Raw genomic sequence first — 102,939 nt, 5'->3', positions numbered from 1 at the left:
AAGAGTGCAGCAATGTAGTGCAATACAGAGTGACAAGAAAAGTCAGGTGCGGAGCTTCAAGTAAACAATATCTTTTTCACCAAGCGGGATCTTTGTTGATATTTTACTAGACCGGACAAGCAAATCATTCAGAGTCCTTAACAAAATACGCGGTGCCAACTACATTGTTACTTTTCCAATAGTGACGATGCAATCAGCTTATCATTTTCCATAAATAAATGTAGAGGAAGAAGAGAACCAATTAGAGATCTCTATGAGAGTCAACAACTTGTTCTAAGAGTATAATTAAGTCTATCCTTATCCATTCCTATGATTAAATTAGGTTGACATTGAAAATAGATGGATAAAGCGATTAACATTTTAACTTATGTGGAGGTTAGGACTTTTAATGCAAAGTCTAATTCTTCACATGTTTACAATGTTAGGAAACCTTAAGGGGACCACACTATTACCTTCAAATAAATTAAGTTTTTAGCTAATGATTATTGTCTATTTGTTCCGCTCCATAATTTTCAATCCTTAATCAAAATCAATGTCATGATTTAACCATTAGAAAAGACCAAACAAGTTTTGTAAGGATTGGAGACCAATTCCATGGACCTACTAGGGAACCAGACTAGAGTAGTAGTTCCATGGATCCATGGACCCAATGGATGGGTCCTATTTCAAATTTTTGAAACCTGGTCCTTAGTGAATGGTTCTCAATTTCAAAATGAGAATTGTCCACCCATATCACGCTTACCCCCGTTCTGCTCCATTTGCTCAAATCAATCCAAAGCCAATTTGGCTTTTAGGTCAATATAATTAATATATTTATTTCGTGGAAAATTAATAATTTAAAAACCATTTTTTCATAAACGATCAACAATATCACTTTTAGAGATGAATAGGTGAAAATATTTTCATTATTCACTGATTTTTTTAAGATATAAGCTATTAAATTATTATTGGTAACAAATTAATTTTTCATAGATTAATTATATTGAGCGATTATTTTTTCGGAAAAACATTTTCCAAGTCTTTTAGGGAGTGCATAATAAAATTTATGAAATAGAAATAAATTTCTATTCCATGGACGAGTTTCGAGTAAAGAAATGCGTTTGATAACAATTTAAAATTTCTATTTCTAAAATAAAAATTCACTTGATAACAGAATAAAATTTATATTTCTAGCAAGTGAACGACGATTTGGTGGTCGGAGTCCAATGTTTGACGACAAGTGTTCGGCATCTAATGATTGGCGACAGCGGCCAAAGTCCGAAATCGACGTTCGGCGTTTGGCGCCCGTCCGGTGATTGGCGACAAGCGATCGAAGTTTGGAGTTCGATGACCAACAACCGGCGTCCAACATCCGAAGTTTGACGTCTAACATTTGACATCGTGAGTTTGACGACTAGAGGCCCGGTGGCGGGTGGCTAGTGGCCGGGAAGTTTAGCGGCTAGTGGCGAGCAACGGACCGTTAGCGGCGGACATCCAGTGGTTGGTGGTGAGCCTCCGACATCCAATGATTAGCGATAAGCGGCTAACGACCCGTGGGCGTTTGGCATCCGGCGACCAGTGGTTGGTGAAGGGTGGCCGGAGTTCGGTGGCTGATGGTCGGCAATTGGAGGCTGGGGTCGGTGGCAGGAGGGCGGCAATCGACAACGGGCGTCCAGCATCCCACGGGCGGCAAGTGGGCGACAAGTGATGACGAGAGTGAACGATGAGAAAAATTTTGATTTCTCATTTCTATTCTAGAAATAGAAATATTAAAAATTTCAACTTCGATTTATGCTCAAAATCTATTTACGAATATAAATTTGTTATAGAAATAGAAAAATGAAATTGCGTTTTTCAAACGGTTTATTAAGCCTCAAACCCGTTCGGGAAACAAAAAAAAATAGAGAAATAGAGAAATAGAAATATTGTCATGTGTGCCCTTATTTTTTGTGAAACGAGTGGAGTTTAAGTATAGGGTGAGGTTGAACGCAAACTAATCTAAGGTCACTTGCCCATATGATCGGGTCTATTAGATCACATTGAGGTGATGCGCTTGTTTCAGTGAAAATAATGACTTAAAAAACATTATATAATAAAAATCGGTTGCATTGCTCATAAAGAACAAATGAACGAAAAATATTGTCATTTTCCACAAATACATTTCCATTGACTAATTATTTCAGGTAATATGAGCAATTATTTTTAATTATATATTTTTAATATAATTTATTTTCCGTGAAATAAATCAAACTCTAGAGATTTCCATATTTACTAGGAACGGTCATTTGCGACCCTACATTTAGCAACCACTTATGGGCTCGGGTTAGGTGAATATTGGGCCGGGCTTTTGCATCGAAGAGTTTTCGCATTTACTATGGAGCCCAAAAGAGGAGCTCACGTCAGATGAGTACTGGCCCCATTAACTGGACCGACCATGGGCCTACTAACTTTCACTTCAGATTAGCATATCTGCAAGGATCGAATTCGTCGTCATTTTCAGGAACACGTGGAAAAGGTCATTACTCTCTGTAAGAACTGGCAGAGAAAGGACATGAACCTGTCAATGTGAGCCGATAAAATTGAATTGCATGCAGCAAGTTCCAGTTTGACCGAACTGAATTCTAGCAAAACCTCTCCATTTCATAAACGTGGTGGGAGTTTGATGCTGCTGAAGAGTTCATTATTTTACAAAGTTCAAAAGCTTTCCCTAGAATCATACTGAAAAAGCGTATGAAATCATATGCGGTGATTATGTAGATCCAGAGTCATAATTGGGTAATTATTAGTTTAAAATACACGGGTCGATTATTGAAATGTTTGGACACACTTTTCATTCGAATCGTTGGAGATCTTATTTTCATATATATCAAACCAAAATATACAAAAGTGACCGAACATTGACATCCGATGTCACCCAAAAGAATAACAAACCACGTGTAACATTTTCGAGCGGAAACTATAATGCCTAGTCGAACCAAATAGGCCCTTAAAAGTCAACCAATTCCCACGCGGTACCAACTAAAAGGGCAATTAAAAGTTTAGGGCCCACGTTGACTTGACCCGCCACGGAAAGCCCAAGGCGAAAAACACCGAAACGACGGCGATCGCCCTTTACGACACAGCGTTTTTTGGATGATCCGCCTGCTTTACGAAGGTTTTCTTTCTATTCACGAGAAACATGCCTTTTGACGAGCCTAATTTGGTCACTTCGGCGAGATTGACGTTTGGGCAATCGGTTCCATCGAATCGCACGGATTCCTTATTTTTCGTCAGTAAAAAAATTCAAATAAAATAATTCCCCAGCGGAAATGGGCCGGGGTGCTTGTCGTGGAAGGGACGATGAAGTTGTAATAACGGGAACTCCCAATTACGATAATACCCTCGTCGTTAGTTTGCCGATTCGTCCCTTTTTTTTTTGTTTTTGAAAATACCCTCATCGTCGGAAAACTAATGAAGATCGAAGCAGAAATTATAAGGGAATAAAAATTTCGCATAGAAGGAAGTATTCTACTTTTCCGGTCCAACTATTTCCTAGGAGAAAGTTTGAAACATCATCACGAAGCATGGATTCCATCTTCATATGTCCTTGTGTCAAAGCAACACATACAAGTCTATTATAATACAATTTAGAGTTAGGAGATCAAGAAACAAATGAAGGTGTTTACGTCTATTTACATTGATCATGGAAATCTTCTTGGGAATTTTGAACCAAAGGTCTTCGGTCAAGGAGTTTAAATGTTATTGGAGATGTGAGTCTCCCAAGCTCACTCATCTGTTTTTTGCAGACAATGTGTTCCTTTTTGGCCAAGCGGATTGGAAGTCAGGCTGTGATCCTTAAAAGAAACCTCGACATTTTCTCTTCATGGAGTGGCCTTCTCCCCAACAAAAATAAGAGCGACATTTTCCTTTCGAGGAGGTGATCCTACTTTATGCAACAGAATCCTCCTGGCTTTTGGCTTCCAGGAAGGTAAACTCTCGGTTCGTTATCTTGGGGTGCCGATCATTTTAAAGAGGTTGAGCAAGGTTGACTGTACTCAGTTAATTGACCGCATTTTCGAGTCCGCTCCTGGTCCCACAGGCTTCTTTCTTTTGTCGGGAAACTTCAGCTTATAAGGTCAGTGCTTCATGCTATTCAGTCCTTTTGGGCTAGTGTCTTCACTTTGCCCTCTTCGGTTATCCTGGGGATTGAAAGCATTCTTTGTAGATTTCTTTGGAAAGGCACTTCCTTGGATAAGGGAGGTGTTAAAGTCTCATGGACGGATGTTTGTTTGCCTAAGGAGGAATGGGGGGCTGGTATTTGGTCTATCAAGGATTGTAACAGAGGCTCAATGCTGAAATTTATTTGGATCATTTTTACAGATAATGAATCATTGTGGTGCTGTTGGATCCACTCCAGCTTCTTAAAGAAACATAACTTCTGAGTTACCCCTTAGCCTTCGGTTTGTGCATGGAGTTGGAAGAAGATCCTTCAACTCCAGGGCTGTTTTAGGCAATCTTTCGGTTGGGAGGTCAATAATGGCCGTTCTATTTCATTGTGGTTTGATAGTTGGCTGCCTTGTGGCCCTCTTCATCTATAAGTTCTTAAAACTTTTTTGTCGGATCTCGACGTTCTTGCGTGGGCGGTTGTGGCGTCTTTGTATTCTTATGCTGGCAGATCTCACAAATTGCGTTTGCAGGATTGTGGTTTTTCGTTTCCTCCTCTTTTTGTTGACCGCGATCGTTTTGTTTGGCGTCAAGATTCATCGGGGGCCTTCTCCGTAGCTTTTGCTTGGAACTTCATCAGAGCTTCCAAAGCCAAAGCACCTTGGACTTCTTTTGTGTGGGACAAGGATTTAGCCCCTCAGTTTCAACTCCTTTTGTGGCTTATTACTAAAAACTGCTTGCTGACGCAATCACTTCTCTCGTATGGAAGGATTGGTTACTCGGTTTCCACTTTTTGTAATGCTCAACCGGACTCAACCGACCATTTGTACTTTGATTGCAATATTTCAACTACCATTGTGTACTTTTGGGCTACCAGGTGCAATTTGCCATGGAAGAATGGCACTTGGGCGGAAAATCTTGCTTGGGCTATGAAATTCCTTGCTGTAAGGACTTCTTTCATAGTCTCTCCCAATATTCCTTTGGAGCTCTTTGCCATCTAATTTGGAAGAAAATGAATGCTATGATTTTTCGAGGGGATTCTCTTGATATTCCTGCTTTGAGAACCATTTGATAAAGATGGTTAAAGATAAAGCAATTACATACAAGGATGTCCCTGACGCTCCAAGGAATCGGCGTTTACAGAGAGGTTGGGATCTCAACCCAGCTATCTTCACTTAATCTTACAAGGCTTCTACCCTCCCCTTGTTCCCGTTCGGTCGTCTTCAACTCGGACGATTATGGGCTTCGTCTTTAGCCTTGCACATAATCCCTCATTCGGTTTCCCAGGCGTCCATGGAGGTTTGGTGGCTGAGTCTGGTGGTTGGGCTGTGTTTGTTTTTTGCTTTGTTTCTGTACTTGCCTCACTCTTGAGGCTTTTGTGCAGCTCCCTTCCACTCTTTTATTCGCATTTATAGTGTAAATTTTGGTGCCGTTTTTGTACATTTGTCCAAAGCTTATCAATATATTCTTACCTTTTACAAAAAAAAAAAAACAATTGAAGCTGTACTTTCTTTTTCTTTTCTTAGCTCGTTGGCATGATTGAAATAAAAAAGGCAAGGAAGTTATTTCTTCTTGGTCACTAATAATAGTTTCATTTGGCACTCTGAAGTTGCGATTGACTCAAGATTTATGTTTCATGTTTTCTGTTCTTCATTCATTTATTTATTTTTTTCATTTCAAGGGGGAGTAGCAACGCAGTGCAGTGTCAGAGTAACAAGAAAAGTCAAATGTGAAGCCTCTAGTACCCAATATCTTTTTCATTGAGCAGGATCTCTGTTGATATCCTACTAGACCGAACAAGCAAATCATCAGGTGTCCTTGACAAAATACGTGATGTAGACTACACCATAACAAGAAAAGCCAGATGTGGAGCCTCTAGTACCGAATATCTTTTTCACCAAGTAGGATCTTTGTTGATATCCCACTGGACCAAACGAGCAAGTCATTAGGTGTCATTGACAAAATACGTGGTGCAGACTACACCGTTACTTTTCCAACAATGACGGTTCCATTAACTTATCATTTTCCATAAATAAATGCAAAGGAAGAATAGAACCGATTGAAGATATCCATAAGAGTCAATAGCTTGTTTTAAGAGTATAATTAGGGCTCTCTTTAGTCAATCCCATAACTAAATTAGGTTGACATTGAAAAAGGAAATAATAAGATGAAAATGCCATTGGCCATAGAGTTTAGGATAAATGTGTTACGGTTGGCAAAGTTTGGGATTTTTCGTATCATAAAAAAGATTTGGGATAAATTTGTCATTTTGGGTAAAGTTTAGAGTTTTTAGTAGCTTTTTCCCTAATTTAAAAAACATTTTTTCATAAATGATGACTAATATCACTTTCACAAATGATGGTTGAAAATATTTTCATTATGCACAAAAATATTTTAGATATAGATTATTAAATTATTATCAACAATGAAATAATTTTTCATCGATTTATTATATCAAGCAATTATATTTTGAAAAAACATTTTATGAGTCTCTTATTTTCCATGAAATGAGTGAAGCTCAAGTATAACATGAGATCGAGCGAAAACGGGTCTAAGGCCACTTGCCCATATGATTAGGTCTACTAAATCACATTGAGATGGTGCGCTTGTTTTCGTGAAGATAGTTCTAATAAAAATCTGTTGTGTTACCACCATCTGCGATGGCTATCTGGATAAGAGCTTTCATGATGTCCACCCAAAACGAACGGAGGAGTTCGAATCCTCTGCGGAAGCACGAGATCTTAAGCGCGATGTCAGGGTGGTGGGTCCTTTGCTAGTGTTGCCCTAGGGTTTATCCGCCGGCTGCTGGTTATATGGGATTTCTTGGATATCAAAAAAAAAAATGTTGTGTTGCTTATAAAAAAATAAATGAACAAAAAATATTGTCAATATCGTCATTATCCACGAATATATTTTTATTGACTAATTATTTCAGGTAATACGAGCAATTATTTCTTTTTAAAATTTTTAATATAATTTATTTTTCACGAAATAAATCTAACTCTAGAGTTTTCCATATTTACTAGTAAAGGTCATTGGTGACCCTACATTTTGCAGCCACTTATGGGCTCGAATTAAATGAAGATTGCACCGGGCTTTTGCGCCGACGAGTTTTCCGCATTTACTATGAGGCCCACAAGAGGAGCTTATACGATCAGCATTGGCCCCATTAACAGGACCGACCATGGGCCTACCAACTTTCACTTCAGATTAGGGATCGAATTCGTTGTCAGTTTTCAGGAAAACGAGGAAAATGTTAGGACTCTTTGTATGAATTGGGAAAGAAAGGACATGAACCTGCGAATGTGAGCCCGATGAAGTTGAATTGCATGCAGCAAGTTCCAGTCTGATTGAACTGAATTCTAGCAAAACCTTCCAAATTCATAAATGCGGCGTGAGTTTGATGATGCCGAAGAGTTCATTATTTGCGAAGTTCAAAAGCTGTCCCTATAATTGTACTGAAAAAAATATGAAATTGTTTGCAGTGATTATATAGATTCGGAATTGTAATTGGGGCAATCCTGATTTATACACGTGCTATTAAAATGACGAGACATACTTTTCATTCAAACGTACGAGATATTGATTTCATATATATCAAAACAAAATGTGCAAAAAGCGATTGAACATTGACATCCGATGTCACCTGAAAGAGTAACAAATCACGTGTAATATTTTCGAGCGGAAACTATAATGGTGGGTCAAACCAAACAGTCCCTTAAAAGTCAACCGATTCCCATGCACAACCAACAAAAAAAGGCCCTTAAAAGTTCTAGGACCCACGTTGACTCGACTCGCCACGGAAAGCCCAAGGCGGAAAACTCCGAAACGACGGCGACCGCCCTCTACGACAAAGCGTTTTTGGATGATCCGCCCGCTTTACGAAGCTTTTCTTTTTCTTCACGAGAAACACGCCTTTTGACGGGGTTAATTTGGTCACTTCAGCGAGATTGATGTTCGGGCAATCGATCCCGTCGAATCGCACGGATTCCTTATTATTGTTTTTTTTTAAATGGCATTTTTCGTCAATAAAAGAATTCAAATAAAATAATTTCCCAGCGGAGATGGGCGGGGGTGCTTGTCGTGGAAGGGACGATGAAGTTGTAATAACGGGAACTCCCAATTACGACAATACCCTCGTCGTTAGTTTGGGGATTTGTCTCTCTTTTATTTTTTTGTTTTTTGACGTTTTTTTCCTTTTGTGAAATAATTTTTGGTCCTATAAAAAGTGGAATTTGTGCTTGTGGAAATTATCGAGTAATCGGACTTAATTTTTTTTTGTCACCATCAAAAGTATCAAAATGATCTCATCTTCATTAGGTGTGTGCAAAATAGACTGCTTAAATTGGACTGAACTAGCTGATTGGATTTGATTTTTGGGAGTATTGTTTGGTTTTTCGATTTCAAGGGAGAATCGGACCGAACTAGACCAATTATATATAATTTTTATTATTTAATATTTAAAAAAAAATAATGAATTTAGTTTATTATTTCTAAGGAAATAAGAGTCCTTAGTTGGACAATAAGATATTTGAATGGAAGAATAGAATTTGTTTCAAACTCTGAATTTGTTTCTAATTTTGGACGATAAGATATCCATATGGAACATGAAAAAATAGTGATTGATTTTATTAAATTGGACTAGTCCAGGTCTTGGATTCTTATTTCCGTCTTGAAATTGAATTAAATCGAGAATCGATCACCCATAGTCTTCACCTTATTCAGCATAAATCTAGTTTTTTTTTTTTTGGTCGATAACCCGCATAAATTTAGTTGAAAGCTTTTAAATGATCCCAAATATTTTTTTGGGGGGTCAAATTCAAATGATCGCATTACGCAAAAGAAAAAGAAATGGAGACGGTGGCGTGGCAATTGCGTAATAAAAGCCCATTTCGAGGCGCCATGTTGAAAAGCCGGTTGATTTGGCGAGCAGCATCGGGAGTAGCTTAATTAGTCAATAATGATGTTTCGATGGCTTGTCTTTTTGAATTTCACCGGAGAGCTAGAGAGCTAGAGAGAGAAAGCTTGGGACGGAGACAGAAGAGAGAGAAAGCTCCTGTGTCGTTGTTGTTGTGTGGGACACCACAACTCCCTCCTCCCTCTCACCACACACGACCCAAAAGCTTCAAAACTTTCGAGGGAGAAAGAGAGAGAGAGAGAAAATCTTGCAAGCCTCCACGAGGTCTGGTCTAGAGAGAGAAAGGCCCGTTGCCGCACGTGCTAGAGAGAGAAACAGGCGTGGTGGGTTACGGCGGCGGCGGCGGCGGCGCGCGGAGGCGCGCGGCGGAATCCGGTTGTGGAAGCTTTGGGAGGGGGGCCTGGAAAGATAAGAAGTCGTGTCCGGAGGTTTGTTGAAGGCGGTGGAGGAGATAGAGAGAATTTTGGAAGGCGTAGCTGTTGTGAATCAGCTCGCTGATCCGCGGAGACCGGGGCTGAGGTCTGGCGCCGTTTGATGAGCTGAGGATCGCGGCGTGCTTGTCGACTTATGGTAATTAAATTCCGCGGACTTACGATTGACTCATTGCTTTCGCTTGCATGTGGTCTTTGACTTGCTTGGAGATGGACTTGCGAGTTTGCTTGACTGCAAGGCTCCATTTCTTTCTTTGTGGTAGCACCACGGAACGTGGATTTTGGTTTGCTGGGGGCTGTATTAAAATCTTTTGAGACCTTTTTTTATTTTTAATTGCTGAGCAGTGGATTGAATTGGACAATGACGGTTAAATATAGAAATTGTGTTGGGAGATGTTCGTGCAATTAATCCTCCAATGCTGAAGTTAGCATCGGTGATGAGAGAGCTAGGAAAGAAAGAATATGCCGCCTGAGAAATGCAATGTGATGGTGTTGTTTGGCTTTGCACATCGCACATGGTACTGATACGTTCATGTGTGTATGGAAGTGAAGTTTGAATTGACCTAAGGCGCCACTTAACCAATCTATTACCTTACTTGAACACTTGTTGTGCCCAAATGCCAAGCCAATTATGTTTTGGATGAAGCTCACTCATGGACAATCTATTATGAACCATTCTACCACACTCCCCCCTCCCTCCCTTCCTCCTCCAACTATAAAAGAAAATGGCATGACATGAATGATGGAAAAATGGTGTCATTGAACACAAGCATTACCAAGTAAATATCAGAGTCACTGAAATTGAATTGTTATGAAGTACGTAAAATCTGATCTGCAATGCTTTTCATTACTCCTCACCTCGTAATTTATTGTTGGTGTTCGTGTCATTTTTAAAATTTTTACTTTAAAATAACTTGATATCTTTATGGTAACTTCACTCCTGCAGGCTCAGCCAGTGCAAATAATTGTGGGTTCTCATGTCTGGGTTGAAGATCCTGTTCTGGCATGGATTGATGGAGAAGTAACTTCAATTAATGGTCATGAGGTCCATGTCAAGACGACGGATAGAAAGACGGTAAGTGCACCATCATCAAATGCGTGTCATACTCAGAACTGTAAACATCTGGTGTTAATCCAATTGAGAGTCCTGATACTTGTTAAATTTCTGTTTGACAAGTCTCTGCCAGTTCAGCTACTGCCATTTCACAATTGAAAAAAGGAAAAGAAAAAACTACCAGAGAAGCTTTCTTGCATCAAAGTAAATGATAACATATTAATTAGAAGAATTGAGATCGAGAGAGCTTAATATGTTCAAAAGGCTTTAACTGACCATTAAACTTTTAATTTTAGAATGAGTACGGTCAAACTGAGCAATAATTCAGGCTTCAAGCAGATTGTAAAATACTATTGCACAGTTGTTTTATTTTGTCAAAATATCTATCTTCGAAATGTTCTTATAAGCAGAGTGAAGTCTTCTCAGAGAGTCTCAGCAACTGAAGCATTCTATAGGGTCTAAATATCGTTCAGCATGATGTTTAGCTTTTCTGCAGTCTTGTTTTATGCTGATCTATAACAGTAGTCTTGATTATTGATATTTTTCGGTATAATGACTTGTGGATTGCACCTGTAGGTCATGACAGATGTGTCGAAAGTATACCCAAAAGATACTGAGGCTCCACCTGGAGGTGTGGATGACATGACAAAGCTTTCTTACTTGCATGAACCTGGAGTGCTGCAGAACCTAGCTACGAGATATCAACTCAATGAGATTTATGTGAGCTACTGGCAGTCCCTCACTGGATTATCTTTTAGCCTTGGAGTTTTCTTGCATTACTGGTTTCAGTAAATAAATTTGCTGTTGCTTCCAGACCTACACAGGAAACATACTCATTGCTGTTAATCCATTTCAAAGATTGCCTCACCTATATGACACCCACATGATGGAACAATATAAGGGAGCTGATTTTGGAGAATTGAGTCCTCATGTGTTTGCAGTTGGTGATGCTGCATACAGGTGAATTTGGTTCCTAGTTGCGCTGGTGCAACTTTTCTTTTCCCTCTTGTCTTCTCACTGATGTGCTGAGACACAAGAATATAGGGCTATGATCAATGAAGGAAAGAGCAATTCAATTCTGGTCAGTGGAGAAAGTGGGGCTGGTAAAACAGAGACGACAAAGATGCTCATGAGATATCTTGCACACTTGGGGGGTCGATCAGGAGTTGAAGGAAGAACAGTGGAACAGCAAGTTCTGGAGGTAGCACGACTTGCCATTTCTTATTTGAGAATGTGTTTTAGGATCTGAACTTGTCTATTCAATCACTACGTGCATTCAAATTATGAACATGACAATTATTAAGCTTAAGTCACAACTGAACATTGCAGTCAAACCCTGTTCTTGAAGCATTTGGCAATGCAAAGACATTGAGGAACAACAACTCAAGGTGCATCTCAATGTTGCTATCTATCTATCTATATATATATTGTTTTTTGACATAGTGTGGGTTTACTTCAACAAGATAGGATTTGTTCTCATATACTTCTCATGATCCATAATGTAGTCGATTTGGTAAATTTGTGGAGATTCAATTCGACAAAAATGGGCGGATTTCGGGGGCTGCCATTAGAACTTATCTGCTTGAAAGGTCACGTGTTTGTCAGATTTCCAACCCCGAGAGAAACTATCATTGCTTTTACCTTCTTTGTGCTGCTCCAGAGGAGGTATTCTCTCAATGGATTCTGTTGGAAATTTCATATTAAGCTGTTTATGTGAACAATATGTGGCATTTTCAAATTCTGCTACTTTTTTTCAGGATATTGCAAGGTATAAGCTAGGAAGCCCTAAATCTTTTCACTACTTGAATCAATCCAGTTGCTACGAGTTAGAAGGTGTAAATGATGCTCATGAATATCTCGCAACAAGGAGGGCTATGGATATAGTTGGGATCAATGAGGAGGAACAGGTCAGCAATTTTTTGTCCAGGCCATTCATGGGATTGACGATCCTTCAATAGATTCTAAATAAGCAAAAGTTGTTCAGGAGGCAATTTTCAGGGTTGTGGCGGCAATCCTTCATCTTGGAAACATTGATTTTGCTAAGGGAAAGGAGATTGATTCTTCAGTGATAAAGGATGAGAAGTCAAGATTTCATCTTAATACCACAGCAGAACTTCTTAGGTGTTTACTATTACTCCACTGGAAACTGTGAATGTGTTCTGGTGATATAACTTCTGTATCACTTCCAATGACTCTATCTAAAGGGGCTTTATCTTAATGTTAATTTATGGCATAATAGATGTGATGCCCAAAGCTTGGAAGATGCTCTGATCAAACGTGTAATGGTGACACCTGAAGAAGTAATCACAAGAACTCTTGATCCTGTTAATGCAATTGGTAGCAGAGATGCATTAGCCAAGACACTATACTCCCGCTTGTTTGATTGGTAATGAACTTGCATCATGTTATTCTTTTTCTTTATCCGACTGGTCTATCCTAATCGGTACTCCCTTTTCTACTTATTGCACTCTAAGAAGTCATAATTTTACAGGATTGTTGAAAAAATTAATCTTTCAATCGGGCAGGATCCAACATCAAAATCCCTGATTGGAGTTCTTGATATCTATGGTTTTGAAAGTTTTAAATCCAACAGGTTAGTTCACTGACCGAAACTTTACGTCCTAATCCTCCACGGTGCTTGCAAGAGAGGAGCATACTTTTTTGATTTGAGTGTGAGCTAAAGCTTTGTTAGATGGTTTGTGCATATGGTACTTCATGGAAAAAGAATGTAATAATGATGACAGTAAGTTTAAGCTGAGCAAGACATCGTAGTTTATGTCAGAAGCCTGTATAGGGAGTTACCGAAATGAATTTTCATGAGGTTCTCTGTACAGATGGTAAATATAATGGACATTATTCGACTTATTAGGTTGAAATTTTCAATAGGCTTTCAGAAGAGGTCATTCTTTTGGTTCACAAAGGAACAATTAATATTGTTGTAGCATAATGGTGGTATTTGTATTTCCACATAGAGCATTTAGATGGATTGGCAACAGCCACTTGTGAAATTTGCACGAACTTAAGATCCTTTTTATTGTCCTTTTGATATTTTGGGCATAGATCAATATGCCAAGATACAAGAGAGGTATACTTGAAGCATATATAGCATTTCCATTTTGCATAAGAGCTTGATCCTCAAGAAGGTTTGTGTTTTTCCTCCCTTAATATCTGACAAATTTGATCGACCTCTGCATGTTCATTCGTGAACTCCCCTGTTAGCATGCCTCTGCATTGCCATTAGTTTGCTTTGCCCTGGCCACTGCAGATAGCAACCAAGTCAATTAAAACAAGAGATGTTGAGCATGTTGTGTGGGTTATATGCTAATTTGCATTTTTAATTGACAGTTTTGAGCAGTTCTGTATAAACTTCACCAATGAGAAGCTGCAACAACATTTTAATCAGGTTAATTTGATAATTCTGTTTGTTTGTCTTGCAAGTTTTATAGAGTTCGTTCTCATTTAGTTTTGTGTTATGTGTAACCAATGTGCAGCATGTCTTCAAAATGGAGCAGGAAGAGTATAGTAAAGAAGAGATAGATTGGAGCTATATCGAGTTTATTGATAATCAAGATGTATTGGATTTAATTGAAAAGGTATGTCAAATTTGACACCATTGAAAATTTCTTGCTTTACATTCAACTGCCTTTGCTTTCTTGTTTGTGTTGAGCTATTAACTAAAATCACTGGATCCTCTCCAGAAACCTGGAGGGATTATCGCTCTTCTTGATGAGGCCTGGTATGCAACTTTGATTTATATTTTTTATTGCCAAACTATGCTGTCCTAATATTTCTCTCCTTTAGGTGTCTCACCTTGAATTGATTGTTCTTTTGTGGTTTCATGCAGTATGTTTCCGAGATCTACCCATGAAACATTTGCCCAGAAGTTGTACCAAACTTTTAAAAGCAACAAACGTTTTATCAAACCAAAGCTCTCTCGTACTGATTTTACTATATTACACTATGCAGGGGAGGTAAGTGTCAGAGTTTAGTTCAATGTGCTAAATTATCGGAATCTGAATTGATTTGTAATCTTTCTGGTTTCAAAGGTTAGAATCTGAATTAATTTTCAACCTTTCTGGTTTTAAAAGGTTGCCTACCAGGCTGATCTATTTCTGGACAAAAATAAAGATTATGTGGTGGCAGAACATCAGGCATTGCTGACTGCCTCAAAATGCCCATTTGCGGCAGGTTTATTCCCCCCACTTCCTGAAGAATCGTCCAAATCTTCTAAGTTTTCTTCCATTGGATCCCGCTTCAAGGTACTGGCATGCATTTTTTTAGCTTGTGTTTATAATGGAAACTGTACTAGAGATTAACTAACATCCACATATGGTACTGATATTATATGCATACCCCATGGCTAGTGACCACAAGCTTCTCTCATAGGTGTCAAGGTTTAATTTTGAATCATGTATGGCTATTCCTATAGTAGTTGATTAAATAAGTTTTCTTCTTTAGATGTTTATGAGATTGTTATACTTTATTGTGAAGTTCAGCAATCATTATCTGCTCTTAATATATGCCCTGAAAACTTGAATATCTTTAGATTAGCATAGCTCATTCATTTTAGTATTTCAAGTTGGGATCATTGTCAAGCTTAATTATTGCATCATATATGAATACTTTGTATATTTGATAGATGAACTTTAGTCTTTGAATTTTTATGATCTTTTGGCAAAAAAAGGAAAAAAAAGGGCTTATGAGGTTGCTTTTGCTATTTAACATGAAATTTAGGAATCTCTATCTGCAGTTAATAATTCCCTTTAGAACTTGGATACGTTTGCATGGTCATTGCTCCTGGAATCCAATTTTAGCAGTTTAAATGGGACCATTATCAATCTCAATTCCCGGAGTTCAGACATAATTATGAAATGATATATTACTTAAGATGGCGCCCTTCTAGGTCTGTTGCATACATGTGGAAATTTCCCTCAAAGGCTGTGACTTGAAGTGAATCTTTCTTGAACAAGGTGTTTTCATTAAAAAAAAAAAGAAAAACAGAAACATTTGTTTTTGTTAGTAACAAAGACAAAAATGGAAATAGTATGTTTCTTATTCCTCAAGCCACTTTTTGGCTAATTTGAAGGGTCACATCAAGGGATTTTGAGGTGCTAGGGTCTCGATTTTTGTAAATAACAGTGGTTGCAGGTTTTGAGTTTTTGGGTTAATGATATTTCAGCAGGAACACTCCTTCTCTGTAATTTTTATATGGAGTCGTAGCCCCTTGTACCTTTTCACTAAATCTATATTTACCTTTTCTGTTGAGTGTAAATATGGTATGAAAAAAACTGTACTTAATATTCCATTTCCTTTCTTCTTTGGATGTTGAAACGGTGCTTATTGTTCCAACACGTAGCTCTGGTCCAGTAACTCCACTTGACAAATTTTGTAGCTTTTGCAAAGTACTGTTTTGATGGTTTTACATTTATGAATCTTTTCTTTTTTGTTCTGAAAATAATAATTATGCTTTAACTTCTTTTCTGGTCCATCATGGTGAAGTCTTGAATTAGCATATATGTTCAAGTTCCTGTGAATTTGTTTCTCTTGAGGTATTGTAACCAGAGTGAAGGTCTTGCTGATATCTTTATACTTCTCATGTGAGAGATTGAATGGTAGCTTAGCGTTCTTTATTGTGGGAATCAGTTCCTCTGCAGCTTAAAACTAGCAATTGAAACCATATTGTTGGATTGCCTAGCAGGTTTGAGAAGGTTGATGTCATTTGATTCATGAGACTTCATTCCAAAATTTAGTAAAAATTCTTGAGAATTAGTACAGCCATGTAGAGACTGACTGATTTCTCCAAGCTTCATTTCCTATATTGTCACCTCTCCATTTTTTTCCCCTTAAACTTTATTGCTAGAGTAGTGGTGATTTAATTCTTTTTGTTTGAATTCTGTGAATAGATTTACGCGACACCCATAGGCATAGGATGAGTAACTCTTTAAGCTGAAGATTGCACAACTTTAAAGGTTTAGGTTGGGGAATGATTTGACTTGTGTGCATTCTTGAAATGGCAGCTGCAACTTCAGTCTCTAATGGAGACGCTGAGTTCTACTGAACCTCACTACATCAGATGCGTGAAGCCAAATAATGTTCTGAAACCTGCTATATTTGAAAACGTCAATATCATCCAACAGTTACGTTGTGGTGTGAGTATACAATGCATCGCTTGAACTTCACTTTGTATGTCCTCTCTGGACTTTTATTTTCAATAATACCAACAATATTGTCGATCTGTAATAGGGTGTCCTTGAAGCAATTAGGATAAGCTGTGCTGGATATCCTACCCGGCGTACCTTTTATGACTTTCTTGATCGCTTCAGTGTTCTGTCTCCAGAAGTTTTAGAAGGGAAGTAAGTACCAAATCGATGTATAATCACATAAATGCTTTCCATTAAGTTGGAGATCTTTATTGAGTATTTATTGCATGTCAAAACATTTGTAACAAGCTATCGTGTGGTTATATTGTTCTTCAGCTACGATGATAAAGTTGCTTGTCAAATGATTCTTGATAAGAAGGGATTAAAAGGTTACCAGGTAATTGGGCGTTCCCTTTTTATCCTACTTTATTACTTTTGGCATCTTCATATGATCTGATGCTTTGGCTAGTTTTATTTGCTCTTTTAGTTTGGATGATGTTACAGACTTGTTTTGGTAGTTGTCGAGAGAATAATATGGGCAATACTCTGTTACTTAGCTTCTTTTTAGGTTAACCCATGGTGTCCTTTTTTCTCTTATTCGTCTATTTAAATGCTTAATTATTTGGTGAGGTTACATATGAACCATCTGCTATTTGAATTAGTAGTATATTGCTTGGCTTACTTTGGGAGTGACTTTAGCGTGACCTTGCTCCTTCAAAGTGAGATGTCCAAACCATGGAACTCATTGCTTGACCTCCCCCACTCACTTTGTCTTTTGCTTAGTTCAATTGTAACAAGTTGATCAATGTACCAAATGCTCGCTCCTTTTTATCCCTATTTTTAATCCTGTCCATTTGTGACCATTCTCAAGTTTAATTATCAAAACAATAGGTCGGGGCTTTACCAAATTGGTTAAGTTCTTACTTTATAATTACGGGAAACTATGAGTAACTTCATTTGAAAGATTCTTGGTATCAAAGACATGTTACTTTAATCATCATTTCTTGCTTAATATCCATATATCTTCTGGAAGTTCTTTAATATCCAACTTGATTATTGGTTTCTGAGTTTGAAAATTTTCTTCTATTAAGTTCCTTACCTGTGGCGTGTCTTGACAGATTGGGAAGACCAAAGTTTTTCTCAGAGCAGGTCAAATGGCAGAGTTAGATGCTAGGAGGTCTGAGGTGCTTGGAAATGCAGCCAGAACCATTCAGCTGCGAATGCGAACTTATATGATGCGAAAGCAGTTTATTGCATTACGCGAGGCTTCTGTCACAATACAGTCGTATTGCCAAGGTACTTATTATTGCCTCAAATCAAACTTCAGGGCTATATTCATTATTTCTGTTCTTTTTATCTTTTTTTTTGTTGGGGGGGGGGTCTAGATTTCACTGTCCTTTACGTTTGTGAAATCATCATAAGATCTTGAATAAGCTTGGAAATATCAGAGCTGCCTGTTCTAATGGTGAGGGAAGTGAGTTGCTTGATATTTAATAATTTACGGATATATTCTTTTTGGATTAATATTAGGTGACCATTTGTTGCAAAAGTTAAGTTGTAACAAACTAATAATGTAAAGCAAACATATGCATAGACTCTTCCTGCGTAAGCCAAGCCTTACATGTGATATACAGGATAAAGAGTGTGACCACAACAGATGAACTAATGAGAGCACAAACACAATAACAAAAAAATGGAGAATAAACATCATCTGGAGTGTCAAGATTCGAACTCTTGTTCTGTGCTTTAATACTTCTTTGGGTGACCATTTGTCTCAAAGGTTTAAGCTGTCTGGAGATGAGTTTGCGAATTATTCAAGCATATCCATGATCAATAAGCAATATTGAGTTTTAAATATATTCTCTGATTTTGGTAACTTCAAGTGTATCTGTCCCCCCTCTGTTTTGACTCTTCATATCACTCTATCCCTTCTTAATAGTCCATTTGCCCAATCTGAATTGCATTTTGTTTTACCTTTGCAGGCAAAATGGCTCGTGAACTTTATGAACAGTTAAGACGAGAAGCTGGAGCACTGAAGATCCAGAAGAACTTCAGGGCCTTCATTGCAAGAAAATCTCACTCGAGACTAAGGTCATGTGCTGTTGTATTGCAGACAGGATATAGGGGAATGATTGCTAGGAATGAGTTCAGATTTAGAAAACAGACCAAAGCTTCCGTCATCATCCAGGTATTATCATGTCGAGTAGAATTTGCCTTCCCCGTGGTTCACTATCGTAGTAAATTTGCCATCTGCTGTTTCCAATGGCACATAGAACATTGATTATTCAATTGTTGAAAAATTTGCAAATGTACAAAAATAAAATGTCTTAGTACTGGTGTCTGCAGGCTCATTGGCGGTGTCACCAAGCATATTATTATTATAAGAGTCTCCAGAAAGCTGCAATTGTTTCTCAATGTGGATGGAGAGGCAGAGTTGCAAGAAGAGAGCTCAGAAAGCTCAAAATGGTTGTCTAGTCAACAATATTAATTTTTACTTACAATAGTTGTTTATTCTAAATCTCCAGTGATTACTTAGGTTGAATTGTAATATTTCCTTGAAAATGTTGTTTAGGCTGCACGAGAAACTGGTGCCCTTAAAGAAGCAAAGGACAAGCTAGAAAAGCGTGTGGAGGAGCTTACATGGCGTCTACAACTTGAAAAGCGCTTAAGGGTGACATATTAATAATTTTCTTCAACAAACTGTTGAATTTTTTTTTATTAACATGCGGTAGGGTTGATGCTATTAAACAAGCTGTCAATATGAGTTTGTGCTCTCTTTTTTTGTGCAGATTGATCTAGAGGAGGCGAAAGCCCAAGAAATTGTCAAGTTGCAGGACACAATAAATGCTTTGCATACAAAGGTGGAAGAAGCCAACTCTATGGTCATTAAAGAGCGAGAAGCAGCCAGGAAGGCTATAGAAGAAGCAACTCCAGTTGTGAAGGAAACCCCTGTCATTGTTCAAGATACAGAAAAGATCAATTCATTAACAGCTGAGATTGAAGAGTTCAAGGTAGATTGCTGGCTTGCTGAGGATTGATATCTTTTTGGAAAATGATGGTTGATGGCAGTGGTGTCCCCTTGGCATTCAATGATTCTTCTATCATTTTTCTGCAAAATTTTTTCCTTTCTGCAAGTACAATTATGCACATTTCAGATTAGAAAAAAGTTCTGGCAGAGATAAGGATCAATATTTAATTGAATTACTGGTCATCATGCTTGATCTCATATCCCAGCTTCTAATTATTTAGTGACTCTTGTTTTTTTTTTTTCCTTGTCTAGCTTATTTTTATCTAATAAGTGAGCTTATACTTTTCCTTGTTGGTTAGGCATTGTGGATAAAGGAGACACAAACAGCAGAGAACGCAAAAAAAGCTACTGCTCTTGCTGAGGCCAAAAACAATGACTTGATTAAGAAGCTTGAGGATTCAGAGAAGAAGGCGGACGAACAACATATTTTAGTGCAGAGGTTTGTGAAAAAGATGCAGAAATTCGACAATTTTGGAACATCTTAGTAGATTTAAATGTAGTGTTCTTTTGTCAGTTTCCATCCCTTTTTTACCGTGTCTTTTGTACAATTTCGAGCAGTGTTAGTCAAGAACAAGCGCCTTGTCAAATTTAGTCATCCATTTTTTCTGAAAATTTAATTTTTATTTTTTGATTGTCGAAGCACATAATTATGATGGTCAGAGGTGCAACTTTGCCTTTTGCCTTCTACTTCACTTAAGACCTGATTGCTGAAACGTTTTCTGTATTGTCACATTTAAAATGCTAAGTACTTCCTAAGTTTTTCAAAGACTGTATGATGAGACAACTTGAGCATGAATGGGCCGTTATTAGACGTTTTTATGACTTCTCAGTGGAAGTTTTAGGTATCAGCTGAGGTATATATTCATGAAGTGTTTCAGCAGAAAATAGATTCTGCTGTTGAACCTAGTATGACATCTCTTATTGACACATCTCATGTGTTAAAGAGGTCTCGCGATAGGGTTTTACTTAGAGACTGTCAGATGTAAGTGTCTATTTGGGGGGGTAAATGTATGACAAAATCTGAAGTTTTGACCATGTTTAGTTCCTGCTTTACAGGCTTGAAGAGAAGGTCTCAAATTTGGAATCAGAAAATCAGGTACTGCGCCAACAGGCACTCGTCATATCACCATCTGGCAAAGCTGTGTCTGTGAGACCAAAGACAACAATCATTCAGGTATGAAAGGAGCCCGAATTTAAATACTTACATTATGTTAACTTAAATAGGAAAGTCAACCTGCACCATTTTTTTTTTCCATTTGCAGAGAAATCCAGAAAACAATACTGCTCTAAATGGAGAAATTCGAAAAGCTCCGGTAAGGTTGAGTTTTTGGTTGAGATAAGTGCTATATCTGCATATCAAGACTGAAATTGTTTGGTCACATCTTTTTGTAGGCACAAGATTCAGTACTTGCTCTCCCTCCTTCACGGGAACCTGAGACAGAGGAAAGGCCACAGAAATCTCTCAATGAGAAGCAGCAGGTTTGTTTGTGTTTCTCTTGGGGATGTATGAAGCATGTTCTTCAATTTGATCAGCATGATTAAGCTAAACCCATAATAAATTCTCAAGTAGTCATTTGCATTAATAATGTCTCTCATTATATATTCTTCCATGCTGCAGGAGAATCAAGATATCCTTATAAAGTGCATCTCTGAAGATCTAGGGTTCTCTGGGGGCAGGCCTGTTGCTGCTTGTCTCATATTCAAATGCCTTCTTCACTGGAGATCATTCGAAGTTGAGAGAACTGCTATTTTTGACCGTATCATTCAAACAATTGGCGCAGCAATTGAGGTGTGCCTCCAAGGAGAACATTTTCCAAATTGCTTTAGGATGAATGTGTGTTGATTCTGATTCAGTGTTAGTATAATGAAACAAACTATACGAGTGAGTGAGGTGTTTGTGTTGATACCGCATGCCATTGACTTATCCCATCCAATTTCTTACTTAAGGTGCAGGACAACAACGATGTATTGGCTTATTGGTTGTCCAATGCGTCAACGTTGCTGCTACTCTTACAGCGTACACTAAAGGCTAGTGGAGCAGCAAGCTTGACTCCACAGCGGCGAAGGACATCAGCTTCTATATTTGGAAGAGTGTCTCAAGTAAGTGCACAAATTTCTCTCCAGTTGCTTAGCTTTACACAAAGGCTTCAAATGTTTTCCTTTAGATTTCCTTCTTTGTCTCTTCAATAAGAGAAAAGTTCTTTAGTCTTGAATAACTAATGTTAATGTATCACCACAGCTTCTAGCCTCGAAAAGGGTATCACACATAGCTTTGTCTTTGCTTTATATACCTGAATTATCCCTCCACATCATGGTTAAGCTTTTGGTTGGAAATTCTAACACCTACAAGCACTCAGGGTCTACGAGCTTCTCCACAAAGTGTTGGGTTCTCATTTCTTAATGGTCGGATGCTTGGTGGCCCTGACGACTTGCGACAAGTTGAAGCCAAGTATCCAGCTTTGCTTTTCAAGCAACAACTTACAGCTTTTCTGGAGAAGATATATGGACTGATTAGAGATAATCTGAAGAAAGAGATCTCCCCCTTGCTGGGACAATGTATTCAGGTCATCCCTGATTCTTCCTTCGTCACAACAAGTAACCATGAGATTGGCTATACCCCTTGTGGAGTCTCCTGAGATAAATAATTTTCCATCACTTGCAAAATCCCATTTTAGCGTTTCTTCGAGCATACTAGTTTATTAACTTGTGTTTGACTAACTTTACCAAAAAAAAAAAAAAAAAAAAAAACTTGTGTTTGACTAAGGGTGCCTGGTTATTGAATGATTATCCTTTCCTTATGAGAATTTCTGGCTCTTACATCATAAGATGCTCTAATGGAACTTGGTAGTCCAAGGAATAGCTCATAATTTGTTTCTCTTATCAATGGAGCAGTATAAATAATATGTGAAGTGTTGTTCTGGATCAGATCTTTTGTTTAAACAAATCAAAATTCGGCTTACTAACTGTTGATGAATAACCTAAACTGTGTCTAGCAAATACTGTCAACTTATGGCGACAAAAAAGTCCAAATGCATATAGAGTCAACTTAGCCATGTTTCAGTGAGTCGTGAGCAGTACGGTCTACGCAATAGTCTCTGATTCTTTTAACATAGTTTTCCACTTCTACTATTTATTTATTTATTTTTTGGTCATGGCTTTCCACTTCTACTTAAGAAGTGCTTTTTGCAAGTGTAGGCACCTAGAACATCACGTGCTAGCATGGTGAAGGGGCGTTCTCAGGCCAATGCTGCCGCTCTTCAAGCTTTAATTGCTCATTGGAAAAGTATAGTGAACAGCCTAAACAATTGCTTGAAGACGATGAGAGCCAATTATGTGGGTGGAGTCTCCAACTTGTGTGTCTTGAGATGCTGTCTTTATGGCATGACCTGATTGAATTTTTTGTACGTGCAGGTTCCACCATTAATTGTCCGCAAGATTTTCACTCAGATATTTTCATTTATTAATGTCCAATTATTTAACAGGTAGGTCAGCTTAATGCTCAATCCTGACCTGTTCTCTCTAATTATTGAAAAACTTAGACTGTGTGTAGTGACAGTTGAAAACCATATTTGCAGTCTTCTCCTGAGGCGTGAATGTTGCTCCTTTAGCAATGGGGAGTATGTAAAAACAGGGCTTGCTGAGTTAGAGCAGTGGTGCCATGATGCAACTGAGGAGGTGAATATTCAAGAATTAAGCATTCCTTTTTTTAGTTTTCTGAGAATCCTGTGATTTACATCTTCTGTACATTCAGTTTGTGGGATCAGCTTTGGATGAATTAAAGCATATCAGACAAGCAGTCGGCTTCTTGGTTGGTTCATCTCCTTTACTATCACCTCCTCATTTAGAGGTTCAATTTTCTATCAATCAACTGAGTTGGTTTAGAAATTTAATTTTCTGTGGAATTAGGTCATACATCAAAAACCAAAGAAGAGCTTGAAAGAGATAACCAATGATCTTTGCCCTGTGAGTACTTCTACCTGACAACAGCATCCAATCTCTCTCTCTTTCTCTGTCTCTTTGATGACACTTCAGTTGGCAATTTTTTCAGGTTCTTAGCATTCAGCAATTATACAGGATCAGTACAATGTACTGGGATGACAAATATGGCACCCATAGTGTATCAACAGATGTAAGTTTTGTGCTCAAGACAGATTGTATATCTAGTTTGTCTTTTTCTTCAGAGTTCTAAGTTTAAGCCAAAAACTGCAGAAATTCTCAGATGACCTTATTGGTTTATGGGTTTAATCCAGAAAGGTTGTTGCTGTAGTTGTCATTAGTTTGCCATATGCTTTATGATGGGAACTAACTGATTCGTGTAGGCTTGCTTTTACGGGTCATAGTTTACTGATTTCAAATGTCCTGCATTACTATTTGTTTTTTTATCTTGTCGCAAGACTGATTTGTCACTTTTGAATCCACTCTTGCAGGTCATTTCAACCATGAGAGTTATGATGACAGAGGATTCCAACAATGCCGTTAGCAGTTCTTTCCTATTGGATGATGATTCGAGGTACCAAGACAGCATCCAACTGGGACATATGCCTTGCAAAACCAATCCTTAATTTCGTGTCTCATTCTTTGTGATAATGAAAATGCGCATTTCTTGTGCAGCATCCCGTTCACGGTGGAAGAAATTTCAAAGTCAATTGAACAGATCGAGGTGCCCGAAATTGAACCTCCGCCTCTAATTCGTGCGAATTCAGGCTTTACATTCTTGCTACAACGTGCAGAATGATTGTAGTTCCTTTCACAAGGCTGCTCTTCCACTGTAAATACGGCCGGTGTTAATAGATCTTTTGTGTACATTCATTCTTTTAATTTTTAAAAAAGTTCGGGTCGGTGTTGGCCGCCCAGGTCATAGGCTGTCTTCTTTTTAGTTAGAAGGCGGCAGCGGTGGCGTTATTTGGGTCACTGCTGGTTCGTGCCAGAATGTACCATACGTCCAGTTCTTGATATCTTGAAGATGGTCAAATATATATTCTTTTGTAAATTGTGCAGCATAGCAATCTATTTTGATTACTTGTACCATAAGTAGTAATGTTTAGCTTCATTCCCACTGTTCAGTTCAATCTCTTATGAAAAGCTTCTCGATCGCGGCTTTGTTGACTAATGATCTCGAATTAGGGATGGCCTGAGATGGATCTTCTTGCCACTAAATCATCTTTGTTTTACTTAGATGGTGGGAGAAGGAAAACGTTGAAAAGAATGGCCCTAAACACTTTGGTTAGATTGTTCAAGCTTGATTCACAAGCAGGGCATATAATCTACATTTTCTTTTTATACTTTGGAGTTTAGTGTCATATCTACATTTTCTTTTTTTTTGAGTCAATCAACCCGCAAAATCTACGTATACACATTAATAATTCACCGCAAAATAATTAAGCAATCTATAGATTATTCAAAAAAGAAATTGGAAGGCTTTGTTGATTTCACAGAAATTAATAATTAGAAAAATATTTTCTTTGTTTGAAATAATTAGTTGGTTAAAAAATATTATCATTATTCACAATACTTTATGCTCAAAATTTTGTGAATCATTAAATCTTTTTCTATTTGTTTATCTTTATAGGAGATGCGCATGAATATTTTTAAGAAAACATTTCCTTCGCCATTTATTTTTTGTAAAAAAAAAAATCACCCTAAATCTCTTGATTTTTCCCATAATTCTGTATATGTGCTCATGCAAATATCTCATCACAACATATTTTAATTTGAACACGCGTCATGATTGCTATAATCAATATATATGTATATACATAGATTACCATGTGGGACAAATTAAATAAGAGCCAATAGTTTGATGCAACTAATTCAAGTAATATAGCATTTTTTCTTTGCCATGAACTAGAAGCTACACGCGCTCGAATTGCACAATCTTATGCAAATTGAAGATACGATGTTGTATATAATTCTTATAAAGGTAGCATTATAAGAAAATTAAGTAAACTTGGAAATTTCACATTCGTATCATGTGCTGAAATGCTCCCTGCATTGATCTCGAGACTCCAACTATTTATAATATATATACACATATATGTATATATCTATCTTCCTCCTTTACAAATTTGGGTGCTCAATTAATTTATTATATATTTCGTTTGAATGAATATGAAATTCAAATAGTTTAAAAAATTAATATCTTTAGTCTTGAAACTTTGTGTTTTTATTTGTTCTTTCACTATCTTCTTAATAATAAAATCAAAATCATCTAATTTCAATCCGATAATAAATTCTAAAAGACCAAATTACCCCCAGTCAAATGGTTCAAGAAGGAGAGACAAAAATTCGACTTTATTAATCAATATCCTACAACACTACGAGTAATCTAACATAAACTTTTATTTTTATGTAGCAAATACTACTTTCAAATTCCTATTCTTATTCTTTTGCTAAAAATCCCTTCACATCCATCTCCTGTCGAGCATGCGCGAAGAAAGAATAATTTACCCAAAAAAAATTAATTTACGGGACAAAAACCATGCCTTCTCGCGAGGGAAAAGCGGGCTTTATATTTGGGGTCTTTTCTTGCTCCCAAAGCAAAGTAATTAAAAGTTAATCCCAAACTCCGGGTCGGGTCATTCGCCCGACAAGGAAAAGGCGAGTTTATAAGAGGAAATAACCCGGCCCGACTTCCCCCCAACGCACCCGCACCGCCTTGCAGCATAAAACACGTCTGCAAATATATACAGAATTACAGACATGGTGGTCGTTAAACCCTAAACCCTCGAAGCAGAGAGAGAGGGACAGAGACGCACCGTAAACCCTCGAAGCAGAGAGAGGGACAGAGATTTAAACCCTAAACTCCGAAGCAGAGAGCGGGACAGAGACGCAGAGAGAGGGACAGAGACGCAGAGAGCGGAGGCAACTTGGGTTTGTCCAAAACACCTCAAAGCTGCAAACTTTTCTGCTCACGAGTTTTGGGTTAGTCTGTTCATCACAACCGAATACCGGGTCACGCCTCTGGAGTTTGTATTGCCTTTCTTTTTTTTGGTAAAATGTATTGCCTTTCTTTTGTCCTTCGTTCTCGAGTTTCTGTTTGATATGTGTCTTTTGTTTGTAGGGGATAAACTGGTTCGAGTGATCGATGGGGCAAGGCCTTTGAAGATTGATATCCTCCCTGTTAAAGCTGGAAACGCACCATGCCCCTTAAATTAATAGCCAATTTTGCGATAGATTGTTTTTATTTTATTTTGTTTCGTCTTGTCTGTATACATTGTTAATATATACAGAGTTAAGAGCTGGGATGGCAATAGACGGGAGTTTCAGTCTCGAATTTGCGCTCAGAAGGTTCCTGGCGCGCTGCCCTGAGCTCAGAAGCAGGCCGCGGTTCACCGAGCTGGTGAGGGAGGTAATTAAATCTACACTGCCAGACTTGAAGCTGAGTTTCTTTAGGAACTTTGGAGTATTAGTTCGATGATTTTGGTTTCTGCGCTCCCAGGGAAATGTGTTACGTGAGGATGAAGTGATCGCTTCAGTGGCTGATATATTTTTGCACCCTACTTACACAATCCCATTGATGGGGTGTTTCCGGCCCATAGCACGAAAAATTGTGGAAAAGGTGGTGTGGTCCCTGCGACATGTGACTAATTTAAGGTCCAATTCAAGTTCCTTACAAAGAGAAGTCGACGAAGATAATGAGATTTTAAAAGGAGCAGAAGATTGTGATGGTAAACTTATTGATTGTTATGTTCGAAAGGGAAAGGGTTTGAATCTTCACGAGCTTGCTTGCCTGGCGTTCTGTCGTGCACTTGATTTGGCTCCTTTTTTGTTGGGGTATGTCAACATTTAGTTTTCTGGTTCATTGTATGTATAGTCCTATGTGCTGTGCATTCCAAAACTCCACTTAATATTCTTTTTGCTTGAGTAAGAAGGGAATTAATTATTTAATCGTGGAGTCATAATATAGGTTCTGTATGATCCACCCCTAGTTTCTAGCCACGTTACATACTGAGGACAGGAAAGTGAGCTTCATTTTCATATATAACTGTCTGCATGAATACGTCTTTTAGATGATATTTTTCCTGTTGAACTGGTCTACTATGTTAATTGACTCTGCTGATGGAGTTACATTTGCTTTTGCACATCCCTCATGTCCCTCATAATGTGTCTTATAGATGTCTTCTCCTTGAAGTAGAGCAGGCTGTATTTATTTGGAAAATGCATTGCAGTATGCTTTACTTTTTGTAAAAAAATGGACCATCGCTGAAGTAGTTTCCACTTATTAATTCAATAAGTTTCTTGTGATGAAATCTGTCCCAAAGGATCTCAACTTGCCCTGGAATTGATTTGGGGGGTCAAGATTTCCTTATGCGTTGCCTTCTCCACATGGGAGGCTGTATGATCTAACAACTGACTGACAACTTTCAGAATAGAGGTCTTGAACTCGTGAATAGATACTTTCTCTGCACACACACCAGAGTTACTTGACTACACCATTATTCATTGCCGTGGGTCGAGATTTCGTAGGATTGATGCGTTTGGACTTTTAGGCATATATTTGGTTGAGGTTTCTATGGTTTAGGAAGAACTCTGGGCTAGGAAAAAACTTGTTTTGTACAGAAAAGATGGATACTTTGTACTATCCCTTTTGCAACTTATTTGGAGGGAGAGAAATTTGAAGGTGTTTGAGAGTCTACAGTCTAAGGTTCTTGATGTATAGAATAGCTGGGTTGCAGGTTTTGAGCTTTTGGTTGCTGAAATACCACTGTTCAAATGAGAAAGTTTATTAGAAGGGGTTGGCATTCTTAAAAAATTCCTTATTCACCTCCCCCTCCTTTCCAAAAAAAAAAAAAAAAAAAAAAACGTGCACACATTCAACATGATTAAAGATGATTATTCAGTCTACTAGAAATTTTAAAGCTTTCTGGTTTGAAGGATAGCTGAAACGGATGTGAGTCCTGTGACTTAATAAAATATGGTGACAATTGGTCCTTAAACTGATGGACTGTTTCTCTATCTTAACTGAAGCAATTTCCAGACTTCATACTTGTTTTCACAGTGTAAAATATATTTGTTCTAATATTTGCCATGATAAGATAAGAATGGAGGACAACTTGCCGTGTTTTCTGTTGATGCAAGATAAACTTCCTTGCTGAAATTGTTGTTTCTATAAAAGTTATAGCTGTTACTGAAGGGAGCTAAATCGTATTCCAATTTTGGGTACCTTCTTAATTTCTGCAGGTCTTTATTAGAGTATTTTAAATTTGCTCCACCACCTTTTCAACGTATTTTGGAAGGAGGAAGAACTTTGGATTACCTTCATGAGGTATTTTAATTTCTATTTTTACTATTTTTCTGAGATAATCATAGAATCTTTGTGTGTGCGAGGTTTGTTCTTGTCTGGTTTTGGAGTATGGTGTGAAGGGAAGTTGAAGTTGCTGGGTTTATTTTGGTTGTTTAGGAGTATCCACTTTAAATTGTTTTTTAGACTTTTCAAACCTTTCTTTCTTAATAATTTGGTATAGGGGTGATATCCCCATGGTAGCTTTTTATTTTCCTTAGAGCCATTTCCTCCAACCATACCTTTGATTGGTGGGTTACAATTATAGACATCACCCACTGATCAGAGTTATGGTTTGATGAATATAGCCCTTATATTGCTTTCAAATGAGAAAATAACATTGGTGAGCCAGATGCGAGTATGAGCATTATCTGGGACATACAAAGCAAGTGTTTGTGGGGCATGAAGATTCTTTTAAGCTATAGTCTGCTTTTTAGTTACTAGACTGGTTAGGGTGGAAGATGGTTTTATAATGCTACTTGCATCAAATAATATTACGTTGATGTTGCGGACATTGCTTGTAATGTTTAAATGCAAAGCGATAAGGTCATGATGTTTTTATGGGCATAAGCATTACCTACAAATCTGATGGTGGAATTATCCATGATTGTTAAGTTAAGTTTGGAAAGCTTTGGGTTGTTTGGTTGATGATTTATGATTAGTTGGGGTTGGCCTTTGTTTGGTCTGCTCAAATTCAAGGGCTGCCATTAGAAGGTAAATGTCCTTGTTGGTCTGCTTGGATTTGACCAATTTGTTTGAGGTATTGTTTCTAAATCATGAATGAGTACAAAGAGATTTCGTAAAAATTTTGATATTAAAAATCTACTAATCTAGATCATCATTTAAAACATCTTTGATAACCACATAATAAAAATTTTTACGGCCTAGATTTGAACTGTGTGATTGCCATTAAAGAACTTGATGTTGGGATATTCTTGTAATAAAATGTCAATGTAGTGTAGATGGAAATACTAATGTCAAGTTTTTGAGTTGGTGCTTTGTGACCTAGCAGGTTTTTGGGGTCGTACATGATGCTCTTTTTAATCAATTAGGATTATGGAGACATATGCGTTTCATATTGCTTAATGTTCAGATATGTTGCTCTTTTAGTATTTAGTAATTAGAACCTTTGCTTTAAAACATCCTTTTATTTCCGTAGAAATTCATGCTCTTTTAGCTATGGTTAAGCTGTGCTTTTGACATTTTGTGAGCATGGAACAATCTCATCTGTTTTGATTGGACATTTTGAACTCTACTGTTCATTGGGGAGATTGTCCCATTCCACCAGAATTTATTTTATAATATATCAAACTGAAGCAAAAACTGTCAATGGTACATGCCTCAATTCATGCCGTCCATCTTGCTTATAGCATCATCTGGTATGGCCTAAGCTGTTGTCATGGCAGCTTTGCACATACCTCATACATTTGCATATTTTTATTAAGCTGAAGACTTGTTATGTTGCCAATATTTAATTACATCGTTTGCTCTCTTTTGATTTTTGTAGGAGTAGTGAATAGAACTAGTTCAATGTGCAGTCCTAAGTTTCTCCAATGACTTTTTTTTACTTAGTAATGAAGTTTGGTTCTTTATTCCCTCTTCTAGGCTGAAGGTCGAATATCACATGTCGTGCGGATATCTTACCGCGTATTGCTGACATCACCTGAGGTGTTCTCTAAGCTTTGGGATTGGTCTTGTTTCATGGATCTTGCAAGGCAGCCATTAAGCTTGTTGCGCAGCAGTAAATTGGAGAAGGATATAGCAGATTTAAGATGGTGTATATCACAAATTCTATCGGTTATACTAAAATTGGGTGATGCAGGAATCTTGAATCTTGGTGTTGGACCTGAAGAAGGGTTTAAGTGTCTGCTACGGTTGGTTGACGTTCTTAAAGAAATCACCATCACATCTGTTAACTCTTAAGTAAATACAGTTTTGGGAAGATTTGCCATTTTGACATTCTTGCTTTGCTTTGTTGATCATCAGCTGGGAAGAATTTTGTCGGGATGTTTCGTTGGAGAAAGCAAGCACTTTTATTGAGCCATCTGAGAAAATAGAATCAGATGATATGGTTGATGTCCATCAAGAGTGTTTTCTAGAATCCCGTGGTTTAATTTCTCTGGGCTTGTCACCGTTCAGCTATAGTGAGGCATGGCCTCGTCATCAAAGGCTCGCAACAGGGTAACTTACTGAAGATTTGGATTTTTGCTTGATATTTAATAAATGTTTCCTGAATTTGTGAAGTGGGCTGCAAAATTCACTCAAATTTTTTATTTGTCTTAATCCCTCACTTATGGAATTTATTGTCCATCAACTTAACAAATTATTTATGACCAGAGCTGGATGAAGTGACGTGTCCTAAAATGTTTGATAGAGATGTTGCTTGCTTGTATGGGTTTCATATTGACGTGTTAATATTCAGGGATGATGAAGCAGTTAATGCACCATTTGTGTTGACGTCGACGACAAAGAGAAGTTTTCAGATGATCCTATTGGCAGTCTCCCAGGGATGGCCTGTTCTACTGTACGGTCCCACAGGTGTAGGAAAATCTGCTCTTGTTAGCAAGTTGGCTCGCGACAGTGGAAACCACGGTAATCTTCATTGGTAGATTTTATTATGTCTGGATTTAACTGAATTGTCACCATGAAGTGCAAGTGGTAAACAAACTTAAGAACCTGTTTAATTTATGTTCTACTCATATATCAATTCTTGTGCATGAAAAAGATGCATTTCTCCATCGTGGCCCATACATAAACTTATTATTGATTGATGGCGTTGACTGTTTTTGTTGTCTGTAATGGTGGCACATCTATTTTGGGGTTGAAAATGTGGGAAGTTCTACCCTTTTTTTTTTTTTTTTTTTTTGACTAGGACAATGAATTTAATTTTTTTGTTAGATTTTCATAGGTAACTTTCTTCCTTGTCAAATCATATTTTCTGGTTTTCTTTCTGGATGTAAACTGGATGAGTATAGTAATATTCTTCTTGCGTTGGAGGTGGCTCCTAAATCTCTCCTGAAAACATCCAGTATAAAACGAGCCCTAAGATTGTGATGTTCATGCCCTCCTCTCCTCTTTTTCATATGTCCTTTTTCTGTATTTTTCAGCAATCCCTACTTCACCTATCTGGTGCGCTCTAATTTTTTTAGGATGGTAATTGAGTATATTTAGCTGCATCAGCTGTTTCTATGTTCTGAGATCCACCATAAAGCAACAAAATAGCACCAACCTTCTCTCTCTCTCTCTCCACATGTGACACCACCAGTCTCCTCTTAGAACCATCTTTCCTCCTCTGTATTTCCCAGCCTGCAATGTCAGGTTAGATTTGCTGCCTGGCGGCTTCTCCCTCACTCCCTCCCTCCCTCCCTCCCTCCCTCTCTCTCTCTCTCTCTCTCTCTCTCTCTCTCTCTCTCAATCTCTCTCTCTATGCAATAGCATTGGAGTATACACCACAAACCAACATTCAGATTAAGTTTAAATAGCAAATTTGTGAATGCTATTTCTAAATAACAAATCTAGTTTATACCAGTTGTTAATTTGATTAGTACCTACTGGATAATATTGCTGAAAAATGTAAAAGACAATTCTATAATGTCACGTACTTCCAAGTTTCATCTTTCATAGGCATCATCAGCCATAAAACTCGTTCTCAAGTGAGTTGCTAAAGGTAGATTTGCCTTAATTCATAAATCATCACTGTTGTGGCTATCCTATCATACTCTTTGACTTCTTGCTTAGCTCTTTTTAGAGCTCCATCATGTTGGTCAAGGTCTTGAAGGCTTGTTCAAACTGTCATTAACACTGTTAATGCATGTTGTGCTTTATGTTTTGTGTGACTTTGACTCTTTATGCGTGATCATTTTTGGTGAACATGAAATTTCCCAATAGTCGATTTTAACGCTTCTATCTGTAATCCCAAGACTGGGTATCAATGAACAAAAATTCAAGTTTGCTATAACCATTTTAGACTACAGTAGTTTCCAAATTCTAGCACCAAAATTCGAAAGAATTGGATTTCTTTTTTGATTACTTTGAATTGAAAATGACAAGTGGGTTCATAAATTGATAATTAGATTAAAATAGTTTGATAGTATTGGATGATTGCCACTGCATTGTTTATAGTAGACACATTTGCACAAAAGATGATACTTGCTGTTTTCCCCTTTACTTTAAAAAGGAAAAGGCATATGAAGCTTTGTTATTGTAGTTAGCTCGATGATTCTCTTGATTACTTTCCTCCTTTTATAGTAAGATAAAAAAAAGTTTCTGTAGATTGTTAGGATAAGTTCTTGAGGGTTAGCTTTTGCTTTTGGTATACTTGTGCGGGAACTTGCATGTGCTATAATTATTGGTTGTCCCTAAAAATTGGAGATTGGGTAATCTTTTACAAATTGAAATCTTTTAATGAATGAAGTTTGATACTTGCTGGCAACTAGTTGCACCTTTAATGTGCCTCCTGTTTTGCCATGATAAACACTGAATAGAAACATTTTCAATCGTGGTGGAATATAAGGTGCTGACCATTTCTCTTTTCCTCTTTCCACCAATTCTTCCTTTTAGTTTTGGTTTGGGCGGAGTTAAGAGATCTTTTATTTTTTTTTTAAAAGGAAGGAACTGGAAGTGTCCTGTTTTCCTCCAAGATGAATGGTTTTACTACCTACTAGAAGAAGCAGCATTTTGAATTGATACCCTTTCAAGAGTTTTTTTCTCACACTCCTCTTCTTGTCAGTTTTATACATTCAAATGGATGATCAGATTGACAGCAAAACGTTGATAGGAAGTTATGTGTGTACGGAGAAACCGGGTGAATTTAGATGGCAACCTGGATCACTTACTCAGGTTTGTTCCACTTAAGAGCATAATATCCCTTTTCTGTGACTATGCACTTCTTAACTAAAGCACTTATTCGTGGATGTGTGTACCTCTGTTCCTAGGCCATTCAAAATGGACTTTGGGTTGTCTTCGAGGACATTGACAAAGCACCATCTGATGTTCACTCCATCTTGTTACCTTTGCTGGAAGGCGCAAGATCTTTTGTAACTGGTCACAGTGAGGTAATTGATAAAATCCCGTATTAAGAACAGAGGTTTTCTTACTACGTGTTTGGTTTTCTTTATCACCCACATTCAATCTGGAAAAAGGTTGTTTGGAATAAATATGTGAGGATATATTCTAATTGAAACATGTTGAATTGATTCACTCATGCAGGAAATAACTGTGTCGGAGAATTTTCGACTTTTCTCCACCATTTCAACATCCAGATTGCGTACGTCTTCTGGTGCAGGAGGTTTGTGTTATGACAGGGCTTCAATCAGCTTCCTTTCGTATTCTGCAGTACCATTGAAAAGCATCAAGTCCTATATTCTCATTTTAGTTACTTGACTTGGTCTGAATGACTGATTTTTTAGTGCTATTATTTGCATTTCTCTTTATGTACTCTTTGGTAATTAAGCAGTCAGATGCATACAAGTGCACATTGGATATCTCAACTGGATTATAAGGTAATTAACTTCCTCGTGTAGGCTTTAATTTCCCTGGGACTCTGTGGAGGAAAGTTATGGTCAGGCAGCCAACTCCTGAAGACTTACAATGTATAGTGAAGGCATGGCATCCAAGATTGGATCCTCTTGCTGAAAGGCTAGTTGGTAAGTTAAGTAGCTATATGAAATAATTCACGTATGATACTTCCTCCTCTCAAGCAGCGTCAGCCTGAATATTCTAGTTGGATGATATCCATGCAGAAACATTTGAAAATATAAATGCTGTGATCATGCGCAATACTGGGGACTCAGTTTCCATGGGCAGGTTTTCAACAAGGTAAAGAATTTTCTTGAAGTTTTAGATAGAAGTTATTCCAATAATTTAATGGCAATTTGTTTTTGTGACAGGGATCTCCTAAAATGGTGCAAGCGAATAGAAGGATTGGGTTTTAGCTTAATGGACAACCAGTTATCATCTTACCTGTGTCATTGTATTTATCAAGAGGTCTCATTCAAACATTGTTCTGTGGTGATTCCTACTTTTTGAGCTAGATAACCTGTGTAGTGGGACACAAAGAATTTCATCCTTTCTTTTCTCTTCTCCAGGCTGTGGATGTTTTTTCAGCATTTTCAACATCAGCTGAGAACAGGTTGAAAATAAAGAAGGACATTGCACGACTGTGGGGAGTTCCAATTTCGGAAGCAGAGAGATTACACCCTGATATGAAACCTGTAATTCAGGTATGATTGAGACAACTGATTGTATGTGGTTTTCTGGTTGTTTCTATTGGCAATTTCTAATATCGGCTCGTACTATAGGATATGCTCTCGGAGCTAAGAATTGGGCGCGTCACTCTCCAACGAGCTCAAAAAACTGTAAGTTGAATTTTCTTACGTGCCTTCCTTAGGTGATTTCTTTACTGAGGCCCAATACTGCCATTTCCTTATTTCAGCTACACCATGGAAAAAAACCATTCGTTGAAATTCGTAGATCTCTGCATGCGATTGAAAGAATAGCATGCTCTGTCAAGTACAATGAGCCTGTGCTCTTGGTTGGTGAAACTGGTACGGGGAAAACCACACTTGTACAGAATATTGCGTCACGATTGGGGCAGAAACTCACTGTTTTGGTATGTGGGAATAAACTCTCTCTCTCTCTCTCTCTCTCTCTCTCTCTCTGTACACGTACATTGATGCGCGGTGACATGGGCAGGCTTATTTACATACGAAATCTGTTTTCCTCTTGAATCTACATATTTTCTCCCTTGGTTGTGTTTATTCAAATATTTCCTTTGATTCAGAACTTGAGTCAGCAAAGTGATATTGCTGACTTGTTGGGGGGATTTAAGCCTTTGAGTGCACACTATGTTTGCATCCCTCTATACAAGGAATTTGAGGAGCTGTTCTCAAAGACCTTTTCGGCAAAGGTATTTTTATTTAGGTTTGCACGTTTTCCTTTTTTCCTTATTTACTACTCAAGCAGATGGCTGATGCTGTCGTATGCTGACAATTAGGTTAATCTGACTTTTCTGGATAGCTTGCGAAAACATCTGAGTGATAAAAACTGGAAAGTTTTGTTGAATGGTATGCACAAGGGAGTAGATGCTTTCAAGCAGTCAAAGGTGGAAGATTCTAGACATGGGAAAAAGCGGAAGAAACCATTGAATGAGGAAGTGGTCAATGCATGGAATAATCTTTCTGTGAAACTTGAAGCTGCCTGTGCACAAATTGGTGCATCATCTGCTATGATCTTCTCATTTGTTGAAGGAGCTTTTGTAACTGCCCTTCGGAATGGTCAATGGATATTGCTGGATGAGGTCAACCTGGCTCCTACAGAGATTTTGCAGAGAATTACTGGAGTACTTGAAGGAGAGAATGGGTCTCTATGTCTAGCTGAGAGAGGTGATATCAGCTACATAAAGAGGCATCCCAACTTTCGCATATTTGCATGTATGAATCCAGCAACTGATGCAGGGAAACGGGAATTGCCATATTCTTTGCGGACTAGATTTACTGAATACTTCATTGATGATGACTTGGATGAGGAGGATCTGACTTTATTTGTAAATCAATTTTTGGAAGGTGGACCTTCGAAGAGAGAAATGGTAGAAAAAATTGTGCATTTTTACAAAGCTGCTAAAAAAGAATCGGAGGAGAGGCTTCAGGATGGGGCTAATCAGAAGCCACAATTTAGTTTAAGGTCCCTCTTCCGTGCTCTAGAATACACAAAGAAGGCAGAAAAGAAGTTTACCTTTGAAAAGGCCTTATATGATGGATTCTGTATGTTTTTCCTCACTTTGTTGGACAGATCTAGTGGCAAGATAATGAATCAAATGATTTTATCATGCTTATTGGGAGGGAAAATGCCTGGACAAAAACCATTTGACTGTTACGTGACAATCATGGCAAACTCCGTTCTCAATGATTTTGTTGAGAATTATGTCTTGACGAAGAGTGTCAGAGAACAACTTGGAAACTTGGCGCGTGCTGTTTTCATTAAAAGATATCCGGTCCTTTTACAGGGTCCCACTTCTAGTGGGAAGACTAGTCTTGTGCGATATCTTGCTGCAGTAACTGGTAATGAATTTGTGCGCATCAATAATCACGAACACACAGATCTGCAGGAGTATCTAGGTTCTTATGTCACCGATACTAGTGGGAAGCTTGTTTTCCATGAAGGTGTTTTAGTTAGGGCTGTCCGCAATGGTTGTTGGATTGTTCTGGATGAGCTTAATCTAGCCCCATCTGATGTGCTGGAAGCATTGAACCGATTGCTAGATGACAACAGAGAGCTTTTTGTGCCTGAATTGCAAGAGACAATTAAAGCACATCCTAATTTTATGCTGTTTGCGACTCAAAATCCACCAACAGTATATGGGGGACGTAAAATGCTTTCTCGAGCATTTCGTAACCGTTTTGTGGAGATTCATGTTGAGGAAATTCCTGAAGAAGAGATAAGCATAATCTTGGAGAATAGGTGCAAGATTAGTGGAAGCTATGCCAAGAAGATGGTTGAAGTCATGAAAGATTTGCAGTTGCACCGGCAGGGTAGCAATGTATTTGCTGGAAAACACGGATTTATAACCCCACGTGACTTGTTTCGTTGGGCGAATCGGGTTAGGTTTCAAGCAAACAATTCTGAAGATTGTTTGTCTTCAAAACATCGCTATGAAGATCTAGCTAGAGAAGGTTATTATCTTCTGGCTGAAAGATTGCGGGATGATGATGAGAAATCTGTTGTTAAAGATGTTCTCAAGAAACATTTTCACGTTGATCTTGATGATCATAACTTGTACAAGCAGGTACTATTCTTTTTCTCAGGCAAAATAATTTGTTACCATTGGATGATTGTACATATATGATGCGTTGATGTTCTGTGCATGTGTGTGGAATTCCTGTATTTTTTGTATAATGTTTCCTCTGCATCGGCATTTCTGTTATTGGTCTCTGTTGGCATTAGTTGGTTAATGAGTTCAGTTGGGACTCTCTGAGTTTTAATGTTGAGTTCATCCTGCATAACTTTTCATTACCATGTTTCTGAAACCCTATTTCTGCTATATCTCTAGAGGTTGTCATGATACTTGCTTCTTTTGCTAGGCAGTGCATTTCCTGTCTGTCATGAGGATTATTTGGTTCCTTTTGTATTTTTTTTTCGAAATGTTGTTTCTTGAATGTCAAATTTGAGGGAGCAGTCTCAGAACTTTCATCCGGATGGAACCCCTGAAAATTTTCGACAGCCTGTTGGCTGTAACTCAATGCTTTTAGAAGTAGAATGACCTAACGCAAAGTATGAACTTAAAGCAATAAAATCAGAAATATGAAGAGTTGAAGGGCGGCCTTCTCTGGAGTTATCTTTGAATATGGCTTTAGCTTTACATCTTTTATAGGGCTCAGATATGTATAATTGAACTGGTCTCTTGCGTTGGATAAGTGCTATCTCTTTCCTTCATTTTCTTTTCTTTCCTTTTTTTTAGTAAGACTATGAGAAAGTAGATATATGTTTTTGAGTGACTGAGATGCATGGAAGCATTAATAAAATTTCAATGCAGCTCTTCAACTATCATTTGTTTTATTCAAATGTATTTGTTTTCATGGCTTAGTCTAGGTTTTAAATTCTTGGTATCTTTGATGTTGCGCTCTTGCAATTCATGGATCTCTGTGACTTTGTTTATCTTGAAAGTCCTATGGTTTATAGCTCACCATGTCTTTCAGGAATCGTCTGAAGGATGTGCTGTCAACTTGGACAATATTTCCAATGTTTCAGAGAACTTTGGAAAGTACGACTTCCACCAAAAACAGCATGTTTGTGTTTGTGCTGTGAACTCATTGTGGTGATATTTTTTTTTATTGTTGACCTGTTCTCTGCAGAGTCACCTGGACGAGGAGCATGTGGAGGCTGTATTTTCTTATTAGACGTTGCTATGAGTTGCGTGAGCCCATTCTTCTTGTAGGAGAAACAGGTGGTGGGAAAACTACTGTCTGCCAGTTGCTAAGCACTGTTTTGGGGTCAAAACTGCATATTCTGAACTGTCACCAGTACACTGAAACTTCTGATTTTGTGGGGGTGCGGTACCTGGTTTCTACTTTATTTTAGTTGTGTGAACTTCATTATTCTGTTGTGCAATATAGCAGCTAACAAATGATCAACAGGGTTTCTATCCTGTTCGAGAGAGGTCGAGGTTGATTTCCGAGTTTAAGCGTCTAGTTGAACATGTGCTGCTTTCAAATACCTTTCTCTTCCATCCCAGCACTTTGGTATGTATCCTCTTGATCAGTAGACAACATTCTCTTTTCACAGTACATGCTTCTTCATCTGTCTTCTTCATCCATCCTATGTTTACAGACAATTTCATCAGATATTGGTCAAGCTTCTTCAACTCTCAGCCAGCTGGCTATGATCATAAACAGTTATCGACAAGGTCTGCTAACATCTCCTAGAGTCACTTCACAAGATCTGGAGTATTTCGAGCAAACAAAAGTGGAACTTGAGCAGTTGTACCAGAAATGGCAGACTATTTTTATGTGGCAAGATGGCCCTCTGGTGCAAGCAATGAGGGCTGGTCATCTCTTTCTTGTAGATGAAATATCTCTGGCTAATGATAGCGTGCTTGAAAGATTGAATAGTGTCTTGGAGCCTGAAAGAACCCTGGTGGGTAGACTCTGATCATGGTCTATTTTTGTTATTAAATTGAAAGGCTTTTACCATGGGTGGTTATTTCTCATCCTCTTGTTCACACTGAAATGTGCATCTGTCTCTTTTGAAGTCCAAGCACTTTACACTCTTTTATCAATATTTCACACGCTTTCATTGAATGAATTATTGTTTCTTTATCCCTGATCACGCACTCACTTAGTGCCAATCTATTATTCGTTAATGCACAATTGACTGTAATGGTTTCTTATCCTCAAAATAGGGATAACCCTACATTTCTCTGAGCTTTAATAATTGCACTTGGCTTCAGTAGCCGCACTTTGCATATTTTGTTTATCGGTTTTTACATGTCATCAGAGCATTTAATTGTATTGCAGTGAGACAACTGATGTGTTTTTTGCTCCAATATGAATGGTTCTCTTTGTTGTTATAGTGACTTTTTTGGGAACCCTCCTATTCTAATCTTTGATGTTCTTTTCTTTGTTATTTTTTGGGGTAGTCGTTTTTATATCTTGCTTTTCTGTAGCTTGATGCTGCATTCACTTGTTTATTTTTTCATTGAATTTTCCTCTTACCGTTCACAATTGCCTCCCATGTAGTCTTTGCCAGAGAAAGGGGGGTCTATAATGGAGAAAGTTACTGCTCACAATGACTTCATCCTTCTTGCAACCATGAACCCTGGTGGTGATTATGGTAAAAAGGAGCTGTCACCTGCTCTTCGTAATAGATTTACAGAAATCTGGGTACCTTCTGTTGGTGATCCTAGTGAACTTAGAAGTATTGCTCAGCAAAGGTATTTTTGTATGATTTGGTATTAGTTGAGGCAAATTTAAAAAAAATTTCTTGCTTGATGTCCCTTCTGACATTTGCTATATGCAGCATATCCAAGCCAGAGCTTCTGTCTGTCGTGGATCCCATTATAAACTTTTGGGAGGTAAATATCTTGTGTAGTTACCTGTTGCATTGTTATTGTTAACTAATATGCTATGTATGTGTAGTCATCCTGTTTCCTAATAGTTTAAGCTGTTAAATTACTTGTTTGTTATCTCTCAAAATTTTAACTCGGGATTTGTATGCACTTCACCTCTGTCCCTCAGGCGTGTGAGCTTGTCTCACTGATTCTCTTGGTTTATTCCTAGTTTATCACTAGTTAAAAAAAATCAGCACTTGGTTCTTGTGGCTTATCTCTAATACATATCTCCTTTAAGGAAAATGATAGATACATACCTTGGTTGATATAGTGGAAATTTGCATAGGGATATCAATGCCTTGGTTGATATAATCAATGCTTTGTCCTGTAATTGAGCTCCCTTTCTGGTTTTGTGAGCTCTTTCTGTATCTGAGTTTGCACCCCCTGGGTGCCCTATAATTAGTCTTTTTAGCTGTCAAAGAAAAAAAATCGGAATGACAAAAGGAGAAACTGCTGATAATAGCCAATGGTGCTGCTGGATGCTGGTCTTTGCATGTAGTTGTGTGTTTTTTGCTCCTTGATTTATATTCTACCCCAATCCAGAATGTTGTGCTATTTGATTACTCATGCATATTGGATTGGGAGAAGTGGTCCTCACTTGGAAATGAATCAGTAAGTGTTAAGACTTGTTTCAAGGTGCTTTTACTTGGATTTATAAAGTATAATATTGCCAAAGTGATTCATCAAATCACCTTTTCCCATTTGGGAACAAGTCGAGCGTTTGACAAGGAATCATTTGCTTGTATTAACTTTCACTTCTAGCTTCTTTTTAACTACAGTTTTATTTGTGTCAGTGTCTAATGTATGTCTTGAGTAGTCGGAGTAACCTTTCTATGTATTGTATCTGTTGCAGTGGTTTAACAGATTACAGACTGGGAGAACACTGACTGTGAGAGATCTCCTCTCTTGGGTTTCTTTTGTTAACGAGACTGAGAGAAATTTGGGTGCCAAGTCTGCCTTGCTTCATGGGTCTTTCCTTGTTCTCCTTGATGGACTGACTTTAGGTACTCTCTTTTTTTCATGACCACTGGTTAGATACGCGCAATTAGGACATCTTAATCTTTACGTGAAATGAGTGTGGTGCATGGGAAAAGGCAATTGAACAGCCTGTACTATGGTTGTGGAGCCTTCTTTTTATTATTTGTTCAAATTTTTACCTCTGGTCACTCGACCAAAATGGCCAAATAATTTAAATTGCTTGTGTGCTTTTAATGCTTGCAATTCCATGACCCAAGTTGGTTGCAGCACTTATTAAAATGACCTTCCAGGATCTTGTGAGCATGCACGACTGGCTTTTCCTTATTTTTTTCCAAGTTTTCTAATAAACACCATTCTCAAGCTCAGATTCTCCAGAAATTTTTGTGCAACTTTTTACATCACAATACAGAAGTGAAATTGTGAGGAGCCTCATACATTGCTGATCTGTTGTTGGGACCACACAGTACTGCAATATCAGTTGATGGGTTCTTGACTATTTTTTCTTAATGTAATTGAACTGCTCTGATATTTTCTGTGCAGTTCACTTGTTTAACCGTAGGAGAAAAGTTGTACAATCAACATTTTCACAGTTGCAAGGCCACTTTCTTTACTAACACAAGTGTATGAGTATTTCATCTATGTTGAGTTCTACCTATTTTCTGTTTTCATTCCTCTCTTTGGGAACAAGCTTCCTCCGCCGTTCCCATATGACAGTCAGTAAATTTCATGCTAGGGAGAGGAGAATCTGAAAGTATCTGACCTCTTTCTGTAACTGTAAATGACTTTGCCAAATGGGTGGATGCATACTTGATACTGAAGTTCATGGTTGATCTCCACTCTGCATTTTACTGAAGCTGGAATTATTCTGGCCTTTTGCCTATTTCACTCAGGGACCGGAATCTCTAAGAGTGATGCAGAAGAGCTGAAAGACAAATGCCTGCATTTTCTTTTGGGACAATTACAGGTGCCTTTTCTTTGCTTGTTAGGTTATGGGCAGCAAATTTATTTGCTACTAAAAATGAATGTAGTATATTCAAGCTGTGAGGTTCCTTTAATTGAAGAATTTTGACCCATTAATTGTTATCTGCAGTGAAACTATGCTTTATCTCCTTTTTGCATTAGCAAGGCCTATTGCCTTCTTGCAGCCAAGTTCTATAAATAGTCATGAGATTACGGCTATTTATAAAAACAAAGTTCTTTTTTATGTTTGTTTAGTTATCATTCTTCACATTTTTTTCTTCACAAGTTCACATCTTTGAGACTTGATGCATAAGTCTTTTGTTAGACAATGGAAGGTTCCTTAAATTAATTGAAGACTTATGATCCACTGATGAATGAAGAATGTTCTCAGAGGATAAGACCCTCTCTTTATTAAACACAAGAACTAAAAAATTCTAGCATTATTATTCACGTTGTCAACTTGCTTCCTAGTAAAGACTCCATGGTCAACCGGTTTAGATGCCTTATCTCATGTGATAATTTTCCTTGCTATTATGTTTATTATTGTAATGTATATTTCAGGAAATTGTTGCTCAAATTAATTTTGTGCGGTGGGTCACCGCGTGCATTATTGACTTTGAATGTCTTACTATTTTTCTTTGCAATTACTCACTTTTTCCTTGTTTTACTTTTGCAGGTAGATGACGATAGTGCTGACTACCCAGAACTTTCAAGGATAGAAAATTATGGTTGGGGTGAAGCTATAATGGGAAAAATTTTGTCTGGCAATCATAATGTGCAACTTGATACTACATTTGGTATTGATCCATTTTACATTGAGAAAGGTAATGTCTGACGTGGTATACTTCAATTTCTCACAGCACTTATTTTATTTTTTTGGCCTTGGCTTTGTAGCTGTACAAGTTCAACTTAAGCTTGTCCTAAGCATTTGTATTTGAGCATGGTCAACATGATCATTCTTGGCTCTTCATTTAAGTTGTGTCTTTATCAGGAGCAATAAGGATGTATGAGCTAGTATTTCCAATCAGTGTTGGAGTCATAAATAGTCATAATGATGCATTACGACATCAAACAACAACCAGAAGACAAACACGGGCAGTTGTCATAATATATATCTAAAGGAAGTGCCAAGATTCAAACCCTTGAGCTGAAGCTCTATAAATACTTGGATTGGGTATTCTAAGAAATTTTTACTTACTTCATGTCATGTCGATGCACTTATATTTGTGTCAAGTCTAAGTTCATAGCAAAGGAAACTATTAAATATGTCCACGTTTAGTACAAGGCAAAAAGACAAGACTAGGCGTGAGGGGGAATGTTAGAATAATTAAATATTAATGCACGCTTTCATCCCTCAGTTTTTGGTTGGGCCTTGGATGTATGTACATTTCTATGGTGGACTGTCTCAATTTGTTGAGTTTCACTGTTGTAGAAATTTGAATTATTAGCTTCCTTCAACTGTTTCTTGTAGGTGGGTGGTGTTGGGTTGGGGGCAAAAGGCGGGGAGGGAGGGAGAGATTTAGTCTACCTCTTTTATGACACTTTTATGTCCACAGAGTGCACAATGACTTTTACGTACAAGACTTATGAGCTTATAACCATTGTTTTACATGTGTTTGGCAGGAAATGAAAATTGCGAGGTTGGGGGGTTTGAATTTTTAGCACCAACAACACGAAGAAATGCCTTGAGGGTACTGCGGGCAATGCAGCTTAGAAAGCCTGGTATGTTTTCACCAGTCCGGAATCTCTCCCTTCCTTGGTTTGCCTCTTTCCTCTCTCTTCTGCAGATTGCTCAAATCATAGTTCCTTCTTTCAGTTCTGCTTGAAGGCAGTCCTGGTGTTGGGAAGACTAGTTTAGTTGTTGCTTTGGGCAAGTTCTCTGGGCATAGAGTTGTAAGAATTAACCTATCTGAGCAGGTTTGTTTCTTTATTTATCTCTACAGATTTGTTCGTTCTAGCAATCCATTTTATTATACAGTTTGCTTGGTTTTTCTACAAGGTTCTGTATTTGTCTATGTCGCAGACTGATATGATGGATTTGCTGGGCTCAGATTTACCTGTTGACAGTGATGAAGGAATGAAGTTTGCTTGGTCGGATGGTATTCTTTTACAGGTGGCGGTTTCTTCTAAATTTCTCACTCTTTGTCCGTCTATAGTTGGTTGCTGATAATATCCTCTTGTTTCTTTAGGCACTTAAGGAGGGTTGTTGGGTGCTGCTTGATGAGCTGAATCTTGCTCCACAATCCGTGTTAGAGGTATTATTATTAAAGGACTTTGGTGTTTCACAAATGTCTATAATTTTTGATACAAATAATGACAACTCTTCTCGCTTAAGCAAAAAAAAAAAAAAAAAAAAAAAAAAAATGCAATGAACCAACCTTTTATCTCAAATTCATTTTCAATTTTTTTTATGTAAAAAATTTCCCCTTAGATGTGCTTACTTTTGACAAATGAAATGCTTGGTCAGGGTTTGAATGCTATTCTAGATCATCGAGCTGAGATTTTTATCCCAGAGCTGGGTCTTACCTTCAAATGCCCACCATCTTTCAGAATATTTGCATGTCAAAATCCTTCAAGTCAAGGTGGAGGCCGAAAAGGCCTTCCAAAGTCCTTCCTCAACCGTTTCATGAAGGTTTGCTTTTACCTTGTTTTCTCTAAATTAAACTTTTGCCCATTTGCTTTCCAAAGTTTTTTCGAAATTGGTACGTCATAACTTCTGATTTTATTTGGTGCTTCCAGGTTTACGTGGATGAATTAGTTGAAGATGACTACCTCTCCATCTGCAGTTCATTATATCCATCAATTCCAAGATCTCTTCTTTCCAAGTTAATATCATTCAACAAAAGGTTATATGAGGAAACAATGATTTTCCGCAAGTTCGCACAGGATGGCTCACCTTGGGAATTTAATCTGCGTGATGTAATCAGGTCATGTCAAATTATCCAAGGTATTAAAATGTCACAGTTCTTAGTTTTGTTTTTTTTTTCCCTTACCAGCTCCTTTTTAATAAAATGTTGCTGCTTATGCAGATGCACCAGTCAAGTCGAAAGATGACTGTTTCCTCAATCTTGTGTATGTCCAAAGAATGCGTACAGCAACTGATCGTAAAGAAGTTCTACGCCTGTATGAACAGGTTTTTGAGGTCAAGCCGTTTATAAATCCTTTCCCGCGAGTGCAACTAACTTCTCATTACTTGATAGTGGGGAATTCTGCCATTAGAAGGAACAATGAGCTGTCACCTATAGTTTCAAATAAGCTGAAAATTGTGCCTGGAATGCGTCAAAACCTGGAAGCTGCTGCTGATTGCGTAAAGTATCAATGGTTGTGTATCTTGATTGGTCCTTCTTCATCTGGCAAGACTTCACTTATCAGAATCCTTGCTCAACTCACTGGCAATGTTCTGAACGAATTAAATCTTTCGTCAGCAACAGACATATCTGAACTGCTTGGTTGCTTTGAGCAATATAGTATTTTTCGCAATCTGCGCTATGTTGCTTCTCAAATTGCACATTACATGAATGAACTTTGCCGATTACAAGTAGAATACTCTATGGAATCATTTATAAGTGGAAAGAAAGATTTGATTTCGGAATGGCGTGCATTCCTTTCTCACGTTGACTCTGGTATCGTGTCCGGATCTGATTCAGGGAATTTGAAGGAAAGAATTTCCAGTTCATTTAGTGTGCTAATCAAAATTGTTGATCAACTTAAGTTGGATAGAGAGGGAAGCTCCTTGCCCTTTTCTTGGTCAACGGAGGAATTAGATAATATCCGAAATAGAATTCTGAAATTGAAAGAACTTCACCAAAGGATGACTGTTTCAGCCAAATTTGAATGGGTTACTGGAGTACTGGTAAGAGCCATTGAAAAAGGAGAATGGATTGTTCTGGAGGATGCGAATCTTTGCAATCCCACGGTAAGATATTCTTAAACCTTGTTCTCATTTTTAGTGGACTAGGTACATATTTATGCTTACTTTCTTTACCCTTGTCTTCATCTGTAATAGGTACTCGATAGGATTAACTCTTTGGTGGAGCCTAGTGGGTCAATTACCATTAATGAATGTGGGACAGTTGATGGGAAGCCTGTTGTTCTACATCCACACCCTAATTTTCGAATGTTCCTTACAGTCAACCCAAACCACGGTGACGTTTCACGAGCCATGAGGAACAGAGGAGTTGAAATATTTATGATGCCTCCTTTTTGGCTACTTGATTGGAAAAGTGGATGTTATGTTGATGAGATGACACTGAAAGACGTCAAAAGATTCCTTGTTGAATCAGGCATTCCCTATGGCACGTTGGTGGATGCAATGGCTACAGCACATATTTATGCCAGGGATGAAGGTTTACGTGTACATGTTCAAGTCACATACTTTGAGCTTGCACGATGGATACAGTTATTCCAGCGCCTTCTTGCAGATGGCAACCGGCCTTTGTGGAGCCTTCAAATAAGTTGGGAGCATACTTATTTATCTTCTTTTGGGGAGTCTGAAGGGGAAACTATTGTCAGCCATGCTAAGCATGCGTTTCTATCAGGCCCTGCCTTCCATGTGGCCCATCCTGCATATCCCCTATTTTTGCCCGGAGGGTGGCCATTGCCCTTGAACTTGGGGAACTTTGTCCGCTATCCAAAGGAGACTTCAATTAAACAGAATTGCATTTATGTTGAGTTCCTTGGGGCAAGATGTGCATATTTTGAATATAAAACCACTAATGGTGTGCACTATGTGGATCAAGCTTTAGCTGTGAGTGACTCTGCAATGCCTTACTTAATGGATGTTGAGACATTGCTTCAGATTATGTTTCCTAAGGATACAAGTCAAAGGCTTTTGTGTCATGGGAGAGAAACAACATCTGATTTGGCTCTTGTCAGTAAGATGCTACTTTTCGCTGCTAACTGGGCAATTGAGCAGGCAACGGACAGTGATCTGAACCTGTATCTCCTTTGGTTCAGTTGGTTTGATTCTCAGTTACATCCCTTCTCTCAGACTTTTAATTCCTTCTTGAATTCATTTAGAAAGGAGTTGAAACATCCTATCTGGCAATATATAATGTCATGTAGTCACAAGCTTGATCTCTTGATGAAATTAGGGAGTCGCATCCAATACCTTTGCTTTCATCTGAATTAGTTGATTTAGTTGCTATGAGTGATGCCTCAGCTTTGTCCAGTACCTTCCTCTGGAATGCCATTCAGTCTGTGGTCCTGCTGAGGCACAGTTATCGACAGTGGAATTCTGAGAAAAGGCACAACTTGACTGGCGAATTTAAGAATCTGCTTCCATTGTTAAAATCGTTGCGTATTCTGGAGAAGCAGATTTTGAATATACTTATTGAGTCTCCGTGCTTCGATGTTCTGTTCAATTTGTATAGTCGCCTTCTTGAGGATCACATGCAATTTTGGGAAAGTGTTGTATCATCCCAGTTTGAGACCTTGCTGGTTTTTTGGCGTTCCTTGTTGAAGGTTGCTGAGAAATTGCAGGCTTTTCATCCACAGGCTGCTTCAACCATAGCTGCTCTGGTAAGCTTATACTGTATGCATGATATCCTTTACTGTACAGCTCCTTTTGAGCTCTGTAAGCCTAATAAATTCTTTCTTGTCCATAGGAGGAGAGTAGGAATCTGGTTGGAGCCTCTTCCTGGAACTTACGTCCCAATAAGTCCTTGCTATGGGTAAATTGTGGGCATCCTCTGTCGCCACATTCTGCTGATGTGTATCATAAACAGCTCAACATATTCAAGCTTTGTGAATCAATTTGGAAGCATTGTAAGAAGTTCTACTTAGATTATCCTTTGTAGCCCGACCAATTTATAATTCCTAAATTCTCAAACTTATTGTTCCAATTGTTTATGACAGCTGGTGACCGCATTGACCTCATTGCATCTTCCTGTCTTGATCTCCGCATCTTGGCAATGCAAGGTATAAGCTCCAATAACATTTTGGTAGTCGCATTGTGAGTTATTTAGTTGCCCTGCCAGTGCTTTTGGACTAGTAGGCACCATGTTTTGTTAATTTGAATTTGCTTGCTGTACAATTTTGACCTTATAATGCAATCACTTTCTTTGCTCTATGACTGGGAGCCAGCAACCACTTCGCCATCTCTCAGAAAGTCAATTTCTATTATACATTTATTTCATCCCTATGAATTTGTGCCATCTCTAGCAATGGAGGTTTAGTATTCACTAATCAGCAATACCACACTTAATTTACGACTATGAGTACTATAACGCTTGTAATGAGGTTGTTATTATGATTCGTGTATTAAATGGCACCTCCATCTAACAGCTTATGTTCCTAGGCAGGTTTGCATTGCATCACTTCTACAGAATTTATAACTGAAGTTATTTTCGGACGCATTGCTCTTTTGCAATCTATAGCTTCATCTTATCCCATATATTCGGCAGTTTTACCCAAAAACTTACCGGATTCATGTAGGTGTTTGCCTTGCGGCACAACTATCAAATAATCGCAATGAAGATCAAAACGTGATTGTCCAGCAATTGGATGAGATCCATGAGGTTTGCACTACTGATGTCCTAATTTGACTAGTTTACTTTTGTTTTTTTCCTCCAACCCATACTTGGTTTTGTCAATTGCAGAAGCTCTTGGAAAGGTTTGAATATGAGAAGCGCAAAGTGGAGACTAGTATGAGATCCGATGAAGATGCATCTATTGAAGCAGACTCAGCTGCTTGTTGTGTTCTCCTTCCTCAGATATTGTGTTCTGACTTGGGATTTTCTTGTTGGATGGAGACTTGTCCAATGAATGATTGCACTAGTTTTTTCCTCAACACTCAGTTGCTTCAAAATTTATCATCCGTCGTGTTGATTGGTCCTACAGAATCCCACCAAGTAAGATTGTCTAATTTTCGGATTTTCCTATGTCAGCTATTATTTGATACTCTTTCCAACTATTACAGCTTCTTTCTTCAGTTACTTGTCATATATAACTGGGGCGAGCTGAATTTTGGTGAGAGTTTCAGATGCATTTCTGCATTGTCCTGCCCCTATCTATCTTCGCCTTTGGTCCTGGCACTTTCCAGCCTTCTTTCAGATTGTCCTGTGGAGTTTTGAATTTTTTGCTTGACAATGTGTCCCTTTGATAAGCGATCTGTCATGAAGATTAATCCCGTCCTATGTTTTGGTCCATAACAACTGTTTAGGAGAACAATTAACTGAGCATTGAAAATTCAATGGCACATCACTTTATGCACTCTTTTGATGCTGAACGTCATGCTGAAACATCATGTTCTTTTTATCTAGACTAAATTTAAGAAATGACAATCAAATATGATTTGGAGGAGCATTTAATAATTAAGTAGAATAACTTGAGGGCACTAAATGCAAAAAGTCAACCAGCAGTGCTCTCTTGTAGTTGCATCACTGGCACAACCACATGACTGCATTACCCTCTTTTAGATATGGTTTCTATTAAATCATATTATTAGATATCTCATTTGTTTTGGCAGATGAAATAATAGGAATATCATGGACTTTACCTGAGCCAGAAAAGAGAAAATATACCATTAATTCGATTGCTTTAAGGTGGTTGCTTAGGTGAACCTGGCTGAGTTGTTTCTAGGGTGCATTATAATATTTAGCAGAGAATGTCTGTCTAATAACTAGTATCAACTCCCATAAGGCAGGTACTGAAATTAGCGATTCAATTGTCACAAGTGCTGTGGTGTTATTTTTACGATTTCTCCATCCCTATGTTTTAGCAAAATTTGGTTGACACAATCTTGCAATTGGATTGGGATGTCCTCCAACAACATTAATATATAAGTCAACCCAAATTTTTTGTTGTACTCAGTGCTTTATTTCCTATTCAGTTCCACTTTAAAATCTTGCCATGTTTTAGAATTTATTAAGCTTTTGTTGTCAGATATGAACCCTCAGTTACACCTTAAAATCTTGCCATTTTTTAGACCTGTGAATTTTTTTTTTATTGTCAGATATGAACCCATTTTTCATTTCCATGGTAACTAATCCCTTCAGTATGTGCCTTGTAGTTGATGGTCCAATAGATGCCTATAGTTTTTGCTTATTTAGGGCAATCTAGTATTTGATTCTGTTTTCTGAAAGATCTTTCACGTGCAAGAAGCATTTTCGCTATTCTTGTGTTTTCTAGCATAGAGGTTTTTCTTTTTGCTGGGAGTTGGTTTTTTGGGTGGGATTGGGATATATTTTCATTGTGGTCAGGATATTCCCTTATTTATTTGTGTATTGTCTGCATCTCTTGCATCCAGGCTCTAAGCAGGGTTTCTCACCTTCTGGAGTCTTCTCTGAACTTTTCTTTGACCTTCTCATCAAGACCGCCGCAGATGTTTTCTCCACATCAAAAAGCTCTGTGGACATTGGATTCATGGATGTCTATTGATGCAGGTTTGTTCGATCATTTTTTTATCTTTATTCTATAATATCAGCTCTCATGTATACGTACATTTATATATATATAATTTATGTTTCCGGTTTTCTGTGTCACAGTGGATGTGAGAATCGCGGCTATAGTTCTTGAAATGTGGTGTATGTGGCACGCATCTCTGTGGAGTCTTTGCTTTCCATCCTTCACGGTAAAAGTGTTTCTCTTTTTGGTTCATGAGTTTACTCTTTACCTAATAGAACAATCAGTATTGGCTCCGTGCCATAAATCTTCAATTATCTGACTAGTTATCTTTGGGCAGCAGAAATCCTTGAGGCATGATGGTTATGATATTCCATTAGCTGATGTGATCATGCGGCCTTTGAGAACAGCAATGACAGTACAGATGCAGTAAGTGAACTTTCCTTGTTTCTTCTCATATTGATTGTCTGAAAATATAAAAAGATGTTGACTAGGGCTTGATTTGTTTCAATGGCTCATTCATATATACAAACTTTTTTACTAGGTAACAGTTTTCTGCATTCAGCTGTTTGTAGGAAGAAAATCTTATTTGAAAGTTTTTGGAAGTGATAAGCGGTCACTCAGACATATGGGGTGTGTTGTGTTTATGATATCTCTAGTTTCAGATATTTTGTTAAATTCGTGGTTGATTTTTCCCAAGTGACTTAGAAGTTCATAATAAAAGAATTCTTATTTCTGAATTCCAAAAGTTTTCAAATAAGATATCAGGTAACGGTTTTTATGTCTTATTTGTTTAGTATGACTATCTTGAAAAGAATTAACGGGTTCTAACAATATCTGCTCTACTCCATCTGCCCCCCAAAAAAAAAAAAAAAAAAAAACAGGCAACGTTCATTTTCTGCCAAGGAGTATTCAACGCACTGTCTGAAGGTTAGAGTTGCTTCATCCAATATCTGGAGAAGTACTGCACCAGTAACGGATATACCTAGTTTTCTCCTATCTTCTGCTCGAGTGCTTTTATCGCAGGTGGGTCTTTATCTTACTTCAGTTGATGCTCTCGTCATGGTTTGCATGACTGATTATTTTGTCCCCCTTCCAGATCATATTTGCCCACCAGAAGTCTTTCCATACAGAAAACTTTGCTGCGATCAAGTCTATCATTTCTTCATTACATGATAGTGGAGTGAAGGTACACTCGACAACTTCATAATGTAATTTGCGATTTCTAATGAAATTTACATTGGAACCATTTTCTTACAATTTGATATACGTGAATATAAGATATGATGTATAGAAGGTTCATTTCATCTTGGTGCTTTTACTTGTAATGATTTAGTTACAACTGCATTTGGGTTGACAGGAAAATAGCATTCAGCTGCTGAGCACACTTATTTTGTCATCAAGCCATGAAGGACTGAGACGCTTGGTGCAAACTTCCATTGAGCCAGCCTTTAGAGAACTTTATGTTCACTGCTCACGTTCTGGTGATTGTATGTTATTTTAGTTCTTCAATTTGGAAATATACAAAATGCTACATATACATCCATTTCACTGAACTTTATGGCTTGATTTATTTGATTTTATCTTGTCATTTACAATGTCATAGATATTCAATACCTTGGACACGCATGGCTACATATTGGTGGCATGCGGTATCACCTCTTGGTTAACTCTGATGATTTGGATCCTGCGCTGAAGTACTCTTGTAAGCAGTCATTCCTAGCAAAGAAGATTTCTTTGCTTGAACTTGAAATAGAGGTACCTGTCTTGAGAATCTGCTTAATAACTTTGTCTGTTCTTGGTTTTAATAACTGCATGAAGCTGGTTTTATTATAGACATATGCTAGGATACTTTAACACTCTACTCCAATGACTTGTAGGTGCGAGAAGAATGCAATTATTTAGCTGGGAGTTTCTCCGCAAGACAGGACGATAAGCAGAGATTGCAAGTTTTAGAGCATCTAAAGAGAGAACGTGACAGGATTCAAAGAAAGGTAATGGGGGGTGTTTTTCTTCTTTCTTTCTGTCAACATTATCTGTTAACAGGTGGATAACATGCTGATTCTACGGTCTGTTTTCAACTTGTTTATGATAAGAGCAGCTTTTGTAATTATATGTGTTGCCTTGCTATTGCAATTTGTGCATGGAGTCATTTGTATTCTGCAAGATGGCTTGTCAGCTCTTTATTCACAATCTTGCATTAATATTTTCGTTGTCATATATCCAATCAGCTAGTCTGTTTTATTTTGATTTCTATTTTCTTGACTGCTAATCTTTTGGCTCAGGTTGTGTTTCGCTCAGATCCTAGGAAATTCAGAAAGTTAAGAGGCGAATTAATTGATTTTTCTGTTCTAGTCAAATCATTGATGCTCTTGATGAGCAATATTGAAGGGACAGATCCAGTTCAGATTATCCAGCAAACCTGTGACTGGCAGGTTTGACTTGAGTGTCTTTTCGATTGGTTTACTGTCTACTTTTGCTTTCTAAAGGTTGCATACTGTTTCTCTGATTTTTCAGAAAACTTCTACCTCCTTTATTGATCGAATGTCACATGAGTACATTGAGTATCTTGATATAGTTCAGCCAGTTCAAGTTGCAGTCTACGAGATGAAATTGGGCTTATCTTTGGTTTTGTCAACAATCTTAAAGGAAAGTTTTCTGAAGAAACTATTGGAGGACAATATGGAGCGAGTTTTGGTATGTAAAAATTCATTAATAGTATTGATGGTGCTATTGTATATACACGTGGTAGAACTCATCTAGTGTTTCTTCGCAGGGAACTCTTCACATGTTTATGAGATTCCCTAGATGTGGATTTTACAAATCTGTTGACGTTAAACTCGTCAGTGGGCTGCTTGACGTCTCATCGTATGAACTAGATTTTCCATCAATTTTTTCATCAGCAGATGTAACACTGCTTGAGAAGTTGGTTTCTGTTGCATGTGGCACCGATGCTGATGAAATGGTATGTGAAGTATTATAATTGTTTTTAGTGTTAAATTGTCTGTAATGAGCTCCTGACTCATATGGATTTACCTTGTAGGGTGTATCCACCCAGCAACTTAAAGCCTCTGTTCAACACAACATTCTTGTTCGGATTGCTCATTATGTGGCTAATTCACGACTTCTGAGTGACTCATCATTCGTGGTATATGTTTCGCTGATTGATTGTCTGGGAGGAGCACAAGTCCTATTTAGTTATCTTCATGCATGTACTTGATGGTTAGACTTCATCCAATGTTTTTCTGATTCAGATAATGGAGAAAATCTTTGCAACATTTGCCAACCTTTGGATGGTCATGAAAGTTCAAGCAAAAATAAAAGAAGAATCTTCTTCTCAGCAATTCAAATTTAAACCTCGAGCATTTGACATTGACACTGTTGTTGAAGTAAACATATCTAGTCTTAGACAGTCATTTGCAAGCGAAAGCTTTCTAGAGTGGCAAGAGTTGGCTGTGGAAGAAGAAAGCACTGAAAGGGTAATGCCTCCATGTTTGTTTGTCATTCTTGTTTTATCAGAGCACTTACATTAGTGTTTGTTGTTTTCATGTGCAGGCCGATGAGGTTGAAAGTGTGGATGATGCATGGAGTTCCATTCAAGAACCTGTTTTGAATGACATGGTTCAAATCCACAATCAGTTATTTGGGTCGACCGATCTTGTTGTTGGGGTGAGTTAATTTTCCTTTGACATTACAGGTTCTGTTGTATTTGAGGCTATGATATATATCCTTCTACACTGAGATAATTTTGCTTGTTTACTGCCCTTTGCTGGCCTTATTGCCTTGCTATGAAATGGTCAATTTTCTGGAATTTACTGAGATCATGTTGTGGTGGAAGTAGCCTTGCTTTACACTTTGCAGTACTTGTTCTTGACAGAACAGAAGGCATTTATTTGCCGTGATGAAATTTAGATTGTTTGGGGTGAGTCGATGGAGTAATCATAACTAGAGAATAATACAGTGACTTCCAGGGATAAGAAGGATCTTCCAAAAAGATTCTAATTTCTGTGTCGATATCAATAAATAATTAGATGCTGCATAAGTCTTAAGGAATGTCGAGGCCTGCAGCTAGAAAAAAAATCCTATATAGCTTCAGGCAGAAATATTTTCTTCTGATGTATGGATGTAGCACAAGGTTCGAGAGGTAAACCACTTTTTTAACGTCTTGGTATTCATGTAGTCATGTGTCAGCGTGCTTGGGTTTACAGGTTCTTTGATTTAACCATTAGAGTTTTAATTTATGAAACTCTATGTGATTGTCTGAACACATGTTCCCTAATGCAACTTGCCTTGTTTCGTGTGTTTGCTCTGGACTTCAGTTTTGGTCTTAAATTTTAGTGGACCAATTTCTTTCATGATTAGACATTCTTTCATACCATATATGAATTGATTCTTTCTTTTTCTCAGCCTGGAAGTTTCAGAATGTCTGATGAAAACATTTTGAGAAACTTCATGGAATCGTACAGATTGGGAGCAGGAATGATCAAAGGTAGCAATTTTTTTTCGGTCAGTACTGATAATTGGTTCCCTTTTTACACTGGAAACTAAAGTTTATCTGTTCTTGTTTCAGATTTAGGAAGTCCCAATCTTGCTAGTTTGGACACAAGTCTTATGCCGGAGCACATGCTTAATCTTTCTTTGAGTCATATTTCATCCACTCTCTCTGGCCGTGGATATAATTTTTATAAGGTTTTGCTATTGTTGCTGCCTCTGCAATCTGGATTATGGTTGAAAAGCATGACTATATGGATTACGACTTACATGCCAGTTGCATCATGCAGGATTCAAATGCGCTCGATATGTATATGATGGTCAAGCTCCTTCTCCCATTGGAAAAAGTCATTCTTGCTCTTATGAGCGAGTGGGAAGATCATCCTGGACTTCAGAAAATTTTGGATGTGATTAGAATGCTGTTGGCACTTCCTGTGGATACTCCCCTGGCTAAGGTAATGAGAACACAGTTCATTCTGTATAGGAATGTCAAATGAAGCAGAAAACAAGATTGCAAGGGCTAAACTTTTTGTTGGTTGCTAGTACATCAATAATTTTGTTCTGTGCATTCACTAGATAAGGTTATTCCAGTTAATTCATAATTATGTCAAGACATAGCACTAAGGTTCGATCTTTTCTTTGTATTTTCCCTTCTGGATAAGACAAATAATTTTTTTCCTCCATTTAAAGGCTCTTTCAGGATTGCAGTTCTTGCTCAACCGGGCTCATGTGTTAAAAGATAGTATGCCTAGATTGTCTCTATATGGTATGTCCTTTGGCAATATATAAATTAGTATTCTTCTGCCTTTTTAAAAAGGCTGATATTCTGCTTATATATAATTTTCTGGTTCCTCTTCTTAAATGTTTTCTTAGATCAACTGGAGCCTATTGTTGGATTGGTGTCCTCATGGCAAAAGAAGGAATTTGAGTGTTGGCCAGTATTGCTAGATGAGGTGCAGAATCAGTATGAGATGAATGCAGCCAAGGTAAGCTATGCTTTCAGTGAGAAAGATATTCCAAAACAACCATTTGTGTGGGGCTTACAAAATTAGAATGATGTTTGATAGCAAGTTAGGTTGTGAATATGTTTCTTTATTTTTTCTTTTTTCTTTTAATCTAATCTACAAGGGTAAGTAGCTATTCATTGTGGTTCTGCAGTTCTCTGCGCATTTAAGTTTCTTCTTTATCGAGATTATGGGCCCTTTCTCTACTTCTTTAGAAAATGGAGAATTTATTTGTCTTAGGTTATCCTGTAACTTTAAACTAGTAAAATGATCTTAGCAGTGGCCTCAGTATAGTCGTATTGTTTCTCTTGGTAAAGTATTGTAGTGCAAAAAGAAATTAAACTGTTAATCTTTTTGTTGCTAGATGAAACTTTTGGCAACTTGCTTGCAAAAAACTAATGAGGCAGATCTTTCATTCATGTTCTCCTACTAAATTAGGAAAAGCTATGCATACACATAGCAGCTATATTCCAACAGAATGAATCTTTTGGCCCGCTACTAATTCAAACCATCTTTTTTCTCTCTCAAGAGTCATTTTCCTTATTGTTTGTCCAATTTTTTTTTTTTTTGCAGCTCTGGTTCCCATTATATACAGTTATTTATAGTCATTCTGCTGATGTTTCAGCATACAATGAGTCTACGATACAAAGGTAACGAAAAAAACAAATTACCTCGATGTGTATTAGAGAAATTTAGTGTTTCTTGAGTGGTTGCATCTAACAAAATTAGAAAATGCAGTTTGGAGGACTTCATTCAGACATCAAATGTAGGTGAATTTAGAAGACGCATCCAGTTGATTCTTGCTTTTCACGGTCAAATCAACACAGGCCTCCAACTTGGAATATATGCAAGGTATAAATGTGCAATGCATGGTATAGTGCTGAATCTACCCTGTACTTCACTGTTTGTTTTTTTACATAAAATAAATGCTTTATTTGTATCATCTACTTCCTTTTACATCTTACCACATCTCCCTAGTCCAAAGGCCATCTTTAATCTTGTTGGCATATGCAATTATGCTGGTGTTATTTATCTCCTATTGTTTTGGCACATAATGTAGTTTCTTTTCTATTGATTTGCAGTTCTTGTCACAAGGAAAATCTGAAAGTTCTCTACAATTTATTTGGACTTAACATGCAATTTCTGCCAATGTGAGTTCTCAGATGCTTGTTGTATTCCACTGCATGATCTTTATTTTTGGAGGTTTGCTAGTTGCTTATGCTGATAAGATTTGCAGAATACTGGAGTATATGGAGGCTAGTAGAAGAAGTATTGAGATGGAAATTAAAGAACTTATGAAACTTTATAAGTGGGAAGAGCGTGTTGAGAGCTGCTTGTCGATTGAGACTTCAAAAAGGATGAGGCACAGGTTCAGGAAGCTTGTGCAAAAGTACAGTGTACGTGGACCGTGTTTCACAGTGCTTCTCTGGCAGTTTTTCAAATGGATTTCATTTTGAATCATTTATTTTTTTCTCAGAGCATCTCAAACATCCAGATTCGAGTATTTGGATAGTTTTTCTTATTATATCATGTTACCTAGATTTAGTCTGTCATTGGGGGGAAGCATGATAAGAGTAAAATTTTATCTGTCAATATCTTAGATGCAAGGACTTTCCAAAACCATTGTGATTAAATCACTAACCTCTGGATTTCCATTTTATATATGTTCCAGGCCAAAAATATCGCGATTAACTGACTAACACCTGGATTTTCATTTTATGTATGTTCCAGGATGTACTGCAGCAATCTGTGAAATCCATTCTGAACCAAAAAACAGCACAAAGTGGAATAGATGCTCAGTCTCTTCGTTCTCCAAAATTTTTACATGTTTTTCCAGATGACAACAAAGGGATACTGAACACTGCTTTTGATCTGACAGCTGTTGACAACAAAGACCGGTTAGACTATTTTTCTCCACTTTTACCTGAAGAATAAATATTCAATCTAAAATAACCAGTTCCATGTAGTATTCAATGTTTGGCAGAGGCAGTCTGCGTTGCATGAGCATACTTATCATTCACCATGTTGGCTAAATTTGCTATATTAGCTTTCTCTTCTCGGGTGGTTTGTGTCTGCAATCCCAAGTGCTTCATAAGCTCAACAACCTTATATGAATACTGATTCGTTAATTTCTCATGTAGATTTGTCTGGTACACAAATTGGAGGATGAAAGTATGTGATGTTTCAGAGAATTCGAACACTGGGATGACTCCTGAATCTGTCAAGCTGTTGTCACTCTTTAAACATTCTGAAGGTTACTTTTTGTTCATAATGTAAGAGTTCTTCAATTCTGTTGTTGTGACATATCTGGGATTTGAGGCTTCATAACTTGTGCAGAGGCTAACGATATCAGGAAGTGTTCAGCTACTTGGATGGTTTTATATGAGGAAGAATGGAAGGAACTTTGGTCAACTCTTGAAAATGTGTCTAGGGCTGTATTGGATTGTGGCAATCTGTGGAAAGATGTGACTAAAAATATACGAAAGAGAAGGGCAATGGCTGATCTCCTAAAGTATTTAGAAAGCTCAGGCTTATCGAGGCACATGTCAACATTGATGGAGGTTCTAATGACCGAAGTCCATGTTATTTTTTTTTCCTTTTCCCTCTTTCCTATTCTTTTATTCTCGATTGTTGACAGATTGTCATATGATAAACAGGATCAACTTGACTCTGGCTGGTTGCATCGGTCGTCACATATAATGGGGCATCTGCTGTCAACATGTTGTAGACTGTCATCGAGGGTTGTGGATGTTTCTTCTCCTGTTGATTCTCAAGGCATTCCAATTGACACGTTGGAAAGTGAGTGGAAGATAGCCAACGAATACTACTTCAAGAGCATTGCATCAATGCAGCTTCTACAGCATATTCGATGGAACTTCCACAAAGATTTCACTCTTGATCAGGTAGGTGAAGACAGGAAATGGAAGACTACACCTCACCTGTGCCGGGCACCACCTTCATTGGAACAACTGCAAAATAGTCCAGTTAAAACATGTTGTGATCAGTTTTGTGACCACCTAATGAAATTTCTTTTGCTCATCTTCACGAATATCATATTAAGTTATATACCCTATAAGAAAGATAAAAAGGTAAACCAATTATCTCATGACCACAGCTACCCATGAGCGCAATGGTTAACTATTTGGCAGACCTTGATAGTTTGCTTAGCTTGTCCTTACTGTCAATGTGGTCCTGTTTATTGTTAAGGCATCTTCTACAGGTCAAACTACCTCTCATATAATACATCTGTTCACCTTTTGTAGGTCACTCGATCGTTCTCTTTTGTGTCTCATCTAATAGTCATTCAGGAAGAGCAGCGGGATGCGATATATGATTTAGCTCATCATTTGAAGTGCTTGCATAGATGTGTATCTACTCTTGAACATGTATATTCCGATTCATCTCTGGAGTGCACCATTGCTAGGAATCAGCATGCCACATTGGAATGCTTGTGGCGACAAAAGGTTGGCTGTGTCTTTCAATCTATATCATTGCTCAATGCTGACATATTAGAAATGAGGCCTAACGCATCTCTTTTGTTTGTGCAGCAACTATTTGACAGCTTGTGGGCCATGTTACATGATGGTTTGCTGTTGCTAAAAGAGGTGCAGAACACTCATCTGAATAACTGTCAAAGTGTTCGTGCAGCTGCAAATGAAATTCAAACCTTTCTTGAGAGGTTCATTCCGGTCATCCACAAATCAAAGGTGCTCTTTCTTCTTTCAATGTGCTCAATACTTTTATTTTAGAACTGTAGCTATTCTAGTCTGGAGATTCACGTGAACTTAATTACAGGAAGCATTGGATAATAATCTTCTCAGTCGTGATGGAGCCATAAACATGGTCAGTGGATCCTTGGATGCCCTTGTAATTTCAACAGATGAGGAAAGGCTGGTATTCCAGAATTTTGAGGTGCTAAAGGAGTTTGAGGAGCATCTCATTTCATTTCGCAATCAAAGTCGTGATGGAAGCTCTGTCAGGTTCATATTGCTTGGTCATTTGGATTACATACTCAAGCAGGTATTTCTGCTTTCCTGGACTTCTTAATAATATATAATTTTTTATTTCTTTCCTTGCTTAAGCATATTTACTCTATATTAATATTTCGAGCATATTCTATGCCTGACTTTGTAAGATATAAGGATGAATGTAACTTTGAGAAAGTGGAGAAGGAAATGCCACTTGTATCAGAGCTTTGGTTTTGTCATCATCTAGACCTGTCAAAATAGCAGGACCGCATCCTGACTGACTATAATAAAGTGTTGGAAATTAAGCCAGTTGGCTTGATTGTAATATATGTATGGCCTATGATTGGAGATGACTTGTGATGTGTAATGTATATTTAAGTACCGAATTTAGAAGTAAATTACAGAGATGAATTTAAAATAAGTAACTCCAATGACAAATGGGATAATTTGTGATGTATTGTGATGAAAATGTGGATGAATGAAATGATTGTTGTCTTCATAATATGTCGGCGGTCTGCACCATGATTGATTTTTCAATGGAATATGTGAAGTGATCGACTATTCATCTACAGCATAAAAGTTGGGGTAAACTGTGATATGCTAATGATTTCAAGATACATCAGACTGATATTCAGATAAGCTTGAATTGTGTAGAACTTGTTTTTAAGAGCCCTTTGGATGGATCGGCTTGTTTTCTATTTGTGGAACTTTGAGATAAGCAAATGTTGAAGAGCCTTCTCTATGTTAATCTGCTTGCCTTCTTTGGATTCTAAAGGAAAGGGTGTATACACTATGGTGCTTTTTTATATATTCATTTGATTTTGACCACTTCTGTCACTAATTTATAGATTGACATGGATACCGTCCTCCATGGATATGGTAATAAATTTTGAACTATTTCTAGTAGGACTGCAGAATTTTTACAATGGCAATGTACTTTTTTCTTTATCAGGGGAAACAGATGCAGGAACAGTTCAGATTTGCCCTAGGAGCGAGAATGGAGTCGACATCTTCACTCTACTCTGAGCTCGAAGCGGAATTTCATGGGGCCTTAACAGTGGCATACGAACATGTTATGCACGTGTTGCACCAACTTACCTCGGTCCGTGATGGTTGTGATCTTTCTAAAGAATCACAGCAGAATATCACCTCATGGAAAACTCTGTTCAAAGCTTATGCAACAGATTTAAACATAGGGCCATTATGTGACGAAACTTTTAGAGCAATTTGTCTGGCGGTATGTGGACACTGTATTTCCTCTTTGTAAAAAATTACTTGAGGAGATCATAACTCGTTCTCATCTTCTGAATTTACAGGAAAAATTAATTAATTTCCCTGGTCAAGAAAATGCGGGGCTGTCTTTGCAAATTGGGTTGTATTTTAACAAATTGCGAACAATGTTGAACGTACTTTTGGATTTCGGGAATGCTCTTCTGAGAGATCTTTTGATTGTGAACAGAACAGTAAGTTTTGTTTAGTTGGAGATGTATGGTTCCACTTGATGATAACTGCTACTATATAGAGTAGTCTTTCCATCTATTCCGAAGGTAACCTATCTGACTTGCTTACAGGTTTCTTTGATGACTTATACACTTGCTAAAGATCTAGCTCTGTTATACTCAAGAGGATTTGGCACATCTCCTGAAGATCAGGTGGATGAGAGTGGCGATGCCACATCTCAGAATGATAGAGGGACGGGTATGGGTGAGGGGGAAGGAACCAATGATGTGAGTGATCAAATAATTGATGAGGATCAGCTTCTTGGAGATTCTGCAAAGGTAAAAGATACAGCCCTTGACCACCCCCCTTTCACGCCTTGTATCAATTTGTATTATTTAATACCTTTTTGTTTTTGTTCTCACAGCCAGGAGAAGAACAAAATGCCTCCACAGAAGTCCCAAACAAGGATGAGAAAGGGATTGAAATGGAGCAGGATTTTGCAGCTGATACGTTTAGCTTGAGTCAGGATTCCACGGATGACGAAAATGATAACAGCGATGGTGAGGAACTTGAATCTGCAATGGGAAAAAATGGGGATGACAGTGAGGTTGTTGATGAGAGACTTTGGAACAAGGATGATGATAACAGCCCAGAAAAGGGTAATGAGAAGCATGAATCTGGACCTTCAGTCAGAGATAGAGATGAGAACCAAAGGGAACTCAGAGCGAAGGAAGAAGGTGCAACGGATGAAGATCACAGTAATAATGCCGATGAAACAAATGATGCTGCTGATGTGGAGGATATGGACACAAATATGGATGACAAAAAAGCGGATATGGATGACGAAAAAGCGGATATGGATTCTTCTGGATTGGAGGTCAATGAGTTGAATCAAACTTCTGAAGAGGGCATGCAGATTGATGATGAAGTAAAGGATATTGATGCTATGGAAGAAGCAGGTGAAGAAGCAGGTGAAGAAGAGCAAGATGAACCAGTGGAGAACGAATATCAGCAAGAGAAGACCGATGCTGTGGATGAAAGTCTGGAGGCAGAAATTGAGCAAGCAACTGAAACTTCTCGACAGGATGGAGATGCTGACTCTGAAGATACTCAAGCAATGGATTTAACAGCAGAGAAAGACTTTCCAGGTAAAGAAAGTTCCAGGAATGATGATGATTATGTACCTATGGCAGATTCAGGAGTACAACTGAGGCATGACTTAGGAGCATCTGATTCAGTGAATGAAAGGCCAGAAATGAACTGGTCCAATAGCAGCAATACTCAAAATGAAGTAGCCCCTGGCAGAAACTCACCTTCTGGTATTGAACCTGAAATTGTGGTTGCTGATTCATCAGATGGTGGTAGATTGAGCGATGATCAACCGAAACACCAGCTACCTTTGGATGAACCATCACCTCTTCAAAGACCACAGCCAAATCCGTATCGCAGCATAGGGGATGCACTTGAAGGTTGGAAAGAGAGAGCCAAAATTCCTGTTGATATTCAAGAAGACAAAAAGGAGGCACAGGATGAGATGGAGGATGGAAATGCAGATGAGTATGCTTTTGTTTCTGAGGGTGAGAAGGGGACAGCGCAAGCTTTGGGACCTGCAACCGCTGAACAGATTGAGCACCAAATTGATGGTGACATGGTCAATGAAAAGAATTCAGCAGTAGACCGTACCGATGAAGTTGCTGAGATGGAAACTGAGATGCCGAGTTCAGAAGAGCCTAGACATGATGTTACTTCAGTCAGGAGGAAAAAATCTGAGGAGACCTCATTGGTCTCTGACATGGACAAGTTGCCTAATGAAGGATCCCCTCATGGCCAGGATCCTTGTGAAAGTAATCCTGGGAATTTGTCTGAGAGCTTGGTTTGTATCAACAAAGTACCTACGAGCGATGACATTCTTCAGCTCAGTGAAATGTCTATTGGTGTTGACAATCCGCAGAATGGCCCAGATTCCCAAGATATTTCCAGCGATGCAAGAGAAAATGCTGCCTCTCTTTGGAGGAGATATGAATTGCGTACTACGAGACTGTCTCAGGAGTTGGCTGAACAACTGCGTCTAGTGATGGAACCCACTTTAGCTAGTAAGCTCCAAGGAGACTATAAAACTGGCAAAAGGATAAACATGAAGAAGGTAAATTCTATTTGTGACTAGTTCGTTGCAAACTAAAGTAATCAGATTTGCAATCTTTCCTCTTATTCCATTTGCGTGATTGTAAATCAGGTTATTCCATACATAGCGAGTCATTACCGAAGGGACAAAATATGGCTGAGGAGAACGCGACCGGACAAACGCGATTACCAAGTCGTGATAGCTATTGATGATTCTCGTAGCATGTCAGAGAGTGGTTGTGGAGATGTAGCCGTGGAAGCTTTGGTTACAGTGTGCCGTGCTCTATCCCAACTCGAAATGGGTAATCTGGCTGTTGCGAGTTTTGGAAAAAAGGGTAACATAAGATTGCTGCATGATTTTGATCTGCCTTTCACAAGGGAGGCTGGAATCAAGGTTGGTTTTGCTATATGGAACGTCTTTGCTTATTATTTGTCTGAAAGAGAAAGAAAGCTTATTTTAGTGCATACAGGCACATTCCATAACCGTGTGCTGCACAAGCTTCGGTTCTCACTCTTATTTCACATTGCATTGACCGGCATTTGCCATCCTTTTACCTTGAGCAGATGGTCTCCAGTTTGACGTTCAAGCAAGAGAACACAATTGTCGAAGAACCAGTTGTTGACCTGTTGAAGAATTTAAACAAGATGCTGGACGTTGCTGTCACCAAAGCCCGTCTTCCTTCTGGACAGAACCCATTGCAGCAGCTAGTGCTGATCATTGCTGACGGGCGCTTCCATGAGAAAGTAAGTACCATGTTGATGAAACAAAAGCGAAGCCTGACGTCTTCCGGAGCTTCTCCAATGGTTGCTTAATAAGCTTCTGAATTTTTCTTACAGGAGAGCTTAAAGCGCCGTGTCAGGGATTTCCTGAATAGCAAGCGCTTGGTGGCTTTTCTCCTTCTCGATAGTCCGGAGGAATCAATCATGGATCTCATGGTAAATCTTGAGTTTTTTGCATAACCACGTCTCTCAAGAACTAACCCCACTCTAATACAACCTCTTCTTTCTGAATTTTCTTCTCTTATACAGGAAGCAACCTTCCAGGGTGGGAATATCAAATTTTCTAAATATCTGGATTCTTTTCCTTTCCCATACTACATTCTTCTGCGGAACATCGAGGCACTGCCCAGAACTCTCGCCGATTTATTGAGACAGGTAATTTCCTATCGACCATTGATGTTTAATGGATGTTTGTCATCTGCGATGCTGACTATCGACGAATCGTGGTTATGCAGTGGTTTGAGCTAATGCAGTCGTCTTCACGAGACTAGATCGTTGCATAAGACTTCCTATAATGATGCCAAGGAAGCCAATGCCTCGCTCGAGCGAAAGGGCCATATCTTCGGGGCGGCAACGGTGTCGGATCATCATTTTATCGCGCTTGGATGGAACACAAGATCGACACGGTGCTACTGCTCCTCTTAAATCCGGCAAAAGATGGTTGGTCCTAGAGAAAGATTCTCTGGACCTACATGTTCAGGTCAAACCACACCATGGAACCAGCAAAAGATTTTTGTGTACATAATAGTTCACAAGAGTTACCACCAATTCTTTTCTGTACACCAAAGGGCTGTATGCATTTCGAATAATGTAAATACTGCAGCAGCATCTTTGCACAAATTCATATCAGGTTCTCCCTCGATAAGTAATCAACTCTCGTCGATGAAGGCCTTCAACCATCGATTTCTAGGTTATGCTTGCAACAATTGTCTTTGTCAAGATGAACGCCGACGGAGTTTAGAATTTCATAACATAGAAACGCGTCTATTAACGGCATTTGACGTCACATCGCTCTGTCGAATACTTAGGGTTTCCTCTTGTTTGGAGCAATCAGCTTTGGCTGTTGTGGAGTTTCATGTCTGATCTAATAGATCGATCAAATTTAGACTTTTAGGATAGTTATAATTTCTAAAAAAAAATTATTTGTAGTAGTAATTCATTTGGTAATTTTTTTGTTTCTGGAAATAAATTTATTCTCAAGAATTAATTTGGAATAGAATTAAGAAATTAAAAAAAATAGATTTCTTTGATTTCGGGAATAATTTCAAAATCAAGCAACCCAAATTTCTTCCACTTCTTCTCTTCTTGTTGTTCTTCTTCTATCGGCAACTAGTTGGGCGAGGTTCGGCGAGATCGATGCCTTGCCTAGGCCTCCTCCGACCATCAACAAGCCTCACTTGGTCAGGCGAGGTCGGGCCAAGCCTTGGTTGGGGGGGGTTTGTCTAACTCACTTCCTTTTTTTTTTTGTGAGTTTCGGGAATACCCCCATTCATAGGTCCCAGATCCACGTCTATGAATTTGTATTTAAGGTAAAATAAAAAGTTTCAAGATATTTGGGGGATAAAGTTCAATTGCAAGGTCTGAGACGGCCCAAAAAGCACTTGATCATGTGTGATATTCCGAATCCTCATTACTAATGGAATCAAAATGATCTCTGAATTGATCAGAATATCTTTTCAATTGGCTAGAATCTGTTCCCTTCCAAGCAATCGGAAAATAAAGAAATAGTTAATATATTCAAGATAATTACGTATTTACAAAATACCGTCTCAATTCATCCTATTTCATCAAATCCGGGATGTGATATGGTTCCGAGGATGAACTGGATATGCACAGTTCCCATAAGATTTCATTCTGAACAAAAATACATTTTTTGATTTATTTCACCTCACCATGCGCCCGCCCGCACCGGATCTCCCCCGACCCCCAATCAATGGATATAGATAACACGTCACTCTCTCTGCAGACTTCCCCCTCGCCCAAAAAAGAAAAAGAAGGCCTGACAAAAGGTACCTCTTCACCGAGAAAATATTGGGTGGTCCGGGACCTCCACGTCAGCGTGGTCCCCGGCCACTCACGAGGTGCCATGTGGATGGTGGGCCCAAGCCTGTCGACGCCCTCTCTCCTCTTAGCCTGCACGCTCTCTCTCCTGTCAGAGCATTTATTGCGGGAAAAACTTTCTCTTTCCTTCCTATGAGAGAAAACGGCCATTCGTTCCTCTCGTTCCTCTGTCCCTCTCTCCATTTGTTTCCTTTCGAAATTTTGAATCTGAACTTTTCTCCCTCTCTCTGCGCTCGTTGCTGCTCCGCCGTGCATCAAGCGGCCCGTTTTTCGCTGATGCTCGCTCGGGGCCGCTGCCCATTTCCCAGGATCGTAGATGCAGCACGCGGAGGAGAAGGCCTTTCGACTCTCCCTCAACGTCGGCGAGCGTCGCCCGCAGAGCGAGACCCCCACACGGGAGGCTCAGAGGCGAGGTTGCTGGAGAAGTTGGTGTTCCGGGAGGACGGCCTCCCCAACCGGCGACGTGGTCGCGGGGCAAGGGACGCCATTGAGGAAGGAAGGCTGCGTTCTGGGTTTGAATCAAAAGCACTTGCAGCCGACTGATTCTGCTGTTTCGTTTTTTCTCTGTTCTTATGATATGATACCTCTTGCTCGATCCAAATTCTTTTGTCTTTTCTTTTCTTTCGCTAGCGAGCCAGAGGGATTTATCTTGTTCTTTTTCCCTACTGTTGTTTAGCTCGGAGCAAGAAGTTTCTGCAAATTTTAATTGAATGCCATACCCACTGGTTTCCTGAATGCGAAATGGGCTCAAATCCGTAGCAGTACTTGAACTCAAGGTGGGAATTTGGAAGATTTATGCATGCTATCGAGCTGCAATGCCTCGGAAAGCTCGAATCTTTTTAGGTAGAAGAAGAGTTGTATGCAGGCAAAGCATATAATAAAAACCGGGCATTGCTTTGTACTCCGTGATAGATCGGCAGCCCCAATTTGAATTTGATTGAAGATAACCCAGGCTCGATGCAGCATAATGAAAACAAAAAAAAAAAGGGAAAGCCTGACAAAAAGGTACCTCTTTCACCCCGTAACCCTAACGACCCCAGCGTCTTCACCCCCGTAACCCTAACGACCCCAGCGCCTCTCCCGGAACCGGCAACCGACACGTGTCCGTCCCGCCCCCGCCCTCGATCTCGACCTCTATCCAAAATAGCGACCTCCCCAGCCGGTCGCCCCACTCCCTCCCTCTTGTCCAGCCTCTTCTTCATCTCCTGCAAACTGTAACAGAACACTGACCAAACGAAAAAGCTCCCCCAAAAACAAAACAAAACAAAACAAAAAAAAAAGAAGAAGAAAAACTCGTGAGATCTCCCTCGATCGGCGATCCGTACGTCGACCGTCGATCCGCTCTCTCCGACGCGCGTGTTTTTGATGTGCATATCGTGAGGCTTCCCCGCTCCGATCGCGGCTCGATCGGCTCCCGAACTCCCGGGGTCGCCGGAGAGAAACTCCACCCGTCCTCGCGTCTCGCCGGAGGTCGGCGGTGGTGGTGCCGGCGATGATGGCGGTTCTCCGGCCGGTTATGCTGGCCTCCTCCTCCTCCTCATCCTTTCGGTTCACTCGCGGCGGCTGTTGAGACCTGGAGATGTTCGATCCTTTCTCTGTGGTCCGAGCGCGATCCAAGACCTGGTTCCACAAGCGGAAAAAACACTCGGCGGCGGCGGCGGCGGTTTTGTTGCCGGAAAGGCGTTCGGTTCGGCTGGTGTCGTTGTGTGTTCTCTTTCTTTGTTTCCTTTTTTTAGCTCTCGAGGGATTTGTACAGTTTTAGCGTTGTTAGCCTGACGGTGACGTAGGAGTGTTTAGGTTAGGGTAAGACGAACGTTAGTGGTTTTTACGGATTTTTGGACGAAATTTCGAAAGTGGATAAGATGAATTTGAGCGCGGCCGAGGAGGAATCCGAGAAGGAGATCCACATTCCTGCCGACATCGATTGGCAGATGCTCGACAAGTCCAAGTTCTTCGTCCTCGGCGCGGCGCTCTTCTCCGGTGTCTCCGCGACGCTGTACCCGATCGTGCTGCTGAAGACGCGGCAGCAGGTGGCTCAATCCGAGGTCCCTTGCGTGCGGACGGCGTTCACCATCGTCCGGCACGAGGGTTTTAGGGCTCTGTACAGGGGATTCGGGACTTCCCTGATGGGTACCATTCCCGCCCGGGCTCTCTACATGGGAGCCCTGGAGGTCACCAAGAGTAATGTCGGATCGGCCACTGTACAGCTAGGGTTCTCGGAGCCCACCGCGGCGGCTATTGCTAATGCCATGGCGGGGTTAAGCGCGGCGATGGCTGCGCAGCTTGTTTGGACTCCGGTCGATGTCGTGAGCCAGAGGCTCATGGTGCAGGGTGCTTGTCATGGCCCTTCTAACTCGGGTGTTTCCTCCAATGCGTCGGCTTGTAAATATCTCAATGGAATCGATGCTTTCAGGAAGATACTCAAAACTGATGGTTTAAGGGGCTTGTATAGAGGTTTCGGAATATCGATCTTGACGTATGCGCCGTCGAATGCAGTTTGGTGGGCATCATACTCTGTCGCGCAACGCGTCGTGTGGGACGGAATTGGCTGCTATTATTACAAGAAGGATGGTCAGAGCAATGAGAACGGCAGCAATGCAATTAAGCCGGATTCGAAAATGGTGATGGCGGTTCAGGGGGTCAGCGCGGCCATGGCAGGCGGGGTGTCGGCTCTAATCACGACGCCCCTGGATACAATCAAGACGAGGCTGCAAGTTTTAGACAGCGAGGAGAACGGGAGGCGGGGACCGACCATCGGACAGACCATTAGGAACTTGGTTAAGGAAGGCGGTTGGATGGCTTGTTACAGAGGTCTGGGGCCGAGATGGGCTTCCATGTCGATGTCGGCGACCACAATGATCACTACCTACGAGTTTCTGAAACGGCTCTCGGCGAAGAATCAAGACGGTTTGAGGTGACAAACAATAAAAAGGGAACGTTAAGGGGATTCTACTCTCTTCCTCTGTTAAAACTCTGTTAATTTCTCTTGCTGTTTTCTTTCCTTTCTCTACGTCCTCTTGCCTCTTTGCCTGCCTGCCCTGAGGTCCAATCAATGTACAAGCTTATATCGGTAGGTTTATCCATCAAATATGTTATATTCGCTCTGCACGATATATGAATTAACTTGCTCAAACGGCTTGTCGATGTTCCATATTTGGTCATGTGCCAGTTGTATTGCTCTGTTCTTGAAATGCATTTTAGGTTGTCCTTGTTTGAGTTTGGTTACTTTCTGTGTCAGTTGAGCCTTGTAGACTTTTCAAGATTCCCCCGAAGTTGGAATAGCATCTCGTACCTTGGATTACCTTCAGGAATCTCTCCAACTAGGCCTCGCCGTTGGTCTTTGCTTTAATGCTTAGCCATGGGACTTGTTATGTCATGGAGTTGAACTAACTTTTGATGGGAGGGGGTTCGTATTTTTTTCAACTAAAGATAAAAATGATGGACAGCACCTGCGAGGAGGGAGAAAGGTTATGTTGTAAATCATCGCATATATAAAAATATTTTTGTATATTTGAGTATCAATTATTGTCGATAATGAATTTTTTTTTAATACATGTGATGATTTAAAAAAAAAAAATTTTCAAATCATTTACTTTTTAAAAAACAAGCAGAGACAGGACTCTTTTTTAAAATGGTTCTACTTGTGCTTTACTGTAATTTACAATTGTTTTAACGTGGATGGCTTTAATTATGGTGGGTAGGGGGGTTGCAAGTAGGACAGTCAGAATGGAGGGAATGGATATGGCACATGGAGGAATCGTTTCACATGTCCCTACACCAACCTACTTTTCATTGCCTTGGCATTCACTCTACTCGCAAAATCTTGACCATTAAGGGAAAGATCTTAATATCTAATGATTACAGGTGCTTAAAGAACCTTCAGCCAGTAGGATAGGTTTCATCCATATCACAAACCCCATAATTAAAGAATCCGGAGGGTGCATCGGCATGCTTTTGATTCTAGTTCTCTTCCAGGTGCGGGGGGAAGACACGGGCAATAGAGAAGGATATATAGACGATGCACATGATTCATCAGGACAGATGGCTGTTTATTGTAAGGAAAAACTAAATGGAAATAAATTGACGGACGATCCCGACATCGGCTTAAGCCATGAACTACCAGCAAGCAAATGGGAAAAGGAGCGCAAACGTCGTGAAGCATCTTGCCTCACAGCATCTACATCTGTATAACCGAAAGTCCAAATGAAAATGTCACATGTGAATTAAATAAAAATAGCTCCCAACGTCTAATTTAAATATCCTAATAAAGGTTCAATGTGGTGCTAGTAAAAGACAGACGAGAATCCAGCAGCAGGGCAGGCGAGATTGCAGAGCAAGGGTAGCGCACTGCATCGCCTGGGCAGTGGACTAATTTCCAGTCCGAGCTCTCTTGTTATTGCAGGATGGGCATTTGTATTGTTTAATATGCTCGGCCCTAGCTGGAGTTATCTTCACACACGAGCCATGGAACCACCTCAGGCACAGGTCGCAGCAGATCCAGAAATCATCCGCAGCACTGTTCTCCCCACATGCTCCGCAAAGGGTCTCCCCATTCTCCTCCTCATCTTCCTCATCCAGCTCCTCATCTTCTTCCTTCTCCGGTAGTTCTCTTGTGTACTTTCCCCGAGAGTCAGATGCTCGCTGTGGGATGATGGCAACAAAAACTCAATCAAAATCATGGGCAAAAGGGAGAAGACTATCAAAGAATTAGTTAGAAAAGTAGACTAAGTATGGATAGTGAGTAACTCCATCCGCCAATCCCATGTGCACATGAGTGCATGCTGTGCATCATAGATATAACACATGCATTGCAAACTAAACCATGAAAGAGTTATGCAGTATCGTAATAAAACACATTACTAGATGAAATATTTGAGGAGGATTACCAATGGATAGCTTTACTCCGACTAAATACTGTAAAAGTCACAGTCAAGTCTTAACCTACCTTTCAGCATGAATTCTCTAGATTGCTTAAGATTATCAGAAACTAACGTAACTACCTTCCTCTGATTGCAATTGCTTATTAGATGTTGATAAAGGAACATTTGAAGAGACGACAACAGTGGTCAACTCTTCTCAATATCATCAAACCATGTAAATATAGCTGCATACATCTACCAACTCTTCAGAAACTCAAGCGAAGTTATTTATACCCCTTTGTAAGCAGACTTGGATTTGCTACCGCTGTGATTGGCTCCCGACGACCTTGCCCTTTCTTTCTTTGCAGTACCAGTCACCACTTCAAAGATTGTTGGAAGGTCATGTATCATATTGGAGAGCCGCTTCCTGCACCATAAAGATAAACCATAGGGTGCTTAAAGCCACATGAACAGATTGCTAGCAGAGCAGAGACATTTATGCTAATTAATGTTATTCACAGCCTAATTTAGTTTGATTAGGAAGTCCATCCTAGCAGTTTGGAAACAGCTATATAAGAATTTCCTTCATGTAGGAGTAAATCTATCAGACTACAGCTAGAATCACCCTCATATCTGTTCTGCTGCAGTGTGAATAGTAAACATCTTATTAGAAATTGTTCTCACTTCCCAAAAAATCAAGCATGAGCAAATTGACCTTGTTAAAGAAGAATGAAATGTAAGAGTAAGATCTTACCTATCAGCCTTATCAAATCCAAATCTAGCACCAAAATAGAAGGCAACTGCAATCAGCCAGGAATCACTGTGGACAGCCACTAAAGAAATCCAGTCCTTTTCTTGCATGCCATCTCTTGCAAAGTTTATACCTAGGACCGGCTCTGGGAGCTCTGGGGGCACTTCTTCAGCAGGTAAATTCACTTCCCATTGTTCACTTGGAAAGCCATACAAGCAAAGGTTCTCTTTTCCTGTGGGATAACAGTAGACAAGTTTATCATAACCAGACATAGAGACAGCAGAAAGATTAAGAGAGGAAATAAATGTCAAATAAAACTGAAAGAACCACTTAGAAAGTCAAGAGTATCTCCTAATTCGACCAATTTGAACATGGTCAATAAATTCAATTGATCCACTAGATAATCGGGATAATCATCATCACCAGATCGGATCCCAGCAAATCTTGACTCCTATCTGCTACATACTAATACTCCAAGTTAGCAAGCAACAGTTTAACGCGACCAAGAGACATAAAGAAAAACTTGCTCCATTTATGTAAGTAAACCAATGACCCATTAATAAAGAAACCAAAGCTTACATGTATAAACAACATACCTGTCGTCCAAAAAACAATTGGGATTATGGAAGTTTTGAAATGAATGGAAAAAAATTTAATCCATTTTACATATATGTAAAAGGGCAAAACAAAGGCCAGCTGCAAAGAATGCTCAATGGTTGTGCACCCCAGAAGAAACAGTGATGATCAGGTAGTCCAAAAACTTGCAGAAATTACAACCAACAATTCACAGCAATGCTATGGCAAGGCTGAAGTAAAACTAACCTGGATCACATTGCTGATAAAATTCTTCGACATCTGCAACAGTAGAGCAAGCACCCTTTTAGGGAGAAAGCAGAAGAGAACAGTCACGAATATTTTTACAATACCAGTCCAGCAAAAACTATCCATGAGAAACTAACAAAAGCACTTGATTCTCAAGATATCTTTGCAGGAGAAAGCACGGCTACATGCTCCTTCCAGCTTGCTCACATAAAATTACCAAGGACTCAAAACTCCAAAATTAACATTCCTGCCTACTCCCCAACTGGATAATTATCTACCCAACGAACACGACACTTCCACCTTTGCAAAAACCAGGACAAAGATCACATTGCCGCTGATCGACATCTCTCTCTCTCTCTGCCTCCCTCCTTCTAAATAACCATGTCGACCTCACATAGAGTCAATTCATCTCCTCCTCCACACCCGAAATATAAACCGAAAATTCAAAGCCTGCCAACGCTCGCAAGACTACCCATCAATCTATTCGCGAAGAATTTGCAAAATCAAAATAACTTGCAGTCCAGTAACCGACCATGTATACAAGACAGAACATGGAGAAAAAACAAACAAATAAACAAACACCCTCCAACCCCCCAACATCACACACGCGAAAACGTCATTCACGGCTACAAATTCCCCGCAGAGAACGCCATACGACATCAACAGTCGCAGAGGAGCAATGCCTGAACTGCACAAGCGGACAGCCGACAACAACAACGGAAGAAAAGAATCGTCGGAATCGAAAAGGCGGCCCTTCTCCGCTGGTCAGAGTTTCATGCACAAGCCGCGTACAGCATGAAGCGTTCAACGCAGAATTCAGCGTACGAATTACCCACAGAAACGACAGAAAAGAAGGAAAACAAGAGAGGCGGACGGACCGGTGGTGAGGGCCTTGATCAAGGCGGCGCGGCGGCCCTTGAAGTCCTTGAAGACTTCCTCCACAGTGCGCGGATTGTACTGCGCTCCCTCCATCGTCGAACCTCTCTCTCTCTCTCTCTCTCTCTATTCTCTCGCTCTGCGTCGTAGACAGACAAGAGAAGACAGAATTGTGGAAGTCAAAAGGCATATTTAAAGGCCTGGTTTTGAATCTTTCCCAATTTCGATTTTCATTTGGAGTTTATGATTTATCCGATTTTACTAGGATACACTACCTTAAAAAGTTTATAGGCTTTTAGGGTCACAATTTGAATGATTTGCTTGTTTCGATGTTACTTGCCGTTGGTTCGATGTTACCTGCCGTGGTACACATAAGAATCCGAGATTTAGAGCCAAGTTTGGCGCATCCCGTGATATAAGTAGGTAAATAAATACTTGCTGACGTGCGAAAACTGATCCGGACATAGCCCGAGCGGGATGGTGTCACGCTCTTTGCACGTGCCGAGGGTCGAGAAAAAGAATGGGGGATGGGAAATATTTCTATATTTATAGAAAAAGGGTTATGGTCTATGGATGGAAAATCTCGACGAGATGTGAGTTCGAATTGGGAAAACAACAGTACTAAATTCTTTCCATATTGAAATGATGGGTGTACATTCAACCTCATTGTCCATGTGATATAAGCTTTCCTGTTTCTTTTGCCACACATTGCATGCATGCTTGGATTTTGAGGAGACTGAGCAACTGACCAAGCAACCTGTGATATGAATGTCTACCCTTGAACAGACTTCACATGGCCATTCTGAGAAACCACTTCATGCTATTGAATGCGCCGGATTAAGGTGCTTCGAAAGTTCCTATGATGACGTTACAAAGGCAGAATACAAAGGGAAGAAGCAAGACTTTATGAATCGATGATATATCATGTGTGTCGAGTTGCACACTGCTAAATTTGGTTGCGAAAATAATTATTGCCTGCAACCTTGAATGAGATATTGGTCCGCTTGCCGTGAAATAGTATACAGATACTACTACAAAGGGGGAGGCGTCAGCTACTCATGATATGCATGTTGAAGGGCATCTGTAGAAGCAAGGCGGTTTACATTTTGACTTCAGTCATAGCATTCGGAAAGTCTTCATTTCTCGAGATGGCAAAAGAGATGCTTCAGTTGATGCTTCTGCAAATGAAATCAGATAGGCTTAGCACCCATCGATGAAGTGGCTGGAACAAAAGCAAGGAAGTGACCAAAACATGCATTGAAAACAAACATTTGAGACAACCTTCTCAATGACCTCAATAACAAGAAAAAAGAAAGAACACATTTTTGGATCTTCATCCATATGAAAGTCCCTCTCGTCTGTCACATTTTAAGTGAAAAACGCTGCTCAAAAGGGAGGAAAAAGCCATCGTGGGTTCAGTGGAAATGACGCAATATAGCATAGGAACAATTGTTAAGACTTTTGTTGATGTATTGGCTCTAAGATGTCACGTCTCCAAATGTACTTGACAGAAAGTTTCTGTTTATTCTGTCCATTAAACATCCGTCACATTAACTTGGATGATTTCCTGCAGATAACTAAGTACCTGTACCTTTCCCCAAGCAGACGATCTCCAGAAACCTACCTAAGCATACAACAGTAGAATATAAATCAATTTACTCATTTCGTTGCTTGTACAGGGACTATTCACACTCTGTAAGTCTACATTCCACTAGTAATGAAGAGAAAGGTTTGTCCCAAACGAACTTCATGGACAAGTAACAATTTGGTATACCAAGATGCAGATACTGTCAAAAAATGCCAAGTGCTAGAAATTTCCAACTTGTCAATGAAGGAAACATACATACCACATAAAATCATAGTGCTAAATTGATCTTCTCGGACCACTTAAAAATGTCAGAGTAGACTTGATCACCTCCCAAGTCTTCTCCAGTAGCTCCAGCAGCTACCCTTATAATGTCCTCTATTAATGCAAAATTTCCCATTACATCTACATGCGAACCACTTTGAGTTCCCCGACCCTCTAATAAATTTGCTGGAGGAGCATGATCATACTCCCTCACATAAGTGCGAATTCCCGAGGGATTGAATCTGGTCTTACCACGCCAACCTTTAGCACACATGAAGCCTGCACTTAGCACAGGCACAGTTTCATCCCCCTCAACAGTGAACACGCCATCCTTCAGACAGCTATCTTCATCTTCACCTTCGAATGAAGTATCAATCTGAAAGGGAATGAAACACTCGGCAGAGGGAGACATCTTGTAAATGTAAGCTCTTTCAGTCGGTATGCCAACTCCATACATGGAGAAGATTTCAATATCCGAGGCACTTGGTAATCTGTAGAGAAAGAAATAAGTACGCAAGATGTGAAGGATTAGTAGCAAATCAAGTGCTGTAAAAGCAAAAATTTCCAAATATAAGTTGAAAGAAGAGCACAACATCCCACTTAAAAACTATTGTTGTAGTCCAAAGATTCTCACTTCGTTTCCAAAGGGTTTGACCAATATTTGTAGTGCTCGTACTTTGGGTCATCCAAATCATCAGCAATTCCATATGAAAAATGAGCACTACCACGTGCCATCATCTTTGGAGCAACAAATTGAAGTAGATCTAAAACTGTTTCGGCGGTGTACACTCTATGTTCAGCTACAGCTCTGATCCCCTCAATTCCCATGTCATGGTACTCAGTCCACACATCACGGCAGGTTGTATTGGCAAGATTCCGGCCTTTAACAGCATCCTGAATAGTAATAGCAACGAGCAACATAAGTAAAAACGATTTCAACATACATGATACAATATGTACGAATCATTTTCACAGGAAAAAAAAAGTTGGATAAGAACATTTGCTAAATAGTGATATTGCTTGACCCAAACTAGATTATCAAACTGTTAGGGCAAAACATTGTAGATAATTTGGCATTGGCTACCACGCATTGTCAATGAATAGTGTCAAAGTCTTGGTAGGCTTCCATAAAGATGTATGTGCACTAAACATACACGCGAGGTTTCCCACCTCTGTAAATAATTGCATCCAGGAATGTAGAAGTCCAAAATCATCAGCTCCGCACTCTAAAAAAAATGTAGGAAAAAAAGAAACCGACAGAGGAACAATACAAATTACCTAACTGAAACAGCTAGTCATCTACTCAATATAGCCTAAGTTAATTTTCTACTAGAAGTTTCATGTGGCATATGAAAAGATTGAATCATTTTACTCCCAGGAAAGCATGAGCGAGAGGCAAATACATGCTTGGCAAGAATATACAATTACTGAAGGGCAAAATGCTTGAATGTGAAATTATAAAAGAGAACCAATGACCAACAGGAAATTCTTAGTTCTCTTCCACTTAGCTACCTTATCTGATAATCAAGATTGCAAAACCTAGAACCCATTGTTACCGGGAATTGATACAGAAGGGGTTTTAGAGTTTAGAGTCATTTAATAAATTTTTTATCTTCCATTTTCAAAATCAAGCATCATAAGAATGATATTTGCAAACAAATAGGAAATAATTTGACAGGACGACAAGAGCATAATCAGGGCATCAGAAAAGGACATCGAGAAGGAATATTCACCCTAAAGTCAATCATCTCGATCTCAGAACTCGGAGACTCTGCTGCATCTTTACCAAATGATATGATCCTTCCATAATTAACTCTTGCTCGAGAACTGGAACTGTTGGTGCCACTTTCACTTGAAACCTGTGAGTCATTCATTATTTGCCTTCTCTTGCTAGGAAGATATCCTTCCTCAGGTGACCAATCAAGACCACCCCAAATTGTCTCCCCACCCTTTGGGATCATTGACATGGTTGAGTCCCACGTGCGGCTCATTTTCATTACACGCTGCAGAGTTTGGACGCGAAATATATCATTGCCCAGGAAACCTGGTGCAATTGCCCTGCATTCAAAGATAAACAACAAGACAATCATCTCATCCACATGGGAATGGTTCCCTCTTATATTAGGAGAGTAACAAGGATAGCATTATACATGTGGAAGCGAAATGTATTCCATCTTTGTCAGGCATGGACCAGATTTTACAGAAAAAAATCCAAAATTATAGCACTTTCAAATGTATTTAGATATATAAGTTGAGAAAACATTCCACCCAGCATAGAGTATTGTCGACACAAATGGGCTTCGTTCGTAAGACATCATGCATTTTTCTACTTGGTTTGTTCATTAGTGTAATCAAGGATGATGCAGGCAAAAATATGCGTCCCCGTGTACAATAGTTCGCCTTCATCTTCCAAATCTGTGTCAAATTTTAGCGGCAGATACTGGCTCTTCATTCGATAAACAAACTAAAACTAACCTGGCAACTGCAATATCCTTTGCTTCAGCAGAGAAAAGCCCAGAAACAGCCTTTGGAACTCCCAGAAATGGTCCACCAATATTCATGATTGCTTTTATATGCTTAGAACACCAATCAGGTCCTCCGCCTCCACCCATTGGAGCTGGTGCCTCAACCCATTTCATGAAGTGCAGAAAGTACAAAACACCCATTGAATGAGGGATTACAACAGCTTTTTTACCTCCATTAGTGGCCACCATCATTTCTATGTGACTTTTTATTCGGCTCAGTGTTTGATCCCTCACCTGATCAGTCAAATGTTAGCGAGAAGGTTGAATGAATTTCTATTGAGAACGACAAGTGTATAACAATCGACTTTTCAACACACCAGTTGCAAATAGTGCTGTTTAACAAACAGTTCAGATTGAAGCGCATACCTCTGTGTTTTGGAACGAGAGTCTCCAATCATAAGCAGCCATATACATAGTCTTCTCTTCATATCCTATCCGAGCTAAGTTAGCAATCAGAACGGCCCAGACAAAGTAGCCAGGCATGAAGTAGTCAGCAGCAACAAGTCCAGTCACTGGACGGAGTCTTATACCAGGAGGATCCAATCCAGTTTCATTGTCCAAAGACATGTGCTCTACCCAGCATAGAGGCCTAGATATTGACCAAATCATGAGAACAATCCTTTCAGCACCCTAGAACCTAAAATAGATCATAAATAGCAGTTGAAGAAATCCAGCAACGCATCATTGTCAAAATAGAGACATTGAAGGCTTCACATCAAGACCTGCACAAGTCCTTCACAGTCATATTTTTACATGCTGTGGCATAAAATGTTTCGATCTTTTTAATCAGTTGAACTTGGGCTATTGGAGAAATTCGTGTAATCTAGCAAGAACAGAGGAATTCATTCTTTCATAAAAGAATTTGCACTTCATCTAAGCAGCAATGCATTTGTACATATGTCCAAACGTAAAAGGTCAACTGGTCAGACCGACTACATGGACACAACCATAACAGAAGCAGGACCCTTAGTAGTTAGTACCCATTGTTGGAGATGCAGGTTCAATGGGAATTCTAAATTTACAGCATTATGCTAAAAAACAGGGGAAAACAGGCCTTGCTCTGGTCCACAGAGCTCACATTTAGCAAAGAGCTTAAGCTTAAAAAGGGTGCATACATTGCCACCAGTATGATCTGCCTACCCTTGCCCTCAAAGGAAAGGAGTGGCTTAAAGTTGAATGAGGGGAAAATTAAATGATCATGATGAGGAGACAAGCCACAAAAGATCTCACAGTATTTTGACATTATCTTCAATGTATCAGACACCTCTCTCCCAGCTCAGTTAAATAAAGGAAGAGTTTAGTTAGATACTGTCATTAAGCTCACAAACTAGTACTCATCAGCATTTCCTAAAAGGTCAGGGCTTTGACATTTAATAATCTGATGACTAATTAAATTAGAAAGAAAATATACGAATCATCAACCTGATGTGTATTTCAATATATTAATCAAGTACTTGCCAAATGTATACTCCACTTCCCATCCTGAGAAAGAAAAACAGTCAACAACTGCACTAGTAAACACCCAACTGATTACGCACGCAGGCCACGACAACAACATCCCAACTCTCTCATTTGACAACGTACCTGTCAAGGCCATAGTCAATCCTCGGAATCAACCAAACATATCAACTTTCCCACTTTCATACACAACCAAAACACGGCTAATCAAAACAGCTCAAACCCAATGGAAATTCTCGATCAAAAGAGCCATACCTCTTGTACGCTTCCCCAAACGTGCCGCCCCACAAACGTTTCCTAAACAGCCCCTCCGCGCACTCGTGCCCTTCCCACAGCTCGAGTCCGCCCGTCACGATCCCCGGCACGAACACCACCGGGTGCTTCGCCGTCAGCCCTTCCTTCTTCAGCTTCACGCCCGGCGGGTCCGGGAGCGGCCCCGTGATCGCCTCGGTCACGTACTGCGGGAACGACGATGGCATCGCGTTGTACAGGAACAGCAGCAGCCACCAGACCGTGCAGACGCAACCCACGAACCAGCAGCAGCTGTCCAAGCACGACCACTTGCCCTTCTCCCCGCCGCGCTCCTTCTTCTTCTTCTTCCCCGCCGGCGATTCCTTCTTCTTCCTATCCTCGTCCTCGCTCCCGTCCTGAACGATCTTCTCCTCGGAGCTGGCGGCCTTATCACTGGCGGCCTTATCAGCCTCCGCACCTTTCTTCCGCTGAGTCAAAGGCATCTTCTTGAATTTTCCACCAACCCTCCACCCCGCTTCTTTCTAAGCAAAATCTCTCCGACCCAATTCGCCAAAACACCTTATCTCCCTCCCCAAATCAAAGGGCACCACCCCGAATCCCTCGCCACGCCATTTCAACTGCAGAAGGGAGACGTAACGAAAGAAAGATCAGAGCTTGACCCAGAGCATCGCCACCCACTTTTTCTTTTTACGTTAAACAGGGGAATGGGAAACTGTAGGAACGCAGAACAGGGGTCTCGATTCTCGAACTCGAATCGCGGGAACTGCGCAAAGCCGACAACGCTTTTTCTTTAAATTTTCCCGGCGCCGAGAATTTTCTCTCCAGAGAGAAAAAAACGAGGGGCGGGAGGCGGAATTTTCCCGCCGAGAAAATAATCCGGGAAGCTACGGAGAACGGAAGAGACGACCGGTCGTTGAATGAAGCGTGGGGGAGGATGAGATTCCAGGAGTGGCTGAGCAGAGGATGGGCGGGTCTGCATGGAAAAGGAAATTATTATTATTATTTTTTATTGGCCCTTTTTTTTTTAATTTCTATTTTTGGCCCGGAAAAGGCTTTTCCATTCAGCACTTGTCGGATTCTTACTGGCAGAAAGGAACGCTTGATTAATCAAAAAGCGACATGGTTTTTTAAAGTTTGTAATTGTTCTGGAAAGTGTAGTATGACGAATTATACGTGCTCGGGCACTCGTTGACTACGGAAATTGACTTCGTTTCGTATGACCAAATGGTCATGGAGGATTGTGACGGGGACTGATGCACTGAGTTTCGGTTGAAGGTTGAAACAGATGCGCCATGAGATGTGGTGGGAATAATCTAAGTGAACCTCGCGTTGATTTGCAAGGAAAATCGAATGGATGTATGTGGTGTGGCATTCCTAGGAGCCGGGTTGAGCGATGTTGTTGTGCATGACCGAGATGTCGCCCTCTTCACATCACGATACTTGCCGGCAAATGGAAGTTTCGTGACAATGACTATGGACACATTAGGAGAGGTCTGAGGTCAAGTACCTAAACCATATTTAGTCTGTGAAGAATACATATAGAATAGAGTTTATAACTTTATGCAATTTTTTCGAGCAAGGGGGAGAAACTTGACATTTGGGTCCTCCTCAAAAAATGTATTTTATGTCAGAATCTCTATTGTCAAGATCTAGTGGCGTTGCTAGCAAGTATGCGACCCTATTGGTAAGAGAATTGGGGGTGGGGTCATGGGAGAGGGTAGATTGACAAGACAAAAATAGAAAGGTCTAATGATGACATTCATATTCTTTACTTGCGATATTTAAAATTAATTGAGATTTAGAAACACTCGTAACTAAAAGAGAAGGCAAGATATGAATGCGATCAATGAGGGGAGTGGAATTTTATATTGGGTGGCGAGTTAAAAGATATCGCAAAAACCTCAATTTGAGAGAGGCAAATTGAGAAAAATGTAATTGCACGAGTTTTACTAAGTACAATACATAGCTCTACTAGCCCTTTCGACCGTCACTCGATGCGATGAACTTGAACTAGTAGGGAGGACAGGACGCATTTTTTGTATGCTTTCTCAAGAAAAAAGAGAGAGTTATTCACTTGTATTAGTGAAAAACAAAGATGACTCTCCTTTTTTAGTATACAAAATGAAATAAAAAGGCCCTGGAGATATGCTCATCCTTACATGAGATCAAACTAATCGACTTTGAAACTCCCCAAAAAGGCCCAACAAGAGAATTGAATTCGGACTCAGCCCATTCTGCTCGAGGGTCTAGAACCTTAGGCTCAAAACGGATTTAAGCTCATCATCAATTCAACACGTATAACTTTGAGATAATACCATGAATGGCCCATGAACTTTAATTCATTTGGCATTGTTATTTTTTAACCTTTAATTTATACAGTGTTGTCCTTAAACTTTAGTTAAATAAGTAATATTGTCCTACACTTTAAATTTATTTAATGTGATCCTTAAACTATTGGTAAATGTTCAATGTAGTTCATAAATTATATCAAAATGTTTAAAAACTTCATGGATCACATTGAACATTAGACCACTATTCAATGACTACAATGCATAAATGAAAAGTTCAAGGATAATATTATATATTCGACTAAATCTTATGAATCACATTAAATAAATTAAAAGTCTAAGGGTAACATTGCATATTGAATCAAAATTTATAAATAATTTGCATCATTTTCCCTATAAGTTCATAGCTTTTCTCGATGGGCCGATTCATGCTCAATCTTTGTAACATAAAATAGACGAAGTCATAAGTACGAAGGCCACCAAAACCCGTCTAGGCACAGAGCACATTTAGGCAGATAGAAATTGGGTCGTTTTAGGAAGAAAATTAATGCTTCTAATCATAATCGGGTCCAAACGAGATTTTCGTGTCGGTACGATCCGGCCCGCCCATTGATCAAGTCCAAGGTGAAAGACCATGCAGGTGCAATCGATGCTCTGAAAGTGGCAAAATCATTCAAATTATACCCATCTTATAAAAATAAGAGGACTTACTATTCTTCGGCAATCCTAATCACTCTGACTTGCGTCTTTCACTCCTATATACATCATCCCAAATAAATTAAACATACGGATGACTTTGATAACTTAGTAAATGCTGAAAAATCCCTATATTCTATAGACTTCAACTCTCTTCTTCCGCTACAAATAAAAGAAGTTTAGTCCAAATACATAATTTTTTTAGAGGGCAAATACCACCAAAAAAAACCCAAAACTCTACATATTGTGACATAAATAGTCCAATCTTTTTGTGTGAAAAACTTCTGAACTTGCTCACTGTGTGACACAAATGCTCAAACTTTTTTTTGTGTTGCAAAAAAATCAAAACTTATACATGTGTAACATATATACCCTCAATTTCGGTTCCATTCAAGGTATATTTATCACACCAATGTAAGTTTGAGGTTTTTTATAAGACAAAAAAAAAGTTTGGAGTATTCATATTACAATAGACAAGTTTAGGACTTTTAGTGACACAAAAATTTGCGAGGTATTTGTGCTCCACTAGACATAGTTGGGTTTTTGAGAAAATCGTTTAAAAAGTCAATGAATTTATTATATTGTAGCTAATTCGATTTTAAACATTTTTAATTTTGCCAATTTAATTTTAAACCTTTTGATAACTTACTAATTTAATCCTAAACATTTCGATTACGTCAATTAGTCCTAAGCATTTTAACGATTTGTAAAAGTAATCTTAAATCTTTTAATGAATTACCAATTTAGTCCTTCCGGCTAATTTGACCAGATATTGCTAACATGACAATCTAATTAGCATTGGATGCTAACACGGATAATTTTTTAAGTTTAAAAAATAATTTTTTTATTTTTATTTTTCCCCTTTTTACACAAAACTGAGGCCGTAGGTCACTAGTCAAGAGCTAGCAACCTCCGTCTCTAGCAAGGGTTCGCCAACCCACTAGGCGAGGGTACGATGCCCTTGCCTTGTCAAATCTCTTGATTAGGGCCCAATGAGGTTCATCGCCACCAGCCCTTCCTAGGTAGTCAATGGAGGTCTTCGGCTCTTGGCCAATAGTCAGTGACCTTGCCCACCTTGTGTTAAAAAAGGGAAAAAAGAAGAAGAAAAATCAATATAAATTAAGATAAAAACATATATTTTTTAAAATTAAGGAAATTGTCAACGTTAGTACCAGTCGCATCATGTAGGATGGCTAGTGCTAATTAGGCCACCATGTTAGTGACATCCAGTCAAAATTAGCCGTAAAGACTAAATTGTCAATTCGTTAAAAGGTTTAGGATTAGTTTGGTCAATCATTTAAGGTTTAACACTAAATTGACATAATTGAAATATTTAGAATTAAATTGGCAAGTTGTCTAAAGTTTATGACTGAAATGACACAATTGAGGTTAATTCAAAAAAAAAAAAAAAGTACCAACTTTAGATTGATGGACAAATTTAATTTTAACTTTTTCTTGTCTTGTAAAAAAGCACGAACTTTAGGTTGATGGACAAATCTGACCCAAATTTTTTTTTGTCTTGTAAAAAAGCACCAATTTTAGGTCGACAAACAATTCTAGCCCTAATTTTTTTTTTGTCTCATAAAAGATCAAAAACTTTCATCCTTATCTCAAATTTGACCCCTACCATTAACTCTCTATTTTGAAGTTAACCTTGTTTCAAGAAAAAAAGGTTATAACTGTGAGCTTGACGGATCTCATCCATAATGTCTCTCAATGAGTGGTGATCTACAACTTCATATTATAACAAAATGACATAGTCTGGCCAGATAAATTTTTTGACTTGCTAGTGAAGTGTAGGAGACAATGAACAATTTCATCGCTATTCTCCAAGCTGTGGCTCAAAGAAAAAGACAATGGATAGTGTTTTAAATCTAACCAACAAGTGCACATGGATTTATTGCTAGGGATAATTGATGGATCTAATTTAAGGGGGCCGGATTTAGGATTAAGTGAAAGTTGGTGATTTTTTCGAGATAAAAAAAAAGTTGGAGCTAAAATTGTCACTCGACCCAAAGTTGATACTTTTTACGTGACAAAAAAAAATTTAGGCTGGATTTGTCACTCAACCTAAAGTTGGTACCTTTTTATGAGAACAAAAAAGAAGAAGTTCGGGCCTGATTTGTTACTCAACTTAAAGTTGATGCTTTTTTTACGAGCCTGATTTGTCACTCAACATAAAATAGGTGCTTTTTTATGAGACAAAAAAAAGAAGTTTGGGTTGGATTTGTCCCTCGACCTAAAGTTGATGCTTTTCTTTTTTTAAAATTAGCTTGGCAAAACTGAAAGATATAAGATTGAATTGATCGCCATATAGTAGATTTAGGACTTTTCGGAAAATTTTCCCTTGTGTTTTTTTGTTATTAACTCTAATTTTTAAAATAACAATGGTTTCTTGAAAACCCAAACCATTGACACCCCAGTGAAAAAGTGCTTAAATCATTCCAACTATACTCGTGTTTATAAAAGGGAAGGGGCCTTCCTAGTCTGTAGCAATCCTAATCTCTCTGATTTGCCTTCTTTACTCCCAAATCCATCAATCCCAAATAAATTAATAAATAAGGATGACTTTGACAACTTAGTTAAAGCTGAAAATCACCACATTCTAGAAATTTCCGGCTCTCTTCTTCCATCAATACATAATTTATAAAACATCAAACAATATAAAATTCTAAAACCCTCCTCTAATCAACGGCTATCATGGCACTTTACGTTCTGTAAAACCCAAGTTTGGCATCGACAAACCCGGAATATATACTCAACTTAGCAGCTAAGTACCTGAGGTCCTCAAAAAGCAAGAAATTTAAAAAAAGTTAAAAACTCACCTGGTTCTTTTGCATTGCTTCGTACCAACACCACGCACGTTGGGGCCAACTTTTTTTGCACTCCTCTCCTCGCAAGCAATGCATCATCCTCCCCATAACCCACCAAGGCTTTCCTCCACCAACAAGCGTAGTCCCGTTCCCCTCCCCTTTATGCAAAATCCAACTTTAGCTACAGACCCCGATAATGCTTTGCTTAGGAAAACCCTAAACGCTACAAAAGCTTTGCAATAGCTTATGCCGAGACAGAAAGTTGCCGTAAAGTGCCCCTATCTAGGCTTCGTTGGATTGCAACTTTGGCTTTGAGTGTGTTTTCTCTGGTTTATGGATGTGCTTTCACGTCCAAAGTGGGTCACCTTAGCTTTTCTTCTTTTTTGGAAACACTGCTTGCCGAGTTGTATTTTATTTTATTATTATTTTTTTTTTTCGAGTTTGAGTTCATGGTACGAAATATCATCAGGCGCAATCGTTCCGGTTTTGAAGGCCTCGGCTTGCACTGCTGCACCTACGGTGTTTCCCCCGGCATGGTAGGCATTGGATTCATGCAGTTTGGACGAGCATACCGTGTGGATGCGGTGTTGCTCTCGCGCTCCATTCAAAATATGTCGAAGTAGCGGAAGGTAGGTTGAAGTGATTGTTGAGATTTATCTCAAATCATTTTGTAGAATGGGTTGATAGTGAGTTTATAAGTTTAAGGGAATGTCTCATCATTTGAGTTAGCTTATAGGATGAGAGAGGCCTAAGATCACCCAACAATGATTGCATGTATTCGAGCTCCGGTAAACCTTCTATAATTTCCTAGTTCTTGAATATAAACTTGCCCTGGCCTACTAAAGTGTGCATAGGGAGTAATGACATGAGACTCGAAGCATCGGCATACCTAGAGGGGGCTGGTGGCAGCCCAAGTCCCCTGAGTAAAAAAGATTTCCCTCTCATCTGGCTTCCTTAGCCTCGAATTCTTGATCGGCCATCAACCGAAAGAGATTAGATTATCCGAATACATACAACTAAAGAGAAATCTCAAGTGTAGCATCTACGTTTTAAAAGATCGTAGCAATGTTTTGAATTGGTTAACTCATAGAATAATCGAATAGGAAGCTTCATCCCTAGCTGGCATTCTTTCCAAAACACTAGACAAGGTTCTTTATCTTGTCGTGAGAGCTTTCGATTTATTTCTTTTTTTTGTTGGCATAATGGATCGATCATTGAACTTTGATCTTTAAGGCTTTTCTCGCTTTACGTACCAAAAATCGAAGCCCAACAAAAGAATGCCTAGCGCAATGTCTTGATCACTCCAAAGAAAGATTTCCCACCCCACAGCAGACAAAGAAAAAGAGGAGGAGAGGGGTCAAAAACATAAAAAACAAAAAGACGAGGAGAGAATAACAACGGAAAGCCAACGAGGTGGAAAAACAAAGCGAAAGGAGACAAAATTAAACGATCCTCCCTCCCAAACAAAAGAAGTCGATCGAAGGTCGCTTTTCGTGGATGGGACGCCTAAAGTACGTGAAATTCGATTTCTTCCCCCATGCGAAAGTGACATTAGATTCGCCATGGAAGAATAGAACGGCGACATGACCGATTTATCTATTTCGAAATCCATCGACTTGTGTCAGAGTATCTTGAATCGTTCGTTTATTATTGAGATGCGATTCATATTCTCCATCAACAGGAAGACACGTGGTTCTTATTTCCAATAATCAACAAGGATCTAAGGGACGCCCTAGTGGGATTAGTAGGGGCAATGCCCTTGTGATGGTCTCTACCACAGCTTTTATAATTTTAGTTCATATTTTATTGATAATTTAGATATGAGCTAATGAATACCTACTGTATTGCCTATATAATCTCTTTCGCTCGTAATTAAAAATAATGAAATAGAGTGGTGAGATGTATTAACTATAGTGGAATCATTTACAGGACATAACTTGAGTTTAAGGGTGAACCGAGATAAAAAATTTGTCTCTCGATTTCCTTTTTCTCGCTTTTATTCTTTATGTTCTTGGTGTCCTGATCATGGACACACTCCCAATGCATATTGGTATTTGGTGAATATCTCAATAAAAGAATTTGATAAACAATGCGATTTTTCTGTCAGGAGCAGCAAGAGAAGTCCAACACCTTCACTTGAAGAGATCGTCAAGAGGGACATCTACAAAGTTCAAATGCTATTTATGTACATGTTGTCTCTCTTTACCTATGAGTTTAAGGTTTCAAAATTAGAATAGAACTAGAATTTGCTTGGCTTATTTTGCCCATGCAGTTTCCTGTTTGTCAAATTTCACGTGTCATTGAAATAAGGAAAATTGCGAAAAAACTTAAGAAAAGATATTTAAAAAACTCCTTAAAATTTTTTTTGGCTAATTAATATCATCCACCTTTTTCAATAATTATCTAAACTTCAGTGAAAGTTCTTATCATTTAAATAATATGACCAAAAGTTGGAGGGGCTAAGTGCAACTCCTTTTGGGCCCCCATCCTTTTGATGCACAAAACTTGAAATCCCCAACTCCAATGCAAATATACTTCTTTTCTTTTGTTTCAATTTTTTTAAAACTCCCCGACTTTATCAATTCTTTTGCTTTTGAAGTCCTTTTCTTTGCCTAAAGTTGGCAATTAGGCCCTCGTCCCACCGTACATGCCATCTAATACTAGCTATCTATAGAGCACATTCTCAATCATCAATTAGCCCACATGGGCAGCACCTCGGATCGATCACTAACGCCACTAAACATCATGCTTTCGACGCTCATAATGCATGGTAGCTCTAGCTTTAGGGGCAGCACAAGAATAATGGATGATTCAAATTTGGGTTGGTGTCTAGGTTTTGGAAATTGACATGGGAGGCCCTCGTTTGGACAAATATAAATTCTATTTCAATTGCTCTCCAGTCTTCTCTAAGTTTTGGTTAAATATAGCAACAACTTATTTGAGCCTATCTTGGTACTACAGGAAGAGGACATGCTTTAGGTCTAGGCCTCAATTCATGGTCTAGATGGTAATCATTTTAATGCTTTTGCTCTACCTAGCTATGTTTAATCTTTGGTCGAGCAATTGTTCCGTGTAATTATCGTCCATCCTCACTCACTTAAAGTCTAAAGCAAGTGACCAGGGCAATATTTAAAGATGACTTCCATAAATCATGGAGTTAAGAGTACATAAAATCCATACGTGCACTCTATATAAGTCGAGTGCAATGTCCAAAAGAAAAAAGAAGGCGCGGCACGATCGAAATTACAACATCGGTGTCCGTCCTTGTTAGAAAAGCTATGTTAGGACAAAGTTATGCACACATGCCAAAAAGTCTCATAGCAAACGGGCCATGTCGTTAAGGATTCCGGTCGTGATGGATTCTATTCCGTTTGCTAATTCATCAATCATGCGAGAAGTCATGCTAAAGGAGACCTGGGGTCTAGTCGGGCGAGCCAAAAAAAGACGTCTTCTCAATTCAAAGTTGTGATCTGGGGTCAAATCATAAACAATAAAAAAAGAGGAGAATTGCAAAAGAGGTGCTCTCGCACATCCGGCTTGCTGCTACTTGACAAACCTCGGTCCTCCTGGTTTTCAGGATCCACTTTTGTCCTAAGAAGAGAGCAATAGCGACTGGCGAGTGAGCTCATGAGCTCAGCTCTTCTCGCTTTCTCATTCAATTAATTTTAATTTCAATTTTAATTTTAATTATTTTTGGGGGTGACCCTTTGTTAGGGGACAAAGCGGGGCCCGCTGCCACTCGATCGCGTTTTAAAAATTAAATCAATCACGGCCGCGGGAGGGACGACATGGGTGTGGGTGGGGGATCGGACGGGCATGCATTGGTGGCCGCGGGCCCCGCCGGATCATCACCCCACCACCGATTCGTGCATCCTCGGTCACGCCGGGGGATCCTGGGCCGTCGGATCTCCGGAGCCACGGCCGATTGGATGCGGTTTTTTCTCCCCTACTGTTGCGAGCTCATCATTCCCGGACTCATCTTGCCCGCACGATGCTTGACCACATGATTATCACTAATGCTGCCGATAGACCAACTCCCTCATAGTCTTAAAACGTGCATAATTTTCAAAAATTATACTTAAAACACGCCAAAAGTGCCAAAAACCCAAAAATATAAATTCCCCTCTGTAAATTAATTACGTTAAAACTATGACTAGTGGGTTACTAAGATATGGCTGAGGCTCGATTAGAAGCAAAGTATAAGCATAGATTGGGAAATCTAGAGATGGTGGAAAGAGAGGGTGGAAATTGAGGTGGGGATTTCATGACATTCTGTTCATGACACTGTACAAGATGATGTACAACAGTACAATACCCTTGTCGCGAAATAGGGCCACGAGCTCCAGCTAGGCACGAGTTTTACCCAACCATTCACAGGACTCGGAGGTACCGAACGAGACACACCGGCCTCCTTCGCCCAGGCCATGGTAGGATATGGTACACTCCTTTCCCTCGTTCCTGGGCATTCTCTGTTCTTTCTTTCGTTGTTTGGCAGGGCCAGGGCGGTATGCAGAGTCTCTCAACATAGCCATCAACCTTCATCACATATTATATAATATTATATAATAATAATAATAATATTATTATTATTATTATAATTGCATTTTCTTCAAATGTGGCGATTTGAACAGTGGAGCGATATGAAGTCACTAGAGAGAGAGGGAGAGAGAGAAGAGGGGGCAGTATTTAATAAGCCACCAGGCTATCGCGCAACATCAACTTGCAACAACTCTCTCCCCTTCTCTTATTTTATTTGCATGCTCTCTCTCTCTCTCTCTCTCTCTCTCTCTTCTCCTCTGCTCAAATCTCAAAGCAATCCCTCTCTCTCTCTCTCTCTCTCTCTCTCTTAATCCGTGCGGGCGAGCGCGAGTTTGTTTGTTCGCTCATCTCTCCCTCTCTCTCTCTCTCTCTCTGCAAATGGCGCTACTCAGGAGGCAGCACCGCTGGTTCTAGAGAGAGAAAGAGTGTGGACTTTTTGAGTGTGAATTTCTCTCTCTATATCACTCCTCTGTAAGCGTGAAGAGGGGAGAGGCGCAGGGGGGCGTGGTGTTGTGGAGATCGCTGGCATTTAATGGTGGACAGCCCCTCGTGAATCCCTTCTCTTCGCATCCCGTCCTCCGCCGTTAACGGTCACTTCTCCCTGTCTCTCTCTCTCTCTCTCTCTGTCTCGCCGCATATATAGCAGCTCGTACTATACTCAATACAATACTCTCCCTCCCTCCCTCCCTCGTGTGCCGCCTTCAATCTCCATTTCCTACCTTCTTCTCTGTCTCTCCGCGCCTGCCTGCGCGTTGAAAAGGAACCGAGACCGATCCGTACGATCCCCGGCCTTTGTTTAATCCCTGCATGTAAGCCCTGGATACTGATGTCTGCTTCCGATTTTCCGCTCTTTCTTCTGCTTTGTTGTGGCGTCTCTGGAGGTACTGATCTCGCGCTCCATTTCTTTCTCTCTTTTTTGTTGTTCTTTTGGTGGTTGTAGTCGGCGGCAATTCCGGGACGAATCGAAAGATGTTGACTTGCATAGCCTGTTCGAAGCAGCCGCAGCTCAACGGCCGCGGATCTCATTCCCTCCCCAGCAGCAGGACGACGACGCCTCCGATGCCGTCGGCACGCCCAGCACCAAGCAGGCCATTAAGGCTCTCACCGCCCAGGTAAACGACGACGACGACGTCGTTGTGAAGATGAAGATGAAGAACTGAATCAGGATACAGCAAAATCAGCAAAAGAAATACTTCGAATTTCTCTATATCAATCTGATTGTAGTACAAAGCTTCTGTGATCAATGACAGCTTTTGAATACAAAATCCTCTGTTTTACATCCCCTGTTTCTATCTCTCTATCACAACACGTATCAGCTACACAATTGCAGAGCATCCATTGATGATCGCTCGCTAAGCTTTCTCTGTTTATATTTCTACTCTCTTCTCTCTCTATATATTTTCTCTCTCTCTCCATCCAGCGAGGAGGAAGAAGACTACTTAAAGAATAGAAAACTGAATACAGCTCATAAAAGAGAAAAACAGAATTCAACTAACTGTTTCTTCATTTGTTTTTCCCACTTTCAGCTGAATAACTGCACACGTGTTAGTTTAGATCTATAACTTGGCGATCCATGTCAATCTTCATCTCAGGCTTCTTCTTCATTGATGTCAATCCAAGTTTGTCTTCACCACGAGTTCTCCACCGTTGATCACCAGCTCTTTGTTGCTTTTCTGTCTTTTGTTTTTCCTCACGTGTTCTTTCTCTATCTGCTGAATTGATAGTAACTGATGATTGAGAAGACTCAGTTCCTTTATATTTAACATTCCCCCTCAAATTGGGAATGGGTGAAAACCAAGGCCCAATTTGGTACGTAGTTGACAATGTGAAAACCGTGAGAGAGACTTGGTGAAAATATCAGCAAGTTGAGAATTGCTTGGGATATATTGGACATGAAGGGATCCTGAGGAGACTTTTTCTCGAACGAAGTGGAAGTCCACTTCGATATGTTTTGTTCGAGCATGTAACACGGGATTGGCGTGAGAGCAATGGCTGACTTATTATCACGGAACAGATGTGTGGGATGAGGGAGAGCATATCCTATGTCTCGCAAGACAAAACTGATCCGTAAGTTCAGCGAGGTTGAAGCAAGAGCACGATACTCGGCTTACGTAGAAGATCTACTTATCGTAGTGCTGCTTCTTGGCTGCCCAAGAAATAAGGTTGGAGCCAATATAAAGTACGAAACCCGTAGTTGATCTTGAGTTTCGGTACATCCAGCCCGATCTGCATCCGAAAAACCATACGGATGTGGAGAGCTTTGAGAATGAATGAATATGCCAAGACTGATAGTACCTTTGATATATCGAGAACCCTTTTAAGTCTATAGAGGTGCATTAGTTGGTGTCTGTAATTTTTGACGAGTAAATTGGTAGCATAGGCAATGTCGGGCGTGTTAAAGTGAGATACTTGAAGAGCACCAACCAGGCTGCGGTACTCGGTAGGATTGGATAAAGAAGCGAGAATCATTTTGCGGGAATGAGAGTCTTAGTGGCGAGAGGAGTGGAAATTGGTTTACATTCGGACATTTGAGCTCGAGTGAGAAGATCACTAGCATATTTGGTCGACACAGAATAAATGATTAGAATTTTGTTTGACTTCAATGCCAAGGAAGTAATGTAGTGGGCCAAGATCTTTCATGTGAAACTCGAGCGGAGAGTGAATCAAACCAGAGAGTAGTTGAAAGGAACTTCCAGTTAAGACAATGTCATCAACATACAACAAAGAGAAGAATGGTATCTTGTTTATGATGATATATGAATAAAGATGGATACGGAGCTGCAAAAGAATCCATATGCCGGTAAAAAATCACTTGAACTTATCAAACCATGCTCGAGGAGCTTGTCGAAGACCATAAAGTGACTTTACGAGTAAACATACATGAGAAGGTTTACGTGGATCTTGAAAGCCGAGGCTGCTCCATGTAGATCAAGTTTCATTAAGAGTGCCATGTAAAAATGCATTCTTAACATCAAGTTGATGAATAGGCCACTTTGTCTCATTTTTGCTACGAGATAGAACTATTCTAACAAAGGCATGCTTGATTACCGGACCGAAAAGTCTCTCTGTGAAGTCAATTCCTTCTTCCTGATGAAAGCCTTTAGCAACTAAGCGAGCTTTCAATCTATCAAGGCTACCATCAGAGGCAAGTTTCGTTTTAAAGACCCACTTGCAGCCAATTACATTCATGTATTTAGTTCGAGTTAAGTCCCAGGTTTTATTTTGATATAATGCATCCATTTCTTGTCATTGCTTTATGCCAACCTTCATGTGCCAATGCTTTGATTTAATTGACTTTGGTTCGAAGGTACCTTATAGACACAAGACATGCATACCTGGGATTAGGCTTGATAATTCCAGATTTGGATCGAGTCTGCATTGGATGACTGGAAGTTGCCTCCTGTGTTGAGAGACTGGAAATGACCCCTTGTGATATATGAGAAGGGATAATTTGTCCAGATCCAATACTTGTATTATAGGGTATTGTTGTATCAGTAGTAGACATGTGTTCATATTGTATAGGTGAAGGTACTTCATCGTGTGGTGTTGTTGTAGAAATGACATATTCTTGTGTTATTGCTGGCTGTAGTGATTGAGCAGTATAAGGTACAGCAATTTCTGTTGAAGACTGTGAATTTATTGCTGTATTGTCTTCATTGAGCTGCAGATGGGCTGCACACGTCTGAGAAGAAGTAGAAGGTATAGTAGAAGCTGTTTTCTTGCTTGCGACTCATTAATTGTACTTCTTCTGCCCATAACGATATAATGTTGTGAGAGATGCATACTTTGTTAGGCACAGCTTAGTAAAAGGGAAAAACTTCTCATCAAACTTCACATGTCTCTTGATATATACTCGACTGTTGAGGGTACAAGACATCCCATAGCCTTTATGGTGTTCACTATAGCCAATGAACACACGGGTGAGATCTTGGATCAAACTTGTGCTGAGCATAGGGTCGCAAGCATGGATAGCGAGCACAACCAAATACCTGAGGTGATCATAAGTTGGTTCTTGGTGATACAGCTTTCTGTAAGGTGATTGCATTTGCAATTTTGGTGTTGGAAGTAGATTGATGACATAGTTAGCTGTAATAAAAGCATCAACCCAATATTTCAGAGGAACTTTACCATGATATAACATGGCAAGACCTAATTCAACAATATGTCGATGTTTTCGCTCGGAGATGCCATTACGGCGGGTGTGTGTAAGGGCAAGAGAGATTCTGTTTGATACCACGGTCTTGTAAGTGAGCTTGAAATCTGTGACTAATAAATTCTCCTCCACCATCACACTTTGAAAGATCTTGATTTTTGACTCAAATTGGTTCTCTACTTGCTTTTGAAAGCAGAACAAAAATCTTATAAAAGTCTCGACTTCAATTTCAATGGATATACCCAACTAAATCGAGAGAAGTTATCCACAAACAGAACATAGTATTTGAAATTCTGAAATGAAGTCACAGGAGATGGACCCCATATATCACAATGAATTTTCTGTAGGGGCATAGTTGCTACAGATTCGGATGATGGAAATGGTAAAGCTACAGCCTTTGCAACTTGACAACTACTACATACATTCAGCATTCTATTGCTACACTGAATGAGCTTTTGATTCTGCAAATACTTCAAGATATTCAAATTGGTGTGTGCTAATCTTTGATGCCATGTGTCCTCTTCTATTGCTCTGTGTCTTTGGGCTAGAAAGGCTTGTGTTGTTTGTGAATTCACTTGATATAGTCCTTTAGTTTTCCTTTCCGAGCAGCAAAGTTGTGTTGGTCCGTTGTCCTTTATATATACACCAAATTTGTCAAAAACAAATGAGCAAGGATAATCATCTTTAACTTGGATCTTGACAGAAGATTTTTCTTTATATCGTGGGGACAATTAGGACATCATTTAGTGGCAACAAACTCTTTCCGGTATGTAGCAATGTATCGCCGGTACATGTACAGACATGGTGTGATCCATCACCAATCATGACAAGATATCATATCCGATATATTTAGAAGAGTTATGAAGTATACCGGAATTAGGCGTGATATGTGCGGTGCACCGATATCTGGATACCACTCGCTGCCTTTGGCATCTTCAAGATGTATAGGCCGCTGAGCTGTTGGTATCTCCTCAGCTTGATACGAGTTATCAAATCTATACCAGCAGTGTAAGGCATCATGACCTGGTTTCTTGCAGATTTGACACTCTAATTTTATGCTACTAGATGCCTTCTCATCCTGCACACTCTTGGAAAGAGTTAGATTAGAAGGATAAGACTTCACTTCTTGATATCTCTGTGATGGGCCAGCATAGGGACGAAATCCTGAAGTGAAACCAGAATCAGAAGAATTTTGATAAGGTTTGGTTCTCTGATTCTCTTGCATATAGCTGGTATTGCTGAATCTATAACCTAAATTGTCTCCAGGGTTTCTAAATCCTCGGCCCCTGTTATTAAGAAAACGTCCCCTACCATAGCTACGGCCTCCTCTGTAATTACCTCTTTGGGCTACAAAACCTGAATTTTGAGATATGTACTCTCCATCAGTTGTTTCTTTAAGCTGTGCTTGAGGGTGTCTTTGCCCAAAGTAAGCCATATTGGAGTTAAATTGGGTCTGGAATAGTTACGCATTCTTGACTCAAACCTCTCCAATTGTGCAATTACCTCATCATACTCGGGTTGAGGCTTTAGACGGTATATTGTTGTTCGGAAATTTTCATATTCAGCTCTAGCCCTTCCAACACACCAAATAGCTTGGTTATGTCATCCACAGTTTTCCTATAGCATTTAACTGATCACATATGTACTTGTATTCTCGAAGATAGACGAAAGAGCTCTATCATGTTTTTGACAAGCTTGAAGTTTTCCCTTAATTCGAATTCTCTAGCTGCTGATTTTTGTGTGAAGCGATTCGAAGTGTCCACACTTCATAAGATGTTTCTAAACCAATTATTAAGCTCAGTATATTTTCCGAGACAGCTCCACTTATCCATGAAGAAACCGGGCTGATCGGTTTTGTCCAGTCAATATAGTCTGGATTTACAGCTTCAGTCTCACATCCTTCAACTACATTTTGCAGCATTCGAGGAGGTGATGTAATATCACCATTAATAAAGCCAAAGAGTTCTTGGCTTTTCAGAAACCTTTGGGTCTGAGCTTGCCATAAGAGGAAATTGTCTTCAGCAAGCTTAATTGTGACAAAGTTAGAGATATTCACATGTATAGGAAAGGGATACTTTGGTGCTCTTACTGCCATTGTTGTATTTTCTCAGCTTTAAAGAAGAAGATAGTAATAGTGTTATGAAGAACTAACACAATTACCGTGATATTGCAATCTGCTGCAACCCGACTTCTTCTTTCTCGATCTAATGAATAGCTACTGAATGGATCCCTCTGGCAGATATGATCGCCTGCTAGATGAAAACCTTCTGAGAAATCCACGGTTGAATGCGCAGCAGCAAGATGATTTCTTCAGGATACAGCTCTGATACCATGTGAAGATGAAGATGAAGAACTGAATCAGGATACAGCAAAATCAGCAAAAGAAATACTTCGAATTTCTCTATATCAATCTGATTGTAGTACAAAGCTTCTGTGATCAATGACAGCTTTTGAATACAAAATCCTCGTTTACATCCCACATTTCTATCTCTCTATCACAACACGTATCAGCTACACAATTGCAGAGCATCCATTGATGATCGCTCGCTAAGCTTTCTCTGTTTATATTTCTACTCTCTTCTCTCTCTATATATTTTCTCTCTCTCCATCCAGCGAGGAGGAAGAAGACTACTTAAAGAATAGAAAACTGAATACAGCTCATAAAAGAGAAAAACAGAATTCAACTAACTGTTTCTTCATTTGTTTTTCCCACTTTCAGCTGAATAACTGCACACGTGTTAGTTTAGATCTATAACTTGGCGATCCATGTCAATCTTCATCTCAGGCTTCTTCTTCATTGATGTCAATCCAAGTTTGTCTTCACCACGAGTTCTCCACCGTTGATCACCAGCTCTTTGTTGCTTTTCTGTCTTTTGTTTTTCCTCACGTGTTCTTTCTCTATCTGCTGAATTGATAGTAACTGATGATTGAGAAGACTCAGTTCCTTTATATTTAACAGTCGTCCTCCCTGTCCTTTTTTCTTTTTCCGTCTCGTTTGCTGATTGCTGCGGAAATGCCCCCCGGGCGGATTTGAGTATGCGGAGGTGCGCGGGAGGTTTATCTCAATATCCACGAGCGCAATTCGTCGACTCCTGAATGAGAAAATTCGGGACTTTGGGGGATTGGAAAATAAAGCCCAGCTCTCGGAAAAGAATGTTAATGAAGTGGGGAAGGAAAAATTGTAAAATTTAGAAAATTTAATCTACTGTTGTATCGCTTGGGCAATTGAAATGACGGGAACGAATTATAAGGCTGAATTAACGAGATCTGGAGCCGTGCCTTTCCTGTTTCCGGTTGAATTAGAGGATAGATCCGGTGAACGGAGTCGAAATTTTGTGTTTTCAGATTAAGGACATGGCTTTGAAGGCTTCGGGAGCATACAAGAATTGCAAGCCATGTTCGGGATCGAACCAGAACCACAATCAGAACTACGCCGACTCCGAAACCGCCTCTGATTCGGCAAGGCTCCACGGTCAATACCGCAGGGCGGGCAGCTCGAACTCGACCCCTAGGTTGTGGGGTAAAGAAATGGAGTCGAGGCTCAAGGGGCTTTCAGTGGCGAGACCACCTGCGTCCGTGAGCGGGCGTACTGAGTCGGTGGTGTTTATGGAGGAAGATGAGCCCAAGGAGTGGGTCGCACAAGTGGAGCCCGGTGTCCTCATCACTTTCGTTTCATTACCTGAGGAGGGAATGAACTCAAGCGATTCGATTCAGGTACTTTGCTATTGTTTGTTGTAGAAGTTTGGTAGATGTGAGCTCAATTTCTCTCTGTTGGACATGATTGGGCATGCATAATTTTTGTAGGGGCCTCCTTTTAGTTGGATATTCTTTGCTTTTAGTTTGACAGGAAGTTTCACGTTGTTTGGACGTGTTACCAATGTCTATCTGTCAGTTCTACCTGGGATTTATGGAGATATGGGAACCCTTCCAGTGGAGCTGTTCTGTTTTCCTACACAAAATTGAAGGTCTTTCCATGTTTTACTTGACCCACTTGCTTCTGAGAGTTTTATCAAATTGGGTAGAGAGTCATGAGCTACTTCCCTCGTCTTTTATAGAGCAGGAGCTGTTCGTGAGTTGCTTCCTGATTACATGGATACTATCCAGTTATCCTAATTATGTGTCCATATCATAGCTGCAATCCACACATGACATCTTTAAACAAACGGTAGGATCTAAAGTAAAAATTTTGCTGTCAACGCAATGATCAGATGCCATGGTGTTGCTAATCTTCCTCTGACTATTTTAATATCCCAACTCACCTAGGTTTGATAGTACGGAAATACCTATGAATTAGATGGAAGACTTCATGGGCAAAGATATGGATGTTAGGAGCATATATATTATGATTCACCACAGTATCTCCCCCAAAGTTCAATGAGCTATTTCCTTCTCTCTTAGAGGACGTGGGATTGGTGATGGGGGAATGAGTAAGGGGATGGCGATCAATTCTGAATGATGTTGAGAGCACATACTGTGTAGGTAGTTGAAATTCTTGAGGCATTAAATTCTTCTTTTTAGGAGCACATGACTCAACTTTTGCTTTGTCATGTTTTTATTTTTATTTTGGGTGGGTGGTGGCTAAATTGTCATTCACCAGTAATCCTCTTTAAAACTGAGTTTTGCTGTTTTCATCTGGGCTCGAGAATATTTTGTTGATGCCACTCTGTAAAGCAGTGTCTTGTGTCAATAGTCTCTCGCTTACTTGATTGACACCGGTTTCATGCTTCGCAACTGGTGAGCAACTTCTACATTGAGGTCGCTTCACTAAATGCTAATTACACAAGTTCACATATTATTTGGAGCTGTTTGTCATATATAAAGTTTCTGACTTGGAAACTGGGTGATGACATATTTTTTCTTTTGATCCTAGTCTCCCATAATCCATTTGGTACATGTGTAATCATGGACAGATTCAACATGGGGGCAACTTGGAGGCACTTGCCCTCACCAGGCATTTTATAAATTGATATTGACAATGCAATATTTTGTTATCAGCTGTTGAACTTGCCCCCACATAAATACAAGTTTACTAATGAGCCTTGATTCAACATAGGAAGAAGATATAATTATATTTTGTATTTGGATTTGCATTGAGAATGCACAACTTCATAGAGATTGTGGAGGATAATATAAACTCTGAAAAATTTGGAGATAACTATTACCTTACTAAATACACATATTACTGCTTATAAGGTATCTTAGCATACAGATTATTTTTTATAGTATTTATTTCCAGTTCTGAAAATTTAAGAGATGCACATTATGCTGCTATAAAACTGTTACAGACGTGTAAATATACGCTCTATCGTAGCCACTTAAGATTCCATTAATTTACCTAATTTCAAATATGATCTTCAATCTTATGCCATTTTGCTTTTGTATACCAGAAAAAGTTAAGAACCTCTCATGAATATACTCTTTAATTATAATCATTTGATACATCTTATCCAATACTAGGAGAAAATAATGAGAATCATATTATTATGTACTTTTTAATGAGTTTATCTATTTATCATAATTGTGATTCAGTCTGCACTTTTTTTTCAATTCAAACATAATTAGGGCAGACATGTTTTTTGAAAACCAATTCTGATCTATTGCCATGTTTCTAAAACTGACTGCATATCATCTATATATGTGTTTGTCAGTATGTATTTCCCATGTCCATAAACTGTCCTTGTATAAAATATTTTGGCCCCTTCCCCCAAGTTTTTATGCTAGATCCATCCGTGTGTAATCCTGCATTTTGCTGCCCATTCATATCAAGGTTTGAGATGGTTTCTCTTTGTGAAGTAGTCTCTCGTATCATGTAGCCTCAAGCACTTAAGATGCATCATGTAGATTATGCACACAATAGTATGCTCGGTATCAACTCTGTTACTCCCTCTAGCATTCTGTAATATTTGTGGTGGAAACTACAGACTTTTCGCTTATGTTTTTTTTTTCTTGCTCAAAAGATATTCTGCTGTATTCAATGCTGGCTTTTTCATCCATTTATCTAAGAAGAAGTATAAGTTTCCGCATGAAATAGGGAAATTGTCTAAAATGTTGAAAGGAAAAAACTAACCTTGGCTGGTGTAATTGAGAAATGACTGGTGTACATCAAGATGAATGTTAATTCTGATTTTGCGTTTTAAGTGGTTCTCACAATTATGCTGTCACATTCAACTGACAAATGCTCCTAGTTGCATGATAGATTTTGGAGAAAATTGTAGGACACCCTTTTTGTTTTGCTGAAATCACATCCACCTTCATTCCATTTTTTTGTTGATCAGTGTGACATGGGGACATTAGTGCAATTCATATGAGGAAGAGTAGGTTTTACATGGGTGTCACATAATCTGATGACTTGTCGATGCTCTACCATAGACTCAACTTGCAGAAGTGTTCTTCATCAAAAGATTCATGGGTCCTGCAATCTCGGGGCTTGTTTGTTTATGACCCCACGTTTACCATGTCTTCATCGGAAGCATTTTCATTGGAGCTGGGTTAACTGGGGATAAACTTCTTTGGAGCCTCTCTAGTTGTGTTCAGTAGCGGGTGTCATTATGTTGGACACTTCTTGATTGCCGGATTCATGATGATTAGTATATTTTCTGAGAGCTGAGAATTTAGTTATGGAACTCAGTTGAATTGCAGATGTTTAGGACATTGAGGGAAAACTTTAGTGATTTTGAAAGCAAGTGAAATTTGTACCAAAAATTCATGGGTGATTTCTTAGTACTGTTGACATGGCATCTTCCTGCGTGGGAAACTTTGGATTTGTGGCTTTTTGATGGTAGTTATTCTTTAAACGGATGAAGTGGGGTTTGATATATAGTCCAAGCCTCTGAAGTCTGATTGAGAGAATTTTTATTTTCTGAGGATCTCTGGCGTTGTGCCTGGGGCTGACTCGATGAAACCTAACATGGCTATCAATAATTCATTTATTAGTTGACGTGGGAGCTAGCAGAGATCAACTAGATAAGGAGTATGAATTAAGAATTGGAGATTGACCCGCGTGACAGGTAAGTCTGGGTTATAGCAGCTATTTTATATCAAGTTTCGCTAGGAATATGGTCCATCTGTACTAGGAACCATAATGTTTACAGATTTTCTTTTTTAGCCAAATGCCTACTCATTGTCTGTTACTAAAGAACTGTCTGGATGACGGTCTTCTGGGAAATAAATCGCGTCAAAAATGCAATTGAGCAATAATTGATCTAGACTTTGGCATTATAAATTTTGCCTTTTCAGATGGTTCCCTGAGAAGTGCTACTTGCTCTTTGCCTGGATTGTTGGGCTGTTTGAATCGTATAGCTAGTTCTTGGATTGCTCAATAGATGCATTTTATTTTCCCGTACTGCATGCAACACTCCGTCATAAAATCAAACCAATTCATGTGAAATCTGATGTCACTCCAGCTCCTGAAACTTTAAGCCATCATGAGTTTAAAGTGCATGCACACGACAAATGTGGTGGTATTCTGAAAAGTGTTGAAGAAAGATTTTCAATGTAAGCCTTTTTGGTTTTAAATGGAAATTGTCCCTCTGACTCTTACCTCGTTTTGTCCACGATTAGAAGCTAACTGGACAAGTGATAACTGGGTCCATCCAAGCTCAAAAACCCATATACAGGCTCAACTACTAGCACACTAACAATTTACTGTCGTTCTCCGCACGCGAACATTATTAGGACACGCAGATGTTGCCCTCGACTGGCTTCTTAATTCAAATGCTCCGCCGTGTACGAGTTCTTTAGGCCAGACGTCGCATTATGTAATATTCCAGTTTAACAACTTCCGCCAAGTAAATGTGATATGAAATCTACTGCTGTGCATGAGACTATGTCGCGATTTGTTGCATTTTTCCACGAGCTTATTGACGAAGTTTCAGTCTATCAGGAAGATCCATACATTCGCATGAACGTGAAGTCAAACGATTCGAGAGATGGAACGAAAAGAGGACGAAACGGATGAGAAGTCGTCGAGCTCTTTGAAGAAATGGAGAGACGTGGTAAATGATGAATTTCACACGGAAAGTGGAGCGGTTTGATGGATTCTTTATGCGAAAAAGAGTCGTCCCATGCGAGCTTTCAACTCATGCGCAAAGATTGACGCCTGAAAATGACCCTCTCTCTTCCCTTTCCCCATGGAGATAAGAGAGTTTTGAAAATCTTGATGCTCAACTTGTAAGTTAAGATTATTATTATCAAGAGCGCCAGCGCAGCGACGCCATAGGGTTTGGTTCGTTTCTTGTTCTTTAATATCTTACCAACTTCATCTCGGACGACATCACCTTATTTTGAACGAGTCCTCATCGTCCCCAACCCGACTGCGACTGAGCTTGGTTGCGCTTG

General features: G+C 39.3%; 5 protein-coding genes and 1 long non-coding RNA gene across 11 annotated transcripts; 4 read left to right on the top strand and 2 right to left on the bottom strand.

Moving 5' to 3' along the window:
* The first annotated feature begins 9,119 nt into the window (after nt 1-9,119).
* Nucleotides 9,120-24,745, top strand: LOC104423003 (myosin-17). Of its 4 annotated transcripts, none has more exons than XM_039303470.1 (39): nt 9,120-9,610; nt 10,418-10,546; nt 11,102-11,245; nt 11,340-11,485; nt 11,570-11,726; nt 11,855-11,913; nt 12,031-12,190; nt 12,283-12,432; nt 12,510-12,646; nt 12,765-12,911; nt 13,017-13,118; nt 13,871-13,928; nt 14,017-14,118; nt 14,224-14,261; nt 14,370-14,496; nt 14,614-14,784; nt 16,543-16,674; nt 16,769-16,878; nt 17,002-17,062; nt 17,784-17,961; nt 18,648-18,853; nt 19,012-19,131; nt 19,238-19,336; nt 19,455-19,676; nt 19,993-20,132; nt 20,750-20,867; nt 20,956-21,006; nt 21,086-21,172; nt 21,312-21,482; nt 21,647-21,793; nt 22,051-22,257; nt 22,889-23,026; nt 23,105-23,175; nt 23,269-23,368; nt 23,445-23,501; nt 23,600-23,656; nt 23,742-23,822; nt 24,121-24,203; nt 24,305-24,745. In XM_039303470.1, exons 1-39 carry the CDS (start codon nt 9,608-9,610, stop codon nt 24,426-24,428), a joined length of 4,590 nt encoding a protein of 1,529 aa, XP_039159404.1. In that variant the 5' UTR covers nt 9,120-9,607; the 3' UTR covers nt 24,429-24,745. The 4 variants fall into 4 exon arrangements, 3 of the variants coding, with proteins under 3 accessions (XP_039159404.1, XP_010033758.2, XP_010033759.2); XM_010035456.3 differs by having other exon boundaries at nt 21,641-21,793; XR_005546979.1 differs by lacking the exons at nt 24,121-24,203; nt 24,305-24,745 and having other exon boundaries at nt 21,641-21,793; nt 23,576-23,656; nt 23,742-23,780.
* Nucleotides 24,746-26,387: 1,642 nt separating this feature from the next.
* LOC104423002 (midasin) lies at nt 26,388-65,666 on the top strand. Its single transcript, XM_010035455.3, is given in 79 exon segments — nt 26,388-26,614; nt 26,754-27,041; nt 27,132-27,466; nt 28,874-28,958; nt 30,579-30,847; nt 30,960-31,154; nt 31,396-31,565; nt 33,703-33,812; nt 33,908-34,027; nt 34,182-34,260; nt 34,496-34,618; nt 34,715-34,790; nt 34,862-34,958; nt 35,060-35,194; nt 35,273-35,329; nt 35,407-35,583; nt 35,755-35,880; nt 35,968-37,755; nt 38,666-38,730; nt 38,822-39,017; nt 39,104-39,208; nt 39,297-39,602; nt 40,205-40,398; nt 40,485-40,539; nt 41,429-41,579; nt 42,444-42,517; nt 43,190-43,337; nt 44,137-44,235; nt 44,330-44,430; nt 44,537-44,626; nt 44,703-44,768; nt 44,981-45,145; nt 45,253-45,460; nt 45,543-46,429; nt 46,520-47,603; nt 47,606-48,033; nt 48,120-48,279; nt 48,370-48,432; nt 48,949-49,031; nt 49,113-49,364; nt 50,762-50,897; nt 51,000-51,085; nt 51,200-51,285; nt 51,741-51,882; nt 51,956-52,045; nt 52,217-52,340; nt 52,463-52,614; nt 52,737-52,850; nt 53,142-53,291; nt 53,374-53,553; nt 53,633-53,821; nt 53,900-54,004; nt 54,111-54,335; nt 54,412-54,525; nt 55,264-55,345; nt 55,427-55,545; nt 55,638-55,802; nt 56,038-56,113; nt 56,221-56,333; nt 56,925-57,001; nt 57,090-57,203; nt 57,434-57,502; nt 57,589-57,748; nt 58,083-58,249; nt 58,493-58,605; nt 58,689-58,912; nt 59,009-59,254; nt 59,615-59,815; nt 59,900-60,058; nt 60,147-60,371; nt 61,272-61,556; nt 61,636-61,782; nt 61,891-62,097; nt 62,184-63,902; nt 63,993-64,274; nt 64,445-64,624; nt 64,718-64,816; nt 64,910-65,035; nt 65,116-65,666. Coding segments are annotated over 78 exon segments (16,311 nt in total). The 5' UTR covers nt 26,388-26,614; nt 26,754-26,936; the 3' UTR covers nt 65,152-65,666.
* A 2,250-nt stretch (nt 65,667-67,916) lies between these two features.
* On the top strand, nt 67,917-69,946 carry LOC104423001 (solute carrier family 25 member 44). Its single transcript, XM_010035454.3, has one exon. It carries the CDS (start codon nt 68,584-68,586, stop codon nt 69,637-69,639), a length of 1,056 nt encoding a protein of 351 aa, XP_010033756.1. The 5' UTR covers nt 67,917-68,583; the 3' UTR covers nt 69,640-69,946.
* An 845-nt stretch (nt 69,947-70,791) lies between these two features.
* On the bottom strand, nt 70,792-74,200 carry LOC104423000 (PHD finger protein ALFIN-LIKE 3). The gene is made up of 5 exons (XM_010035452.3): nt 74,032-74,200; nt 73,154-73,186; nt 72,335-72,563; nt 71,875-72,007; nt 70,792-71,362 (listed from the first exon to the last, which is right to left on the bottom strand). Exons 1-5 carry the CDS (start codon nt 74,123-74,125, stop codon nt 71,090-71,092), a joined length of 762 nt encoding a protein of 253 aa, XP_010033754.1. The 5' UTR covers nt 74,126-74,200; the 3' UTR covers nt 70,792-71,089.
* A 447-nt stretch (nt 74,201-74,647) lies between these two features.
* On the bottom strand, nt 74,648-81,076 carry LOC104422999 (phospholipid:diacylglycerol acyltransferase 1). 3 transcript variants are annotated; one of them, XM_018864252.2, is made up of 8 exons: nt 80,117-81,076; nt 78,770-78,992; nt 78,354-78,637; nt 77,612-77,936; nt 76,513-76,772; nt 75,877-76,369; nt 75,615-75,649; nt 74,648-75,207 (listed from the first exon to the last, which is right to left on the bottom strand). In XM_018864252.2, the coding sequence occupies exons 1-6, from the start codon at nt 80,593-80,595 to the stop codon at nt 75,886-75,888; spliced, it is 2,055 nt and encodes a 684-aa protein (XP_018719797.2). In that variant the 5' UTR covers nt 80,596-81,076; the 3' UTR covers nt 74,648-75,207; nt 75,615-75,649; nt 75,877-75,885. The 3 variants fall into 3 exon arrangements, with proteins under 3 accessions (XP_018719797.2, XP_010033753.2, XP_018719795.2); XM_010035451.3 differs by lacking the exon at nt 75,615-75,649 and having other exon boundaries at nt 80,117-81,075; XM_018864250.2 differs by lacking the exons at nt 74,648-75,207; nt 75,615-75,649 and having other exon boundaries at nt 75,713-76,369.
* A 9,604-nt stretch (nt 81,077-90,680) lies between these two features.
* On the top strand, nt 90,681-98,150 carry LOC120289017. The gene is made up of 3 exons (XR_005546952.1): nt 90,681-91,258; nt 91,390-91,561; nt 97,948-98,150. It is a non-coding gene; the product is annotated as an uncharacterized LOC120289017 (long non-coding RNA).
* Nucleotides 98,151-102,939: the final 4,789 nt, after the last annotated feature.

This window comes from Eucalyptus grandis, chromosome 10, assembly GCF_016545825.1.
Source record: "Eucalyptus grandis isolate ANBG69807.140 chromosome 10, ASM1654582v1, whole genome shotgun sequence".
Classification (NCBI taxonomy): Eukaryota; Viridiplantae; Streptophyta; class Magnoliopsida; order Myrtales; family Myrtaceae; genus Eucalyptus; species Eucalyptus grandis.
The sequence above is the reverse complement of the archived record's forward strand: the minus strand, read 5'-3'. Positions and strand labels throughout refer to the sequence as shown.

Coding starts and splice junctions, on each gene's coding strand:
- LOC104423003 (XM_010035456.3), top strand. Junction 12,647..12,764: donor ACCACAGCAGAACTTCTTAG/GTGTTTACTATT, acceptor ATGGCATAATAG/ATGTGATGCCCAAAGCTTGG. Junction 19,337..19,454: donor AACTTGAAAAGCGCTTAAGG/GTGACATATTAA, acceptor TTTTTTGTGCAG/ATTGATCTAGAGGAGGCGAA.
- LOC104423001 (XM_010035454.3), top strand. CDS start 68,584: ATGAATTTGAGCGCGGCCGAGGAGGAATCCGAGAAGGAGATCCACATT.
- LOC104423000 (XM_010035452.3), bottom strand. CDS start 74,125: ATGGAGGGAGCGCAGTACAATCCGCGCACTGTGGAGGAAGTCTTCAAG. Junction 72,008..72,334: donor GGATTTGATAAGGCTGATAG/GTAAGATCTTAC, acceptor TTTATGGTGCAG/GAAGCGGCTCTCCAATATGA. Junction 71,363..71,874: donor CCAAGTCTGCTTACAAAGGG/GTATAAATAACT, acceptor ATCATCCCACAG/CGAGCATCTGACTCTCGGGG.
- LOC104422999 (XM_018864252.2), bottom strand. CDS start 80,595: ATGCCTTTGACTCAGCGGAAGAAAGGTGCGGAGGCTGATAAGGCCGCC. Junction 78,993..80,116: donor TTTGGGGAAGCGTACAAGAG/GTATGGCTCTTT, acceptor GTCAATATCTAG/GCCTCTATGCTGGGTAGAGC. Junction 76,773..77,611: donor TCGAGATGATTGACTTTAGG/GTGAATATTCCT, acceptor ATTACTATTCAG/GATGCTGTTAAAGGCCGGAA.